Source organism: Anopheles nili, chromosome 3, assembly GCF_943737925.1.
Source record: "Anopheles nili chromosome 3, idAnoNiliSN_F5_01, whole genome shotgun sequence".
NCBI classification, from domain to species: domain Eukaryota; kingdom Metazoa; phylum Arthropoda; class Insecta; order Diptera; family Culicidae; genus Anopheles; species Anopheles nili.
Window position 1 is genome coordinate 51401373 of NC_071292.1, and position 136281 is coordinate 51537653.

The window sequence follows — 136281 nt, forward strand, 5'->3', positions numbered from 1 at the left end:
TGACCGTATCAGAAAAAAAACCCGTTGTCGGTTAGCTCCAAAGCTTGCAATTCTACCGAAAAATGAAAAATATGTCCGCTGTATGCACAGCTTAAAAATATACTCAACCGCGAAAATGGAGCCACCGAAGCGTACATTCAGCGCAAAGCCTGCCCAAGATTACCATATGGATGAGTTCGACGAGTGTGTGCCGTGCAGGTCTTTGATGTTTTCCATGCTACTATCGCTTTCTTCCCCACACAGCTTTCTTCGAAGGGCCACGCGTAAGGACATCGTCACAGCTTCACCCGTAAAAGCGCATCCGCGCACCAAACCCCACCACAATTGCGCTGCTAGACGCGATGCCGGGCACCTGCCACCGGCTACGAATTCCTTCGCTCGTCTCGAACCGCTCCACCAAGAGCGGTGCAGGCGTCAGCACGTCCTCCTACTCATCCTCAACGGCGTCCTCGGCAGGACCCCCGTCGGCATCCTCGATCACCGATGATGACATCTTCGGATGCGAGGCGGGTCCTGCATCTCCACCGGCCACGATCAAAAAGGAACGCCACCGGGTAACGATGATGGGTGCGGCCCGCGTTGGCAAATCCTCCATCATCTCGCAGTTTCTGTACGAAAAGTACTTGTCACGCTACAAGCAGACAATCGAGGAGATGCACCGGGGCGAGTACGAGCTGCCGGATGGGTCCTGTTTGACGCTCGACATCCTGGACACCTCGGGTTCGTACCAGTTCCCGGCGATGCGTGCCCTTTCGATCAACACGAGCGGTGCGTTTATTCTCGTGTACGCCGTGGATGATGAAGAAACCTGGAACGAAGTGGAACGGTTGCGCGAACAGGTTGGTGTAAACCCTCGGGTGTCGTTTTTTTTTCTAACAGCTCAGCTAACACCCATTTTGCTTTGCGCTATTGCAGATCATTTCCGTGCGAGGTACGCGCGTACCGATCGTGATCGTCGGTAATAAGGCGGACGTGCCAGAGGAACAACGTGAGGTTCCTTTTAAGGTGGCCCGTTCCCGGGTGCTGCTCGAGTGGGGCTGTGGATACGCTGAGTGCTCGGCCAAGGATAATGAAGGTATTCTGACCGTTTTCAAGCAGCTGCTCCGGCAAGCCAACATCGAGTACAACCTCAGCCCAGCCGTCCGCCGACGTCGGAAGTCACTGCCAAGCTACACCGGTGGTAACAATCCGGCGCGGGCTAATTCCGCGAAGTACTATCTGAAACGGCACTCCTGCTCAGTGCAGTAGGTCCTGAACAGGCTGGCAGGCTCTCATCCATCCCACGGAACAGGTGGGTCATAGCACAACGACACCAGGAGTAAGTTTGAGATCGTAAGATCGGTTTGTCCACTGAGGACTAGGCCATTTGGTATAGTCCTGCGAGACGATCTCTCCAAGAGTAGATTTTATGGCAGCCCATCCATAAGTAGTAGTGACGTTGGATTGTGTGCATAGAAATAAGATATAAAACAAGGCACAACAGAAATGTGGGTGGCATGCAGCTAATAGAAATGTTGAATCGGTTTCACCGTTGACTTTTGGGGCACTTTTTTGGACGTCCATATTGCCGTACAACCGAGCATACCGAGCGTGATTGCATGGGCTTCAGTTTAACGAATTTACATGTTTTGTGGCGCCCGCCACTTGTGTTTGGATGGCAAAACGTTGTTCGTATTAAAAGTGTATTTCTAGCTCTCGTTTTTTTTTATTACGCATACACCATTTGCTATGAAGAGGGGAAAAATACAAACAAATGTACGAACGCGATACCCATTGCTAGCTGTGTATTCGATGTGAACAAATCGTAAACAAATCAAAATATATCGGGGGAAAAACCCCAAACCCCGAAATCGCACAAAGGATAGCTACGGCAGGAGTTGGAATCAATATTGGCAAGATTATGCGAAGTGCGTCCCAATAAACGGGAGGCAGCTCGTGAGGACACGGTAAGCATTTTGATAGATTGTTGAAAAAGTGCCACACAGGGCGATTAGGAACGGGAGCAGAGCTTAAAGCTTGTTGAATGAACGAATGGAGCTGTTTTTTTGCTACGAGAAGGTTATATAAACAAATGGCTTAGCAATTGAGGAGAAATCCCTCTCCTGGAAATGGGACACTCCAGGTGAGAAAAACCGGAACCGTTGAACCTGGTGCGGCCCTCGATGGTGAGTTTGTGAATGACTTTGAAGTATTTTGAACCGCGAAACATACTTTTATGCTAAATTATACAATAAAACTGTACGCTAGCTGTTATGTAAAAAAAACCTATATATATATACGAAAGTATTAAAGTCCTATACAACTGGTAAATGTGTTTGTTTTGTGATAGTTTTAAAGAAAATTACATCCAAAAAGCACCACCACAGCGTTGAATATTGTTCGGGGTAGCTGTAATCATTCAATGCCGTGTATCGTAACTGTCAAATGAAAATTTTATTGATTCAAATAAAACGTTCTGCAATTTAACGTAACAAAGAGCATAGAAATAAGTGCATTTTAGAGAGCCGCATCCCGCATGGTCTCCTACGAACCAGTTGAAGGATGAGCAATGACTTATTTTTAGGGAACTGCTACTCCCTTTGCACAGTGAAACAATCCCGCCATCATGCAAGCAGATAACAACGTACTTCTTCACTCCCGTAGCTTTATCTCACTCTCTCCACTCCACGCTGCCTTATACTATTTCACTCATATACACGCTCATCGTCTTAAAAATAAAACAATAGTACCGATACACATAGTATGGTTATACTAAATTCGATTTGTCCTGCCCGACAGAGCATCCTTTTTCGTGAACGATCCATCCTACACTTGATCTATTCGTTGTGACTGGTTTCAATGCTGTATCGCTGCTTTCCTCATCGGTTATGTCTTACATTATGCGATTCGTCTGGGAAAAATGGGGAACACATTTCTCTGCACCACTCACCGACCAGGAGATGGCTTTTTGCACGCTTTCCCAATGGCTGTCTGGGAAAGCGTGCATTAGACATAGCGACCTATCGACCTGGTCTGGTGGGCTGGTCCGAGCAAGTCATTGATGAGCTTTTTTTTCTGGTTTTTTTTTCCTCAAATTTCTAACATTTTCCCGCCACACGTGTATGGCTCGTAGTATTCGGTAGTAGTTAGTTCATGTAATAGATCTACGCGATAAAAGCTATCCAGCAAAAAGCAGTTCCAGTTGACGATGGTTTCTTATAATGTTCGTGCATTTTTAAGTGTATCCGCTGCTGTACAATACTATTGTCGTGCCCCGGCAGCGAAGCTTTTCCAAGCGATTCCTTTTTTCCCTCGGCTCAAAGCTGTCTCATCTTAGTATCAAGACTGCATAGTGAGCTGACAACTGAAAACGTAGTGTGACTACTCACGACACAAAGCTTTTTGCAAAAGCTCAACCATTCGCGTCCAAGACAAGCTTTATGGCTGTGGGAAAGCTCATCTTGGAGGAAATGTTGGCCACACTATAAATTTATGGAAAATATTGCACAATATTAGAGAGAATATTGATAACAAAATAAAAGTGATTTGATAGTCAATATTTTCAAAATTTAAATCACCACCATAGAATCACCATGGAACAAAACACCACAAACGAAAGGCAACCAAAACGCTTGAAGAAATTGGTTTTACAAGTGAAGCTCATGCAATTACCATACTTATAAGTGTTTTAGTGAAACTTGCTGCAATTAGGTCGCTTTTTGGCCTCCATATTCACTAGCTTCTCCCAGCATATCAATTGGACCTATTATAGGACCTAAATATCATTCATAAATGTTCTATCATTCGCGTAACGGGTAATAAAGATGATTATACAGTTGCGTTCTACTTTATCAACAGTATTGTGCTAGTCGTCATTATGATATGTCCTACAAAAAAAGCCTGCATTTTAAGAAAGCATACAAAGTATGTACGCATTTTAGATGCTGTGATGAAATTAAAAATGAAAACCAATATTGCTTTTAGGGGTGTAGATAATAACAAAGAGATCCTACAACAATGTTACACATTCAACATGCTGCACGTGCTAAATGCAGCTGCAACATGCACGCAGCGAATAACATCATCTAGCTATATCATTTGCATAGGTAAATGCGTCCAAACTTCCACAGGGCTTCGGAAGGGAACGCCGAGTACAGTTGCTTTACAGTTCACGCTCGGAAACGCCTTCCCCAGTGGGCTGCTTGATCGTTGCCGTCGCCAAATTGTCCCGCATTTCAACGTGTGCTTAGAGTTGCTTCTTATGTACAGGTGTGGCAATCTATGTGCAGGCGTAAGCAGGCTTACTTCCCACAGTGCTAGAGCTATTCTTTTCTTCATATTATCCTATACAGCATTAAGTGTATTTCACTCGGTAGAGAGAAAGCGAGAGTAATGGGTTCGGTGGCACTACATTCCAAACATTACACTGCCTTAGTTGCCGCGGCATTGGGCTTGGGTTGGGCAGGCTCTCGGCCCCTTGCTAACCACCTGTTTTTTGGCGCTCGACTCTTCTCAACACGCGTTATAAGTATACATTCGACCTATCCTAGCGAAATGTCACGATAGCAATACATGTAGTAAGAGTAACACTTATCAGCTAGCGCAGGACTCGAGGGTAGAAAAGTTTAACAACGAACTGAAAATTATAGCCCACACAGCAATGTGAAGAAAAACAGGATGTTTTGGGTTGATGTAGGTCGTTGCCCAGACTCACACGAAGTAGATATCGAATCGGGGTGCATAAAATCGTGTGCGTACTCAAACTTCCTCGCCTTCGTCGGAGTGCGTCAGGCGGACCTGAGCCGGCTCGATCGTCAATCCGTTGACGGCCATTTGCTGATCGCGCCAGGGTGTGGTGAGAATTTTCATGCGCTAAAATATAATTAAGAAAACGTGTTACGCAAGGAATTTGAATAATGCAGTGCAATGGCGTACGTTTAGGAAGCTCCCCGGTGTGACGATCAGCTTGTAGCATGCCATCAGCGGTATCATGATCATCGATGAGCCTGCTATGCACCACCCGAGCAGATTAGCCCACGCAGGATACTCGTAGTCCTCGTAGCTGAGCGGCTCGTGCCCTATCAGCCCATAGATGATGATGAACAGCAGAAACAGCGGGGCAACAAATTTCCAGCAAACACGCCAATAAATACCGGGCGCGAAGCCAATCATGTCTTTAATGTCGTTGCAGAATCGCTCCGTACCTGGAAACAACATAAGAAACAAAAAACCGAGGCTTTTTAAACCCTGTCGGCCACCGTGATGCTCTTCACAAAATATTTACCATAAATCCAGGACACTGCAATCGATTCAAACAGCACCGCTATCAATATCGAGTAGCCAGCCGCGTAACGATCAAGCAGCTGAAAAAAGTAGAACCCACCCTGGGTACAGCTGGCGAGACCAACGACAAAGTACAGCGAGAACAAGATCGCCACGAAGATCTCCCGATTGCGGCCAATTTTCGGGAATTCGTCACTCAACGCCGTAATGATGGCTTCAGATCCACCAAACTGGTAACATAAACATGTAACAAGGGAAGGATTAGATGGAAAGCAATAAACCTGCATCCGATCACCATCGAGTCTTACCGAGCTGTCCAACCCAAGCGTGAGCAGCATCATGAAAAAGATCAGCGCCCAAAAAATGCTTCCCGGCATGGTCGCGATCGCGGCTGGATAAACGACGAACACCAGCCCCGGACCTTCGGTGGCCACATCCTTGATGCTTTGTCCACTAGCGTGTGCCATGTAGCCCAGGACCGAAAAAATGACAAACCCTGCGATGAAGCTGGTGGCCGAGTTGATCAAACTAGTCAGCAGAGCATCCCTGCAAATGACACCAGAGAGTTAGTGATTGGATTCTTCACAACATGGCATACTTGGACCTTCAGTTGGATACGCACTTGTACACGTTGTTGTGGTACTTGTTGTACGAGGCGTACGCAAGCAACACACCAAAGCCCGGTCCCAACGAGAAGAACACCTGCGTGGCTGCATCAACCCACACCTCCGCATTGTAGATGACGTCGAAATTGGGCCGCAAGTAGTACAGGATCCCTTCAGCCGAACCCGGAAGTGTGATGCCACGCACGAGCAGGATCAACAGGACGGCGTACGGGAACAACGCCGTGAACCAGACCACCTTACCGGACGTGCTGATGCCCTTCCAGAGCGAGAAGTAGCAGATGAGATACACCGCCAGCAGACACAACGCCATGTCCCACTTGATGGCACCCAGATCGTGGATTCCTTCGCTTTTATCCAGCTCCAGGATGTACCGGCTGTAAGTGTAATGGGGATATGGAAAGATACACTCGATTCGAAACCGATTCCTTCCCGAAACCACCAGATGTCGCTACCTACTTGAAGTACTCCGAGGCGGCAGACCGAAACTTGGTATCATTAAGCGTCCCAACAGTGGCCGTAACGTTCGTCGCAAGAGCCGCAGTCCTGTTCACGGCCACTGAACTGTTCGTGAACCCAAACGGCTTGCATTCGGCCGTGTTCCACGGGTTGGAACAGTGCGTCCACGGTAGGCTATCGGTGAAGGACGCGAAGAAGAACCGCAACGACCAGGCGATGATCACGTTGTAGTAGAAATCGACGTAGAACGCAATCAGCACCACCGCGTAACCGATCCCCTTGAACAGTGGCACCAACCGGCCCCAGCAGGTGATGGCACCCTTCCGGTTGAACTGCCCCAGCGCGAGCTCCATGTAGAACAGCGGAATCCCACCGACCAGCAGCATGATCCCGTACGGCACCAGGAAGGCACCTGGAGGGTTTGAAAAAGGGCAGAAAAAAGGGCGGATGATAATAAAATTGAAGCCGCTCGAGCACAATCCCGTTGGGGCGCGGATTCGCCCTGACGATGCTATGACGATGGCATAATAGCATTATTATTTCCTTTCTTTTTATTGACTTAATCCGGTGAAGGATTCGTGCGATACGCGCGCCTTTCGTCCTTTAAGAAGCGTCCTGCAAAGCGTACGGTGCCAGAGCGGCAATATTGCCCGCCCTGCTTGAGGAGTCGGGAGTTAATAACAGGGACTTAATGCCACCGCTTCCACGCTCTCTCTCTCTCTCGCTGACTGACCGGGTCTCGGTGTACCGGCGAACCAAGGAAGCATGTGCCATCGCAAGGACCATGCCGACAGAAAGGACGTTCTTGTCGTGTCCGTTGGAATGGGGGAGCGATTTATAAAGGGATGAACGATGCCGTAACCTAGGCTAACCTGCCAAACCGACCCACTGGAGATTAAGTGCATCGTTGTCCTGTGGACTGTGAGTGTGTGTGTGAGTGCGTGTTTGTGTCACACCCCACACAGCAACTTCCTGATAGTTCGCCGGAAGTCGTCCTGAAAGGCGAGACTACTCCCTAATGTAATGGTTGAGAGAAAAGTCGTCCTTTTTTTTTTGAATGCGTGTGTGTGTGTGTTTGTGGACGCCGACCATCGCCCCAAACCGAGGGCGAGCCATCTAAGACATTAGCCCTACGGGAAGGTAAGGTGACGTATCGCCAGCTAAAGTCCGCTCGGTACGCAACGACTCACTTATCGGAAGGGAACTTCTCGCGCGGTTCATCCGCTATTGAAGCATCATAAAGATAATCCTATCGGCGCTGTTGGAGGGCGGATCTATAAAGCCGTTTTTCGTCGCAAAAAGGTCATATAAATCCATCTTCACGCGCGATAAGACAATCATGGACAACCATCGAGCGGGAGGAATGATCCAACCGACCAAGGTATCTTTACGGTCGATTGGCAAATTTTATCGAGGGGGTCTTGTGTGATTTTTTTTCAATGTCCAGCCGTTTTTGTCTTCGGGGGGATTTCTTGCGACGACTTATGTAATGGGTCCCGCGATACCCGGTTGCTAACTCCGCGAATTTGCCGGCTTGCACTTGCTCAATTAGGTGCAGTAGATAGCGCGAGCGCGGTTTTGCAAGGATCGATGCATTACCTCATTTCCGCGAACGAAGCTCAAGGTCGTCGTCGTCGTTTCCTTCGCGGAATACTTCTGCGTTTTTTTTCTCGCCCCAGGCACGTGTGAACACCTCGTATCTGATGTCCACCGCGTTGGTCAAATTACATCCCTGATAAGAAGAGCCTCGATTATCTCATCCAGTTTAGTAGGTATTTAAGCGCCACCCACCGGAGATGACACTCCAGTAATCGCTATGGTGCTGAAGAGAAGCGATTTTCGGACACCTCAACCCAGAATGGGCTCTAAAGGTAAGGTAGCGCTAAGGTTCTGCATTAGCTGCAACATTGCGCGCTCGATCCTGGATTAATGATCTTGCGGGGTTTTTTTTCCTCCCCCACAGCTCTGTGGACAATCGCTGCCCTAGTCCTGACCGCTTCGGTCGCTCACGGGCAGAGTCAAAGCTGTGCCGGTGTGGAGGACTTCGGGCTTATCCGTGATCCGTTCTTTTGCTACCGCTTTTCGCAATGTATCGACGGCAATCCGTACCCACTGCGTTGTCCCGACGATCAGTGGTTCGATGAAGAACGGCAGCTGTGTGATGACCCGGCGAACGTAACCTGCGAACTGGAGGATCGTCCACCGACGGTTCCACCAACAGCCGGCATCTGCAATGGGGTCGAAAACAACCGACTGGTGCTGCATCCGTTGTACTGCAACGAGTACTACCTGTGTGTGGGCGAAATCGGTTTCCCGGTGATGTGTCCCGTTGGTTTGTGGTTCGATGAAGGTCGTCAGGTTTGTGGTGATCCTGCAGACATCAGCTGTCCCCATGGACGTCCCGGAGCGGCTCGGTGTCGTGACGAACCGGATCTAGCACTCGTGCCAAGCGAGTACGCTTGCTACCGGTACTACCAGTGCGTGAATGGGTTCCCGTATCCGATGGTGTGTCCTGATGGGCTGTGGTTCAACGCCGAGCGGGACATCTGCGACGATCCGGACAATGTGGAGTGTGAACTTAACCCCGGGTTTCCCACGCCCGGTCCACCAACGGCCGGTATCTGTAATGATGCCGCCAACAACGTGCTACGACCGAACCCGACCGCTTGCAACAGATACTACGTGTGTGTGGATGAGATCGGTTGGTCTAAGAGATGCCCGCTGAATCTTTGGTTCGATGAGGCCCGCCAGACCTGTAGCGCACCCGGTTACACGAACTGTGATCTTGGACCGGAACTGCCACCACCGCGCCCTGACAACCCGTGTAATGACGTCGAGAACCTGGCCTTCATCCCGGACGATTTCTTCTGTTATCAGTACGCGCAGTGCCGCAATGGGTATCCTTTCCCGCTCATCTGTCCAGCTGATCAGTGGTTCGACGAAGCGCAACAGCGTTGTGCCGACTTCCGTACGGTAGAGTGTGAGGTTGAGGATGGTCCACCACCGACGATCCGACCGACACCCGGCATCTGTAACGACATCTACGAGGAGCGGTTGGTGTTGCACCCGCGCTTCTGTAATCAGTACTACATCTGCGCGGATCAGATCGGTATTCCCGTCATCTGCCCGACTGGGTTGTGGTTCGACGAAGATGCGCAAGCCTGTCGATCGCCTCTGCTCGTGGATTGTCCACATGGAGCTACACCACCACCTGAGGATCCGTACATGATGTGTGATGGAGTGGAAGACTTCGCGTACGTACCACACCCGAACTACTGCTATCGGTATTATCAGTGCATCTATGGAACACCGTACCCGCTCATCTGCGAAGGTGATCTGATCTTCGACGTTGGTCAGCAGATGTGTGACGAACAGCAGGAAGTACAGTGTGTGGTGACACCACCACCCATCGTGCGCCCTCCACCCACGATCGGGATCTGTAATGACGCCCCGAATGGACGTCTGGAGGCGAACCCGCTCTACTGCAACCAGTACTACATCTGCGTGAACGAGATCGGTTGGCGGTTGGTGTGTCCACCAGGTCTGTGGTTTGATGTTGAACGTCAAACCTGCTCGGAAGCGGGCTCGATCGAGTGCGGGTTGGCACCGGAACGTCCACCAACGACGCCGAATCCGTACGCACCCTGCATCGGCATCCCGAACAATGCGTACGTGCGCGATGAAGCGTTCTGCTATCGGTACTACAAGTGCGTCAACGGATCACCCTTCCCGATGATCTGCCCCAACGAGCAGTGGTTCGATGAGCGCCGTCAGCAGTGCCGTCCACAGGCGGAGGTTGAGTGTATCATCACCGAACCACCACCGAGGCCACCACCAACGGCTGGCATCTGCAATGGGGTGACGAACTCGATCCAGGTGCCGAATCCGTTCAGCTGCAATCAGTTCTACATCTGCGTCGATCAGATCGGGTTCCCGCAGGTATGCCCACCGGGCATGTGGTTCGATGAGGACGATCAAACCTGTCTGCCTGTGGCGGAGGCGTCCTGCGATTTGGGACCACCGACGACAACGACCGTGGCACCGCATCCGTGGGGTCAGTGTGATACCGTGCCGAACTACAGCTTCGTACGCAACGAGTACTACTGCTACCGGTACTTCCAGTGCGTCGATGGACGACCATACCCACTGATCTGCCCCAACGAGCAGTGGTTCGATGAGGGACGGCAACGATGCGATGTGCAGGAGAATGTCCGGTGTATCGTGAATCCTGCGCCACCAAACGTACCCGCAACGCCCGGTATCTGTAACGACGTGCCGAACGGTGAGATGGTGTTGAACCCACGCGCTTGCAACCAGTACTACATCTGTGTGGATGAGATCGGCTATCCGCTGCTCTGTCCCGATGGTTTGTGGTTTGATGCTCAGGAACAGCGTTGTGGACCCGCTGCTCGGGTTTACTGCCCACTCGTACCACCGGTTACGACTCCCGATCCGTTCGAGCAGTGTGAAGGAGTTGAAGAAGGTGGACTGCTGCGCAATGACTTCTACTGCTATCGGTACTTCCAGTGTAAGGCGGATGTGCCGTACCCGATGATCTGCCGGCCAGGATTGTGGTTTGATCAGGAGCGACAGCTTTGCGACGTGCCGAGTAGTGTGGCGTGCTTCCTGAGACCAGGTCAACCAGGTCCACCAGTGGCTACGCCCGACATCTGTTCCGGTGTTGCGAATGGTCGGTTCACGCGCAACTGGAACTTCTGCAACCAGTACTACCTGTGCGTTGGCCAGATCGGTTACTCGCAGGTGTGTCCCGATGGGCTGTGGTATGACGATGACCGCCAGATCTGTGACGTGCCAGAGGAGGTCGAATGTCCGCTGTCACCGACGACGATTGCACCTTCACCGTGGGACCGCTGTGCCGGTGTTGAGGACCTCTCGTACGTCCCCGACGATGACTTCTGCTATCGGTACTTCCAGTGCGTGAACGGTATTCCATACCCGATGATTTGCCCCAACGATCAGTGGTTCGATGTACGCCGGCAGGTGTGCGATCTCGTACAGAACGTGCAATGCGAGGTTCACGATGTTCTACCACCGCCACTGCCAACTGACGGTATCTGCACCGGTCTCTCGAACAGCGTGCAAGTGCTGCATCCGGTGTTCTGCAATCGGTTCTACATCTGCGTCGAACAGGTCGGTTTCCCACAGATCTGCCCCACAGGTCTGTGGTTCGATGAATCCCGACAAACCTGTGCCAGTCCACTGGACGTGGATTGCCCGAATGGATTAACTACGACGCAATCACCCATCGAGGGTATCTGCAATGATGTGCCACCGGGCACGTACGTACCAAACCCACTCGACTGTGGTCGGTACTACGTCTGCATCAACATGTACCCGTACTCGCTGGCATGCCCAGGTGGAACTTGGTTCGATCGGAACCTACTGCAGTGTGTCCCGATCGACGAAGCCGAGTGTGCTGACTCCGTTACGACCGTTCCGACACCGGGCATCTGCGAAGATCGCGAGGATGGTACGCGTGTTCCAAGTCCGGTTAGTTGTTCACTGTTCTACACCTGCTTGAACGAAGCCGGTTCACCATCGTTCTGCCCACCTGGACTGTGGTTCAACGAGGAACTGCAGGATTGCGATGATCCTGCGAATGTTGACTGCACGGTGGAGCCCTCGACGACGCCTCCACCGACGACGGGTGTTTGCGAAGGACAACCGGATGGTCGGTACGTGGCCAGTCCGTACTCATGCACGCAGTTCTACGTGTGTGTCAACGAGACCGGGTATCCTTCCATCTGCCAGCCGGGGCTTTGGTTCAGTGAAGCCGCTCAAGCTTGCGTAGATCCGGAAGAGTCGGAGTGTACCGTTTCGTAGAGACCGCTTTTTTGTTGCTTTGGTTGAGAGGCCACTGTCAGGTTGGTGGCTTTTGGTGGGATGGTTACGTAATAAATCGCCCTAGCGAGATCGATGTCAAAGTCATGGTGTTTGCGTAAGGAACATCCGATCAATGCAACCAATGACCTGTGTATGATTGTTCCAATCCTTATAAATTGTTCTAGATTCTGTAGAGCTACGTTATTGTGTTTCTTTCCTTCACTTCTTGCTACTATTCGTCTTCATCTTTCAACGCATCCTTTTGTCCTTCCGTCACACTTAGTTTGAAGAATGGTTCAACACTATGTTTCATCTATTTTATTACAGCATCCTAGTATTTCATTTACATGCTATGCTTCTGAAGCTTATGAATTAGTTCCCCTCTCAGCATCTATTCATTATTCTGCGTATAACTCTATTATAAGGATTACCGTTACGACTTTATGTAGACCTTTTCCCGCAGACACATATGAAACTAGAAATTGGAGCTAGAAATCTGTATTCGGGAAGGTATTTTGTGTATTTTTTTAGGCGAAACGAGTACGTACAGTTCGGCATGTAACAGTGCTTTATTTTTTACAAAATGAAATGCTCCTTTCTTGCGAAATATTGCATCCTGCAGACCGAGCCGTCCCGAGGTGTCTAAAGCGACTGCTCCAATATTCTTTCGCGAGCATCGGAAGCTTCATCAACAGAGCACAAAATGACTAAGTGTAAACTCGTAGCCCCTTCAAACGCTCATTGCGTTCGTTCGCTCGCACGATGCGTCCCACCCGAGAAGTCCATTAACTCGGGAAAGAACAAGACGGACCGGTACCGCAAGTCCCACGAAGCGAACGCCACCACAGAAAGTAGTTCACTTTGCATTAAAGAAAAAAAAAAAAAAGCTCCCCGCGAGAAGGTGCAAAAGACGTCCGTTTTGTCCGCAACCTGTTGGATGCGGGAGATGGAAATTGCGCGAAAAATGGAACGCACCACGCACCGCAGCAGGAAACGTTGCCATGGAAACGAAAGGAAACGAAACCGGGGGTGATTTTCTTTGTTCAATTCCACCCCCACCGAGTTTTCGAGCACTCTCGACCGGGTGTCGATGTTGTCATCTGCTGCCACCGCAAGCAGCACGAGAAAAAGAAATCACAACCGACACATTTCGCTGTTAAATCGCCGAAGCGATCACTTCTGCGATTCCTGCAGCGTGTCCTCGAGCATCCTCCGCGCACTTGAGGGGCAGAAAACGCGCAACAAGTTGCAACGTTCCCGTTTACGGAAGCACCCGAAAGAGGATACCACAGGATGCCAAGAACGAGGCCAGCCTTCTTGAAAGCCGGTAATAAGTCAAGACGCGTGACACCGAAAAGGAGGCGCCCCGTACTTGACTCCGTAATCTTTGCTCAATCGTTTGGCCCCCCGTTTTTTTTTCCTCTCTATCGCTCATCATCAACAATTGGCGCCATTCCATAATCCTCCCCTTCGGTTCCAAGGCCTTTGGGCTTTTGGACTTCTCCACCAAGGATCCGCCAGGCGTCCCGGACGCACGGTTGAGTAACTCCTGTGAATAAGGACATCAACGCCATTAGCGTGAAACTTCGGTGCCTTTGGTGGTCCGCTTCCGTGTGGTTGTGGTGTGGAGTCGCGGAAATGGACCAGGGACGGAACGCCGGTCGGTTAGAAAAGGCGGAAAAGTGGAAATTTCCGTTCCATGTCTCCGACAGAACGGGGGCTCGTCCTGGCATTCGTACGGCATTCGTAGTAGTACGTGTCCTGACGGCCGTGGGCCACTCTCGGCCGTGTTACTCAACGTCGGCCACTCGTGGTCGTGGTGTGGTTCTTAAGAACAGACTCCCGGTGCCATTCGCGGGTGCCACTACCATTCCGTTGGGGAAGGAAAGAAAACAAAAAAGAAAAACCGGCCAACCGTTTCCCAGTTTCAGGACCTTTCGCTTAGGGCGCTTCCGGCGATGAAAGGGCCACAGTTTTGGTTGGGGTTAAGGAATGGCGGGTGTAAATCTATGTTGTCACATACATTTCACCCCACCACCGGCAGCTTTTCTCACCCTCTTTCCCTCACACACACACACACACACACACACGGGCAGTCTCCCCCATTTGGGGGTGTGTTCGTGTCGCAAAGAAAAAATTAGAGCTCCTCCGCCCGGTAAAGGTACCGCGGTGCCAATTCCAACGAACCCCGCGAAGGATGCTCGGTGGCTGGAAAAAGGCCACCAACGTGGCCATCGACCTGTGACTTACTAACCGATGGATGGCGATTTGCCACGGTTGAGTTCCGGTCGCCCGTTTCGTTCCGAACACTTCCCCGAGCACCGAAGTGCGTTCGCTTGTTCACCGTTGATACGGATCGCCGGCCAATCCCTTTTCGGGGATGATTTATGTTTTTTTTTCCCGGCCCCTTTCCTACGGGTGGAGCGCATTTATGATTGCTATTTTCTTTCTGTTTTTTTTTCGTTATTCTTGCTTCTCACCGTCACACAGCATCTCAGCAGAGGGTGCCCAGCAAAAAAGGCCAACCTGATGCGCTCAACTCCAAGGGCTGTGGCTTAAACCTGCGTATGTGTGCGTTCGTTGGCGGGATTCGGGCGTCGCATCACACGCTGGTCCGCGTGGCCAACAGGTTCACCGAAACAGGTTTTCTGGTGTCCGATTGGAATTTATTCTAATTGTGCGCATTGGCTGGGATTGTAGAAATTGATCCAACGCGAGAAACCATTCGCATTCAAATGCGCCGTTCGATGGCTCGCCGATGCTGGCAATGGCTCGAAACGTGTTCTCGCGTGTCATTTATGAGCTCGATATTTCATCCGTTCGCGGTTCTTCGATCATTCAAAGGCCATCATGTTTTGGTGTAAAGCGCAACAAAAAAAGAAGCAAGGAACAATGCTTAAGCTTCAACATTCCACGAGATCGTGAAGAAAAAAAAAACCCTCAACCGAGAAGAGGAAGTTTGCGACCACTTTTTGTGATTATTCCTGCAACAATCACACGCGTCCTGTGTTACCGCGTGGGGTGACAGGAATTGGTGGAAAATTTAGTCCTTCCTCCGGGGGTCAATAGAGATTCTGCCCGTTCGCTGCGTGAAATAACATGCTTTTCCACACCCCGGCACGGTACGGGGAAAATCGAGCAGCAAATTTCCTACACGCCTACGCTCGTTCGGTCTGCCCCAACCATGGAAAGGGAGGCCGAGGCTTTTTCTAGAAAAAGTTAAACGACAAAAGGGCGTCACACCATGGTACAGGATGGTTGAACGATAGCAATTTTCCTCCTCCAATGGCGTAACCAAATTAGGCTGCTTTCACTCACTCTCTCTCTCTCGCCCGCGCGATCGGGTAATTAGCTATTAAACGACGACGATGTAACAATTTCCCGATCACTTCCACCCTCGCACAGGGATGTCCTCACCCCCCTACCACCCACCCACACCCCACCCCAACTTACCACCACCGTTCTTGTAGCAGAGATACGGAAAGCGCCACACGTTGGCCAGATCGACGGCGAACCCGATGACGGACAGCAGGAAGTCGACCTTCCCGCTCCAGGTTTCGCGCTGCTCGTCATCCTCCGGCTCACCCGGGCGGCATCCCTTCGCCTTCAGCTGGCCGATGGTGGTCATCGCCAGGGCGGTTCCCTCGCCGTCACCACCGACGCCGTTTTCGGCGCCACCGTTCAGCTCCTTCAGCGCGTCCCCGTCGATGGATTCTGTCAGGAGAAAGAGAGATCAAAAAAAAAAAAAAGCGGGAACCACAATCGGTTAGTGAGGACGTGCGAAAGCGTTTCGTTGCGAGCCGGGTCAATATATAGCCTGGCCTGGCCCATAGTGACACACTGGGAGGGGGCAACCTGCTGTCGGGTGAATCCGGCTCAGAAATCAAACCATCGAACCATCGAACCATCGGTTGACAGATCGGCAGGTACTTGACGAAAACCGGGGCCACCCCAAAAACGACCACCACGCCGACCAGGACACTCGGCCAACGGAAGCTGGGACACCGTGGGGAAAACCACGAGGTAGAGTGGCAACGCACCACAACCCAATCAAGCGCATCAAGAGACTATTGAAAATTTGAAGTAGCTGCTAATAATAGATTCTTCCCGCACGGCGCAAGACGCACCGGTCGATGGATGTGTGTGTGTGTGTCACGGGTGTCCAGTCCCGGTCCGGGGGTCCGGCTGGCAGTCCTCCAAATTGACAAAGTGTTTGTTAATGTTTTTGATGTTTTATCCTACTTTGCATCGATGACGACACACCGAGGGAACGGGCGGCAATGGGCGGGATCCGGAGACAAAGGGACCCACATCGGGTCACATCCTTCGTCCCGCACTTCACGGCACACGGTTACGCCGCCGGGAGGCTGCCATTAAAGAACGGAACCATTTTCAGCGCGCTAATATCGGAAATGCTCTCCGCCTCGTGGTGGAAAATTGATTTTTCCCCTCCCCCACTGGCGAATAGGACGCGTTTCGGAAGGGAGGAAAATTTGATTTGTTATGACGTATCGTGCGCACACACACACGCACCGGTTTCGCTTATTATCGACGTCATGGGATGGAGTGGGAAAACAACAAAAAAAAGGAGCAGTAGGCCGGAAAATCGAGAAGAAAGCGACACGGAAAACGGTCGTGAATTCGATAGCACGAATGTAAATGTCACTTTTTGGGGGCAAGCGAAGACACAAAGCACCGGAAGCGTGAAGCAACAACCAACCAACGAAGAAAAAGAAGAAAAAAGACGGCCCCCAAACCACATCACACCGAGCGTAATACACTTGTTGTGGAGGAGATGGAAATCTTCATCATCATGTCCCGGGCACTTTCACGGGGCCTCACGGGAGCGTTCGTTGAGTGGAAAATGTTAAGTACTCCTAATTCGATTTTCCCCGGCCCCTTCGACCGCCACCCTCCCGCCACGTCATCTGGTTAACCTGCACTTTGGGGTGTCTCCTTGACTTCTGCGGACCGCTGCTGCTGGAAGCGCGCCTGGCAAATCTATTTACCAATCGGTTTTGGTTTGGAATGCCACCCCGTGAGAAACGGAGCAAGAAGGCGAACCTGGCGCTATCCTTTCACCTGTCGCTGCTCCTTTCCATTCCCTTTTGCTATCGCTCTCTTTCGTGAATTCTTTCTCTCTCTCTCGCGCGCGCTTTCTCCGGTTAGCTTCATTCGGGGGTGGCCTTTTCTCGCTCTCGGAGGGTTGAGGGTATTTAAAAGATTGCAGAGTATCCACCCTTCGCTCTGGGTGGGGAAATGTTTTCTTTTTCGAGCTGTCCATTCATTCGCCTGCCAATGCGGTGCATCGCAAAGGAAAAAGGAGCCGCCCGAAAGGAAATAAGGGGGGCTCGTCGGATGATTTCCATTTCCGGTCTTCCTTCCGTCGGCGCACAGCTTTTGAAGCCGTTCGGTAAAGTTGGGGGTGAAAGATGAAAGAATTCGGTCGAGATGGAAGCGACAAACCGCGCGAGATAACGCGTGGAATATCGCTATACGGAGCTGGACGAGCCTTCGAGCTCGCGTTTCTATTCACCATGGGGGTAGGGAAGAAAATAAAAACAAGTGAATATAGCCTTCTCGCAAGGATTTGTAGACCATCTGTCGGTGAACCGTCTGCTAAGACGTTGCCATGTGAACCGGATTGCGTCCGGGGAGTTGTTCCCATGGTTTCGGGTTTATCCAGCAACGGAATCGAAGTTGCCAGGAATGGGCTTAATTGGCAATCGAGTGCTAAATCAACTCGACGAAAGAAGAACATCAAGAATAATGCACCATTTTTTCTTCTTTTAGAATGATTTCCAGCAGTACTGCGACATTTACATAAAACCCAACACGAGTGGAGCTTGCGAATTAGATTTATACCCACGGCGATACCTCGGTACAGCGAATATACGAGACACCTCAGCCGCAATGAGCTGTTTAACCGTGTTAATAGTTAATCCACAAATGCAAAGCCGGCGGCCACAATTCGACACGGATTGAATTAGCGCTCCACGTCGGTGACGTTCAAGTTGCAAGGTTGCACAAGTGGTAACGTAATCATGCGGTTAAAAACGGTGAGACATGCTTTCAAAGGTCGTTATTTCAACTAACAAACCACACGAACTCGAGTGCATGCATTACAATATTGTTGAATCGGATCTAGTAATCAAGAAATACTTCAGCTAATCATGTTGAATTACCTTTTTTCTGCTTTTTGCGACCCATGATTACGATCGGGGTGTGGGTTTAAGAAATCTCACAGTTTAAAACGCCGATAGCTCAACGCAATGAGTCATCACAATTACACCCGTTCACAAACGTTTTGCCACTGGGAACTTCTTTGTTTTAAGCGATATTCACTTTGCTGAAACATGCGTAAACCATTGCACTTTAGTTAAGAAATCGCGCGGTAAATCGTGCTCGTGAAAAACAGTACTCTACACTAAATTAGTAAATCACAATGTGGCGTTTCAACCGCGCTCTCGTCTCGCCAAACATCTCGTTATTTCCTCGCCTTATTCGTAGTTCCAGTACCTACAGATCGTGCCTTAAACCCACCGTGGCTCTTGAGCAACGATGCAGTCATCGCCGTCGGCAAACGGAAATTCAATTAATTTCACAAAAATACACACGCCCGAGTGCCGAGTGTGGTACTTAATCGACACACTTGATTTGCGATGGTTTATTTAACGACAGTCCAGGCCTCGGCACGCTCACGGCACAAGCGTGGAGTTTCAGAAACTGGTAGACGCTTATATCCCCTAGCGAAGCGCACGAGTAGCTACCATGACCTAAACGTCTTGTCGCAGACTCATGAGACGGCTAATTAGACTTGATCACTCTATACGAGCGAAGGGGGGTGGACTTTTTTCACGCCACCCCACTCTTGGGGCGTTTCAGAATGTCCCAGATTTTCGCGATTAGCTGAACCGCTCGCAGGCTATGCAAACGAAAGCATCCCTTAGCAGTGGGGTGGAAACCGCCCGTTAATCTGCACCGCTAATTGAATCTGACACTTTAATTACACGCTGACCATTGTACGGTGACATACATACAGCTCAAACGTGCGTGCGTTCAATCTTTTCTTCTCTGCCCTGTCCTGTTCTGGGGGTTTTCCATCAATCCGCTTAACGAAGCGGCCAAACTTTTGTTCCCCACCCATTAGTTCCGGTGTTAGGCCCCGAAAGGGTGTGTGTTTTCAAACGTGTGTTCAAACGTGCGTATCTTCACCGTTTCGTAAGTGAATGCAGCAGATCAATCGGCACCGTCAGCTGGTCCATCGACCATCAGCCTCGATCTAGACAACGCTCGCTTTTAACCTTCGAGCATCGTTGATGTGCGGCGGTGTAGAACGCATAATTTGTGCACGCTTCACCATGCTCGCCGGATAGAAAAGAGGCCACCTGGGTGGCAGCTTTCATCCGGCACCGACTTCCGGCTGGCCTCGGTTAGCGCAATTTTGTGCAATGCAACCGAAAAAAGCACCTCCGGTAAATGGCCACTGCCAATGTTGCCCAAATGAGTGGCAGTTTGCAACCCTTCGAGGTTGAAAGCGCCTTTCTAGCCACCGTCAACTGTTGGGGGTTAAATCAAACCAAAATAAAAAATAAGAAGAAAACTGTTTGAAAAATGATCCTAGCCCACAATGTTAACCTTCACCTAGACCTGACGCCCGTTCCGATCGTGACCACAGCACCGACAAGCGGCTGAGAACGCGATCTCGAGAGGCTTAAATGCAAATCACTGTCGCTGGCTTTGGGAATGGAAACCTGTTTTATTTTTTCGTCCATTTAAATGCTTCGATCTTTTCCAATGCTGTTGCATCTCCCAGGGAATCGGTGTGGGCGTTTGAGCGCGTCTGAAATCGTGCTAGCTTAAAAGAAGCCTGCTCTTGCTTTCTGGTTATGCTTCAAACGCAAACTGGTATTGAAGCAGAACAACGAACGAAAGAATACAAACATGGCAGAGATTTTTGAGTTACACTAACGTTTTTTTTTCTCTCGATGTTGTATGCTTTAAATGTATAGCCACGACTGGGTGAACATCAGAAAGGGTGAAACATAGCATTAAAAGTAAATTATTTGTTCTTCCTCCGTGACCTTGGAATGTAGCGATGAAGGATTGAAAGAATGTACACACAAAGCTACGCCTCATTGCTAAGCAAATAATGTCCAGTTCAACCGATCGTTACGAGTTGTGTCAAATTCAAATATCAAGTAGTTTGCAAAAGGTGTGAATCTGAGAAAGATGCTCATTTTTCATACTAAAGCATATTATGTTTAAATGGCTGAACGTTGTAAAATTTAAACCCAAACCCACGTGGGCCACATATTGAAACAATGTCACAGGATCCTCAAAAGCATGATTGTAACACTAAATGATTTAGGGGCAAATTAAACAGGTATTGACCTAAGCAGTAACGTTACATTTAGACGCACAAAGAAAACGATTGAAGAAATGATGGAGACACTGAAATTATCCAATCCAGTATCGAATAAATTCTACCCACGTGCCACTGTTTCACTCGCTAAACCGATCACAAAACGCATCGCTTACGATCGCAATTAAATTTTAAGGATCCACGTAACGTGAGTAAGTTTACTGGTGCTTATTTTACGTGTTTTATTGCACCCTCCCAAAGCCCACAGATTGCGACCACATGTGAAACCTTTCGTGCACGCGTTTGATTTCTTTGGCTACTAACGCGATCCTGCCGTAACGAGCGGTTACATGAGACTGGCATGTGGAATGGCAAACGAGATCCATCGAACTGGCATGTCCAGTCTCTCGACCGGCCGCGTTCTCCTTCACCACCACCACAAGCAGCAGGTTAACATTGACCGTGAGATGAGAAAACTCACCAGACAGAACGCCAAAACAGCGTGAGTTTGAAAGCAAACACACAGCATTTTCTATTTTAATCGCTCCAAAAGCTCCAGCACTAACTACCAATAAGAGTAGTTGAAGTTCAGTTAGCCAACGTTTGCTTTCATCAAAGTATTGCAGTAAAGTATCGTTGTACTCTTGTGCCATGAATTGTGGACCCAAAAAACATGTGGAATGCTTCTGCTAATATTTCATTCCGTCGGCCTGTACCAAAAATCATTAGCACGGAAGCATGACGAAATCCGTACTAGGACACCATCTTGCGTTGACAGGCTTGTTAAGAAAGGAAGATTGTTTCCTTCTCCTCCACAGAAGAAGGTGAATGGTGCTTTTTTGCTAATGCAAGCGGTTTTTGCGGTAAGTAAGCTTACATGAATACAATCTCAATGTGAGAAAAATAAGCTTTGTGGTTATCCAAAACCGGATTACCTGTTGACCCTGCAAGGACGATTTTCTTCATAAAGCTGCAAAGGATGGGAAAACACTTACGCAATGGGTACTTTTTTGTTTGCAGACACGCATTTAGGGGAGATTATCTAACATTTACTAAAAGTAAGCTCATCATCTCAGGTATTCGGCATGTTTAGAGGGTTGCTATCCAAAGAATCACGAAAAAATTCAACTCTTAAACTGCATTAAGTTTTCGTGCGGAAAAGAGTTTCAGGTACCTTGAAACCACCATTTTCCATTACGTAATACTTTCCACTCGACAGTTTTCTCGGAGTAAAGTATGTGCAAACTGTAAAAATGACCCAAAACGATCTGCATACCATTTGCACTCAATAGACCCATCACATCAACCCAATTCCCGAGCATCCAACGCTACTCACCGTTAACTCAAACAAGCAGATTGGATTTAATAAATTTCCCTCCGAAAAAAAAAACCCCCTCAACAATAGAGCCCATGAAAAGCTTGGCCAGCAGTGAACCGCGTTTTCCGTAAGCCTTCGATTCCGTCACATTTTCACCACTTCCGACGGGGGGTTGCTCGTCTGTTCGCCAAGCAGCCAAAGCAATTCGGTCCAGCTTCGCTAGATTAGCGACGAAAACAATCATAACCACAGATTTATAGCTCATTTCCTTCTCCTTCCGCTGGAAAGGACTCCCAGCGAGCATTCGAGCCCGCCATATCCCCTTTTCCGGGACGCTGGTTGCATTTGCTGGCTCAATTTTGAAGGACCCTTCCTCCTTCGCGCACTTGCCACCAAATCATCAAAAACCGCACTATATTGCTACTGGCTTGTTAAAGTTGCTCAACAACCAGTATATTTACAGCCTCTGGCTGTTGTCGAGAGTTGGCAGATTTTGCTCGCCGTTTCGATTTCGATTGCTTGCGGTTTACAACTAAACCGGCAACCGAGGATGGACCTCGGTAGGACGCAACAGGTAGCGAGTGCCCGGGAAATCCGGGAAATTAGCTCAAGTGTTTTGGGGAGTTGGGAGCCGAAGGTAATTGGGATAATTCGCGCTATAAGTTAACGGGTTGTTTGCTGACACGACCAGCACCTGAAGTTACCTTTGGGATCCTGGTGCGGTTGTGGAAAGCAACGAAGCGCACTACTGAACCACTTAGTACCAGATCGCTGATGATTCAGGTTCGAGCTACGAACCACCGGATCTAACGTTAACGTAACGTCTGTGTCGAAAACTATCACGAACATTCGCGGATTGCACTTGAGAAATTTCCATTAGTTTCCAACATAGCATGGCATGTTTTCGATAGAAAAGGATTCGCACGTGTACCTGCATACTGACCTGAAGACTTGTCGGTGCTCTTCACCGGCGTTTCCAGCAGTCTCAGCTTCTCCCGTGGATCATCCAGCTCGAACATCCAGCTCGGTTACCGCTGCGGCGCACCGTCCCTCTGAACTGAACTCGATCCTTGGATGACCAACTGATAGGAGAAGAACGTCCTCCTTTCCCGGTGGGCGGCTTGCGAGAGCGATGATCTTGGCCCACAGCTAAAACACAACTTTCCTACGGCTGTGATTCTTCTCCTAAGTAGACTACCACACGATCCTTCACTACAACGAGCCACACAGTAACATTTTGTCTTGTTTTTTTTTTTGCTTGCCTTTTGTCTTCGACTTTCAGTTCTTGAACCACTCACAACTATCCTCGGCAGCACGCGTACAGGCGAGTAGTCTTTTGGTGTGTTTCATGCTGGAAAGAAGCTTTTCTGTACAATGGTTTCTGGTTGATTTTGAAACTGGTAACCACTTGAGTGAGTTTTACACGCCAGCCGGTGGGACTTCAACTACAAAAGACACCGGACCAACAGGTTGCCACAGGGCAACCAGCCAACCAACTGACCAACCAACCGACCAACCAACCTAACCGACACTTCTGGCTTTGGCTTGTTCCGACCAGCTTGCCAAACGGGACGACACAACTAGCGAACCGACCGTTGGCTGGCAGCGCCTTTTATAGCCTAGCGCAACTGGCAGCGCTAAGGACGAACAACGCAAAACCGATCCTGCGCTTCAGAACCGCGGGAAAAAGGTTGAGCAAATAAACGCTTTCCCGCTCCTTTGGTATACGGGTGTACGAGTTCGTTCGATGCTCTTCGCTTGACGCTATATATTTTTTTTCATGTGTTTAAAGTGCTAGGAAAGTGTTAGCTACATATATTGTTCTCTTTTGTTCGCTCTTGTTGAACGTACAATTTTCGACTCACATTTTTTATCCTAATTCGGCTCTGGAGACGACCACGTGTGGCGGTTAAGATCGGTTGATTTATAATTAACACACCGCAATTTAAAAAATGTTGTACTACTGCTACTCAATACGAATTAGGTGGTGACAACTGAGCTTTGTTAATTTTAAAACAGTGTCGTTTTCAGCTAACATTTAAATATGTAATGAAACTTTATTGGATGCTGTACATCTGTATTGCTGTACTAAAGTTATGTTTCCGTTGCTTCTGGTGCATTTATTATTGCGTTCGTTGGACTCAGATTTTGAAACATAAATTTAAAATTTTAGTGCTCTTATGCTAACTCCAAATACAATGCTATTTGCTTAAAACGTTCTGTAATATTATGTGCCATCGTAAAAAAAGGGTTCAAATAATGGTAGCATAAGCGTAAGCGCACGAGCCCCATGAACTCCAATCGTGTGTTCATCCAAAGTTCATCTGATGTATTGTGTGAGAGAGAAACTTCGTTTAGTACGAAATAGAAGGAGACAACACATGTACCACGCTCTGTCGGTTCGCATTGATTTTAGTACTTACAACAAATGACATCACTGTAGCCCTAAAATGACAGCGGCTACTATGTGAGAGAGCAAGAGAGCATGCAATGTACCAAAACTCCATGCCGAAAGAGCGAAATAGCAGGAGCGCGACTTTGTTGATGTTTTGACAACTGCTCCAAAGAAGTGTGTGTTGTGTTTTTGTGTCGTTTTTTCAGGGCTTGCAGCTGTGAAATTGCCACATTAGCAAATTTTTCCTGTGAAAACTTTCGCCGTGTAAAAGCGTTTGAATGCACCAGACCAGATCCCGCAAGGTGATCGCCAGAACGTAAATATTTGGGCTTAGAGTCACCGGAAGGTCACGGGGCTCTGACATAGAGCAGCCAGACGACGGGCACCAGCTGGAGGCGGATGTTCCGAGGTGGAGAAAAGCCCATTTGTATGGCGCGGGTCGCTACGGTACAATCCGGTTTCCGCAGTTAACGGATGGTGATTTCATTGCAACAGTGACAAAGGTGGTGCGAACAAATCCGCTGGTCAACGATTCGCAAGCAGAACCTCCAAGTGAACCATTCGCAACGCGCTAGCCTCGTTTATTCGTTTGGTGCTGGCTGCGTTCCAATTACGCTTTGCCACTTAAAATCATTTGGTAGAGGCAAATCTTCAAGTTAGCTGCAACAAACGGTGATCGGTAAACCAACACACTCAGGCCGGCATTGTGACAAAGCATCAACAAATGTGAGAAGCCCACGTAAGTGTTTACATTCTTCGAACATGACGGTAAATCGCAGGTGGCAAGCCTAATGCTTGTTAGTGGCGCGTTCCAGGGCATTGTTGTGGCAAGTGGTGGAACTTTCGCAAGTTTTCCCTCGAGCTGCATCTCCTGAATCGGCATGTAGTAGTTCGTGGTCGGGACAACAACCTCCGAAGCACTTGTCCAACCGTCAATTTGTGAAAATGTTCCCCCTTCACTTAGTTCGATGTTTCGTTCTTTCTTTCAGGTTGCATCAATCCAGTCTAAAACACCAGTGTTTATAAGTGTTATTTTGTGTGTACCAACGCAAGATCAGATAGTGAAATTTTAATCCTTGTTGCAAACGACTTACTGTTAAACATGGCAGACGAGTTTGATGCGTGTGAGTGCTTCTGGAGCCATGAAATCGCCATGAGGAGGCTGTTATCGTTGGTAAGTTATATTATTGATTAGAACAGCTCAGAACTCTATTGGCACGTGTAGTAGGCGTAAATTTCAGATAAGAAACGACTGAACGATCTTTTTTTCCATTCCAGCTCCGCCAGGGACAATCTTACTGTAATGATAATGAATGTACTGATCGTAAGTATATCAAGCGATGCAGTTAGTACCTTATTACTCCATCTAAAAGTGTCTAGCATAGCAAAGCATCTCTCATAATGCTATCGTCTGATGGATTTCAATGCGTAACAATGTAAAAATTATGGTATTTCAGTTCCCAGTCTCCCAAACATCGCCGGTGGCCCAAACTTTTTCCTAATCTTCGTGGCTCTAATTTTCATGGCGATCATGTTCGTGATGAGGCCATCGTCAATGCGACGAAGGAACGACCTAAACAAGGCGCTGCCTCCACCATCCAATGATGTGAGTTATATTCTAAATGCCACGCTCCTAGATGTGTAAGTTTTATGTTTTTGTTTTTCAATCACAGGATTCAAACAATGATGGTGCTCCTCCTTCGGTGTCCTGAAAAAATTCAACCATTCGCACAAGTAACAAGCACAATTGGAATCGACTACCTTCATCAATTCTGCCAAAGATGGTGATGAAGTACATTGATACAAGGTATAGCACAATTTCCTTTTTGAAACTATGAACCTGATTGAATTTGCGACGGCAAGAAGGTTTTTCTCCAAACAAATAAGATTATGCAACAGTATGCGATTTTACAACAGACCATTCTTCCACAATACTTAGTTCAATGAATTTCAAATAGCTTCCATTTTACGTATTGATATCAAATTTTCAGGATATTGGAATGTAGGCGATTCGATTCGAATCAATTCCGTTTGCTCATTTAATTTGCTCCAATTTGATCTCGGCATGGATTCTTAGAATGCATGTAGCGATTGAACAATGTGATTTTTTTTGCAATTTCCATCTTTCAAATGTTATACGTTTAATTGTTTCTACATTTTTCTTTGTTTGTTCATTGTTTATTCTGCAATAAAATGAAGTCGTAATTCACTATGCCATGTGCATCTGCAAATACAAGTGTACTGATACAAACAGCAACATACTGTTCAGTGTTCAGCATCTTGGAATGACATACGAACAGTACCTCTAGATTCAAACATACACTTTGTGGTTTTTTAATCAATTGATAGTTTGAAGTACTCCACGAATGTTATCAAACAATACTAAATTCATAAGTAGCCAAATTTTTTATCAGATTATATTCCATCTGCACAAAGTTTGTTCAAAATACATGCTGATGAATTCTGTACACTCGGTACAAATGGTAATAGATAACGAATCGATTTCTATCCCGTAAGAAAAAACATGTTTTAATCCGAGATGGGAAAATAAAGCCAACAAATGCGTCACGCAAAACATGTCGTGGCTTGCATGAGTATATATTTTAATCCGAATATTCAATTTCAAATTAGCTTCATGGCTTGCTTCGATTACAATAAGAAAAAACAGAAGGAAAAGTTCAATGCAATAAATCATCATATATTGGTATCAGTATAGCAACATAACTTTCCAGAAGTCTGCTCGCTATTGCTGTACCTTCCATCAATTAATAATTGTAGCATAATTCATTCGATGTATAATTGAAAGCTACGTAAGATATGCCGTCTCCTATCGGTACAGATTAAAATGGTGTTTCGCATCAAACACAAATGTCTCAGAGTAAAACCGATTGCCACCTAATTCAGAGCAGATCTGTATGAAAAGCGCGCATTTTTCATACGATCTGTATCCACTGAACTCTACTGCCAATCTCTACAACTAATCTCAACTCTACAACAATTGAAAATGATATAATGCTTGCACCTAATCCTTAAAAGCGACGAAAATTGTACCGTATGAAAGGGCTTACGAGCTGTTCCGCAATTCTAGTAGAATGGTTTGAAAATATTTCTTTTTCCAAGCTGATATCTTTTAAACGATCCTGCATCTCCTGATCCTGCTTATATTCAGTAGTGCCTTTGGCTTAGGCATGGCTAGGGACTGGTTGATATTGGGTATTGTACCGATTCGAGTTCGAGTACGAATGATGATGGTTGGTGTTATGAGGTTTCATCGGTTGCTGGTTCTGTTGTACACCAGCCTGAGCCTGGTTGTTTCCTCCACGGCGACGACGTGAATTACGCTGGTAAAAACGCTTTCCAGGTGAACCTCCGTTCCGCATACCATTTTCAGGGGACGATTGGTTGTTGTAGAATTGCTGCTGCTGCTGCGGCTGCTGCTGCTGTTGGTGATGGTGGTTCTGGTGCTTGACAACACTATTATTCATATTGTTTCCGTTGTGGGAAATGTTGTTCTGATTGCTCTGAAAATTGCGGAAAGGTTTTCTATTTTCTTTAACCATCTGGGAATTTCCATTCTGATTCTGCGGAACGTTGCCATTTTTGTTCGAAAAGAACGGGTTGCCTAAAGCAATAGAAAAAAAACATTGATAATTAACTGGTCATTAGGCTGCGATTCCAATTACAGCTCACCTCGAGAAGGACGACGCTTCATGCGCTTCACTACTGGCTTGAAAGCCTGCTTGTCCGGATCATAGTGGCAATCGAGCAGCTCAATCAACTCCGTGCGTTCATCTTCCTTCAACTCAGCAATATCGTTAATGATTTCTTCCATTCCTTCTCGTTTCTTCTCCAGCCAAACTTGACGCAGAGATTCGTAATCGTGGCCACATTCTGCCAGTACTCGTCTATAAGTAACAGCCTTTACCCTGCAATATCATAATAGTTCTTATAAATCGTGTCCTCAACATCGTAACAACAACTATCGCAATAGGAGATACTTACCTATGGTAGATTGTCGTCTTAAAGTAGAGCAAAAATACTGGTCTTAATGAATTTTGACGCACAAGAATCTTCTCTTGCTCGTCAAGTTCGGAAATTTCAGAGGAAATGGGCGAAGCAAATTCACACAGCACAGTGCACATCTTTTCACGGTCCTCTTCAGTTAAAGGACGGGATGCAACAACACCAGTGGAGTTTTCTTCATTCTTAGAATCTTCCTTCTCCACGACATCTGCAGAATGTTCAGCATTGTCGGTTAGCTGCTCACTCTCGTCCTTCACGGTTTCGATTGTGGCGGATGAATCTGTAGTTTCCTCCGATTCGGCTTTGCAATTGGATTCGGATTCCGTTGGCGAAGGAACTGGCGTCAGTTCGATGTTTCCTTTCGGTTCAGCTAGTTGAAAAAGGAAAGGAAATTGTAACCTCGATCATGCAAGCCACATGCTGACACGTCGGCCATCTTGAGCCTAGTATAAAATGGGGCTTCCGCCATTGTACTCACCCGTTGCTAAGCATCTGGAAATTTCGAACGCCATTCTGGCTCGGTAGGCTGCATTTCCCTCAAATCCTTCCCGAGATCCTTCCTTCTCGTTCAACACGATCATTGCCAATTGTCGGATCGTTAGATACTTAATCGTCTTGGTGCATCGATCCTCGGCGAGTTTGAAGCCGTTTGCGAACGATTTCACGGACTCGGCGAAGCGATCTAACAACTTGTACTTCTTCAACGCTTCAATGACCATATATGGGACGAACTTGCGTTGTTCGTGGTACACCAGTACTATGCCTTCAGATCCTTCATCTTCGCGAAGCCGCGCCTCAAGCCAGTCAATGAACTCATTTAACACCGCAATTTCCATCTTGGTCTTCATGACGCGGTACGTCTGCATGCTTTTCAGCATTCGGAAGAATCCAACCGTGATCACACGAACCTGGTGCCGTTGACGAGCAGCTGGGTTCAGATTCATCAGCGGCATAATATACTGCGCATATTGTCGATCCGGCGTGAAAGCCGAGATCTGGACAATCTCATCGATAAGTCTACGACCCGTCGTATCTATATCGATACCAATCAGAGTGTATTTGCCATGCGGAAGCGGATTTGTGTTGATCGAAAGATCGGTTTTATCGAACTTTGACGATAGCACTCCTGTCGGAGTATCACATTCGTCAAAGCTGCTGTCCTCGTATTGCTGATCCTCGACATCCGCTTTCGATTCCTCCATTCCGACAACCATTTTGTACAAGCTACGCATTAAATGTAATTGCTAAAATTAACGATTTCTGGCACCTCGAACCGGTTAATATGTCCTTACCTGTATTGAAATGCACTCAACGAGAATAATGTACAAAAAACTTATCTTTCTGGTGTAGTTGACGCACACAGAAAACTGATTATGATGCTGAAAATTTTTTCGATATTTCAAGAAAATAACTAAGCTGCTTCCAGAGCACTTTCACCGATATGTTTCTTCTACAATCGTTAGAATAGAAATGGTCCTGTCGGGATGTGCACCTTAGGCTTAAGGCTTCGATCGTTTGTTACCTTGAATCCGGTTAGTGAACCCGAGTATTTTAAAAAGAGATGACTATATTCCGATCTAAAGTTTTTTTAGATCGATTTCACTATTTGAATCATGATGAAAAGGCTTTAAATTTACTATTCAACGACTATGACATGAACATGATAACAATAATTGCCATAATCTGACCTTTTGCTTAAGACAATATCACTTATTTGATTCAAAAATTTCTTTGGCGATAAATCGATTTTAACAATATTAAACATTGCCGATAATTTTGATCAGTATTTTACACATACTCAAAAACTAAAACTAATGAAGAAACAAATCATTTTTGATTTAATATTACAAAACGTTGGTTTAAAAATTTATTATCAATTTCGTTGGTGATTAACAATCTAGAGAATCGACATTTAGTCAATATAATAAAAATAAATTCTCGGGAATTCTCAGAACCACTGGAAACGTAATAATATATTCGAATGAAATTCAATAAAGTACTAAATGTAGTTAATTTTTTTTTCTTTTATTCTACTATCTTGAAATATCGAGACATTTAAACATAATATAACAACAATATATATATATATATATATATATATATATATATATATATATATATATATATATATATATATATATATATATATATATATATATATATAATTAAATAATATAAATACAAAATAACATAAATAAAAACGAAACAAATATTGCAAAAAATCATCGTATATTTGTATCAGCATAGCAACATAACTTTCCAGAAGTCTGCTTTCTATTGCTGTATCTTTCATCAATTAATAATTGTAACATAATTCATTCGATGTCTAATTGAAAGCTACGTAAGATATGCCGTCTCCTATCGGTACAGATTAAAATGGTGTTTCACATCAAACACAAATGTCTCAGAGTAAAACCGATTGCCACCTAATTCAGAGCAGATCTGTATGAAAAGCGCGCATTTTTCATACGATCTGTATCCACTGAACTCTACTGCCAATCTCTACAACTAATCTCAACTCTACAACAATTGAAAATGATATAATGCTTGCACCTAATCCTTAAAAGCGACGAAAATTGTACCGTACGAAAGGGCTTACGAGCTGTTCCGCAATTCTAGTAGAATGGTTTGAAAATATTTCTTTTTCCAATCTGATATCTTTTAAACGATCCTGCATCTCCTGACCCTACATATTTTAAGTAGCCTCTTTGGCTTAGGTATCGCTAGGGACTGATTGATATTGGGTATTGTACCGATTCGAGTTCGAGTACGAATGATGATGGTTGGTGTTATGAGGTTTCATCGGTTGCTGGTTCTGTTGTACACCAGCCTGAGCCTGGTTGTTTCCTCCACGGCGACGACGTGAATTACGCTGGTAAAAACGCTTTCCAGGTGAACCTCCGTTCCGCATACCATTTTCAGGGGACGATTGGTTGTTGTAGAATTGCTGCTGCTGCTGCGGTTGGTGATTCTGGTGCTTGACAACACTATTATTCATATTGTTTCCGTTGTGGGAAATGTTGTTCTTATTGCTCTGAAAATTGCGGAAAGGTTTTCTATTTTCTTTAACCATCTGGGTATTTCCATTCTGATTCTGCGGAACGTTGCCATTTTTGTTCGAAAAGAACGGGTTGCCTAAAGCAATAGAGAAAACATTGATAATTAGCTGGTCATTAGGCTGCGATTCCAATTACAGCTCACCTCGAGAAGGACGAAGCTTCATGCGCTTCACTACTGGCTTGAAAGCCTGCTTGTCCGGATCATAGTGGCAATCGAGCAGCTCAATCAACTCCGTGCGTTCATCTTCCTTCAACTCAGCAATATCGTTAATGATTTCTTCCATTCCTTCTCGTTTCTTCTCCAGCCAAACTTGACGCAGAGATTCGTAATCGTGGCCACATTCTGCCAGTACTCGTCTATAAGTAACAGCCTTTACCCTGCAATATCATAATAGTTCTTATAAATCGTGTCCTCAACATCGTAACAACAACTATCGCAATAGGAGATACTTACCTATGGTAGATTGTCGTCTTAAAGTAGAGCAAAAATACTGGTCTCAATGATTTTTGACGCACAAGAATCTTCTCTTGCTCGTCAAGTTCGGAAATTTCAGAGGAAATAGGAGAAGCAAATTCACACAGCACAGTGCACATCTTTTCACGGTCCTCTTCAGTTAAAGGACGGGATGCAACAACACCAGTGGAGTTTTCTTCATTCTTAGAATCTTCCTTCTCCACGACATCTGCAGAATGTTCAGCATTGTCGGTTAGCTGCTCACTCTCGTCCTTCACGGTTTCGATTGTGGCGGATGAATCTGTAGTTTCCTCCGATTCGGCTTTGCAATTGGATTCTGATTCCGTTGGTGAAGAAACTGGCGTCAGTTCGATGTTTCCTTTCGGTTCAGCTAGTTGAAAAAGGGAAGGAAATTGTAACCTCGATCATGCAAGCCACATGCTGACACGTCGGCCATCTTGAGCCTAGTATAAAATGGGGCTTCCGCCATTGTACTCACCCGTTGCTAAGCATCTGGAAATTTCGAACGCCATTCTGGCTCGGTAGGCTGCATTTCCCTCAAATCCTTCCCGAGATCCTTCCTTCTCGTTCAACACGATCATTGCCAATTGTCGGATTGTTAGATACTTAATCGTCTTGGTGCATCGATCCTCGGCGAGTTTGAAGCCGTTTGCGAACGATTTCACGGACTCGGCGAAGCGATCTAACAACTTGTACTTCTTCAACGCTTCAATGACCATATATGGGACGAACTTGCGTTGTTCGTGGTACACCAGTACTATGCCTTCAGATCCTTCATCTTCGCGAAGCCGCGCCTCAAGCCAGTCAATGAACTCATTTAACACCGCAATTTCCATCTTGGTCTTCATGACACGGTACGTCTGCATGCTTTTCAGCATTCGGAAGAATCCAACCGTGATCACACGAACCTGGTGCCGTTGACGAGCAGCTGGGTTCAGATTCATCAGCGGCATAATATACTGCGCATATTGTCGATCCGGTGTGAAAGCCGAGATCTGGACAATCTCATCGATAAGTCTACGACCCGTCGTATCTATATCGATACCAATCAGAGTGTATTTGCCATGCGGAAGCGGATTTGTGTTGATCGAAAGATCGGTTTTATCGAACTTTGACGATAGCACGCCTGCCGGGATATCACACTCGTCAGAGCTGCTGTCTTCGTAATGCTGATCCTTAACTCCCGTTTTCGATTCCTTCATTCCGACCACCATTTTGTGAAAGCTACACGAATTGGGGATACAATTTACGCTGTTTCTAGCAATAAACGGTTGCTCTGATCTTACCTGTAACCGATGGTTTTCTTAAAAAATGAAAACTAATCCAGAATTTTTTCGAAATCTGTTCACCGTAAAGGATTACAACGTTTGGCTCGAGTATTCGTGAATATTTCCAATAAGATTGGGAATTATATTTCTTGGGGCGTTTCGTAAAGATGTTTCTTGGTAGAAAGTTAAAACGAAAATGGTCACAAATAGCCCTACTCTCAATAGCCTGCTTCATACTCTTTTCTAGCTAAGAATGAGATAGCTACATACAAGATACTTCTTTCCCTTTGTACTGTTTTCCAAGGACTACTACTATTTCTTTTAGATTTGTAATTGTAGTAGTTGATACAAAATTATTTAGAAATGAGGATGAACTGCAATACATGCACAATAGTTTTGAATTCTGAGCGAATATTTTGAAAAGTTATCGACTTTTTGTAACGACAAAGTAGTGTTTGTTACTTAGGTTGATAATACTATATTTTGAACTATTCTACACATAATACTATACTATGTGCAGTGAATTTAACAGTTTATGTGGTAAGTGTAAGGAGAGGCGTAATAGTGATGTATGTCTGTAGTAATTTCGAACATCATAATAAATGCTATCATTTTATTTCGGAAAAATATACTAGCATGCTTGGTCGCATTATTCATAGTCAAAGATATTTATTATAACAACAAACTTCTACAAGGGCTAAAAAAGCAATCCCATACACCTCAAAAAGACCACAAAGAATTTTACCATTTCAACAGTTCAGTCTTTTAATCTTCATCCTTGATGCAATTTTCTACTAATTGTCTAAGGTTTGGATTTTCCATTGCAGCTGCTATTCGCTCCTTATCGTTGATCTGTTTGTTAACTGCGAACATTGACAACGCATCACGTACGTGTGAAGATTAGACAACGTTATTTTTTATGTGTAACCCAGTTACTTACTTTCATCTTCCGTCGTATGAGCACCTTTTTTAATGTATATATCCAGCTTCAGATAATGATTTATATTTCTCTCAATTTTGATCCTTATGCACAGCCCTATCAGGGTGGCTAAGGAACAATGTGGAACAGTAGGATTAAACTCGACCCGTACTACATTCACGTTACCGGGTGTAGGATCGTTCACGATTATGCCATCCTCGTACACCACGTGCAAATCTTCCAAGGTGTTTGGCTTTTCTGGATCCCGAATTGTCCTTACGAAATCATAAATGGTTTCTCTCAAGTCATCTGTGTTTCGATAACCCAGTTCCTGAAGCGTACGCCGGCGAGGAACAGATCCTGTTGCACCAGTGGTGTGGGTTCTCGAGTTTGACGGTGTAGCAGTCAACTCTTCCGACGCTCTTTTACGGAAAAACGAAAGCATAGTTCATATAGGCTAACATATATTTTAATATTCAACAACGGACACTTATTAAAATTTGTGAGGAGCACAAAGGATCACTTTGTTTACAGTCGAATCGCAAAACGTCAAAGTCGTTCAGCCATTATTATACGAATCAATTAAACCCTAAATAAATGCTGTTGAATAATAACAGAGATATAAAATAATATTTCTAACAAATGTTGTATTATCTTCTTTTAAAAGTTGTTCATTAACCCTTCGAAGGATTTATAACTCATCACCAGCTTTTATTTCTGAAATACTGCGAAATTTTCATTTGGGTTGTGGGTCGATTTTGTTGAGAGCTGCTTGTCGATGGGCCTCAACAAATTATTAATGTGATAATTCTTAAGGAAATAACATGTTTATGTTTTCTATATTATTTCATATCATGAAAATGCTTTAATAATGTCGCTAAATATCGCTTCTTTGTATTTCAACGCTTCCAAGTACTGCATCTTTTTTACTGCAGAAAAGAATAATAATGTTGAAATTTTATACTATTTTTCGTCTCTTATAATAACGATGATGCAATGAGCTTCTTAAAACTCACTCACTCTATGATTTCAGAACTCCAAAATGGATTGAAAATTGGTACAATAGGTTAAAAAACGCGGAAAGTAATGCTATATTTACAACAATTGTTTATAACAACAACAAATCATGATTGCGACGATTTTTAGTAATCCAAAATACTAATCTCACCAGACTGTTTTACAAGTAACTCTTCGTTACAATCGAGACCTGTAAAAGCCATAATAATGCATTTAATGATAAACTATGAAATGATTCTCCAAAGAGAATTCCCAACCATCGTAAAATCTGTACATTGAGCCAAATTATTTTTGCATCTAAACACAGCGCTAGATCCAATACAGATTAACTAAATTTGGATAAAATAGAAAATAATTACACGCCTAAGACATACATGTAAGTTGTATACATTTATGAACATGTTAAATAAGAACAAACATGTTGTTGTAGCATTTTTGGGATCCATGAATAAATTAGAATTCAACCGAACCTCGCGGTTTTCATTTACGCCTATCGTCGATAAAAAGAAAACAAATGCGTTGGAACTTCCTGATTTGCAATCGCTTAATTCAATACAATAACAAAGTTCTTACTCAACTTACACTGGTAAAAACTTTAAATTGATTGAATAAAGTCTGTATGGACATTTTTCTAGAGAAAAATCATTTTGAAACAATATATTTTATCCCGCAAAAACCATGAGTTCGTTCCAAAACAAACGGACAGTTTGAATGTGCTTTTTCGCATTGTCAGACGACAGATGTCAAAGTCAACGTCACCGCTTGTCGGCTTTGCCACATTCCATCTGCTGCTGTTCTATCATCTCTCTGCAATCGTTCGGTATAGCTAATTCGAAGAAACCTGCTAGTAACGAAGTTCCTTGCAAGTAGCAGCGAGTCGAGAGCAAGCGTATAGTCGAATCTCGGGGTGCGTATTTTTCGATCAAGGTATTGTACACCACCAACAACAAAGTGCGACACAGAGCGACCGTGAAGAAAAACGTCAAACGGCATTTTCCACGACGCGCATAGGTTGTTTTTACCGAGAAGAATCCATAGCTTTTCGTTGAATCTTTTGGTTTGCGGTGATTTCCTCAAGTTAATTTTGCGTTAGTTAACCAAAAAAAAAGATCCATTCCTATACCTCTTTATCGATACATACGGATTCTGTGGCTTGACGAGTGTTCCATCATCTCGGCCGTACGCGGGGTGCTTTTTATCGATGTATTCAAGGACTTGGGGCGCTTCCCATTCCGCTTACTTCTCGTAAAATCTTATCCAACAGCGAGCAAACAACGCGACCAAACTTGGTGTTTTGCTAATCGTCAGCAGTGATAGTTAGTGCGTCTTTCAGAGCAAAGGCTCGATATGTTGTTGTCCATCTTTTATCGCATGGCATTGGTGAAAAAAGTGGTCGCAAAGTATAGAAAGTGGTGCATTTATCTCTAAAATTCCTATTCCACAGCGGTGGCGGTGGTGGTTGGGTTTGTGCGTAAATAGTGAGCTATATCGTTCTTTTTCCTCCTTAGCGGTTCACGTTTTTAGTACGTGCATATTAGCGCAGCGAGCGGCTCATTCGTGAAAGCATAAGCATAGTGTCGCAAAAGAAAAATTTAAGTTTCGGTGTGAAAGCGATAAGAAAAGCAGCCCCGAAAGCGAGTGAGTGAACGAGAGAGCACCAGCACGGAAAGTGATCGGAAGAGGAAGAAAGAATAGCGACCATCTCGTCTCCGGCGACAAGATCAATTCCACGGCGTATCTGAGCACCGCAGAAAATCGTATCAAAATGGTTATCAAAGTGTACATCAGCGGAATGTCCGGCAACAAAGAGGTGAGTGTTTGGGAAAACGATTGGATGGTAATGGGAAGTGGGAAAGGCGTGTCATACCCCTTGAGCGAAGCACAACGGTAGCGGCAGCACCCGCTGTTGACCATGGCCATGAACGGGAAAAGCACCCGCATGCGTTTCCCGGCTTGTTACAATTTTATATGTGCCCCAAACGCGCCGTTCGGCTGTATTTGTAGCGGGCGGCTGTGTAACAGTTATAAATAATCGCGTAAAAAGCTGGCGTGGAAATGAGTTTCGTTTTTTAGCCGAAATGGAAGGCGAGCAAATAATCTTTGATCGCTGCTAGTCGGTGCCCCACGGAAGTGCCGTGTTCTTCGGCATACACACAAAAGGAAGAAATACAGTTGGAATAGACGAAACGGAAGGTATGGCTAGACGATTAGTTTCCGTTTGCTACGTGCACCATTGCAGAAGCTGACTTAGGCCACCCTAGATGGACTGGTATCGGTACTTCAACCAAGCGCACCATTACAAACTTTGCTGTTGTTAGTGCTCCTAACGGCACCATAATATAAGAGTATTTTTGTGGATGCACTTACGGAACAACATGGATGAATAATCTTCCTTTTCGGCGTTGTTTGGCGTGTTGATCTAATACTCAAAGCGATGACCGTGATGATGTCATTCACAAACAGTATGGGACGATGTGTAGCGTTTCAAACACAAACCTTATGCCAGGAAAGGAAAGCAGCATATTCGCAACACAAATATCGTTCGCTATATGAAATAATAGAAATATATTTCAACCCTCCATTATCTGTTGCTCGTCACCAAGTGTCGTGGGATGTAAGTGATAAGCGAAAAAGTCATATCGTTAAATTGAGCCCCCTCTTTACTGCGATAAAAGCTTCTATAATGTCGAAACACGACGAGGAATTGATGGTTCACACTCTTTCCAGTGGAGATGAGTCACGTCGTAGCAGATTGACAGTTAAGTGATTCATTTAGAGTGCGTTCCACGGCCACACCCGGTCGCTGGCCAGCATGGGCTGGCCGTACTAGAGCAGGCGAGGTCTTTGTTGTCTGGATGGGCAATCGGCACGGGACAGAGAATTTATAGTGCTGCCGGAAAACAGAAAATGCTGATCATTAAACAACTGTATTTATTTCTCTGCAGTTACTTTGTAATATTTTGTTTGGATTTCACAGCGCCGCTTTGCATTGGTGGATATTTATTTGACTATTTTCATAGAGGACGTCTTCGATCGAAGACGATCGACAGATCCACCCAAAGTGTTGTGGAACGTTAAGCGAAGCAACGTTGGCACATTCAGTCGCTGTAACGTTTATTTATAGTGAGAACATTCTTTAATCTCAGTGGGATGTTATTATTTAGAAAAGAGGAAAGAGCAAATGCATCACGAGCGGTTTTAGCGTGCATTTTTATTATCTCTCAACCATTGGGTTTGGATTGCTATAATATCCGGTACGCCTATGAGATTTAGATATGATCGTAAAATTTTGAAATGAATTGAACATCGGTTGATGTGGTTTCAAAATACACATTTTAATTTTTGTTATTTTGTGCTTCCTTTTTCGACGAAAATTACGCTCATTATTGATCAGTACGAACACGAATGATGCAATTTCGTTGCCTGTGGTTTGGAGCATTCTTAACCGAGTCAGCCCGGGATAAGGCTTTTTTTCGGCTATTGGGAGGAAATGCCTTTCAGCCCACAAATAGTTGTGCTAATCAAAATACGGTCTGGACGTTTCTAAATAAATAAAAAAAGCTTGAAGCATTGTTCAATATGAATACTTTTTTTCATTGAGCTAGCATACCGTGAACAGTTTTAAGATTAACTCAAACTAACCGATTTAATCCGTGTTTTATGGTTGCGTTGCTCGCCACAGCGTTTCGCTTCATAGAAAGCAGTAATTGGTAAAATGGTCCGAATACAGAGTGGCATGCATATTGTCGGGAAGATGGGAAGGAATCTACAACGAAGTCCATCCACCAAATTGCCATAACATCAGTTATGGGTTGTGCTTTTGTTTCACCATAACTTTGCAGGATGAATTTTAATGTGGCATGCTTTTTCCCTATCCAACAGCTGATCGTATTTGCTAACTCGTCTCTGGGGAATTACTTCCAAAGCGACTATTGCAAGAAGTACTAAGCTTCCTAGTAACAGATGAAGCTAGACTGAGTAGCATTTTTTTTCCAGTTGATACAACTCTCTGGAATTTGCCTTGAATTTCAACGAAGTTATTTCCCAACGGAAAACAATAACACACACGACAATGCGAAGCATTTTTCTCTGCACTGTATCGTAAAAGCGCTCTTGCGTGTTTAGGAAGCACCATTCGTAATGCATCTAATTAGCGTGCAATAAAGTGCAGCAGCGGTGTCAGCTCCATCCGCAGTCATGCACCCTTCTCTGAGTGGTCACCCAGGCAGGATGTGGTTCCTCTTCCGGGGTGATTTGGTAGACCGAGAAGACCGGCTCTCAGGGAAAAAGAATTGTTCGAACAGCGAACAGGGAATGGAGGAGATGATGGGATGGGCTTATCATTATTCAAGCGGATACTGTATGGCAGAGCTAATGCCCAAAGAGGGTCGCATGAGTGCATCCACGAGCCGTTCCGGCTCACTTCGCACAATCGATTCGTTGCGCAATGGATGGGACCAGAATAATTCGTTTCGGGTTGTTTGTGCGCGATTGCTTGCTAAATACCTCGAAGAGCAGCTTTAAAGTGTCGAACTATATTTTTTTTGTTCATAAACACATTACATTTTTATATTCATTTGTTTTTCGCTTTCCGCTTCAAGTTTCTTTAGTTTTCATTTACTTTTTAATTTTAAAGTTTTACTAATAATTCAATATAATTATATATCGGAATAATTCAATTGCATTTAATTTTCAAATTCAATTTACTCGAGACTTGCGCATTAGTTTTCTATAATGTAAACTTATTTAATACTTACAAAACTTTGCAAATGGAAGCCATATTGAGCGCTAATTGTCGTACCGTAATTGAAATATAAAAAAAAATCGACCATGAAGTGTAAAATCACTGGGACGCGAAAAAGGAGCGGTTTGTTTCCAAATAAAGATTCGTTGAAGGAGGACGTCTTCCGCGTCCACTCAATCCACGACGGACGTGTCACTAGTACTAGTGCTATGCTAGTGTCGAGAATGGATGCCACACTTGGATGACTGCACTGAACGGTTGCGACTCGTTTTGGCAGTGGCAGTGAGAGAAGATCGAAGCTATATTTGGCTAACCGGGCGCATTGTCTGTATGGTGTGTGTTTGTGCTGATCGACTGTTAGCAGTGTTTAGTAAAGGCCACATCTCTAATGCACGCTTCTTTCGGAAACTGCATCGGTGTAGAATTGGCTGCTAGACGAAGCCAAGTACAATGTTGCACATTGTTGCTTGAGAAAAAAGGAAGTGTTAAACAATCCTCATTTGCAGGATAGCGCATGCCGGATTCAACGGTATTGCTTGTTTCGTGTTCGTTTATTTGTAATTTCATCTATTTTCTTTGCGCGTTTCCCGGAGCTGCTATCTCTTGCTAACAGAGCCAGGTTTTTGTTGTATCGGTTTAAGAAAAACAAAAACAAAACACTTTTTGTAACAACCTTTTTTAAACTGCAACATTTTCTATGATATATAGCCATCATTAATAAATGTGTTTTGTGTACGCAAGCCCCATCGACATGTTGTAGAAGTTTTATAAAAAAAAGTGCTTCTTTTCGTTATGTCATTTACGCACGATCGAGGAAACACTTCTTTTCGCTTGAGTTCTCCTACAAAGTGATGTGTGTTGTCCACATCTGAAGAGGCTGTGTGAGCAAATGAGTTAATTTGAATTTAATTGCCTGCTTCTCCTACCACCCAGTTGCTGGTGTTCCTGTGTGATAGCGTCAAAGAGGCGCCGAAAAAAAAAGCCACTTTAGGCGGGAGCGCTAACTATCCTAACGAGAGGAGGAAGGATGGGCTACGCGTCCAGAGCTATGTGGGGGTTGTATTTTTGGGGTTTGTGTTGTTAATTAAAATTCTAGCAAGCATATGGAAATATATAGCCGGGCAGGCCTTGAGTACGTAATTTTCAACATTCGAAGACGAGCACGCGGCGTCTTGTGATAGAATCTCCCACATAAATAGCTACGCTTCGGTTTGCGTTAAGCTGACGGGTTCGAAGGCAAAATCCACTTGCTATTTTTTCTATTGCTATTTATTTCTTCGTTGCAGCAGCTTGGCAATGACCGGTGAAAAGGAAAGTGTGTGACCACACGATCGGTTTGTAACCGCGTTGTAGAATGTACGAGAGTGGTGTAATTTGTTTTGCGATGCGCGCCATCATTGACGAGTGTGTCGATACGGCGATCGGTATCCTTGAATGGACCTACAGGTGTCCTTGACAGAGGCGAATCCTCAAACGAGTATAATCTGTAGATCATCACCAGATTCGTGAGAGAGAGAGAGTGAAAGTATGTTGTACCAAACGAGAGTAGAAAAAGATGTGTTCTCGTGCAGACATTGCTGGGTAATCGTCGCATTGGGACGTTTACTTGCGCAGTTGGCACAATCCTGAGGATTAAAAAAAAAATCAGTTCTTTAACACGAAACGGAATGGATACGTTAAGCAGCACTCCTCCCCGAGACACATTCCGATCGTTATCATCAGCACAACCGTTGTTGGTGGTCGCGTTGGTGTGCACAACACACCGTCTAGGACAATATGCTGTACATTTCCCAATTAACCACCGAAAAGAACGGCCAAAAAAGCAAACAGCGCATCGCCGAGCGGATATAATTGTTTGTTAGACATGTTGATTCGCCGAGTTTATGTGCCTGGCTAGCAGCGACTCGGCTGTGGTGGTTTTTGGGAACGGAATGCCCACCGGAATGAGCAATCTGAATATAATTTCACGTGGTTAGCGGGTTGTGGAACGAACTGTGAAAGCACGCAGTTGACGATGACGATCACGATTTATTGCGATGCGAACTGATGTGAGATAAATATTAACGAAAACATTCGTCGTAGTATCATCGTATATTTAAAGAAGCTCGACTCGTGGGTTTTCTATAAATTGCTAGTACATCCATCGAGGGAAGCCTGCCGCTTGACCGCTTTGGTTCTCCTCTCGATGGTGACGTTCGCTTGTTTGTCCCTTTTTGCCAACAATGCTGCGTTCGGTTGCCAAAAAGTGACAAGCAAATCGTCAAGCGATGCCTGTCAGAGACGAAGGCCGTTATTTAATGCCAACGGGCTGATAATTGGTTGTGTACCGTTTAATCGATCCGATGGCGCCCGAATGAGCGCGTGTTTATATCGGATGAAATCGACCGAACCACAGGCATGCGTGTATCCCCGAAACCTCAATTAATACTTTCGCGAAGGGCCCTTCATCTGCCGTATTTTGGCGCTTCTCGGTCGGACACACCGTTTCGGGTGGCGAACTTTGGCATGCGTGGCCATGTACGAGACAGCAAAACACACACACACTCCGAGAGATCATCGACCTCACATCGAATTTCGCACACAACCTGCCGTAACGCGGTGTGTTATAATCTCAAGTGCAATGCCCTAGATCGTGTGATCATTGCGATCTTGTCGGCTTGCGGTTGTGTGATATGGCAGGTGTGTGATTGAAGAAGCTGATGATGATCGCGGGGGTGGTATTAGATGTGACCGCTCAGGTTAGGAGTTGGGGGGAAAAAAGGCTTGCCGATCTACGCCAATACACAGAGGTACCTGTTGCGTGAATGTGAAGACACGCACAGCTCGATCAGCATTGTACGACACGTGCGATCGTTCAGCTGATCTCTTTCTCATTCGCACACCAGGTGCGCATTGCTCAACAAGCGTCAGTTGATTTCGGTTTTTAACACACACTGGCTCTTCCTGCTCTCATCCTACGATCCCCCTCCTTCTCGTTCGATGATGATGTAAACAAATGAGCATTATTTCACGCCCCACCAGTACTTGCACGGCATTCGTTCTCAGTTCTCGCTGTGATGATGCATTTGCGAACAGGTGCATCCATCTGCATCACCCGATAGTGTGGATAGCAGTAATCTCTCCTTTCACCACCGAACAGTCCTTTTTGATTCTTGCAAACGCCGGGACCAGTGACCGTGTCCGTTCGCAACGATCCGCGACCACGGTTTTCTAATCTCGAAACCGAACTTGTGAGGCTTCACTCCATTTTTTTCTTCGTCATTTCGCCTGACATTGGCCACCGAGAAAAAGCACATCGCAGGACAGACATGTGAGATAGAGAGAGCATCGAGCACATATGTGTGTACCGTTGTGTGTAGAATATGAGCGCATTATTATTCGCGACACAAAGTACCCTGAAATACACGAACATCCGCGCACCGGGTGAAAATTGTTCGCCGATGCGTTAATTTGACAACGAAAATTTGGGGTGGGAGATTGTGTGCGAGACGAAAACCCAAACGAGATAATTGTTCGCGACCACATGCTTTAATGTCAGGGCTGACAGGAGCGAGTTGAATCCGCGCGCGCGCTGGTTTGTTGAGTTTCGAATCGTAGCGCTTCCTCATTCTCATGGCAAAGGGGTTTCGTTACTTCCGCGAGCTCTGTTGGTGAAAACCAGCCCCCGTGGGTTTTATCCGTTGATTGTGATCGTGAAAAAATTGTCTTAAAAATATAGCGCCCCCTGCGCATGAGATAATACTTGGGCTCCCGTGAGGTGCCGCTAATCTCAAGCAAGCGTTTTTTTGTGGGTATTTCTGGGTTTTCAATTTCTATTCGTTTTTTTTTTCAACTCTACACCAATTAGCTGTACTTTGTACCAACAGGATCGTTACCGGTTGGGTTTAAAAATGCGTGAATCAGTGTGTTCTGATTTAAGAGAGATCACATTCGTGGACTTTGCAATTGCTCCACGGTTTTTGTGCCAAATCATGCCAGTTTTGACATCCATGCGAGGACTTTACGAAGGGAATATATTTTATTGCATATTACCGAGACCTGGTTTACCGCAAATCGACCGTTGCAATATTTATGGTCATAAATCACCGCCGTGATGCTTGCAGCATTCGCGGGGATGAAGAAATTGCATGTTGTTGTTAGTTACTTTTCATGTGGCGTGTCTCAACAACGAATGGATGGTTTTCGTGTTTGCAATGATGCCAAAAAAGAGACCGTTTCGTCTGTCGTTGGATCTTTTGCAAACAACCAACCCAAACAAATGGGGATCTCGTTCGTTTGTGCCCTCAATAATCAGTAGACAATTGCGATTGCGATATCACGGTAAAGCGGTGGTGCAACAGAAGATTACATTATTTTTCTCTTTTGAAATCCTTTTCTGCTTGATCGCGCCTTTCTCAATTTCGTTCAAATTTTCCCCCCACCCCGATATCCGCGGCATTGATTCCGCGTGCTTCCGATTCGATTCTCGGTTTGTTCTGATACTGCGCTAGCCTAAGAATATCTCGTTATCCCTCTGCCTCGATCGTGCCCTTCCACCTCCCACCCACAAACGCCAACCGAGGAAAGATCGAATGTCTAATTTTATCTAACGCCCCGTGCGCGGCCCGATCTGTCCACGTTGGCGCTGAAGTTTGGCCACATCGGAGGCGAATTAAATAATCTCAGTCACGGCGGTCTCGTGCACGAAAACATCCACCCTCTGCTGGTCCATCTGCTGGTGGGTGTTGTGTATACATATTTTGAGGGGTGGCGTTTTGTGCATATGCTTTTGGGGCAACATACAAGCGACTTGCTGCTTTGCATATGCGTCTGTTAGGTTTGTCCTTTTTTTCTTTCATTCTCATATGCTTACAGGGTTTGTTTTCACGTACACAAGCAAGGGGCAGTTCGCTCTCGCGATCACTCGTATCTTATGTTTCACAGGAGAAAAAAAAAGAACGAGAAAAACGGCGGCCCCACCAAACACGGGTTTCCATATATTTTTAGTGATTTTGCAAACGGCGAGCGGTTTGAAAAACAACTCCCTCCCGATCGTGTGTCCGTGCTGAGAGGATCTCCTCCTCTCGTTCCTTGACGTTTGTGTCCTTAGTTCACGGTGGTGGCACGATCTTTGATGCGAAGCAAACATGAATAACCGTTAGTGCGGTGGAAAATTATGAAACAGAGGTTGCGGAAAATCTTAACGTTGTGGTTTGCTCTTTCGCGCTCTCGCTAACCTCTCGTGGTGGGGCTTTAGACATTTTTATATCGTTCTTTCTCTCTCCGACCGGCAGAGGATTTTTTTATCGTTTCTAATCCTTTTCAAGCGGGAAGAGGAAGAACCTTCACCATGTAGCAATTACCAGCCCGTGAGTGATGGGAAATGATTGAATGAAATGTAGCCCTGGGTGACACGGTGTGAGGTTCTCTGGGTCGTGTGTGTGTGAGAGAGAGTTTCGAGTCAGATGACATGCAAAAAATAGCTTTCTTTGGCCCCCGTTTGGCTGTCACGCGTACGTTTGAGGAAATCGTACCGAGGAGTGTCGGTGGGATTAATAGGTGAATGAAAATATTATGCACATAAATATCTGCCCGCACAGAAAAGAGCTCTCGCTTGCCCAGATGTGGCAGCATCGGGAAGGATCATGCCGATCGTGTGTCGCACATCCCATCGATAACCGAAGCGGGTGGTAAGTTTTTTTTCCATCCTGTGAGGGTCGTTGCTTCGTCGGTTTTGCAGCCCAAACCGAGACGGGGAAGGTATTGGAAAATACTAAAATTCTCCTCGATTTATGGGGCCTTGTCAACTGATGTGATGGAAAACTTGGTGCAAGTGTGATTTTTAAAAGCACGGGAAATTCGACTCGCAAACGATGGCCAACCAGCCAACCAGCAAGGCCACGTACACGGCGAGCGTGTGTGTTGGAAAAGACGAGCACAACGTATCAGGCTAACGTGGAGAGAAGCATGTGTGCGTGGGGGGAAAAAAGGACTGTCTTTTTGTTACTAATTATAGCGCACGCCCATTGCAAGAGATCTTTCCTTGGGAGTATGTTTCAGCGCGTCATTGACAGCGGGATATGTCATTCGCTTGTTTCCCATCGGTTTCGTTGTTCCGATGTAAACAAAGCCCCTTCTTTTCCATGGTCGCGTTGAATAAAAGGAAATAAAAAAACCCTTTGTTAAAGTTCACTGCCTAGCCTCCAGGGACAGGAGGAAATAATTTATCTTCAAAGACAAACTTAATGGATGAAAGGCAACGTCAAAGGATACAAGGATACTTTACCTTATTAATAACCTTCACGGCTAATCGCGCTTCTTCGGTAAATTGCCATAAAAGGACGATCGATCGAGAAGCGGTAATTTCATTACGTACTTAAAATATGCATCTGCAGAGAATCAACGTTACATACCCACCTGTTTCTGATTAATTGCGCCAATGTCCGCCAAAGAAGGCCGACGAGTTAAGCCGGCGTAACATTCTGTGATGACACCTGAGACATGGACACGCGTGAAATATTAGTACACGCGATTAGTACGTCTTCTCGCACGTTCTTAAACGGCAAAAGAAGACGAATCCTGCGAACGGAGGTAGCGCTGCTCGTAGTTTTTCCTGCTGCTCATCTCGCGCACGGTACGATAAATGAGTGTACTTAAGTTGATTGGGCAACGAACGCAAACATTGCTTTTCTTTTCTTTTCCCACTGGCTCATCGCTTCGGTTGAGGGGTGGTAATTTTTCATGCTTGCTCTATTTGGTGGAAATAAATGTTCCCAATGCGATCGGTAGCTTGTGGAATGTCTAGCGATGAGCAAGGTTTGATTTACGGTGGATTCGGGATGCCAACTATCGGTCATTATCCTATCAATTAATGGTTTGCTTTTCTTTTGTCACACCGCACAGGTGAAGAAACGCCAACAGCGGGTCACGATGATCATGGACAGCAAGCACATAGCGTACACCATCATCGACATCACCGAGCCGGGCCAGGAGGCGGAAAAGGACTTCATGCAGACGAACGCGCAGCACAAAGGATGCACGATCAGTGATCCGAACCCGCGGCACGCGCTACCCCCGCAGCTGTTCAACGACACCGAGTACTGCGGCGATTACGACGACTTCGATCTGGCCAACGAGGTGGACAACCTGGAGGTGTTCCTGAAGCTGGCGGCACCGGAACCGGAACACAAAAATGGCACCGCGGATGAATCGTCAGCCCCTGCTGCTGCTGCTGCTGCCGACGACGTTGAGGACGAGAATAAAGAAAACAAGACTGAAGACAACGGTGCCGGGGATGCTGCGGAGGCTGGCGAGGATGCAAATGAGGTTTGAGTTTGGGACACGATAAAGGACGTGCCAGTTGCGCCCAGCAGCGGTGGGCTGCAATGAATGAAATGCAAACAAAAATGCAAACAACAACAACAAAAAAGAGAAACAACACAAAACCAACGCACGAGCTGCCTCTAAAACTTCCCCGTTGTACGCTTGTTTCGTGTTTGTGGCCGTCTAAATAACCATACGTTTGTCGCTTCCGTGTGCTTCCGTATTTTTTTGCCTCGGCGTTATGTTTAGGATAGTTTATGCAATTACGATCGAAGGACGACGATGAAACGGATCCTCAGTCAGAGTACCACCGTGCTGGAGTTTCGTTTTTCTTTGTTAACAAGTAACATTCAAATACCGACTGCTTAGCAGCTTCCATAACATTCTTTTTCGGCCCTTGTGCGATAGGATAGGTGACGATAGAGCTAGCAAGAGGGCAATATAGCTCCATGAACGGAAAGGATCCTGCGTCGTGACCTCGCTGGCAACACTGCGACAAGGACGACTAACCACACACACACACACACACACACACACACACACACACACACTAATCCATGTAAACATCACACACTTCCATTCTCTTATTTAGTAGGTTTAGATCGTTAGCAAATCACCCCACTCTTGGCTGGAGGAGGTGACATTTTCTGGCTTCTGCAGGTTTAGGAAGAATGGGTCACGTTTAAGTAATTTTACGTTTGATCGATTTCGGGTCGCGTAATCGCATGCAATGAAGTGTGTAACGCCGCAGGACTAAATCCCGGTCAAAGTCAGGACGACGACCAACGACGGGAGGATGGGTGAAATAATGTCAATAGGTATTACATTAGTGTTCCACAGAAAGAAAAGGGCATCAACGCACGTGTTTGCGGATGTCGGCAGGGAAAGGCCAAGTCCGTTTAGGTTATCGGATTAGAATCGATTTGTGCTGTAAGACCCAGTGTGGCATGTTTTTTTACGCTTCTAGAGGTCGTTGATTTTTCCACTGACATGACTTCAGAGTTTTTTTCATGGAGGGAATTTCCGTGCGGGCTATCGGTTTATTTTCAATCAATTTTTCCGACTTTATATTTCCATTGGGCGTCCGCAATGCAACAGGACGGTTTTTTTTGCTAATAGGCGACAGATAGCAGCTAGTTCGTCATGACCTGATGATACGAAGAAGGAAGGCTGTTTCGCAAAAATATACACCCGTGTTTACCGATAGCTGTTTGACGCCAATCAACCCTCGTGTTTGTGAGGGTCTGTCCTATTTGGGACCCGCTAAAAAGAGCTTTTCTTCGAACCTGTGTACCTGTGGAGCACAAATTTAGGTGTTTTTTTTTTTCATTCGTTCGTTTCCCCGCCCATTCGGTAGTGTTGATGGATGATTTCGACATTCTTCATTCCGGTGCTCTGTGAGAGCTAAAGGGAAAATCATGCCTCAAAAAACATCGTTAAAAAACCCGACAAGCCATTCCCGCATGCAGCGAAAGAAGATTGAGTACGCGCATCTTAGGGGGTAGAACGCGCGAAAAGGCGTACATTAAGCGATAGAATTACGTAGATAGACAAAAACAGCTGTAGCATTCATCGTACCTCATGTCGTGTGCAATTTTATCTACCGTTGCATGTATCGTTTCTCGATAGGTATAACCACACGGTACACAGTTATCTGTTATTATTTTCCCAACCGCGCATACAAATCGTAGCACTGTTTAGATGAAGTATGTACTCCTTGAAGTTTATTTCTGAAATTCTTAATAACGAAAGAGTTAGGCCGCATGTAAGTGGAAACATGTATTTATCTCGTAAAGGATAACATAGTCCTGCAACGGTTTTGTTACAATACCTTCAATTCGTAGCCCTTCCCATAATGCCTATTCTATTATTAGCCATTGTTATTTACTTCAGAAGATTTTCTTGCAGAAAAAAAGAGCACATAAATGAATTAAATAATAAATTTTGAAATCGAAACGTATCAGCAAGGCGAGTGTACACTTTTGCGGACATAAATGCACGGCAGGTTCAAATAGTACGTTCAATCATTTACACTGAAAATCCAATAGAGAGTAGCAAATCAAAATCCACAAGCGCAGTAAGACAGCTTATTGTTAGACAGTCGCCTGATCGGATTGAGTTCAATTCGCAGTCACGTTTTTAAACCCAGTAGGCTTTGTGGGACAAGTTTTGCTGTACTATCCGTTATATGAATGCTTCGTTTGTGCGTGCGCAGCAAGCGACGCGCCCAGTAGGTGTGTAAGGTTCGACATATGATATACACATATTCTTAGAACGATTAAAATATAATTACGACCATTACGCGAGAATACACATTTCTGAAATAAAGTATACCTCTTCAACGGTAAAAAATGCGCTCACGCCATGCGCCTTTTACTAACGCCCTTTATATTAGCTTGGTTGAATATTGTAGGCACGTTTGAGTCGATCATTAACATTGTTACGAGAACTGCATGGTTTTTTTGTATTGTGAGTGTAAACTAAACCCCCGAATGAACGGACTGTAATAATTGTGCACGAGAAATAATGCGCTTCTAACGTTCAAGTCATAAACGGTCACCGTTCGCATTCATTGTCAACCCCGTCGGTCGATAGATTATTGTAATCAGTTGTGCTAAATTAAATTATCTGTGCTATAGCTGCTGAATCACACGAATAATCGATAAAGCAGTGTATGGCGTCGGTGGATATCTGAAGCGGATTTACGACACACCTTCCTTAGATATGAGGGGTTTGTTTGTTTGATGGAATGAGTTGCCATTTTTCCGACAAGCGAAAGGAGCAATGTTATCCGCGTTCGGGCGTCCGACGTAATGCGCTTTATGTGTTACGTGCAGTTTACCTTAACTATCTTCATCTGTATTTTTTTTTTCATTCAATATCCCATATCTCATATTATTTCTTTATCGTCAATTTCATACACCCTGGAAAAACCTGTTCATCATCAACACCCCTTAATTGGCAATGCGTTCTCATTGGCGAATACCCATTTCCATACATGCCCTGCTCCATGTATCCTATTCTGGTGGCCAAAGGCCCCACCGAAAGTTGGAGGAGAGGTGCAATCCAAAGAGGAATCGGTAGACGAAGAGCGGACAGTGAAAGTAAGCGACGTAGAGAACGAACCAGTAGAAAGCACGGATGCAAGTATCGAAGAGAATGATAAGGCCCCCGCGGAAGAACCGGAAGCAGACAATCAATCAATTGAACCCGCAGATGTCGGCTCGGTGATAACGCAATGGAAACCCGAAAACTGTGACAACGAGGATGAGGAGCTCAACAGCGAACAGGAGGATCATACAGCAGAATCCGTTCAACCCGGTGACGTTTCGCTTAGGCAAGAAGTTGTTTCAGATGATAAACCAAATGACACCAACGAAGAGGATTCTGAGATCTCGAAGGATGACGGTGAAATGCTGGAAACTGATGAGGATCCGGAGAACGAAGAAACGAACACCGACGAACTGTTGTTACCCAGTGTCACAGAGGAAGTAAAGGCACCTGTTGCTTCTACGCATGACAGTGAGCCGGAACACGAGCGCATGGAAGTCGAGCAAGATCAGGACCAAGGCGCGAAGGACGAAGACGAATCAGCGACCAGTGAAGACGAATCGGACGTCGACAGCCAACCGGAAGCAGGATCTATCAAGCCGCGGAGAAGCTCGACAGTGTCCGGTGATGCCGGAAGTAGTACACAAGGAGCAGATCCCGATGGCGAGGTTTGAGAAGGGAGAACCTGAAATCTTCTGCTGATAACACCGCCTCGATGTCGTACGATTTGCTGCCCACTATGAAACGCTTGCCTGGATGTTGTTCTTCCTGCATTCGGGGGCTAGGTCACTGTCCAAGGGTTTCGGACTCACCGTCTTCCAACGTCTACTTTCTGTCCTTCCTCTTTAGTACAATTCCTGTTTAAGCGCTGTTTGTTTACGTTTTGGAATGTGCAATATTTTCCATCCAAGTTACAAATCTCGCTCGCTCTCTCTCTCTCGCTCTCTTTCTTTCACTTGTTTTATTTTTCCGGGTGGGTGGATTATGCGAAACACACCCACGCACCTTGCCATTTTCCTTACGCATTATGGCGAGCGCTTTTTCGTGCTGTACTCTTGGCCCTCGGGGTCGGGGCTTATCTGTGTATCATTGTTAGAGCAATGAGTGTGCTTCGTTCACCCGGCGATGATTAACATAACCAACAACGCACCACCACCCCCTGGCGGGTTTTGGGTGGCCAGTTTCTTTCCGCGCTTCGTTTACATAATCTTTCACTTGGCACCTTTTTTTTTGTTTGTTCCTTTTTTCCTCTTTTCTCTCTCTATCTCGGGGTTTCATTTCATATCAGCGTCTTCTTTAGCGTCTCAACGCGTTTGGGGGTGGTTCGCGTTTAAATTTAACGTTTGGGAAATGCTTGTTCTTTTCCTCGCATGGATGTGATGTTGTGTGGGGAGGTTTTGTGGTCTTTACTTCTCCTTTAATTTTATCACCCGATGTTTTGTGCAATAACCCACCCCACCTTAACCCGACGTCGTCAATTCATTCTGAACACACCAAAAAAAAACCTGTGCGTTTGTGCGTTGTGCTTTGAAGGATCTGTCGGGCGGTGAGGCAACGATGGAAGCCGATGCTGGTGGTGCTGTCGATGCGGAAGAACAGGAGCTCCGACGTGCATCTGCGGCCCTAGCCGGTCAGAGTGAAGACGCCGCTGAGCAGATCGAGATCGACGAGGATGCTGACGATGATGCCGAGGACACCGGCGACGTCAACGCTGCAGAAGAGGTCCGGAGTTTATTTTCGATCAATCGCGATTTTTAGTTTGAGCCGCGTGGGTTAAAAAAGGGTCTAAAGCCTGGGTTTGATTTCGCTTCGCGCATGTCGACCGGATGGCGGATTCGTGAGTCACAGCACAAGGATCAAGCGGCTCCCGTTGTGCATGAGTGCGGGTTTGCTAACAAATGCATGTTTGCCCTTCAGAGCCAGTTCCTTCAGTTCCCTAATCGCTAGCCGTTTTGCCACTCGTCACTGGGGTCACTTTCATTAATCTCTGGTCATTCTTGTCTTTACTTCTCGAAAATGTGCACCACATCCGCAGGACGTCGCCTCCAGCAAACTGATCGACACCGACGATCCCATGATGGCCGAGCAGGAGCAGGAAGAATAAATCACACAAGCAACACCATCCGCGCCGTATCCTCATCATCACATTCTTTTTTGGTTTTTGGTTTTCATCATCAACATCGCCCCCTGCGAGGGGGAGCCATTCAGGGATCAGCCGGGAGGGGGTTTTTTATCCTGCCGACGCGCGAAGGAGCGAAAACGAGAACGAATGGATTCGAGTGTTACTGCTGCCACCAGGATTGGGAGGTGGGTGGGAAATAAAAACTACCATAATTTTGTATACTTTAACGCTGGCGAAGGGCGCCGCCACATCGACGAAAGGCTGCGGATCGGGAGAGGCACCACTTCACCTCGCTCGAAGTTAAACGTCTTGAAGGACGTCCCCCCAAATGGACATCCTGTTTGAAAGTTGCACGAACAGGTGAAACATGCCGATCGCAGCAGGTGGTTCCGGTGGAATCTCAGTGTAGCGTGTATGGTTGTGGTCGCATTTAAATGTTGCCCACTGAGGGAAAACAAAGGCAAGAAAGCGGGCGAATATTATGTCGTTGCACGCGCGTTGCCCACCGGTCAAGAGATGTGTCGTGATGTGACTCGTAATGCAAGGTGATCATTTGTTAAGGAAACTACACTCAATAATCTATTGTTAAAGCGGAACCCACCTGGTTGTGGAAAAATGCTTGTTCTTTTTTCTTGCGAAAGAAACAACGGTGTTTTCATAACAACGGATAGTGAACAAACTCGGTATACCTTCCAAGACGTGGGTATAAATAAAGGTAACAAAACTTGGATAGCGAACAGAAAGAGCCAAACCAAACCCTCGGTATTCTCAATTCAAGCAAACCGCAAGGGGAAGGACTTAAGGTCTTCAACGTTCCTGTGAGAGAAATCCCTGCTGGATTTGTCAAGATCGTTTGGACAATGAAAGTCCGATTAGAAAATTGAGTAACTGACCTATACGTAGTGTTGGCGTATCAACCGTACGCGATCATACTACACAAGGAACGTGAGGCCAAACATATTACGCCTGCGGTCTTTTTATCAATTTCATCAACAACGACCGCGTCCCTTGATAAAGAAGGAGTAAAACGAATGTCAGGGTTAAGGGAAATCAAACAGAGTTACGTACCGTTCCTTCATTTTTGTCGATCAAAATTTGTTTGAATAACAAATTCACCAGGCGATAAGGATGTGTAGTAAGCAACACGTGTTCAAGCACATTGGATGCTCCTGAAACGACGGTTTGCTATGATCGCAACCCTGTGTTGGCCAACGTTTGTCAGACTGCTTCTAGTACCGGACCAACACTGATTGTTGAAAGGGACGAGGAGATAATGTTTTCGAGTAAAAAGTTGATAATAGATAGGTTATTCCTCCGATTGCTATGTGACGCTATGTAACGAAGCGACTGCGTGTTTAAATTCGACTGTTGTAAGTTCTCTTACCATGTGGTACAGTATCTATACCAGTCGAACTTATACATCACTAGAACATGTTTTATGTTACGTGTCGTATATATATTGCAACTGACAGCACTTTTGGCACCTAGCTGACCTCTGGCGGTCCAGGGTGCAGGCTTCAAACCTGTAGCCGGTTAGCGCCGGAGTGGTTCGACTCCACCTGTTAGGTGACAAAAATTTCTTTTCCGTTTTTTTTTTAACAAACAGCTTTCTTTCATTACGAATGACGTTAATTAAACAATTTCCAGTACTTCTCCTGTAATAAATTTCATTCTGTCATCTTTTTAATCGATTGGTTGTATAGCAGATAAAGTATCAACAAAAAAAGGCTCATCAACAGTCAAATGTTTCTTTTAATTTTTTCGTATATTTCTATTCTACCCGAAGGGTGCCACAATTTCACCATACCTTTATTCCACAGGAACACAAATATAAACTATCTTACCATTTCCCATGCCTCTACGCAACTCTCACTCTTTCAATATCTCCGAACATTCGCTCTGCTAAGTGACGAACGTGCGTGTACGCTCATTGCTCTTTTTTCAGTGTGACCGCGATATCAGTCGTCTCCTTCCGTGCGGGGATAATAAACGGGATGAAATTGTTATCCACACAGCATGAGACAAAAACACACACACAACAAAATATCAATGTTCTGGGCCAACCGTCGCGCACATGCGATTGTACTTTGCAACGGAATTCTGAACTCCGTCGAGTTAATCCGTAAAAAGAGAAAATATGTATGTCTGCGCAAGTGTGTCCCCCCTGGCGGCGCCAGGCTGGAGAGGCAACATAACACCCTCCGTAGCGTGCCCCCTCTACCCCCTTGTATCCTTGCTCAGTCCGTTCGTTTGCGCGAGTCCTCCTCGCCGTCCATACATATTCGTCCATAAAGGGACGAGGAGATAATGTTTTCGAGTAAAAAGTTGATAATAGATAGGTTATTCCTCCGATTGCTATGTGACGCTATGTAACGAAGCGACTGCGTGTTTAAATTCGACTGTTGTAAGTTCTCTTACCATGTGGTACAGTATCTATACCAGTCGAACTTATACATCACTAGAACATGTTTTATGTTACGTGTCGTATATATATTGCAACTGACAGCACTTTTGGCACCTAGCTGACCTCTGGCGGTCCAGGGTGCAGGCTTCAAACCTGTAGCCGGTTAGCGCCGGAGTGGTTCGACTCCACCTGTTAGGTGACAAAAATTTCTTTTCCGTTTTTTTTTTAACAAACAGCTTTCTTTCATTACGAATGACGTTAATTAAACAATTTCCAGTACTTCTCCTGTAATAAATTTCATTCTGTCATCTTTTTAATCGATTGGTTGTATAGCAGATAAAGTATCAACAAAAAAAGGCTCATCAACAGTCAAATGTTTCTTTTAATTTTTTCGTATATTTCTATTCTACCCGAAGGGTGCCACAATTTCACCATACCTTTATTCCACAGGAACACAAATATAAACTATCTTACCATTTCCCATGCCTCTACGCAACTCTCACTCTTTCAATATCTCCGAACATTCGCTCTGCTAAGTGACGAACGTGCGTGTACGCTCATTGCTCTTTTTTCAGTGTGACCGCGATATCAGTCGTCTCCTTCCGTGCGGGGATAATAAACGGGATGAAATTGTTATCCACACAGCATGAGACAAAAACACACACACAACAAAATATCAATGTTCTGGGCCAACCGTCGCGCACATGCGATTGTACTTTGCAACGGAATTCTGAACTCCGTCGAGTTAATCCGTAAAAAGAGAAAATATGTATGTCTGCGCAAGTGTGTCCCCCCTGGCGGCGCCAGGCTGGAGAGGCAACATAACACCCTCCGTAGCGTGCCCCCTCTACCCCCTTGTATCCTTGCTCAGTCCGTTCGTTTGCGCGAGTCCTCCTCGCCGTCCATACATATTCGTCCATAAAGGGACGAGGAGATAATGTTTTCGAGTAAAAAGTTGATAATAGATAGGTTATTCCTCCGATTGCTATGTGACGCTATGTAACGAAGCGACTGCGTGTTTAAATTCGACTGTTGTAAGTTCTCTTACCATGTGGTACAGTATCTATACCAGTCGAACTTATACATCACTAGAACATGTTTTATGTTACGTGTCGTATATATATTGCAACTGACAGCACTTTTGGCACCTAGCTGACCTCTGGCGGTCCAGGGTGCAGGCTTCAAACCTGTAGCCGGTTAGCGCCGGAGTGGTTCGACTCCACCTGTTAGGTGACAAAAATTTCTTTTCCGTTTTTTTTTTAACAAACAGCTTTCTTTCATTACGAATGACGTTAATTAAACAATTTCCAGTACTTCTCCTGTAATAAATTTCATTCTGTCATCTTTTTAATCGATTGGTTGTATAGCAGATAAAGTATCAACAAAAAAAGGCTCATCAACAGTCAAATGTTTCTTTTAATTTTTTCGTATATTTCTATTCTACCCGAAGGGTGCCACAATTTCACCATACCTTTATTCCACAGGAACACAAATATAAACTATCTTACCATTTCCCATGCCTCTACGCAACTCTCACTCTTTCAATATCTCCGAACATTCGCTCTGCTAAGTGACGAACGTGCGTGTACGCTCATTGCTCTTTTTTCAGTGTGACCGCGATATCAGTCGTCTCCTTCCGTGCGGGGATAATAAACGGGATGAAATTGTTATCCACACAGCATGAGACAAAAACACACACACAACAAAATATCAATGTTCTGGGCCAACCGTCGCGCACATGCGATTGTACTTTGCAACGGAATTCTGAACTCCGTCGAGTTAATCCGTAAAAAGAGAAAATATGTATGTCTGCGCAAGTGTGTCCCCCCTGGCGGCGCCAGGCTGGAGAGGCAACATAACACCCTCCGTAGCGTGCCCCCTCTACCCCCTTGTATCCTTGCTCAGTCCGTTCGTTTGCGCGAGTCCTCCTCGCCGTCCGACGAGTCGGTGGTGAATTCGCTGTCATTCGCCTGCATCTCGTGCTGCTCCGATTCGGCATCACTGATGTCCCACTGCGGGTGTTCGGTCGGGATGGCTGCCGGATCCTTCACGTCGAGCTTTAGATCGAGCTGCTGGTCCATGCCAAAATACGAATCCGACCTCAGGCAAACGGTAAACACGTACATGCCGGCCCACTTGGGAGCCGTCAGCTTCAGCTGCACCTCTTCACGGTGTATCAGGTTCGTCACGTGGTACGGAACGGTCAGCAACGTGCGCGATTTCCGGTCGCAGATATACGTCCACCAGTACTCTTGCTTTTCCTGCCATTTGTTGTAAAGGAAGTGAGAACCAATCGATCGTTAGTTGTGATGTTACGCTCCTCCGGATACGGTTCCATCGGCTTGATGGCCATTTTACCTCAGGGTAGAGTGGACAGTGTACCGGATGGGACACCTTCGATCGCCCTTCCAGCTTTTCTCTCTTGTTGAGCTTTTGCTGTAACCTTCAAGCACAACGTAGACGACAGCCCATTAAAAAACCATAGTTAAATATTAGTACCACCGCAGAACGACGGCGGCAATGGGGTACTCGTGTTTTACTTACTTTTCCCATTCGTCATCATCGTCCGCTGCAGCTTCGCTGGCATCATTGTCACTCTCAGCGCCACTTTCCGCGTCTGCCGAATCCTCATCATCGTCCCCTTGCTCTTTCCGGTCGCTGCTTTTGCCGGACTGGAAGGACGCAATCAAGCGAAAGTTAAACATTGTTCGATATTCAAACACCTACAAAACAAACTCTCTCTCGGGGAAGCTATCTTATCACGATAATGACACAACACGTACCTTGGTCTTCGCTTTCGGTTGCTTGGCGGCACTTTCCACCGGTGGGGTGGCGGTTGCGGCCGCTGCAGCGGCTGCGGTTGCTGCCTTAAAAGCCGCTGCCGCCATCCGCCGATTTTTGGGCCCTCCCGCCTTCGCCTTGTTCTTGTGGCCCTTGTTGTGCTTCGGCTGCCATCCGGATTGTTTTTTCTCCTTCACATCCTGCTTCTGATCGTCCGTGCCCTCTTGCTCTCCGTCCGCGTCACCTTCTCCGGTATCGCCTTCGTCGTTGCTTTCCCTTCAAAGGTCGTAGAATGAATGGTGAAAATAAAACGGAGGAATTTTTCCCCACCCAATATGTTATGTAGCAAACAAACGTACGTGATTCCTTGTTTCTCCTTAGCCGTCGTGTCGCCAAACAGATCGGACATGCTGCGGCGCACCAACTCAACCGTTACGGTCACGATCGCGCCCGCTGTCACCACGTTCGAGTTTTCGTCGTCGACCACTTCACACTTTATGCTGAAATCTATCAGCGGCATGTTGCCGAGAACTTTCACCACGTTGCTGTACTGCTCGTCCGTTAAGCTGCGAAGAACCGCACGGCGTTGGTCCGGTTTCAGTTGGGCCAGCTGCTGCAGGTTGCGGGTGTTGTGCTTTCGCGCCATATAGGCGCGCATTTCCTTCGTCATGTGGGGTAGCTGCATTAGGGGATGCTCGGATTCGCGCAAACCTTGTATGATCATCGGTGACAGTTTCATGCAGTTTTCGATCGTCTCAATCGACGGTACTCGTTGAACTAAAATGCAAAGAAAAACATACATACAATTTTGTTAACAAAAGTTGGTTGAACGCCTTTTAGGGGTAGAAACACATACTCTTCCTAGCGTACGCCAGCATAAACAGGTGACTGACGCAGCTCACCATCTCCTGAATCAGGTAGGGACACTTGCGTACGATCAGCTGACGATCGAGCTCGAGCGTGTTCGGGTTGAGCATCATGCGCGAAAGGTGCGCATGCAATATTGTACGCGATTTCAGTGAGTAGCTGTGCGAAAAGGGCAGTTCTTTGCACTTTTCGTTCACGTAAGGCATTTCGCGCATCAGCGCCGGCACCTCCACGTTGTCCGATGGCCGCTCCACCACTTGGCTGTTGTGACGCCTGTGAAACTCCAAGCTAGCCGACAGTATCATGATAACGCGCTTTACCGCCATGTGGGGCGTCTTGTGGAAGAAGAACCAGTACAAGTTGGTCGTGTCGAGCAGGACTTTATCGCCACTGTAGCGGATCGATTGGTACCACCACGTGCCGACCACGAACGGTAGCGCAATCATGAAAACGAGAACGTACAGTCCCAGCACCCAGACGGAGTTTTTTTTCTCAACAATCCACGATGGTAGTGCGATACCGAACGAGGTCGCGCCCGGACCGTCCGGGTTGCCGTACTTTTCCCAGTTCTTGCGGGCCTCGTCATCCGTCAGCGCTTGGTAGGCTTTGGTGAGCTTCATGAAGGCTTTCTCATCACCAGTTTCCTTGTCCGGATGGAGCACCACCGACAGCGTGCGGTACGCTTTCTTGATGTCCTTCTGGGAGGATCCGAGCGGTACGCCCAGGATCTCATACGGATCGAAGTTGGACATCTCGTAGTCGAACTGGGACACCTTGTAGGTAAGGAAGGCCAGCAGTGCCCAGCCGGCGACGATTGCGAGTTTCACCAACAGCTCCTTGGTGCCCTTGTACGGGTCGGAATTTTCCATGCTGATCCGCTTTCGCACGCATCCCTCGCAGTTGCAATTTCGTTTATTCGTAAAAGGATCTGAAATAATAGCATTGAGCGTTAATAATTAAGTCCGTACAGGTATTACGAATACAAATTTCCTAATTAAAAGCGACTGTATGATAATTTTGTGCTCTTTCTAAAGCAGCAAATGAGCCAACGAGTATGCAAAAACAAGCTGCGCAAACCGAATGAACAGATATAAAGTGAACCTGAACAATTGTCGCCCTTTTAGGGGTTGTAGGAATATTTAGCATGATATATTTTGTCTGCAGGGTAACGCACTCGCGTTTACGGGTACTGGAGCAAATATCAACGACTCAGTCTATGCTCGTCTTTTGCTCAGCCCCTTTCGGTGAGTAATTCTGTAAACTCAGAGAAGTAGCGATTAATTTTGTTTCTTTCCACAAGACGAAACAGGCTGGCGGAACAAACCGTGATACGATATCTCATTACTTCTGCAGTACCAAACCACAGAAACCAAGCAACCATATCGGTTTGGCACCGGATTTTGAAATTACGGTCATAGTGTGTGCGAAGCGAGAAAAAGAATGACTTGAAGAATTAAATTCACAGAATAAAAAAGAGCTTCAGTTGAATCCACGTATGCAACCATGCTGAAGCAGGTTCTGTTGAATCTATCAATTGTTTACACAATTGTTCCGCAGACATCCAGCGTGGAGAATAAGTTTTCGGTATCTAGCAGACCCAATTTAAGGGCCACGAGGGTTTTTACAATTCCCTTTCGCGAAGGATTTACCAATGGAAAGTTATTGCTGCGGCTTTCCCGCAACATTCCGGCCCTGTACTGGAGAAAGCGAAAAGGTGCTCGAGCGGAATGAAACCAAGAAAAGAAATGATGCCACGTAACTGTACTTTCGACCGATTTTTTGACAGCTCGTCGTGCCCCTTACTTGGTAACGTGGGCAGGCATCCACATACGCATTCAACAAATTGATCACCTGGCCATTTTCCTGGCTGTACCGTCTCTGGAAGATGAAACTACGAGAAGTCCGTGATGCTTACCTTCCTTTTTCCTGCGGGGCCAGAAGTAGAAGGTGGTTGGCACCAGAATCAGCGCCAAGAACGAAAGAATGAAGTAGAAGAATGTCCCTCCACTCTCATCGTATTGGAATTTCTGCCCGCCCATCGCCGGGCTGCTTACGTTTCCTCGCTACTTCCACGGAAATTTTCGCTAGGACCGTGATTTAGCAACGAGACGTTTGCGGCAGCTTAATTTGCTTCACTTTTTTCACGATTTCGTTGTAATATTTCATTGAACAAATCGGTGCTGTATCGTGCTTATACGGATATGCGCACAGAAAGCGACCGAGCAAAACCTGGGCTTCTTCTTTTTCGATAGAACATGGCCACCTTTGAATGGACGGGAGGAATATGGCCACCTTTGCACTGTAGGAACCACTGTGTTCACTACACTGCAAATCGGCGAATTAACCTCACTTATCGAGCCGTTTCGGTACTTTCAACAGTTGGTGTTGAAACCCGGAACCACATCCATTTCAATAAACGACAGAACAATCTGTACCTACACCAACACTGGTTTACGGGGCCTGGGGTATGGTATTTTATAGTATCAGCAACCTTTCGATGCTGATACTAGAACAAGACTGACAGAAAACAGCTTAAACTCTAATGGTTGTAATGTATTAAAGAAATGAAGGCTAAAAGCGCCAACACGATAAAGTTTTTTTTCCGGTAGCACAGCGTTGAAACTTATGCGTCAGTTAGGCTCCTGCGTACATAACTCCATGTTGAGTACTCTCTTGATAGCTACGGCGGAGTGAAAATGTGTTGATTGAAATTTATATCTCATGTTTGAAATGAAGTTATTTATTTTTTGATTGATTTCTAACAGCATTCAAATAAACCAGACACATTGACGGCTAATATAATATTAAAAATAAACTTGTATAGCCGTACCATCGTCCTGTAACCGAGTCAGCCCGGGATAAGGCTATCTGCGGCTGTTGGGAGGAAATGCCTTTCAGCTCACAAACAATTATCCAAACCAAATACGACCAAGCCGTTCGTAAATAATTAACAATAACGTACCATCGTCCTAAATTCTGCAACATTCTGAGTACTCTTTGGACACAAATGTTCGCTTCATTTTGCTGCGGTGTATATCGCTGATAATAACCAATCCCACACTCGTTCAGATCATAGCCTGATCCATGCAATAATGCAAGGAGAAGCGCTGCGTTTGAAAGGGTCAATGCTGTTCGAGTGATTGGTACTGATCACCCGTAAATGGGTACATGGATCCTAAACAAATAACGCGAAGGTATCAATTTCGCTTCCACGCATCCACCCAGTGAACTTGAATTATGCCCAATTATTGAGGCTGGGTACGGCACAGCTATTGAAAGGTTGTGACCATCGCACACGGGCCTTCTTCCTTGTGTAATGATACATCTGCGAATATATGTGTCCACCATGTGTCCACTCGTGTTTCAGCAAAGCAGCAAGGACATTTTTTACTCGATAAAACATTCTAGCTCCTCGTCTATATTGAGCAAGACGACTTCTGGCCATCGACCTGCGGCCAGGATACACTTGTAATCGTTGTATTCAAACAAACAAAACAAAAACAGCCACACTCCTCGCTTTCTTCCAGGACCGCCCGTTTCCGAGCGCAGCATCCACAGCGCTTCAACCCCATCAACGCGCTCGCGTGCGTTACATTTTAAAAATATGTCTCATTAGCATAGTGCCGCTCGAAGGAAGGCGGAATCTGGCGCGCAATTTTCGCCTCACGCTTGCTGGTCCTTCTTCTTGGTGGGCTTTATTCATTTATTTTTTTGCTTTGCGACACTGGCCCCAAATCCGATGATATAATCCCATCCCGCGCGGCCATCGTGGCCATTGTCCGGGTTGGAAACGGTTTTTGGGCGTAGCGAAACAGCCACACGAATCGTGCACCGGCAACGAGCGCGGGTTTCGGGATGATTACTATTCAGCGTATGCTAAAAAAAAGCAAGCTTATGCTCCATCGGTGAAAAGCCATCCCTGGGCCGTCGGGCCCGGAGTGATGAGACCCAGAAAGCATCGCAAAGCAAAAAAAAGAAAAACTCCACGCGCAAAACTGCATATGAGCAGCGCCTCCGAGGACGCGTGTTACGTGTGTGCGTGTGTGTGTCTGTTGGCCCCGCACACGGTGTAGGTCGTGAGCCGTGACACGCACCCGTTGGGATGCGCGGGAAGCTGCGCCTTTTGCGTCAAATCGCGAAGATGCGGCAGGAAAAATGTGCGTCCGCGTGTGTTTGCAGGAGCAGGAGGTGCCCTTTTGCTGCAACCGTGTGCGGGGCTGCTTTTATGGTACCCGCGGGTTCCAAATCGGTCACTCGGTACTACGCTTACATGGGTATCGGCGCGTTATGGACGCAAGAAAAAAGGGCCCACTCTATCAGGCGCAAGGGCCCACATCCATCGGCCAATCATCGGTGATACGCGGTGATCCGCACACGATGCAACATATTTAGCGTAAAGGGTCGCCGACGAGCCCTTTTGAGGGAGGCAAAGTAGGACAGCACGTGCCCTCGTGCGGCCAGCGCGTAATTACTTGTTCGCTTCACCGAAGGGCTTCCATCCTTAAGGACCGGCACCCCACGCCGGCGCTCAAGCGCACTGGAGTCAAGTTTAATGACATTATTATGCTCCGTCGGTGTGTTTTAGGGGGATGGCACCAGAACACACACACACACACACTCTAGGGCACTCGTACCGGCCCGTCCACCATTTGTGCCACGATCACACGCCAACCCTAAAGGGTCCTGGCAGTGATCGTAGGCATTCGAATTCTCACGCCGCGGCGCCGGGAGACACCGACTTATTGACATTTAATTGCATCGCACGAAGTGCACAAACCGCGTGTCGTTTGAGAAGTACGCTTCAAGTATGGATGAGGCGAAAGAGAAAAAAAAAACCAACCCTGCTCATCCGCGATCGATATGGTTCAAATGCGTCACGCGCGAGCGAAGCTAAAAGGAGCTGTGAATGGGATGTGAGGTGATCGTTTCTAAAAACAGACGACGTCCAGCTAAAACACACAGCACCCCAAACACCGATAAGACCCATTTCGCTCAAGCAGAAGAGCAGAAGACCTACATTCGAACAAACGGGCGGTTACGCGATGGGATTCCAGCGTTCGCGCATTATCATCCTCAGCGCATCTGCGCCGTTACCGTGCGCGATAAGTCAAACAGAGCATTACCATAAAAGTCGTTTGATGTTTTTTTTTATCGACTCGCACAAAACCGAAACGTTGGGTGCTTTTTTTTTGTTGTTGTTAATGCCGAACCACGGACTTAATCGACGTGTGAGAATCCACGTGCGATGTCGATGTGTGATGTCGTCCTTGAAGCAAAGCTTTTCACGATCGACTTTATTAGGGGTTAGCATACACGCGGACGCTTGCATTCCGATTCCGGTCGCCCTGCAGCCGTTTAAGCTACCAGCCAGGGCAGGCCCTCGTAACCTTGCACCGTCAGATCGGCTTTCCAGCGGTCAGGGTCAGGATGTGATAGGGCTGGGCACCTAAATGCTCATCCCACACACACCTAAAAATTTCTCACCCTCCGAAGGGCATCCGGGTGGTTTCCCTTTTTTTTATTTCCCAGTCGCATCCCTTGGAGAACCGCGCGTGTCCTTCACTAAATGGCCCTTCGCATCGATAATCCGAAACACGGTAGTTGACGTGATCGGCTCATTATCGTAGCCCGATCTGTTCAATTAAACGGTACCCGTGCGCGGTTTATGAGATCACACAATGACACAGGACGAGCCCCGGGATCCGGCTCATTACAACGCCAAGCCGGGAATGTGTGTGGGATGCATTCGACAATTATTCCATCCATCGGAAAGCAGGCTCCTTGACTCCTTTGGCACACCAACGACGAGTGATCAGGAAAACGGGGAATGATTGAATGGCGTCAGACGTGCTGACGATGACGGTGTGCTGATGGAACGCCATAATGCCACCGAGATACGGCCACCGGGCGTTGATTTAATCGGCTGTTCGTCAACCGAAATTGACACGTTAATCAAAACCGTTCACCAACGCGTGGGCTTCTGAATGGGGTGCAGATTTATTGCGGTGCGCAGGCTTTTAATAATTCCATGATTAACATGTAATGGGTCGCCTGGCGGTGGACCACCGGCCAGCCGGCGTTCCAATTAACGTGCACAATTCAATCGAACCCTGAAGGGTTGAGGTGAGAAAAAAGGCATCACTCGATATGTCAGTCAAAGTGACGAAACAATGGTGGGCAACGCAATTGAAATATTCGTCATTAAGTCGAGCCTGGGACCTCGAGCCGGGCACCCCCGAAAGGCCATCAGACTCCTTGTTTTAATGGGTGCCATAAATCATCGTGGACGAGCATCATGCGGCGCAAAGGATTCGCGGTGGTGATACAACGAAAGGGTGGGAAAAAAAGAGCGCCATTGCTGAACGAAAAAAAAAAGTGTCACCGTTGCATAATCTGCATGCAACCCTCGACGCATCGTTCGGGTGCATCGCACGTGGTACGGTGTGATCGATCACGATGCGCGATGCGTTTTGTGAGGCGTGTGTTCCGTTCGTTTGGTGGTTGGAATATGAGACCGGCGTTGTAGATGCAGATTGGGGAAAAAAAACTAAATATATGACGGGATGTTTCGAGAGATGTGCGAGATCCTGGCCCCACGAAACCGTGGAGATCGAGGAATTGCATGCAGGAGAAATGCACACCGGGTGACACGGAAATCACCATTCACAACCGCTTGGCGCGTGGCCTGGCGAAAAAGGGAAAGATTTATGCCGGACGGAGCGCTGATCCTTGCCCGAAAACGGAAAGGTTACCGGGATGCTGGGAATATCGTGGATGTGGGAACGTTATGGATGCATGCGTGCGATCGCGTGGACTTATGGCTTACTACGATGCACACATGCGTTTTAAACGTGTGTAAAGATGCATTTTTGTTGTCTCCTTTTTTCCTTCAAACCTTCAATCAACAGCCGGTCGATCGTCATACTAAAGCTCAGTGTCTCTTTTGATTGACATAAAACAATGCATTTTCTTCCAATTTCACGGTTTATTCTTCCACCGCAAAAATTGATCTTGAATTCGCCTCCATATTTGCACCCACCCTCGTAAAAACCTCCCCGGGAATACAATGGTCGACTTTACACAGATCTCGGCAGGATAAGATAGGCAAACAGTCCGCGTCCGTGTTGCTTCCCACAGCGTTCTAACGAAACATGGCTGTACCCTTCTATCGGGTAAGATCGGTTCATTTCTGTGAGTGAGCTTAAATGCGTCACTAATGGCATTTAAAACCTCCCGGGACAGAGGAAATTCACACACCTTATGGAAGTGATATTTAAATGGATCGGGAGTGTGCTCGGCCGGAATGGGGTGTTTGCTCGAGAGGCGGATCTCAACCCGGAAGAGCGTTATTCGTCAGAATGAAATAATGCAAAATGGAACCAGCTGCGCGCGATAAAGCGTAAAGAAGATGAGCCCCGTCTCTTCTATTTTAGTGTCATCCGTTGATAGTTGTCTTCGCTGCTGTCCGTGTAGTAACCTTTTAAAGGTGTTCTTAAAATAAAATAAATTACTGGTTCCATCCAGGATCGAACTGGAGACCTTCTGCGTGTAAAGCAGACGTGATAACCGCTACACTATGGAACCGCTGATGGGAGATTGAAGCTCCCAAAGTAGCAGCAGTAGGAAAGATGTCCAGTATCGTCTACTACTTTTCTTCGTGCGTGCCACAACCCATGATCAGGTTCGAAGATCACTCGCCTCTTGGCTTGGCTGCACTTACCAAATAAGATTGCGAAAAAGCAATGCTTCATGAACGAAACAGCCACCATTAGGAAGGGGTGCCCAGTTCGCCCAGACCCCAGCCACCCTTCGGGATGGTGGTAGAACCTGTCCCGGGGGCGCCAACAAACGTCTGCGAGAAGAGAGGGTGGTATCATAAAATTTACCGTCTGCCGATGCGTGCTGATGAATGGAATGTGTGCGCGAGTAGCTCGAGGAACGTCTGCTCGGGGCTTTTGTTACTTATCACTTGCGGTTTGCTTCGGTGGGCCCTCTTCCTGGTGGGCATGCTGGAATGTGCGGTGTGATGTTTTGCAGATGAAAAACGTTCCCCCAATTTCGCCCCACTTCGGGAAGAGGCTTCGTGTGGAAAGCAACATACGTCCTCTTGCAAGCGCCACTGGGAAATGTTAAAGTTTGACCTTTTTGGTACGTCTCCGTAACGCGACACTCGGACCGGGCGAAGGAGTGGCCATCTTGGGCACGAACTTCTGCAAGGGTGTCTCTGCGCACGGTGACGAACGTCAGGGCAGGAAGCTACCCTCTCAGGATCATGGATAAGCGATATCAGGGACGTGTTCATCGCGATCGAATAATCTTCCTAGCTCCTTAACCCATTCAATAGTTTGTCAAAAATCGTTCGCACCTCCAAATCGATTGTTCTACGTACGTGAAGATGCACACGCCTTAGCCTTCCATACATCGATCTCCAAAGGCATCAGTTAGGGGATGCACAGCCACCAGCCGTCGCGATATTCGACGACGACGATGGGGGGTTTTCGCATCTCCCCAGCGCACGGAGTCATACCAGACCGGTGTTTGAAGGCTCCCTTCTCCAATTTTTAAACCATCGCAACCGTAACCGATCGGCTGTTCGGCTCTTCAACCGAGCGCCACAGAACAACCACCCCACTGATTTCGGGGGTGGCTTTTCAACCGACGGCAGTATAATTTCCCGCCCAGACAAGAGCTGGTGTGTGTTGGGGGTGGGGAAGGAAGGGTGATCGCACGGCTTTTCGGTGGCAGGGGTTAGACCACTCGAGGCACGTATAAAGCTAGGCGGCTGATGAGTCCTGCGCTTCATTCGTGCTCTCCCGGCGATCGCACGTGCACATCGATTCAAATCGTTCGATCCTTTGGGGCGGATCCTGGCAAGCACCGTAGGTCAGCGTCATCCTCGACGGCGTGTCCTTTTTTGAGGGCAATTCTGTTTTTGCTGTTCATTGGTACTGATATCTGATTTTTCACCCTTTCGCCCCTGATACAGTCGTCAGTGCAGGATTATAGGGGATCGTGAACGCGTGCCTCGTGCCATGGTGTTATGTACGTGAAGTGACAAATTGTCGAACATTGACTGATCCTTCGGAAGCGCTAGTGAACCATTGTGTGATCGTAGTGCTCCGGAACGCTCGGGTGTGATCGTACATTCACCAACAAAGCAGGAAGTCAACGGACGTGCTGATTCTTCAGAAGATATAAGACACTGTGATAATCCGGCAGAAGAGGAAGCCGAGCAGTCTCGAGTTCATTTTCCCATTGTTCCATTTGAAAAAGCGTGGCGGCACGATAAAGCACGGTGAGTGATCGACGTACAGAACGTCTGCTTCCGGGGTTTGCTGGAGCTTGTTTAGGTCCTTCGTTTCCGTTTTGGGTTTCACTTTGCCGATCTTGGGTGCGATTGTTCGCTAATGGAAGGTTAGAGGTTACCGTTGGTGTGAGAGTTGTCCGTGAAGCTGTGGGGTTTCTTTCGCGTTATTGTGGAGATACTGGAGCGAGGTCTGAGTACCTCCAGACAGGAGAATAGCGTGCGTTCACTCGCTTCCTGTGGAAGGTATCATTTTGGGAGTCCATGGGGCGTTCCACAAAAGGAAATAAAGGGCGAAAGTGCAGCTAAACGGATCGCAAACGTCTCTGGCGCAAAAGGGTTGCCATTTGTTGCTGCGATCCAGACCTCCTCCTTATGCAATCGCCCAGCTCAGGAGCTTCTGCTCGTGGGATTCGCTACCGAGGAAAATCCCCCAAACCCACCCAGGCAGCGCCGATTGTTCTTCTGGCACGGTTCGATCGATCATCGTGATCATGAGCTCGCATGAAATCGATACCGTGCGCTTCTCATTCGCCCCGGGTTCGGTGATATTTATGGGACTATCGATCGTTTCGCGCTATCCCGCCACAGCTCGAGCGCGGACTAAACGGTTCGGTAATGGCGATTATGTGATGCCAATGTGAGATGACCCGTTTTGGCGCGATCGCGCGCGCGGCGAGTGTGGTTTTTTTTTGAAGAAGCGCATCCATCGTGGCCACTTCTCGGATGAGCTTCGAGCGGTTGGTCGGGTGAAAGGGAAAACCTTCTCCGTGGGGCTAATGTGCGTGGCTTGCCTTTTTTTTTCTGTTGCTCTTGTTGTCGGTCCCGAACAGTGCCCGTGCCAGTCGGGTCGGGAAACGCATTTTCCCATTAGAGAGCACGACATTCACACAAAACGGCGAAAGGTGGCCATCTAGCTGGCACAACGCAACACACCGATCGGTCACCGAAGAGCGAACGATCACTTCTTTTCTTCACGCGAGAAGGCCACCCCCTTGGAGAATGGAGAGTGCGTTATTTTATGAATCTATTCTTCGGCAGGCCAAGTCATCCTGGGGCCCAGGGAAGTTTGCAATCGATGCACACGAACGGCATGAACATGCAAGCGTTCGTCACAATTTATCATTGTTCTGTCGGTGCGGTCGGCGTGATAGGGTGGTGAAGAAAGTTACATAAACCACCCCCGGGTGGGGCGTGATTCATGATCGAAGGGAGACCGAAAGGTTTTTTTTTCGGGGTGCCTAATTGGGCCGCATTTGATGTGGGCTTGCGATAGAATCGCTGTGACATCCAGCGAGCGATCGGGCAAGCGCAACATAAACCCGAAGAATTGGTGGGTTTATTATAATAATAAAGATATTAATCGATCGTCACAATCGTGGAGCAACGCCTAGCCTTGCAGGGGGTGGGTTGTAATCTCCGGTGCACTCATACAAAGTTGACCCGGTGTGCGCAAGATGCCTTACTTTTTTTTCTCTCTCAATTTTCCTTCACCGCAATTAACCGCGATTGAATGGGGGAAGCTCAATCTCCGTCAGAATGCCACCGTGGGGGATTTTTTTTTTCTGAACGATCAGGTGCCTCAGACACCGGTGGGTGGTAATTAAATCATGCTCCATTAACACCGACCGTGGCTGTGTGTGTGTGTGCCTGGCGGTAATGACATTATTAACCGAGCCGTTCATCCTTTCGATTTTTCCTTTCAAATTTCACGAACCACCGTTAGGCAAGGTTTGCTCGATCAGGTCGCACTATCGGAAAGATGACTCCCGGTCGGTTCCGTTGGGGGGTTTTTTTTTTAATTTATTTCACGCCTCCCCTTCGATGCGGCTTAGTTTGACCGACTTTTCGAAAGCCCCCTACCCCGCCCGAATGAATGCCCGAATTAGTGCCGTTGGATTGGTGGTTTTGTTTTTCAGCAAAGATGAGCGTTACGGAAAGGTCAACCTTTAGTCACAAACGGGGTGTTACGGGATGTAATAGGCCCCAAGGTAGCATCAGGAGTCGTTTAGCGAACGATCACCATCCGGGAGATGAACTTCCCGACCCTGCGGTGATTTGTTACGAGCCAAGATTGATCGGCAAAATCCGGCATGCAAAAAAACGCATCGATTTAACCCCGCGAGTGGCATTCTTAACGGCAGCCATCTTTAAAGCATCCGGTCCACTGTGAGCTGCATCCCGGTTGCGTTGTGCGGCCCGCGGTGCATTACACAACAATGGGGCGCTTTAGGGAAAGGAACACCGCGAGTGGAATGGACACCCTCTCCAAGGGGGAAGGTTTTAGAAACCTACTTTCCACGTCCAGCTCTCGTGCGGGAAGATGAGGTTTTATGGTGGGCTTTTACTTTCGCAGACCTGCACGAGCGGATGATCATCTCTCGAAGCGAGCGAGGGCTAATTCCAGTATCTCCCGATCGGACACTCAGTGTCAGCGAGCCCGTCTGTCAGAGGCCGTAGTTGTCTGGCCTCCGCAGTAGTTGCCGCTTTAACGATGGTGACGTGCTCTTTTTGGTCGTGTGAAGGTGCATCTCGTCTGCAGAGGAAAGATCCCGTAGGCTGGTGACACTTGTTATGTGGAAGATGTTCAATTTGATTTACCAACGACCCAGGCATGCACTTACCATCCGGCTTGTCGCCGGTTCGATCTTTATGGGAGTCTGGAAGTTGTCGCACCAGCGGCTTACCGAAGGCGCAAAAGTTCAACCGAGCGCCACCGTCTGGAATTGGAACGGGTCCGGGAATGAAGTCGAGAGGCTCGCAAGAGTGGCCCCTCGATAGGTGGTAGACCTGATCGTTTCGATTTGTTTGCGTTTTTGCATAATTCGCAGAGCCCGTGGCGTCGAATTCGGGTTTTGATCCACCGTAGGATGGCATTCGATGTGTGGCACGGGAGATTGAAGATGAGTAGTTAATTGCGGTGAAAGGCAACTTCACCTAAAAACCGTGCTCGGTGGTTGCTATTTTTTTTATTACTCGGGAAGATGCTGCATCGATAGCGAATGTGGGTAAGCGGTTGCGGATTTGCGTGTGCGAGAGTTATGAGGTCTTGCACAATGCGCGACAACAGCGCGGTGATTATGCTAGATCCGCAGCGAAGAGGTCGTGTGGAATTGGGTTTTACTTAGTAGCTCACGATCACCGGTGATCTTAATACTGATTCAACGTTCTGCGATGTTTCTTCTAGATGTGGAAGCTTCTAATACTGGCAGCGTGTCTAGTGACGAGTGGCCTTGCTCGGCCGGATGTCTCACATCTGCTGCGAAAGACCGGTGACAAGCAGAAGCGGCAAAACTTCGTTGGTGCCTCGGCGTCTCTCAACGGCAACGGTGGAGCCGTTTTGGTCGAAATTAAGTCCGATGATGGGGCAAATGGTAAAGGCACAGCATCCTCCGTCAGTTTGCTGCCTCTGCAAGACATCCAACCATCGCCGTTCCGACGGGCTGAAGATCGATCGGGGTATGACTACCAGAGGCCAGAGTTCCCATTAGACGTACATCCGGACTCGAATCTAGTCAGTCCGGTCTCGACTCAGGCACCGGAGTACCTTCCGCCGGAGGATGGCGCAGAGTCAGCGAACGTCGACAAAGTCGTTACACCGAGTTCTCCTTCGACGACAACTACAACTACTACGACGCAGGCTCCAACGACGACCACTACTACCACGCCTGCACCGTCGACAACTGGAGCGTACCCAACGCAGCAAGATTTTGACCACAATGAGGGCTACGGTTACAAGAAACCCGAGGTGATGCTTCCAACCAACATCAATGAAGTCATCGGAGAGCCAAATGACATCAATCAGCTTGCGACGACCACAGAACCGACGACGACAACTACCGAGAAGACGTCCCTGGAGTATCTGCCACCAAAACCACTGCCGGAGTTGGTGGTACCCAAGGAACCAAGTACGACGACAACGCGACAACCTTCCACGGAGTACCCGTCTTCAACGTATCCGTCGACAAGCGGCAGCTCGACGACATACCAAGTCCCTGTTCAGGACTTCCAACCCGACACGAAGCGCCCGGAAGTGTCCATTTATCCCGACGCATCGGCAACCGTTTCCACGGTAGTAACGCAACAGACCTCGACTGAGCTTCCATCGACGTCAGCACCGGAGTACCTTCCACCAGACAGTGCGCCCGAGTTCCAGAACCGCATAGCGTCCGAGACGAGTGAACCTGCGTCAACTACCACACTTCTGAGCACCACAACCCTGCTCAGTCAATCCACGGAACCGACGACGACACTGTTGCCCGCCCTCCCGGAAGCGGACAGCCTGGTGCAGGAAGAACAAACGGCCGAAACAGGACAAACCCCTACGACCACGTCCAACGTGCCAGTCTTCTCGCTCGCTGACACCCCATCCGTGATTGACCTCATCAACCAGATGCAGGAGACAAACCAGGTCCTCGGTCAGGCGGACTTTGTGCCGGAAGTGCGATTCAACGAAGAAACAACCACCATCACCACTACGGGTGGGTCCAGCGAAACAACAACACTTTCGTCCACCGTGACGACCACCTTCGCGACGTCACTGGCCACGACGGATCTTCCCGCGGTGGAACAGGAACAACAACCTGAGGCGAGATTTGGAACTGACGACTTGGCGGGACCTACGTTGATAGATCTACTCACACGGATGACCACAGTTGGGCCACTATCGACGACACAGAACGACACCATTACGACGTACCATCCGTCTTCGCAAACCAGCAGCCAGACTACTGACGATCCTACGACAACGGCCGCGGAATCTAGCGCCGATGAGACGGAGATCCAGTCCAGGATAGCCGACCCGAACGATGGCTACAGCTATCAGATGCCAGAGAACGGGCTCGCCGTTCCATCGTCAGTGGCACCGTCTCACACGCTCGATGCCGATGGGTACCACTATAAGGTGCCGTCGGTTCCATTCCCTTAGGTCAGAACGCACGGACCGCGCGTGACGAATGGCACGGGAGACACGTGGAGACGCTAGAAGTCCGAACCTGTTTCACAAAAGGTAGCAGCGCATCCGGAACACATCAACCACTTGAACCATTCTTCACATCTTCCTACGCCATACGCCGTCATAGATGAGGACGCCCCCTCTCGAGTCGATGGTCTAGCGTCGCGCACCGGATGCGTGCATTTTCCGCCCATTTTCCCGCATTCGACTAGCGTGGCTATTTATTGCAATAGTGTAATAATAAAATCAAAACCCCAGTTTTTTTTAATGATTACGCGTGGCGTTGTACGGAGCGTTTTTTTTATTTTGGAGCAGGGTCAAAGCAAGCGAGAAATGTTTATTATGCTGCAAAATTTTGACGACCTCATGAGATCCCCAGTAGGCGCAGAGTTGCTAACCTTTCGAACGCACCAGGTTGAGCAACCGTTGTTGATGCGCTTGTAGTGGGTTGATGCGTAAAACGCACCTTGTCTCTAGCCCTGTGTTGACCGTGGATTCTCATCGATTGCTCTAAAGCAAGCGAAACGCACCTCAGGCACCGAGTGTTCAGGCTGCCCTAAATGTAAATATTGATTTTACCCACCATTTTCCCAAACCCCAAAGTGCGAACCTTTTAACGACAGCGCGCCGGCTAGCGTTTTGGGCATAAATTTTGCATTTGCCTGTCATTTGCATCACTCGTCATGCCGCTTCTTTACGATTCGTTAAATGATTTATCGTCGTATCGTCGTTAACACCGTAAACGACCCAGTTCCCGATGTGCCCGCGCCGCCCAAGGTTCCGGAGGTGCGCGAAATCCATTTTTGGGTAGAAAGGTGGTTGCTTGCTTTACATTTATTTACATGCAATATCTTATTTAACCGAATCTCGTTTCGGTGGCGCTCTTCGCCACGCAGCATAAACCCTTCGACCGGTGCTTATCAAAACACTGCCCGGCGATCCCACCCAGCTTTTTTTTATTCAATCGGTCGGGTTGGAGTGCCACGATCGCGCAAGACTTTGATCCACACCGCGCGCATAAACTGTTGGCAATTGTGGGAGCATTGTTAGAGCGCCAGCATCGCCCAATTAAGTCGAACCGGCGCGAGGGTTTTCGGGGGCGATATTTTTCCATAACGAACGCCAAATTCAAAGCACCCCAAACGGGCGAGATGCCATCGAACAAGTACCTTCCATTCGGCTCTCGGTCTCAACCGCAGGAGAGCTGTTCATGGCAGAAAAAAAAATAAAAAAATACCACGAAAAACCGTTTTCCTCCCTACCACACCGAATGCTGGGTGTTTCTCCCGATAGATGCGCCCGGGCTCTATCATGAGCCCCTCTTGCTGAACCGTACATTCCAACCTTACTTCACCCCCTCCCCCTCCCCAATCTCCCACACCCTCCCCCTCCCCCTCCTGGGTGGGTGGTAGGGAAAAATGGCCGATTTCCTCACCCGATTTGGCAGCTGATTCGCATCCAGCAGCGAGAGCGGGTATTTTCGTTTTGCGCGTTTCAGAGCTGCACCGGTCGTGTGCATGATTCGTTGTTTCCTAATTGCATTTAACCGAAACTGGCAGCCACCCGGACGGACGGACGGACGGGGGTTGCGTTACCCCAAAATGGCCGCAATGGTTGCGCGTGGTGCCACGTGATCGTGAGTGTTTTTTTTCTGAAAACAAACAAAAAAAACCCACAGACACCAGGCTGATGCGTTGGGCGTTGGCAGAAAAGAAGAAAGGAGCCCGATTAGATAGGCTCTAGTGTGGGGTTGTGGGTTTTTAACGGCAGCACGCGTCTGCTGCAGACAGTGGCGAAGCATCTCGGTGGCTTGTTGGCCAATTTAATTGCACCCGATCGGCACGAAACCAAATCATTGCGCCTTTGACCGGTTCCCAGATCCGGTTTTTCGGCACGCAATGCCGCCTCGTGTGCGGGCAATTGTTATTGTCTCATCGTGCATTCATCATGCAACCCGTGCAGTATGCGATGTAGCGAGGGTTTCTTTATGTTTCTCTTCTCCGAAAAGGGGCCCTCCTTCGTGTGGGTGATGTTGTAGCCCTAACCGAACCTCCGATGGCGTGATCTTGAGGATGTATCCACCAGCAACCGATCAGCGATCGTCCGATCGTTTGTTTGGTGGCGTACATCTTATCGCGTCACCGCAGATATCGATGAAGAACGGTCTTATAAGCCTTTGCGGGGGCCTTTTTTTTCTGTGGGTGGCATTACGTAAGGCGGCTTTTTGCTAGCAAACGAGCGGTTTCAACCACCGCACGCTCCAAACCGTTCATAAATCGTTTTCACCGCACTTTTCCTCTTTAATCTTGTGTGACGAAAAATTGAGCCATTTTCTTGAGCGCGCAGGTTGAAACGCTAAAACGAGCACTGATCAGCGTATCTCACAGCACAGCCCGATCAGCTTCAGCGTGATCGTGAAGATGCGAGAGAAGAACGGTGCCACAAGCGTTATGGCACATGCGCCACGCCACGTGTTGACATAATGCGCGCCAACAACCGCTCCTTCGGTGTGTCGGTCGTTGATTAAGTTGTTCACCTGCTAGCGGAACACCGGCCGACCGTGTACTGTGTGATCTTTGACCTCCGTGGAGTTGGACGGGCACGATCAGGTTAGGGCGTCTGACAGGATCTTCGGGAGCGAACACCTGTCAGTGAGGTAGCAATTTGCGTGCAGGCGATTTTCCCTTCCATAAGTCTGTTTCCTGGCAATTAGAGCTCGACGTTGGGCAGGTAGAAGTATCTCTTTCTCGAGCTCGCGATCGTGGTGCGATAGCGATCAGCGCGGGAAAAGTATCATTTCTTTACGCCACGCTGGCTAATTTCCGCGTAACTGATGTGCAGCCAAACGTGATCATTTAAATGTCAATATGCGAAAAATTTTACAAATCCCCCGTGAGCGGCGTGGCTGCTGCGCCTTAATAGGGGAGAAAACACAAACCAGGAGTTCGGCGTTTTGCTGGCTACACGATCGTGCCACAAATTTCCCGTATTGCGTCACACGGCAAGCAGGATCGTTCGTTCGCTCTCTATCTCTCTCTCTTTCTCAACCCCTGGCAAGCTGACAAACTCACAGCCCCACTGCACGCAGTCCTTGTCGTTGAAGGTGCTAAAGATTTTGCCCCTTTCACGAAAAATACGAGCTCAAATGGCAGACGGGGGTGGCGTTGCTGGACCACGGGGAAAAGACACTGAGTAGGAAGCAAGATTTTCCACTCCCTGAGGTCGTCGCATATTGTTGGCCCACCCGATTGTCGATGGGAGAAATATGGAAAATACCTCACGTTTAAGCCGTTTGGGGGAAAGTCGTGCTCCTGGTAGCGTGGCCATAACAATTGCACACCCGTTAAGAGGGTGAATGGGGTGGTAGGGAAAGGGAGGGGACTCCGACCAATTATGAGGGCGCAATGGGGGTCGAAGATTTGTATCGGGAATTATCTCGCGGGATAACGATTGGCGCCAATTTTTGCGACACCAACGTTCATCGTGCCCCGTGCCGAAAGGTGCGTGTTTGCTGGCTTTCCCTTTCCATCTGCTGCACGAAAGCACGCCACGGGGTGGTGAAGAAAATCAATTATTTTCTTCGCACCCGTCCGTCAGACATTTGCATTTCACAGGGTGAGGGTTATCTGAGCTGGTCAATCGCATTTGCGGGCCACATTTGAAGCCGTCTCGTTGCACACCGTTCTTTGTGGCTCATTATTTGGACGCGGGTGATCGGCTGATTAGAGGCATCCTCTGTATGATTAATTGGGTAAATCTTTCGCATCTTGCCAGGCACACACATGCGGTGTCTAAAGACACCGATGGTTCGAGCCCTCCCCAGGTGGTTAAGGGCGGCAAGGAATTACGTGCACCGATGGGCGGATGAGGCAATCGCACGGCACGGCAGATGATGAGTTGGAATGCGTCGGTTCCAGGCTGATCGGTGCGGTAGGACCGAATTAGCTGAAGGCCACGCCATTGGAGGGCGTTTGTGGCAGCCTTCCCGCACGGGGGGTTAAAGGTTCACGTAATGAGCGACGTGCCGGTGCGATTCCTGTCATCAGCGTGAAGACAACTAAACGTGGGCGATTGATTGGCGCGCGCGCGTAGTTGCGAAATTGCGCAAACGGTGCGCTTCATCTGTCGTGGGGATTCAGATGGTGTGTGATTGTTTCTTGTTTTTTTCTTTCTTTCGGACAGATAATTATAATGTACATGATATGCTGCTGCAGTAAGATGTCAATGGAGAAGGATATTACATTATCAATAAATTGCATTAGTGGTTTGAAAGATGCAATCAAAGATCACTGAAGCGATGTATTTTCTACCTATAAATTTCTTTCTATTTCTAATCTCCGAGAATTAACCGAGTCAGCCCGGGATAAGGCTCACAGTGGCTGTTGGGAGGAAATGCCTTTCAGTTCAGAAACAAATATACAAATCTCAATACGGCGTGGCCGTCCTTGAATAAATAATAATAATCTCCGAGTATTATTTTCACCATGCCTAGGGCATACTCGGCGAAAGCTGAAGTTACATCACTGCAATTTATCTTTTGAAGTGGCGTAAATAAAGCTCCAGCATCGGCTTTGGCGGTCAATGTCAAACCAGTTGTTTACCCAAGATCCAGTAGTGCAAGCAAACATTAGTAGGCCATGAACAGTGTACCAGTTGCACCAGCTGTTATGGTGAGTAAAATTAGTTGAATTAAACTGCAGTTGCATTTTCAATTAACGGTTAAGCATTTTAAGCTAACGTACAAAAATATATTCCCTAACTTTGCCGTGATCTGTACGTTTTATTATGTGATATCACTGAAGGGTTTAATGACATACTAAAACATGAACACAAGCAAGATTCGGCCCATTTTTTCAACCAAATATGTGTAGTAAGACTATAGATCATGGCTGCATTCTAACCAACCTGCGTAAATCGTAATTATATGCTTCAATATTCGTGTATATATTATTCAATATAAGATCCAACTACGGCTGGAGTTATCTTGAGCAACAGAGCCATTGTTTCGAAAAAGGTTAAATTATCCGATTATTATGCTTCCGATGAAAAAGGCTGCCGCATACTAACTTGTATACAAATATGATTTGATTTTTAAAATGTATTTTAGCTCCACAACCTATTCGTTTAACGCTTTACGGTTCCAGTGATGTCCACGGTACAATGTAATGAACATTCAACTCAAATTAACAACAGCGCAGTAAGTACAGTTAAAAAGGATGAAGTTGAATATATTTTTTTTGCCTCGTGCTCGCTTACATTCTAACGATTACAAACCGTGTGTTTACCGTTCGCCCAACCATCGCTAGCGTCATGTCGACCATCGAATACTGCTCCAATCCAATATGTGCTAATAAAACAACGTACCAAACCGGCGGTAGGTAGTAAAAACATAATAATTTAACCAAACATCAATACGAAAACCCACGCGCCTCAAACTAAACCTAGCCATTCGCGCGCCGATCCTCGATCACAGCGCGATGTGTGTTGGTTTATTCACGTAGCTTCCTAACCTTATCGTAAGCGAAGGAATGTGACGTAAAAAGGGAAATGACGCGTTGTGCGAAAATAGAGCACACGCGATCCGTGGACGAGAACGATCGTCGCAGAAGCGTTTAAGAATTAACACGACCCGTCCGTGCTTGCCCAATGCGGATGTGTTCATACACACACACCGGGTCAGCTAACACGGACGACTGTTTTGGTAACTGTATTCCACCTTCCCGGCGTGGCGATAGTCAAGCTGTCGCCGCTCGGTTGCTTAAAATAAATGGGGGCTTAATTAAGGGGAGAAGGACCCCTGCTCGGTTTTCCCGGTAAGCCGTCTCCAACGACGTACCCCCGAGAGAACAACGATAACGAACATTCACTATTCTAATCTAACGAAGCTTCCGTTGCCCTGGTGCTGCCATCTACCGGTCGCCCGGAACAGCGCGTAGTAGAGAGACCTGAAATCTTAGTCAACTTCCAGCTTACGGAAGCTTCCGATCACACCGCTCGCAATGTCCGCGTCCGTACTATCCGCCCACGGGATGCTATTCTTGTTGATCTCGATCTCCATATCATCTAGCGCGAGTACGATGTCACGGCGCTGTTTCATCTGCTTCTTGAACTGAGCAATACACTCCGCCACCGGAACGGTACCACCGTACTCCTTCGGCAACAATTTCGGGTTGATCTTAGTCTTCAGCTCGTCCCAACCGCGGTGTACGTGCACGCGGTTGCGCAGCTTCTCACTCAACACCGACAGGATGAACTCCGACAGTTTGTTCGCGAAAGACGGAAGATTGACGAAGTGGTTCTCCTTTTGCCGCATCGGGAGCGAATTCTGCACGCAGTGTGCCAGGTTGCGGATGTCCGCGAACGACCAGACGCTCAGGAAGCCAATAGTAAGCTCGGAATCGTCCATTATATGCACGTAACCGGAGATCTGCGACTCTTCTTCGTCCATCAGCGTCTCCAGCACCAGCGAGTGGATCTTGATCAGCTGGGCTGAGGTGAACCGGCTTGTGTCGAACTTGCCCGAGTTGGAGAAGATGATCCGGCGCCCTTGTTCATCACGTTCGGGCAGCGGGAATAGATATCCACTGTCGATGATCGCCTCCAGCTCGGGATCGTTGATGTCGAGCTTGAAGAACCAGTTCGGGTACACCTGCCGGATCATGAGATACTTCTCCAGCATCTCCGTGGCGGCTGGGATGGAGAATTTTTTCGTGCGCAAGAACCGTAACAGGAACGGCGCATCCGTACGGCATTTGCGAATGAGCGGATGCTTGGCGATCCACTCGCGGAACTGCTTCAGGGCGCTTTCCCGCATGTCGTCGTCCTCGCGTAGCTCGTCCTGGGCCACGATTTTGAACTTGTCCGATAGGGCAAAGGAATAGGCCGCATAGCTGTCCGGGGCTTTGTTGAGGTCAATAGTGCCAGTCACTAAAAATGTAAAGATATCGATTGTAAATGATGGGTGATGGGAAGTAAAAATGAATGAGCTATCGCTGACGGTTGTCTTCTGGACCAAGCGTGTGTAATTTTGTCCGGTTGGTGGGATGTCTGACCTTGGAGAATCCTGTATACTTCTATTTACACTTTCTCCTGCAACTTGAGCCATGAATCTCCCACCTCACATCGTGTAACAATTTTGAATATTTTGTCTACCCATTCACGGGTCTATTTTTATTTAACCCACTACATGTATCGTTGTTTACGGCCAGATATTCATAATCGCATAGTAACGCTAATAAAAGAATAATCGAACGACCGAAGCGCATCCGTTATCGGTATTTCGTAACCGCGTACTGTATGGCGCCGGCAAAAAGGGAACCTATTTCTCGCTCCGATGAACAAATTCCTTTTCGCTCTTTCCGCATCGATCGATGCAGATCCGCGATTATACAACACCGTAAACGGGACCCATTTACCGCCAATGTCATCCGCGTGCCGTATAAGTGATCCGAACGATCGCAATTAGACACTCAAAAAAGGGCCTCATACTCATACTGCTACTATCGTCGCAAGTGTCACCCGATGCCCTATCGGCGATGGTAAAATTCGATCGCAAGCGCTGGATGGCCATGCGGCATTTTTCGGTCATGGCAAGCATGACTGGCGGTCTACTTATCTCGCGTCGCTTTACCGACGGAACGCTACAAATGTCGGTCACATGTGAGCGGTGAGATCGCGATCGTGAGACGGCAGTGAGCAGATCACTACCTCTGGCACTCAGCGCTGTTACGTCAACGATCGCCAAAGCCGCACCAGACTAGACCGGTAAAGGGTTGGCAGCGTGAACCGGTTTGGCGCACGAGGGAAAGTGAGCATGGCGTGAGTTCGATCGCCAATGTGTGCGTGCGTGCGTGGTGTGCCTGAATTGGATGCCACCCATTGACGGTTTGGTAGAAAAGCTTCTTAATGGCTACTGGCAACGGATAGTGCGTGAGCGGTTATGTTTGATTCGCAAAGTCACGAAACTTTCTTTTTCAACCGCCAACAAGGTGGCGGTGACCAACCATACCCTATTTGGGTGAGCGTGTCGTCGCAGGATGACTAACACGATGTTCCTCTTTGGAGTGTTTCATTTGGCGTTGCTCAATACGGAGAGAAGGTCGGTTTGAGGGAGAAAAAAAAATTAGCACGACCCAGACAAACGCCTGATTACGGCACAAAATGTCACCACGTGAATGCAGGTGTGTTGTATTTTTTTTGAGCATAAAAAAATCATTGTATAGGTTGGTGGCAAAAACAAATGTTCCTACCAACAAGAAATGGTGAGCTTTTGTAGAAGCGTTTTTCTCTGCGTTGAATCATAAATTGCTCCTAATTTTCTCTGGTGAAGGTGGAAGTGTTTAGGCACAATTTAGGGGCCCATTAAAAAGTTATCTCATCCTGACCGATACGCGTTTGTCCCTCCGTCCAGCCAGTCACCCGTAAACTCAGTTTGATAGCAATCACCATAGCTAATGGTTTTTTATCTACCAATCGTAATGAGCCCGCAAAGGAAGTGCTCAAGTGAGCGCGTTTACGTAAAATAATTAACATGCATGCGCGCCTCAATCAACGAACACGTCCAACCAGTCCGCGTCCATGCTAATAGTCCTTAGATAGCGCAATCCGGAACACTCGCCCGATGGAGGTTTGCGGCAATTAAAATGCTTTCTAAAGTTATTATTGCACGTCCATCGGAACAAAAAGCAACCACAATTACCTGCGCGAAACAATACGCCGCTTCTTGGGCTTGGGTTTTAACGAAATGAAAATAAAGAAAATGTAAAACACGACTTCCGCTTGTCGCGAACATGGCTCTCTAGCTGCGAGGAAATAAGCTGTCTGGCGACATGTTTTAAATTCATGTTGGCCGCTCGAAGTGCGTTGTTCCGTGTTTCATAGACTAGTCATCACGTACGTTGTTACATCCTCGTGTAAACCAACGATAGAGGTTTCATTTCAAGTGGTGTGGTGTGAATTTTCAGGAAACCACTGTCAAACAGCACCTTCCGTTCGTTCAACAGGACGTCCTGCCACGGGAAGGGCTTTTTTCCGGACTGCCCAAAAGGAAACGCAACATGAATATGGGTCACAACGAGACAGAATGACCACATAAACAGGCCATCTTGTGGTTCACGAAACCCACGGAAAGTTCAACAAACCCGCGATCGCCAATAACCTACATTTTTCCACACGCTCACGTGCAGCAAGACAGAGCACTGATGGTGTTCTTGAAAGTGAGATCTCCCTTCGGTAAGCGGTTCAGCTGTCGTCCGCTTCGCCAGACCAGCCGTTCGATGCGCGCAGGGTCAATGTGCACCCGGGGATGCAATGTACCGTTTGTTTCCCTTCAGTTCGCCATTGGAACCGGTTCTGGGAAGGGTCCTGCAGAGTGCAGGGAGTGAATTTACGCCGTGAATTGAAAAGGGAACCGGTGAAGCGCCTGTTCACCTCCGGCAAGCTGCTTTGCCGTTTCGGTATTTGCAGGCATTTATTATCAGTACAATAAATTTTCGAAAGAAAAGCATCCCTAAAGTAAAGCAATGATCAGCCTCTCTCGCAGTGCGCAAGTAAATTGCACGCGCGCCTCGCGGCGTAGGTTTGAAAGGAGAAAGTTTTCACCACGCTCCCTTTTTTGTTTCGTTTGCTGCGCCTTTCGCCGCAGCTTTGCCGTGGTACGATCGCAAGTTCGCTTTACCGTCTCGCTTTTGGGTTACTGTTTCTTCTTTGCATGCACTTTATCATCCCGGGAGCGGCCGTGGAAAACAGCAAAAAGCTCTTCCTGCCGTCTTCCGGGCAGTGAGAGGTTTCGCTGAAATCTTTTCTACTTTGCGTCGACAGCCTTTTTGAAGGAGGCCACAAAATTCGGATTTTAGGTGGTTTTGGGCCGAAAAAAGAAAATGCACGCTAAATTAGGTCACGTAGCCGAAAGACCCAGTTATGTTATGATGAGTGATTTTTCCGCCATTTCGGTTCGAATGGCTCCTCGGGATTTTAATCGATGTGCTAGTTTGAGCGTTGTGATTTTTTCACCCAAAAAAAGCCCGGCTGTGGGATACGGAACAAAATTTGGTTCGATTTTTTGACGTTTTCTTTCGACAGCTTAGTAGTTGTAGTGTTTGTTTAATTTGCCGGTACATTTGGAGCATGAAATGAGCGATCATTTCGGAAAACTCGTAACTTATTGCTCACGGACGGATTCAGATGCATTTGGAAGGCTTTATGGTTTCGTTTTGATAGTTGCTCTTTTTGCCACCATTTTGGCGATTTTCAATATCGAAATTCAAATTAGATGAAAACGGATCGATCATTTTCAAATGGAAACACTTCACCATCGGTTGTTGCCAATCAACCGTCCGCGAAAGATGGCGACCTCGACATTCACGGGCCAAATCGTTGCCAAGACGCTGTGACGTAAATGCGCCACCATGTCGCCTCCAAAGAAGCTCAAGGGTACTGCGGCTATGTGTTGGCTTGGATTTCCCAGATTAAATGGGCAAGGCGGACGTGCTAACTCGTTCAACTGGCGAGGTGCGACACCTGTTGTGGTACTCGGTATGGTGCTCTAGCCAAGAAGAAGGCTATGCTCGAGTGTCGCAACCACACCCAACAGCTCGAAGGGATGGGATTTATGAGCGTAAGATCACACCCTTCGAGTAATCTGGTAAATTTCCATGGAGCTGGTTGTTTGCGTACACCAATGTGTTCGCACGCTCAGTGTGGTAGCTCTGAGCCACGTGTTCGATATGGCAAAAACTTCAAAATTTCCATTATGTTCCCTGAGGAACTCTCGTCCAATAGCACTGCGTCGAATAGAAAAATCCGGTTTGCTCAAACGAGCCCCATTGCCCACAAGGCGCTATCTATGATTTTAAACGAATTTCTTGGGAACTCTACCGAAACTCACTTTTGTGCGTCAGTACTGCTGCGTATCCGTGTACTATGGTCCGAATTCGGGGAAGTTTTCTTCAGGCAGGACGAAGGGTTTCTGGACCCCCTAACGGAAGAACTGTGCTTGCTGCGCTGTGATGGCGGTTGTTTCGAAACCGAACCTGTAGATCTTCCTCCACGAAGCACAGCTTCAGCCGGAGACGTTTGGGCAACACCGAAATCACACTCACAACGCACAAGGGAACCGATCGAATCGAGATGGGAAGGAAACTGCGTGGAATGTGGTACGAAAGGGGAGCCCGGAACAGCGGTTTGGGGGGATTTTGTTGGACGGTGAAGCACACTTCCGAATTCCGAGACGGATCAAAGCAGACTGTTACCGTGCGTGGCGTGCCAGCGACAGATACTGGCCACCTGAAGCCGGGCCACCGACGAACCGTAGGCAAAAACAAATAGCTCCACCACCAAACTTCATCCGAGTGGATAAAGTGCGAGAGAGAGTCAGCGCATAAGAGAGAGAAAGGGATGGATCGAGAGAAAACGTGTTCGATCGAACGATCCGCAGGCGGTTTCAGGCACTAACACCAACAGCAAGCGCCAGCGTGATCGTCGAAAATGGGGACCTACCCATACACAGGCGGCTAGCTCCAACCGGTGGTGAAGATCGCTTGGGATAGAGCCGAGCCGGAAAACTTTCGCTGTGAGTTTTGCTATGCGTTGGTTTTGGGAAGCTACCTTGTTCAGTCGTGTGTTTGCCGTAAAAATGGCGTTATTATTTAGTATCGTTTTTGATAAGTTAAACTTAGCCTCGTGGGATCCATCGCAAAGATTTGGTATTTCTATATGACGTTACCAGGTTTCTCGCTTATGATATCGTTGAAGTCTTTTGATAAATCTTTCACGTTTCAATGAATTTCTGTCACAATTTCTTATTTCCATATCGAATTAAGATGAAATTGATATTTTTGGATCATTAAAAGATATTCAATTTAATAATACATACAATGGGTTTAATTTACCATGCGTAAATCACGATTAGAGGGTTAAATACTAGTGGTAATAAATTACATATTTTCCAATTTCAGTGCGATTTTTATGATTACCGTGCTCGAAGTTAGTGATGCGCAGCATTTTCTTCGCAAACCTTCCATGGTGTGCCGTTTTAGTTTAGTACTCTCTTTTGTTTCGCCGTTCGCATCACTCGACGCCACGAACGGGTGCAAGCGAAAGTACTGGCAAGATCATGGTAAAGGTTAAGGACCTTAACCTAAATTGGGAACACGAGGAAGTCGAGCGCCGGCTAGCGGTTTCAGAGCTGCTACAAAACGGGCCTTCCATCTGCTCTTGGGTGGTGCAACCGACGAGACTGGGAAAGGTGGGTCCGATTATCTCCACGTTTGCCAGCCGGGAAAACCTACGCTGACCAATCGTGCTGCGCGAGTTAAAGTGGGAAGTTTTATAAACTCTTGGCTGTGTGTGGACCGCTTGCGCTGTGGGTAGGTCGATGAACGGCGAAAGCTAACTGTGAATGCGTTGTGTTGCCCCATGGAGAGGGATAAAATGAGGAAAAAGAACTCGATCGCACGCACGAGTAATCGGGGGTGCGTGGTAGCAAGCGGTGTCTTTGTATACGCACCAGCAAAACTGAAAGGGCTGCGGCTCGTGTGCGCGTGTTTGTGTTGCAACTTTTCCGCCGTATAGATAAGTGTGCGGCGAGCGTTGGGAAATTTCACTTTCGTTTCGAAAGGGTGGCGGTATGATCGGGGTTCCGCGCAATGATCCTCTCACTTTCGAGCAAGACAGCCAGCGACTGATTCGTAGGCAGATCAATCTTTCTCTGCTATGACGAGATGGAACCGTAGGTGTTAGTGGCTGGGAAGAAAACAGGTTTTGTTTTTGCTGATAAAGGTGTTGCGTATGATTCTAATTGATTTTTTTTCTAGTACTGCAGCTCCGATGATGTAGGAAGCGAACAGTAATGACTAGTAAATTAGGGAGACTGTAAAAAAATGAGATTATGTAAAAAATCAATACCTAGCAAAAGCGAAAAAAAAAAACAATAATTACTCGGCCTTTTCGGTTCATGTTTTTTACACAAATTAGACATGGTAGCAGGACATAAGGGTTTTGTGTTTCTGTTAATCATTAGTCAGCAAAGCAGCATTTATCTTAATTAAGTAAAGCTAATCTGTGACACAAGTGCTAGTATTGCTGATTGGCAGGATTTGGATTTTAAAATTACATAAAATTGATGTATGTATCTATGAAGCAGATGCACAATTGAAAGTATTGACTATGTTATTATTATTTATGAACAAACGCATGTTCAATCAGCGATCGTTGAGGCGATCAACACTCAACACATGAGTGTTACTTGTAAGCGCCTAGATGTATGCAATTGGCGTTGCAACGATCGTTTTAGCTGCACATGTTTGTTCTGAATTTCAAATATTCTCTTGTTGATGTTAAAAGTTCAAACGTTTGAAATGACATGCATATTATTCTTTTACATATCTATTTTTTCGATCATGGTATGGGATTCGAACAAACAACTCATTTCGAATGCAAACATACTCATATTAAGCAACGCTGAAGGACCGAAGATGTTTTCCATAATTTTCCCACCAGTTTCCAACCGATCCGATCGTATACATACGTTGCAGAACTACCAATTACCTAGCACACACGGTGTTCTGGAGAAAATCCAGGTTGAGGCAAACGGCCCTAATCACTCAACCACGCGGTGGTGTAACTCCACGCAACCGCGTGCATCGACCACGGCGCCAAGCGTGTTAGAAGGCACGCTTCGACTTAGAATTCGCTCTACCACGCGTGAGTGGCGTGTGTGCACAAATTTCCATTCTTCCCTGCGTACTAGAACCGGCAGCGCAGGTCAGCTCGCGTCGGCAACGAACGGGTCACCCGGTGAAGGGTAGCGGTGTGAACAACCTCAATTGGGCGCAACGTTCAGGGTGCGATGGCCATGGTGCGGAAAATGACCAATCGCCGACCGACCCGAACCTGTTTGGTGGCTTTTCACCGGCACAACACAGAGAGCGGCACGATGTGCAACGAGATCAAGCCCGTCCGATCGGTGCGCTCGTCGCCATGTGACGAGATCAGGGTGGACGTGTTTTCACATTTTGGGGAGTTCACGTTTGAGTCCGCCAGTGGTTTCGGGCGATTGTCCGCCATCGTTTCGATTGTCCTCGTCCCCAGGGTGGCCTAAGGTTATGGCGATCTAAGGTTGCGTTGAACAGCCAATCGATAAGGCAATGGCGCTCTCTACCAGCCCGGTTGACCTTCTCGGGGCAACGCTAAATGTGTCTAAGACGCGTGCAGAAAGAGTCCCTCAGTATCGCGCGCGTCACAAAATGGCGACCCGGCTGATGGATGTCACATCAGGAAGTCTATAAAACGGCGGGCCTCGTTTCTGCTCTCGCTTCGGTGGTTGCATAATGTGCAAGGGTCCCCACCACACCGTGTACCAGCGTGAAAGCTAGCTAAGACGCCAAGAAAAGCCATTAATTTTCCTTCAGTTTTCATCACACGGCGATGGCGCTTTTATTGCGGTGTGTTGTTGGCGTGCCATTTTTTTTACGATCCCCGTTTGCGATCCTCGACGGTGACTTTTACGTGCAGTGCACATAGCGCACTTACCTTGTCTTTGCGTGGCCTTATCGGTCCGTTTGGGGTGAGTTTTCTCCACCAGGGAATGGGGTAACCTATGGTGGGCCCACCGCCGGTCGCTTTCTTTCGCTTAGCTCGCCACAAAAGTGTCCCCACCAGGGGAAGGTAGTTTCTTTTTCTTCGTTCAGTTTATTCGTGTTTATTCCAGCTATGATTCAATGTACGCACATCTTCTCGTCCCTCTTCGCGTCTGCTTTACGCCATGATAGCAATTAGGATCGCGCAAAAGCGTTGCACAACGGAACACGACCCCCCTTCCCAGCCAGCCAGCTAGCCGCCGCTTCTTGTCGTAACACCAGCACTCCCGATACCGATTTGAGGCTGTTCCTAGACCTAACATGACGTGCCGTACACCGTCACCAAAACAATGTTACGCGTTTCATGCGCCGACAGATACGGATTAAAGCACAAAAGGCCTTTACGAGAAACAAACAAAAAATATATATATACGAAATCGAAATAATAATACGCACAAACACAAAAAAAAACAAAATAATCACAGTTCAGTTTTGGAGCAGAAAATGGATCGCAGCAGGCAGTTCTCGTCGGTGCAGCCTACTGAGCGTGGTTGATGTGTTAATTTCATTCACAACGCTACTCTGCTGTGGTCACTAAAGGAGTTATATCACGCAGTTGAGAGTAAAAGCGTGCATGAGCCAACGTTCCGCATAAGCCGTTTTTATCGTGAACGTTTGTGAAATGATGTAGATGTAGAACATTGGAAACTGGAAGCAGCATTCGTGTACCATCAATAGTTTTTACCCCCATTTTTTGTCCATCCATTTTTTACGAGTGATTATTCTTAACCCTAACACGCCACGTAACGTAGGTAATACAGTGGAAATATAATACATTCTCCCGAAGGCTGCCCTGCGCCCATCTCGTGAGTATGATCGCCCCTATTAGTCAACCTCCAGCTTGCGGAAGCTCCCGATCATGCCAGCTTCCAGGTCGCGACGGCACGAATCCGCACAATGGCCCGGTAGCTTCGACATCTCGAGGTACATCTCGTCCATGGCCAACATTTGGGCTCGCTTCTGGCGGCAGCGCTCTTTGAACTGCGCGATCATGTCCGCCATCGGGACGGTACCACCGTACTCCTTCGGCAGGACCTTGCGATTGATCTTTCCCGCAAAGTCATCCACGGTGCGGAATAGCTGCATTAGGAAAAAGGAGATAGGGAACAAAAGAAAAAAAAACAGAGCAAAATGGGTGAGATAGTGTTCAGAATCACAGCCCGAGCTGCTCATTCCAGCCGGATCACGAATGCTAATTTATGCCCTCGCATCGAGTGTACAACCATTGATCACGTGGTGACTCCTTCTTCAACGCCACACTCGACATCCAGCACCCTTTAGGCGTGCTCTAGCGCATCCGGGGAAGGCTATCACCGCAAGCCGATAGCGTTCCATTTGGCAATTTTAACGCGAAACAAGCCGACGTTCGTGACCCTGGCAGAGCGATCGCGTGATCTCGCGGGGGCTCCTCGACTCGCAGCACTTAGTAGCGACCTTCCCCGGTTCGAGGGGCTTGTCTGCGAAGTGGACCAAATGTCAACCTCCACGACGCGAAAACCGGTTGGGCGTCGATAACGGCTTGAAATGGTCACGATGCGCCTATTTTTAAGAGGGCTCGAAAAGCAACAGAACGTCATACTTACGTTAATTCTCTTGCGCAGCTTATCGCTCAGCAGCGACACGCAGAACTCGACCAGCGTGGCGGCCGTCGATGGCAACCCGATCAGGTTAATCCCGTTGATACGGCTCGGCCACGCATTCTGTATGCAATCAGTCACCTTCTTGATGTCCACGATCGACCACATGCTCATCAGCTTCATCGATAGCTCGCGCTCATCCACACACTGCACGTAGCCGCAGATCTGCGATGGTTCGTCATCCGCAAGGACCTCCTGCACGAGTAGGTGAGCACGCACCAACAGCGCCGAGGATACGCGCGTCAGATCCAGATTACCCGCCACCGTAAGGATGATCTGCCGACCGTGATCGTCACGTTCTGGCAGCGGCACAATGTAACCACCATCGATGATGGCCTCGATCTCAGGATCGTTGATGTCTAGCCGCTCGAACCACGACGAGTTAGTCTGGCGCATCGTGAGGTACTTCTCCAGCATGGCGCACGCCTGCGGAATCGAGTACTTCTTCGTGCGCAGGAAACGCAGCAAGAACAGCGGATCCGTGCGGCAACGTTTGATGTGGGGACTTTTCGCGATCCAATCGCGCATCTGCGCCAAACCCTGCGAGCGCAGGTGTTCGTCCTCACGCAGCTCCGATTTGGCCGTTTTACGGAGCTTGTCGCTCAACGTCCAGCTGTACTGCTGGTAGCTGGCCGGGTTCGTGCAGTTACTGTAGACTGGTTCCTCGTTGGCCATCGTGTATGCGCTGGAGGTGCGCTGTGAATTGGAAGAGATTGAAACCGAAACGATGAGATGGGGGCGTTTTTCGGTGTCGAGAGACATAAATAACTCGCCGGTTGACTGGGGGGGCTGTAAATCCATCCCATCTCTAGCGACCTTGGGAAGGGATCGAACATGACTAGGGTAGCGTAAACAACGGCATCTAGCGTGGCCATGTGCTGCGTAAGGGCATAGGCGGCAACAGCGAGCGAAAGTCGGTGCTGCTTGGAACACAGATTCGTAATTAACGATTTCATAAAAACCCTAAGAATCAATATTGCTCTAGTGCGTCGTTTAGCGGCTGTTAAATGTATTGCCGTCGTGCTAAAAGCATTCGGTCCGAGCGGCTTCATGAGCGATGAGGCCTCAGACGATCAGGTCCTCAAACATCAATATTAGATCAATTGCAAGAGACCTTTAAACGGTAATGTTTGCCCACCAACACAGAGCTGTTTGAATTATAGAGGGATGGAAAACGATTTACGATATGAATGAACCGATGCATCGCTTTTGTGGCAATCAAGCAATAAACGGGAGGTTCAGTGCCCACTAAAAGATGGCGTGATATTGCGTAACATTTAGAGGTCTTTCCGTTCGATTCTTCAAAGTGTCACAGACGCAGATTGCTAATTACGCGACACAAATCCATTAGACAAGCGGAAGTACTTCCCCGTCACCCAGACGCTGGTCTAAACGGCAAAGAGGAAGTGTTTAACGCTTCGTGAAGCTCGGGCTTTAAGGCAAATAATGCACGCCCATCCGAGTCGTCTCGTGAGCTGCTCGAGGCGACAACCTTCTTCGTAGCGAACGAAACCTTCCCAGCGGGTATAGCATGTTCTCCTCGATCATGAACTTGACCTTGACTACGGTGGCATCGGTGCCAAACGGATGAGTCTAGCAGGCCTTGAAACACACCTGGGCGACTTGTTTTTTTGTGGGTTGACCTTTCAGGTGAAAACCAGCTGCTGCCATTGATATCCAAAATAAGCCCGATAATGAGCTATTGTATCGGAACGGTGAAGTACTTGGTGAAACTGTGCACGCTAGCGTTCAGTCGCACGCACTTCAGTTCAGACCATCCATCATCGAAATAACATAGCCAGGGGCTCGTTTATCGCAGAAGAGCTATAGGTACTGGCTGGTTAGATACGCATTCCTTGACGGTAAAAATATTTATTCTATTCTACAGGTCGTGGCGAGTAAAATGTGGGGTTATTTAGCATGTAGATAAATGTACGAAAAACATGGACAACGCATTTTGTACGACTATATGCATGAAAGTAAAGACCACCCCAGAGGAACGATCACACGCGATCGCGTCTCCTGTAAACCCGTTCAATTTGTGTATTTTTGAGACTTATACAACCCTCCATAATCACCCTCATTACGTATGCCGTTCGTGCTCGCCTGCGATAGTAATGAGACAAATACCGCACTCAGGACTGCGCAAACATTACCTGACAGATGATAATGAGCACGCGGTCGGGCCGGACCTACGGATGGGAATTTCGCTTAAGGGCAACACTCATCCAACCCATATCTGCCGCTGGAAACGCAGATCTGCTAAGCTTGGCACGATCCAACGCATTGCTAAAATAGGCTTGCCGCCGAGCGCGATCGGAACTGCGCGATGGGTTAAATATGCCAACTCATGTGACAAATTCGTGCTCAATTCCGGTGTCTCATTTCTGCGCGCGACGACGGTGCGAGAAGAAAACCCTTACCGGCAAGCTTGCTGAGCCCCGAAAAAGGAAAAACGAATGCGCCCCGGCTCGGTGAGGGTGCCACTCACTCAAGCCATGGCGTAAAGAAAACGAACGAAAACGGCACACGCAATCCTGAAAAGTTCCAGAGGTGTACCGCTCAGAATACTTAATCACGATCATTCGCACTCGCGATCGCGAGTTGGCCCGCCCGGTCGGGATCGCAAGCGAAACCATGCACGGGTTGAGAATCGCTAATTAATCTCGGTCAGATTAATTCAAAGCCTGGTGGCGGTGGTTCGTTTTCGATTTTTTTTTCGATTTTTCATTTGGTTGCGCTCTTTCATTGCGCTCCTTTAAACGTTGCTCGCTACATAATAACCCGTCCGTTTGGGCCGCCACGAACCACCCCTGTCGCCGGAGTGATCGAGGGTTGGAAAATTCACCAACCCGGCATCGATTGCGGCCGGGTGAAAATGGACGCAAATCATACCAGCCAACATTATTGGCCAGTCTATTTTTATCGCCCGCTACTCCGGAAGAGAATTTATCTGCTCGATTTCCCGCGCTTTCCCCGCGACCAGCACAGAGCGGCTTATTTATGTGCTTCATCCGCGCGTCGATCCGATGGAAAAATGCGGCATCCCTCAATGTAGAAAGGGGAAACTAGAAGAAACGCGCAGAAGTTGGCAAGACAGGCGGCTACACCACGGTAACAGATAAGTAGCTCGTGGTCGGCTTTTGGTTGCCGCGTGGATTAAATTTCCTCTCGTTAAAGTCGAATAACAACCGGCAAGCTAAGTGCGCCGGGGGCAGGAATTTTGTTTTCCTCAGCATGTTCGGGTCCCTCCGTGTGGTCGGAGATGAATGAGTGCATGCGAATTCGGCTCGTATTTCGGAAAAATACCTTAATACGCCGACCAGCCGACGCCATCTTACGGCAGCTGAGTATTTTTTTGACGCAAAAGTGCAAGCCCTGGGCGCTTTGATGACCGAATTCCGTTCATTATTGTTGCCGATTCGTTACGGTCGTAGCAACCGACGATGGCGTAGCTATGCGTGAAATTGTATTACGACATGGACGCAGATTGTGCCGCTCGGATTAAGCCCGTTTAGAGGACCATTTGCGAAGGGTTTGGGTGGTGGTTTTTTCCTTTTTCTTTTGCAGTTCTTCAGGACCAAATTTGAGAATCGTATGCGTGTATTTTGACCACATAAAGCGATTAAATGAACTGACGGACGATCTTTTTTTTGCGCTTAGATCTTTCGGCTAGAATCACTTTGCTCACGTTAGAACAACTACACGATCAACGTTTTGGCCAGTCATCAGACGCTGCTGGGCAGGATTGACGCGATTTAGCTACCGATGCCGAAGGGTTTCATATTCAAGGTTTCGGCAGCCTCAATTTCGCTTTCCTTTCAAGCCGCCAAACGCGCCGTGCTCCGGTTCCGGTCGATTCCGCGGCAAATCTCATTCGGGGGGCAAAATTAGCCGACGATGAGTCGCCAAAGCTGCATCCTTTCTTCAAATTTCGAACCGCCTGGCAGCAGCAGTACACCTCCGCCCGAAGGTTAGGGCCTGGCGTTGAAGGTGACCGAAATTGGGGTGATTTTTTGTTGTAGTTTCTGTGCGTGTCCTTCTCGTCCACTATCAAGGCGTGATTTAGCCTTGTGGAGCGAGATTTTTCAACCAACCGTGTGTGATGTCATTAGATGGCGGCTTTCCGTTCGATCTCCAAAAAAAAAAACACACACACACCCACGATTTGCAGCCATCCAAGACCGCCCGATGCGATCGCGATCGTAAAAGTGAAGTTGCGAAATAAAATACAGTAATGGCGTGGCTTCAACCCGTTCTGGTGGAAATAGCTTTTGCAGAAAAAGAAGCCCAAAATGCAAGCTTTTGGCAACGATTTAGGAGGCAGCAACCCGAAAGAAGGTACTTAAAAATGCAACACTGCATTTTTCTTGAACCTGATCTGTGCATGGAAAGAGAAAGAGTGAAATCGGCGTTCTTTGTTGAATGGAGTCTCGCATATCCCCCGCGTAGCAGGAATCAAGTTCCGGATATAGGCTAACGAGACAGACCATCGACCAGGAAAAAGAGGACAACAAAATGGGAAGAAAGAAAAATTGTGTCCTCAAAAGTAAACGCTCCATCGCGAACAATTCTCAATCCCGTTCGCCGGCTATCGAATGTCTTTCGCTGGCGAAAGAATCGCGCTGCGGCGTGTTGTCAAGCCAGCGCAATGGAGTGGATCTTTAAAAATAAAATTCCACACTCCTAAACGCCGGGAAGTGGCCCACAGGCCCATAAATATTTCGCTGCATCCTCACCCGAACACCTGTTGGATGTGCGTGCGCTTGTGTGCTCGTTGCAAATATTTAGCCATTGAGAAATGAGGTTTTTTTTTTCTCGGGCCTTTTCCTCTCCTGATAGGTTAATTTCTGCGCGTCTCCTTTTCAACCCTCCCGATTTTTGCGGGTGGTTTTTGTATCCGCCGATGGTTTTTTTTTTTTGGATGTCCCGAATGCGTGAACCAGGAACTAAAAACACCGTAAACGCAATGATAAATGGTGCGGCTATTAAGCGTCATGCTCAAAACCAAACGTGGTTGCGCACGCAGAATATCGGCCACCATCGTTTCGGTCATTTATCAAAACCGGTAAGCATCGCGCCACACCCTAATCGCGATTACAAACGGCTTGCGGCAATATGCGTCCCATTGGCTACGTTAACCGTGCTGCTTCCAGCTTGCAGAACTTTGCCGGACGACTGATCGCGCGCTTGATCACGAGCTGCAGGTTGTTTGAGCCTTCTCCAAACCACCGATCGACTGAGCAGTTGTTTGAAGTTATGCAATCGATCGGTGGCTAGCTGCAACCCGCCCGAAGCCCGGACCTACGATGAAGACTACAACAAAGCAGGCAAGATCTTAAGCACACACACACACCCGTACACACACACGCAAACTCACGATATTCCTCCACTCGCAACGCGCGCCCTCCCGATCGCTCTGCTCAAACACACCATGCGAGTGAAAGGCTCCGCGTTGCTCAAAAGCGGGAGGGAGAGATGGCCTTTGGTAATAGTATCAAGATGGTGTAAAAAAAAAGAAGTTAAATCCAAACCAAACCCCGCTCCAAACGATCGCGTTTTTTTCCCTTGGTCCACCCTGGGTTGCACCAACCGTTAGGAGTCGAAGTCGGCAAAACGCATCGATCGATTTGCTCATAAGAGGCGCCAACTGCCGAAACGGAATCGTTACCCAGCCGCCTGGCAAGTTGGCCAACTCGGATGAACGGTTCGGTTCGAGTGCAATCGAGACGTACGTTGCATTCCGGTCGACTGCGGATCGGATGTCAAAAGGTCGAGCCTTGGCTAGGTCTTTGTCCCTCGCTCGAGATGCTGACAAAACTGAACCATCTGGTGTTCCTAATCGGGCTAATGAGTGCACTCGAGCGCTGATCCATTTCCCAAACGCGCGTTCACTGCCTAAAAGTGCTGCCGGCTGTGTGGAACGATCTCCATCTTCATGAGGTCACCATCGTTAACCGGGACACCTTTAGGGCACTTTTGCATCTCTCTCTCACTCGCTCCTATTGGCCAGATGGCGTTGATTTGTTTCTGTCCCCCCCAAAAAAAACCCCACACAAAAACTACACTCACATTGGGGACGTCGACTGCTGGGAATGAGCCGGGAGTTGCTGCAAAAAGCGGTTGCCACGTTCGTCCTCCGGCAGGTTGCTACCGGCACGCGATCGATCGCTGGATAGCAGAAGTAATGTTTGTCCGTTACGTTAGCACGATCACAGAAGAGGTTTTTCACTGTTGGGATCACTTTCCTTCGGCACGAGGCAAGCTGCACGAGGTGCTGAAGCTGGCTGGCTGGCACACACGACCGTTCGGTAGCGCGGTTAACGCAGGAATTGACCGTTGCTGGCGCAGGGTCTTGAACAGGGTTGCGAGAGACTCACCCAAGCTGAGCACGCACGCTGAAAGGTGGGACTGGCCAAACTAAAACCCGATCGTGCACATTGAGCCAAATTTAGTGCACGGTGGAAGCGCGCTGTACGATCGCGATCGGTTAAGCAAGGGTTATTTATTGGTGAAGAGGCTCAGCATACAGGTGTTTGGGGAATTTTGTTGTATGTGTTTTTTGTCCAAAAAATAGATCCTTCAGAGGCGTATGAAAGGCTCATGCAGATTTTCCAGGAAGCTTTTCGACCTTCCAATTTATGAACAATAGAATTTGACCACTCTCCATCGCCCACTGTGCGGGTAAATAAACAAAAGCGTTTCGTTTCGCACTGGTGGCAAATTTTACACCACCACCAAACTCACCACAACTCAACTTTTTTTTATATCGTCACTCGATGGCGGATTAGTAAGCGTACGGTTTGTTTTGGTTAGATCACCACCAGGCACCTCCATCGGTGATTGCCGCAATCTCTTGCGCGGGTGGAGTTTCGAATTCACTTTCGATTGCGGCGCCATTACGATTGGCCGGAGGTTGATTGCTTCCTGTGCGCTTGAGGCCACAGCCGTGGTGAGTGACTGAACCCTAGACACGTGGACCGGGTGTTTTTGAGCGTGTCCATCGGGGTAATTCATAATTCATGAGCTTACCGAGAATCAATCAAATATCGCCAAACCTTTCGCAGGGTGTCTTGTTACCGGCTAAGCATGGCAACGGAAACCGTGCCGTCCGGTGGTCGGTAACTGTCGTTGGCGTATACTGCGCACATAGAAGAGAGAACGAAGGTAGTTAAATCGAAGCTCGTGAGGGTAGGCTTCGAATTTTGAGGGCATGCTCCTAATAGGTAATTAAAACGTGGACAAATTTAAAGGAACGAATGACGAGGGTCAGCATTCCTTTGGCGGAGGTGGACTGAGGTTTCTAACCTGAATTTGTAGTTGATCGTAGCGCAGAAGCTATAATTATCATGCAGTTTTAGTTCTTGCTAGGAAAAAGGAGTGCAAACATAGAAAGTTTGCATGCCGTTGAAGGAACCTGTGACATTGTTTATATTTCGCAGGAGAAGGCACTGCTGCACTTGCGACCTGCATTACTGCATACGTGCAACGAGCGAGACAAACAGATTCATTAATGCACGAGAGCGCATTCACTTGTGAAATGACAATTTAATGGATGCAGAGAAATATCTAAAAGGATTGATCTTGCAGATTGACCGATCACTATAGCAACATTGTAGCACTGTTTGGTACGATAGAGAGCTGCGAGGCCATGTATTTAGGAATGTTTTGAAATATTTCGCTTAGTTCGAATGTAAAGCGCAGTTTTGTCTCTAATGGATGCATTCAATAGCCATGCATTCATAGTTGGGAAGGAAAAGGCGTTAATACAAAAACGATTGCATAGCTGCAGGCGCTAAAATGTCTCTTTACAAATCACTCATCGTCGTTTGGGAAATTGAGAGAATTTTCACGTGGAAACGTGTAGATTAAAGCATCGTAAATTTATGTGATATCAACTAGAAATCAATTGTGTTCGTGTGATTGAATTTTTTTTGCTGATTATATATTTTTAAGCTAGCTTATATCATAATATTTCAACCACGAATTTGGTAGCATGTGTGATGCTGTAATTTTGAATCTGCGTTTGGTTTTTCATACGAACATAAAACACCACGTAACCGATAATACTCAGAAGGCTACACATAAAACGATGTCTTGAAAGTGTTACAAAAATTGCATATATTTTTTTGCTCAAAAGTATTATAATAATAGTGCACAGTAATCTCTACCAGCGCAATATAGCGAACCAATTCGTGCTTCTACAGTACCATATACATTTACACCATAAAACTTATCGTGGGCTATGTTTGGGAACGTGTTTTGTTCCATCCGTCCTTCGCACCTTTTGCTTGGACTCATCCTTGAATAACGATTATCAGTTCGTCAGCCACACTAGGGCGTCCGGATACGCAAACGCAATCGTTTCTTCCGCCACCAACCAAGCCATCGTTTGTTGCGCATGGTAGTGGAGTCCGCACATCCCACCGCGGTGGGCCTCGTGTCACTTTGTCTATGCGCCGTATTACAGAAGGGTGCTAATTATTACCATTACGCGCAATGTCAACAAACGGGCTGATGAGACGCTACCGAAAACCCGTCACCCGAGACGCTCGGTTTCACTTTTGCATTCATCGCGTGGCTAATGAAGAAGGAGATTTGTTCCAACGTATGGCTCCCGCAAAGTTCAGTGCACGTGGGGAATTACAGCATACGCATGAGTGAGGATGAAATGATACCAAACGGAAACGCGAGATAAATCACAGTCTAAAGCAATGCTTAACCACCGGCACCACTAGTCTAGCTGCAGCTTGCGGAAGCTTCCGATCGTCCCGGTTTCGATCTCAGCGGCGTGGGATTTTTTGCAATTTTCCAGCTCCGGTTCGCGACCAATATCGAAGTCCATTTCATCGAGAGCCAGCAGCTGAGGGCGATAGATCTGGCAGCGTTTTTTGAAGGCGGCGATGTGTTCCTCCTTCGGGATCACTCCACCGTACTCCTGCGGGATCAGCCGTTTGTCGACTTTCTGGTGGAGATCTTCCCAGGTTCGGTGACACTAAAGCGAAGAAAAATAGCTCATTAAAAGCCTGTCAACCTTCCAGGACACCTTCGAGCTTGTCACTTACCATAATGCGATTGCGCAGCTTTGTGTTCATCAGCGCCATTGTGTAGTTAGCAATCTTGAGCGCCAAGCTCGGTGTATTGACGAAGTGCAACTCCTGGATGCGCATCGGCACAGCGTTGTTCAGGTATGTCGCCAAATCCCGGATGTCATTAAGTGTCACCAGACCCAGCATACCCATCGTAATGCCAGACAGATCGTACACCAGCACAAACCCAGCACACTGCACCGACGCATCATCGTACAGCGTTTCACCGACCAACATATGCATTCGACATCCGTGCCCGACCGTATACACCTTCGGATCCAGCGTTCCAGCATCGCCAAAAATCACCGTTCGACCCCGAGCATCCTTCTCGAGCACGGGATACAGAAACCCAGCATCCACCAGCCCACAGAGGGTTCGATCTTCGATGTCGAGTCGCTTAAACCAGTGCGGATGCATCACCCGACAGGCGAGATAGCGCTCCAGCATCACAGACGCGTTGATGAACGAGTACTTCTTCGTGCGCAGGAATCGCAACAGAAACCGTGCATCCGTGCGGCATCGCCCAATGCTCGGGTGTTTCGCGATCCAATCGCGCAACTGCACCAGACTTTGGTCACGGATTGTCGGGTTTTCACGTAGAAAATCCCGTGCTAATTGCTGACAATGCGCGTCCAGCTCATCGATCTCGTTATCGTAACGGGCTGGTGCCTTGTCCAGGTTCGGGGCTGGTAACACGTTCAGCTCATCGCTAGGCATGATGGAGCCGTTGCACTGACACTCACTGGAGGATCACTTTAGTGTGGGGTGGAACAGGCGTAGGTTTCACTGCTAGATCACTTCACTGGATCACGTGGAGAGCACTGGAGTCGTTCACAACCGCACTGGGCAACGGATCGAGACGAAGTGAGCCCACGAACTGCTCGATCGATGGTTTAATAATTAAACATTCGGGTTTCGCACCCTGCGTGGCTCCGTAGATCTCACGGACGTAATATCGGGGGGAGATGGACCTTCAACTCGTACGTCGTCTTTTCGGCTCATGTGGGACTACGTACGCGGAGTTTTAGGCGATGATCAATCGATCTTTCACTGAGGATCTAGCAAACGCTGGTACGTCGTATGGCAGCACGATCGCTTGCATATGACCTGCACGTTAATGCACCTTCGACATCTCACTCAGCTTTGATGCGCCAACTTGATGGATGGCCAATCAACGATTGGAAAACCACCGCCAGCGGGGATGATGTGTAATATGTGTAATTGTTATTGAGACAGTCGAAACACCGCTCAGGTGTGGGTGTGAAGCTGAGCAAGAACTATGAAATGTTGCTGAGCTATGTAAAGCGGGGGGTTTTCCAGAGTGTAAACAATGCTTAGAAGATATAGCCGAAAGCTTCAATTATCTAGTGATGCATTGCTGGGATTAAACCTGTAGAACTGGCCTATGAATCATAACGAGCTTTTACAGCTACTCAAGTGTTGAAGTCTCCCATGAATCTACTTGGTGGCTTGAAATATTTAGTTATTTTTTCAAGAAATTGGTTGAAATTTTGCGAGATTTGATTTTGCTCGTGATTGCAAAAGCATATTTTTTCGTGATGTTGATCTTTGGCTGGAAAGCTTGTGTACCTTTCATCACGTGGTTTCATCAAGCTTAAATAATAACGGCATTCAAACGGGTAATAAGTATGCACGTGCTTCATATGCGATCGGGACCACGCTGGTGGGGAATGTACGCACTCGGACGAAGCCGAAAAAATACGTCCACTGCGACCAACCCCCGGGAAAGCTCAATTTCTTTTCATAAATTATGCCTCGGGAGATTTTCGGGGTGTGATTTGCCGCCCATTCCGATGCCTCGTTCCCTCTTTTTACTTCATTTTACGCAATCCAACGTTCGATGCTTCAATCCACAACCGTATCCCGCCATTGCGCGGGCACCATCGAGGAGGTCGATCATTGAGCAATCGTAAAGTGCAAGTTATTCGTATTAGTAGCGCGATGACCGTCCCGGCGATTGCTGGTGGTGAAGAAAAATAACAGACTCAGTGAGCCCACTCACACCGGCATCACCAAGCCAAGGGTCTATTATTCAACTGGCAGCCCGTTTTCGGTGGGTCCTTTTCCGCTGCGTCACATTTTTTGGCGCAAAAAGGCGCAGGAAAAGGTTTCGGGCTCAGTACTTTCACTTGCGGCCACAACGTACAGCTCAAGCAGGCGCTGGGAATTTGAATTGGTCTTGCAAGCCGGCGGCAAAGTGGCGTAATGGCCTGCGGTGCGATGCTGGGACACGATTGATGCTCTTTCATTTTTGGGCCACATACTTGCCCAACCGCCGCGCAATTGAACCGCCATTACATGTCCAACGGTACGGGCAAGATGGCACCGCAAGGAGACAAACGAGATGAAATCGCCAACGATCGATCGTGTTGGAACGATCGCTAGGGTAAGGTGTGGTTTGCTTGATCAAGCCATCGCAAATATTGGCTGTTGTCGGTGTGCTCACTCGTAACGGCGCATTCGGTGAGATGTGGCGCGGATCGATGTTCATTGCCGTTGTAGCTGCTTGAATTCCTTCCCGGGTGTGGCTGCTGTTGACTTTGCAGTGCAGAAATCCATGACCTTAACCTAGGGTAAGGTGTCCTTCGGGGCAACCGGTGGTGTTGTGTGTTATCAATTGGTTATGGCAACCGTTACTAGGCACTGGGGTGTTTTTAAATAGCTTTAAACGGATAGCCACAGTCGTTGTCTCGAAAGTACTTTGATATATGTAGCCTATTTAATCAAACATAGCTCAGCATAACCTCCATCCAACCATCAACTTGCCAATACACCACCATCTTCCCGACACAAAAAACTACCGAAGTTTACCAGCGTCTCATAACACAGAACCACAATAGCAATAATTAACCGAGTCAGCCCGGGATAAGGCTCACAGCTACTGTTGGGAGGAAATGCCTTTCAGCTCACGAATAGTTGTATTTACCAAAATACGGCCTGACCGTTCCTAATACATAAGATATATTTTAGATTACATTGAAATTTCTTGAGAAAATTATATAAAGGCTATATCTAAAAAAGTTCTTTTCAATATGTAGACTGGTCTATATTACATGCTTTTGCTGCTTCGTACACTATAACTTTTTACTAGACTACTAAACCACGAAAAAACTATAAAAAAATGTATGAGAAAAAAGCTTCCACGCTGCCATAAAGCTCTTTCCGGATGGAAAATCGAGCTTTTTGAAAGCTGTTTCGAATTGACAGTTTATAGTTGATCTCGAGACGTAGTGTCTGCCCAGAGGTAGTGTGCTATGTCTCTTTCTTTATTGCTTTGTAATGATTGTAGGCATATAATCAATTTGTGTGTGATTCCAAAGAATACAAAAAAAAATATAAAAAATAACTGAAGTAAAATTATGTACACATTATAATATGTATATTTGCGTTTAAAATACAAGACCATTCAACCATGCTTATAATACTGGTAGGAAAGCAAGTACCCCTTTGCTTTAAGCTTTACCGATTTTAAAATACTCACATATCAGCTCATTTCAGCTGCTTCTTACTACATCTAACCCCTTTACGTCACTAACCGAACAAATAAAACAACCGGCAGCGCTGTTTGCCGCTTCTGCCAACTCATGCAAACCAACATCGTTCGCAGCACACGCTAGAATCAATTGCATACAGCGCGATCGTTTATCGTCTGCTCATTCTATTGCCTATTTCTCCTGTGTTTCAGTGTAACGGCACCGATGTTACGAGCTGTGCTAATGGGATTTTGCTCACTTATTTTTTGTTGTTCATCGATTCATCACCACTGTCATTTGCTGTTCTTTACGTCACCCCGAAGTGGTTCGGGAGCAGCTCCGTGACTAAACGAGATCCCAAATTGGACGCCGAGAGCAAAGAGCAAAGCTCGGCGTCTCCTTCACGGTGCTGTTGCGCAGGTTGTGGGTTATTGTTTGATTTTGTTCGCTTGCTATACTACGCAGAAGATAAGATAAGCTGCACCGGGCGTTGCGGAGATACCTGTAGGTGATCGAAAAAGGCCGCTGGAATGGAATGGATCCCAAACCCAAAGCGGTGCATCAATCGATCGATAGTTTGCGAAAGCTTCCGACGGCACCATCAGCAACTACGTCACCAGCCAGTCCACTGGAATCCTCGTGTACGGCCGCTTCCCGGGGATCTCTTAGGTCGATATCCATTTCGTCCAGCTCGAGCAGCATCGTTCTCTTCGATGCGAGATACTCACGGAAGCGATCGTTCAAAACCTTCAGAGAAGGACCTTTGCCGCCGTACTCCTGTGGAAGAAGCTCTAAGGACACTCGCTCGCGCAACTCCTGCACCGTAGTGTGACACTGGAAAACCGTACAAATGGAACAGATTGTAAGGCACATGAGGCTGATTCAAGAATCTCAAGGGATGCCTTACGTGGATACGGGAACGTAGCTTCTCGCTAGCAAAGGACAAACAGTACTTGCTGATCTGAGCCGCGAACGTGGGCACACTGACGAAGTGATTCTCGCGCAACCGCACCGGTACACAGTTGATGACACTACGCAAGTACCCTGCCAGGTTATCCAACGTCCAGCACGTTACGTGCGCCATCGTCATACCACCATTATCAAAGATATGCGTAAACCCAGCAATCTGGTTCGGTTCCTCATCCAGAAGCGCCTCCGCCACAAGCATGTTCAGCCGGATCATCGTGTCGGAGTTGTACTTCTGAGCGTCAAAGTTCCGCACCACACCAAAGATCACAATCCGTCCACTAGCTGGATCGCGTCCGATCGGTAACATACAGCACGCGTCCAGAACCGCCGCCAGATCAAGATCCTCAGGATCAAGCCGAGCGAACCACCTTGGGTACGTCTGGCGCATCGTCAGATAGCGTTCCAACATCTCGCAAGCTCGCGGTACCGAGAACTTCTTCACACGCAGGAACCGCAACAAAAACCGCTCATCCGTCCGACACCGCCGTAGCCGGCCATTCTGACGGATCCACTCACGCATCCCAGCCAGCGATTGGCCACGCAGCTGCTCATCCTCACGTAGTTCCGTGGCCGCGATCGCATCCAGCTGGGCTGCAAATTCCGACCCGGAACGATCGACACTCGGGAAGAACGTCTGCATGCGTGCCATAGCTCCTTTTCGCGGTCGCGATCATTCGCGAACTAAACACCGAACTCGTGGCTTCTGCCAGGCTGACTGCTGCTGTTTAATAACATACACACACACACGGCTCGCGGAACGTCATTCGCGGATGATTACCGCGGGCGTTTTGTTTGCGTTTTGTTGCTCCGTGACGGGCTGTTTTTCGGGCATTCGGTCCGGGAGGGTTTTTTTTTCTTTCTATATGTCTCGTGTTCTCCACAACCCCGTCACGGTTAGATCACTTGACGGTTTGGAGATACATTTAATTGACTGCCTACTGGCAGCGGAACGGTTGTTTTGCAGCCGACGAATGCTCACCTTCACCAAGTGACTGTCAGTGATGTGCTAGAGCTAGTTGGGTCTGCGGGAAGGGCTAACAGGCAGCTTAGTTCCTCGGTTTATTTGTTTACTTGCGCCTGTATCGGGTTTGGAGTGTACGCACGGGAATGAGATATGAGAGGAAGCAGCTTGGGCCCACCCTATCTGAGCGGAGAGCACATCATTGTAAATGATTGCAGTTCCACACAGATACCGGCAGTTGGTGGTGAAATGACTGCGTGCCGGGGAACGGTATGGGCGGGAACGGGGGACCTCCAATCAGCCGTCTAACGAACGACTCTGGTGTAGGAGTTGGTTGTGAGCGTCGTTTAAATTATATCATCACGCTTCTGTATGCCTGTTCACATAATTGCTGATGGAGAGGAACATTGTTTGAGCGTAGAATGAAGGCACATACTCCATAGTAGCACTGCATTTCTTTCGGAGATGCTGGCGATATTTGCAAAAGCCTACAGCGACTGCAAATCATTGCACTTTCGCTTAATACTTTCCCTAAAATACTTTATGTGTTTTTAATTTAATTGGCACTACAAATATAACGGGAAAAGACGGTTTGCATCGTTTAAAGTAACCTATCAATTCACCTAACGAAGTAAGCTTGGCAGCCTATGATATGCGCCTGAAGGTATGCAATGTGTGCTGCCTAAGCCAACACGTGGTTAGGTGATCGTATTTTGAAATATTTAAAGTTTTTTTTAACAATGCCTTAGATAGACCTTAGATGGTGTAAAACCGACGGTTTCAACGGTTGTTTTCTATGGGCCATATGCATTTCAGCCAATCAACAGCAAACGCAATTTCAAAGACGTGTAGGGAAACAAAGAAACGTTCATGTTTCCCAAAATCTCTACCGCGACAAATGAATGGCATTCATCAATGGCTAGCCGTTCGGATGAAAGGAATGTAGGCTGCCCCACGCGTAACGAACGAGACGCAATCTTTGCTGACCGTTAATGCATGCGGCAACGTTGACGAAGTTCATATTTTGGCCCCGAGACTGGCGCCTTTCGTGACTATCCGATACGGTACGTGGAACAACGCCGAAAAACACAGCCAGGAGAAACCAACCACAAATAGTGACCGATCGTGGTGCTGTTTGGAAATTGTTAAATCATAATATCATACGAAAACGTCCAGCAACGTCACTCGGAGATCATGAGGTGATTGATTCGCGCGCGTCAACGCCTCAAAAACCGGGCGTGCAGTTGTTCGGATACTTAATAATGTTTGATTTATTGTAACCATTGCATAAGAGCCCGTTTGGGAAGGGCCCGTCCCAAAAGGGACAGAATAGAAATGGAACACCGCCAGGTAAAAGTATGTGATGTGTATGTGTGTTTATTTGCATTGCTAAAATGATTTACAGTAAAGTGGGGGAATGCGTTTTTAATGAGGATAAAACTACGCACAACTTAACCTAAAACTCGGTGCAGCCATTCGGACCCAAATCCTACCATAAGATATCCGTCGCATAAAAGCCGGAACAAAGCGGGCACGAATTCATAAAATGTAAAACCGCGAACGAAGGAGATAAAGACAGTTTGAGACCAAAATAGGCATGAATAGAGAGAAAGTAAGGGGAGACAAAAAAAAACGGGAAGGTGAAATTGATCGTGCGGCAAACGGGGCAAAGTGGCCGATGTTCCGATTTTACAATAACTAACACCCCGAATCGCGCATAAATAATTGTGTAACGTAGATTCGTCGAGAGGTAAAGCGAATGGGAAACACGAGAAAACAAAGGCTGTTTTGAACCTCCATGAAGAGGTGTTACTGCGGGTTCCAGTGGGCCAATCCAAGGGCGCAATTCTACACGAATAGAGTACCATAATTCGTCTCAGGTGACTTCTGCTTCAATCGATGTCCAGCTTCCGGAAGCTGCCAACCATGCCGGCATCGATGCCACCCGGCGCACATCCCGTCTTGCTCCACACGGACGAAAATTTGGCCACATCAATCTCCATCTGGTCCAGCATCTGCAGCTCGTCGCGGCTTTCGAGCAGTCGCTTCCCGTACACGTGCGTCAGAGATTTTGGTTCCACGTCCTCTTCGGTGTACTCGACCGGAAGCAGCGTCTTGCCCAGGTATCCGACCGCTTCCTGGATGGTTTTGTGGAACTGCTCGGAAAAATGAAAGCAAAAGGGTACGAAAGGCGGTTACAAGCTGTTCGATTTTTAAGGGCTACCCTCAACAGAGACACGAAGCACGGTTTCACATCCAGTTTTCATTTCGGACCATCATCGACAACCCCAAAATCGATTGGAAAGCCGAACCACGGTACACCGCAGTTACATCCGCACCGAAAACTTGCTAATAGAGAGTTGAACTAATCACGCCCATCGGCTGGACAGGTTGGGTCTCGTGTCTCTACCGGTCCGGGTCTAATGGCCGTCAGTCTAACCCCGAGACGAATGCCTTTGGGACGTCACAAACACGTCACGGAACACTGGCCAAAACTGGTTATTGCCCAAAACCCACCCATTCTGGGCATATCGAAACGTCGCTTCTATTCATCATGTCTATCTTCTGCATGGGATGTGATGACTCCATCGTGTTGCGGTTTTAGCAACGGTACGATAACTGATCCGGTTGCCGAACCTTCGGTTTATACGCTCGGTTGGGAAACTGCCGGTTTTGAGTGGCTCGTGCCACCTTCATTCACAAGTCACCCCCGGGTGTGTGTGTGTGTGTGTGTGTGTCCACTTTACCAATTGGCGCACCAATCGGTTCGATGGCGTGGAGGGAAAAATTTCCAAACGGTCTGCCCTCATTAGTGAGGCAGACTCTGGGGGAGATTAATTAAAATTTGCATGCCATCGCGCAAAGTGATCCGAGCCAACCGAAATGGCTTTATTTATGTGGTCCGATAACAGTCCTCGGCGCTCGCGATCGATAAACACATGCACGTATAAAAACATGATTATTGCCATCCGCCAAATTCAGTCTCGGGCGTCCCTTTCCATCCATCCTTGCGGTATCCTTGTGATGGCATTAGAAATGAGCCTTAAAATAATGGCCCCTTGATCATCTGTCTCAAGGCCGCACCCAAATCTTTCCCTTTGTGTTGGCCAACACCAACAACAGACGCCATCCGTTACGATAGGTCTGGGGGATTTTCCACAGCACCGCCAGGGTTCGCTTATTTCCGTCTCTTTTTTTTTGTTTCCACCCCACGGAGGGCTGCTTTTTCGCGGGCTCATGACGGCATCGGTGGAATTTCAAATTTGCCGCGGCATACATTATGTATATTTCGGCGAGCCACAGGCCACCTGCGATTTCGGTGGGGTTTGAATTTTGCAATCGCACCGTTCCACGCATCTTCGCGCTCGCCTACCTTTCGTGAGCCAGCTTTATGGGTCTGGGTTGGTTGTTATTTTTTTGTCCACTAGGTCACCAATTCGCGGCTCGAATACGGGAAGAAGGGGCTTTCACTTTTGCTTAGACGCGGAGATGAGCATCTGAGTCATCGGATCGGTTACCGATACTTTTGACGATAGGTCGAACCATTCTCTGTGAGTTACAACGCGTCGCTTGTCCACTAAACTGCTCCGCGAATCCGTCCGAACGCTGGGAACGCGCTATTGTATAAGAGTGGTCGACGATTGCACGAAACTGTGACCCACAAACGTGCGTCTTCTTCTCAGGCTTTGTATGATCGCGTGGTTTGACGTCGGGACCGATAAAAAGTCACCCACCTCTATTGTGCCGTGTAGCAAAAGAACCTCCCAACTAGCCCAACTATGATCGCCTCAGAAAGGGCGTTAACCGAAGGGCTTGGATGACCCTCAAAGAATTGCCCCCTAAACCACCTAAACCGGGCTACTCACAAAGAATCGATGCTTCAGCTTCGGACTGACGTAGGTTAACAGCAGGTCAACGATGGAGGCGGCCACCTTCGGCAGACGGATCACGTGAATCTCCCTGCACCGGATCGGCAGCAGATGATTGATGTACGGTGCAATATTGCGCATCTCGCTCAACCGAAACAGCGTGAAGTGGGCCATAGACGCCTCGTAGCAATCGACGATCAGCACAACTCCAGCGACCTGCACCATCTCATCACACGACAGGATCTCCATGTTCATGTGCAGAAACCGTATCAGATCCACCAAGTCGAACTTGTTCACGCGGAAGTTACGCGACTTGATCAGGATCACAATCTGGCCTTTTTCGTCGAACCCAAGCACGTGGAACACGTCGTCATCCACAAGCGCCATCATGTTCTTCTCGTACGGATCCAATCCCTGGAACCAGTGCGGGAAAGATTGCCTCAGCGCGAGATACCTCTCAAGCATCTCGCACGCCTTCGGAATCGAGAACTTGCGCTGACGCAAGAACTTCAGCAAGAACACCGCATCCGTACGGCACCGTCTGATGTACGGATGTTTCGCGATCCACTGACGCATCTGATCGATCGATTGCTTCCGAATCAGCTCATCCTCGCGCAGCTGCTCCTTGGCCAGCTTCCGGTACTGCTCCGGCAGGCTGCACCGGTACTCATCGAACTTGACCGGACACTTTTCCACACCGTACGTAACCGTCATTGCGCTCGCTCCGTGTGCTGCTTCTGCGCGCGCGATTCAAACTCCAAACGTGAACTGACGCGCTGCGATCGCGACTTGCCGGCCAGCTTGACAGAAACGGAAGCCTACGCGCGGGTCTACACTTTCCCTTTCCACTGGTGCTCACGAGCAAGGGGGCATATTCCGGGGTGCTGCTTTTTCGGCAGGTGCCCGACCAACCAACCCATCCATCTGTCTCTTTTCAGCCGCTTTCGTCCTCTTTCGTACCTTTTGGAGGCACTCCCGGAGACTACGTGGACTGACTGGTTTTCTCACGGGATCGAGCGCGAACACCGGATGAGCGATCCCCTCCCAGAATGCACGCGCAACGCAGGGTATCTGAGCAAATATTGGGTGTTAACCCCCAATCGGCCAGGAGGCAGCCATTTGTGACACATCGCATTAGGTCTAGGTAGGCGCTGCGCATTTTTCCAAAATAGCCGTTGGGCCAAAACTTAAGCGCGCCTGACGTGTGGGGTGGACAAATTTCGTACTGCGTCAGCTGACCGCTTGACCAACGGCTGAAGGTGTTCGCAGCCTTGTGCCGAAATTGTGAACCATAAAGATAACCATGCGGTATCTCATTCCGGCATTAGCATATGTATGTCGATCGGTGTGCCGAATATCTGGACCAACGGGTTTGCTTTGGGCGGGTGGCAGAAGTTTCGCAGACTTGTTTCGCCTCTACGGGACGTTTGCTTCGGTTGCACCTTCGTTACCGGTCAAACCAGTACCGGTACTCGTATGACCTTTGCATTGGCGCACCCGAAAATCACGGGTTATGCGCCATTCCATTACGCCAGGGAGCTACCGGGTTGGGAAAGGATGCCGAATTCAAGGTCTACGCAAGGTAACCTCACAAAGGCGAACCAGTGCAGCAGTTCCTGTCGCGGTTTGTGTTCCGGCAGGTCTGGCATGGGTAGATCCGTAACACCACGAGTGGTATTGCGAAAGAAGCCTTCCCTTGAGGGGAGGTGCATGAATGCAAACAATCGGGGAGTTTGTTTGGAGCAGGTCGAAGGTTGAAACATTTTCGGACAACGGATCTAATGGATGCCCAAACACAACAGACTGTTACTGTTGTGACAAGAGCCTCAGAAGCGATGCCTCAGAAACACGCTCCAACGGTGGTGGCGTGGAGCAAAGGACAGCCAGATCCTACCGGACCCTGGGAACCGGTAAGTGTGTGAAGGACGTGCACGTCCAGAATAGGTCACGGCTGTTGTGGACCATCCTGCAAGTAACCTGCAAGTAAAACCCGATATCGGTCGATTGCTTTAGCGCTGTACTTCGCAGTTCGCGCCCTTATTCAACGTACTTCTTCACCGCGTACTCCTTCCACCCATGCCCATTTATTCCCGGGATTAACTGGTAACAGGTTAACAGGCGGGTTTGACCCTCAGCCGCGTGTAGGGTCGGACACATCGATCGCAAGGCAGCGGTACGATACGGGGTAGTTATATAAGCTCAATTTCATGACTTCGAAATCGATGGTACCGCCTCCGGTGGCGCACGGGGTTTTGTGTGAAACACGATCGGTCCGCCATTTTCTGGATACAATCTACCGAGGGAAGGAGAGAGAGAGAGAGAAGTGGCTTTGATGGGTGCAGGATAAAGGCAAAATCTTCTCGTAACACAATGTCTGCCTTTAATTACTTTTTATGTCACACAACTCCTCGATCGCGGTAAACACACTCGTTCACCTAACGTTGCGAAGCAGCACCGATTGCTATCAGCGTAGGCCGTTTTTCTTTTGTTTTGAGAAGGTCGTTAAGGAGGCTTTACGTTTAACACACACGCGTCAATGCGAGAAAGCCTTTTAAAATCGGGCTCCTTTGATGGACGGAAGTGCCCACTGGATGGGAATGATCAGTTACGCAGGCTGCACGTTTGATTGATGTCGTTCTTTGTGTAACCAATATTGGGCAACTGCTGATCGCCGTTGTCCTGCATCCATCCATTCGGCCTGATTCCAGTTCGTCTGGTCTTGTCACTAACCACTAAATGTGCAGGTAAAATGCTTATGTGTGCCACCGACAAAAGTTGTACGCATTCTCGGTGAGCTTTCTAACGTCATTTTCTCTAGTGTGCCGTCCCGACCAGACGCGTTGCCACCAACACGCGTTTGAAGTAAAATCATTATCATATAATTGCAAACGAGCGTGTGAAACATGAGACCAACCGTTCAGATAATTAGCGAATGTGGACGAGCAGTCGAGCCCTCGATGGAGAGGGAGAAAAATGGCAAACCCCGGGCGCGGGAGAACGGACGAACGTTCCAAAACAGTTCCTAACGAACCCCGGTTCTAGCAACAGCACCTTGTGGACGTCGCGTTTAGAGTTTGTTTGGGTACTGTTAGAAAGTCGCCTTTTCACGGTTTTGTCGTCTATTCCACTAGCTTCAGCATCATGCGCTTCAGTGACGAAACAGCCAAACGTCCTCGGGAATACGCACCCTACCGGACTTCCCTGGACGAGCAGGATCTGCGTCTTGCTGAAGAGGAACTTCACGAGAACGAAGACACTCGGGAAGCGTCGATGGCGCAATTGCGAGAATTTATCGCCAAACACCCGCAAATCGTACGGTGCCGCACGGATCCAGTGTTCATGTTGCGATTTCTGCGTTATCGGAAGTTCAACGTCACCGAAGCTTGTGCTACGCTAGAGGGTGGTCTAGCGTTTCTGATGCGTATGCGCAAGTTGTACGGCGCCGAAGTGGACACGTTCCACCCAAACGTACTGCGCATGCTCGATCTGGACGCGATCGTACCACTTGGGTTTGATCGAAAGCGCAGGATGGCAGTTCTTATCCGCGTAGGTGCGATGGATCCAAAGCAAACCACAGCCCTACTGCAGATGCGCTTAGGTGCTCTCGTCATCAACACCTGCTTGGAGTATGAACGCACGCAAGTGCACGGAAGCGTGTGGATCGTGGACTGTTCCGGCATGACGATGGCCCACGTGGGCATGTGGAGCCTCAGTGAGGTTAAAATGATGGCGGACTCCATCAACGAGGTCGTAACACTATTCGTGAAGGAGGTCCACATGGTGCGGGTACCACGCATCACCTGGATGCTTCTGGACGTGCTGCTCCCACTGTTGAGCCCCAAAATTCGGGACCGGTTCAAGGTAAGCGCCCCCACGTGGCCTTAGGCGTGTGATCCCTGAACGAATTCTCGAACCAATGCTCACTGTTCTCAAAAATTCCAGTTTCATCGATCACACGACGAGCTGTGCAGCTCCGTGGACACATCCATCTTGCCAACCATCTACGGGGGTGAGCAGAGTTTGCGTGACGCAAGCGACAACTTCCGTGCCATGTTTGATAAGCAGCGCCCGTGGTTTAAGCTCGAAGAACAATTCTCGATGGATCTATCGATACCGGCGCCAGGTTCCAGGACCACCGAGCGGAACGGGTTCTGTGGTGAAGAATCCATGGTGGGAAGTTTCCGGAAACTGACCGTCGATTGATACCGCCCTCGGGGCTTTCGACATTCCGGTTGTGTGGCATTCCGCTAGGTGGTGTTCTCAAAACCCAAAGAGTAAGTTCAATTAGCAGCAGCCAGAAGGCGTCCCAGAACGTGTCGGTGTCATAACACGCGAGACTCGTCACACTTACGCGTTAGATAATTGTGCCGCCTTATACCTGGCGTCTTCTGTACAACCTGCACAAACGGAGAACTGTGGGTGAGAAAACACAATCGTCTGCCCTCATGGGTGTTTCACAAGGAAGTAGCGATCGACTTTACATTTCATCAGTTGTAGCAAATGTACAACTTTCTTACCCACCGATAAAATGCCTATCAGGGCGATTAGAATTACGAACAAACAAACAAAAACACACAACGATATTTAACGCATTAAAATGGTGTATGCACCAGATGCACTGATAGCAGCTGCACCAGTTCCAGGTGTTGGGGTTTGGTAGCTTTTAAGTGATGCTTGTAATACTTTCTTCCATTGACATCGCCTACGGACAATAAAATGGAGATATGGGAACGTTCTCAGCCAGGCGAAACGAAACAAAACCAAAGCGTCACGGTCTACTGCTCGATACTCCCGAGGCAGATAGCGGAGATGAGAATGATAATTAATGGCGTTCGATCGCACAACCGATCGATATGCATCGAACGAACGAACAATGAAGGAAAGCAGTTGCGTCCGTCAGACATCTCGTGAGAGGTCTGTAAGAGAAGGTGTATTGTACATTAGGGTGGCAGTATGTTTCCGCCAAACTGGAATTATTGAGCCGTGCGTGCGGTTGAGTGAGTTGAATATCTAACAAACCTCGTCCGATACACTCCATCTACTGACCTTGGTTAATGATGCAGGCGCTTTGCTGCCGTATCTTAACAAGTCGTTTAACCGATGGCCATACATTTCACCATCACACAATCCTAGCCGGCGGCTCGATTTCTGGTGGCCTTCGACACGCAACCGCCAAACGTCCAACGCAAAACTTACATATTTCATCGCGTATCATCCGGCTCCGATATCAATCATACGTCCTGCGTTCGGACACGCGTCTTGCGCGAAAAAGACCCGCCACTGCTACGCTCTGTCCTTCTTTTCGTTTTCCCTACGCGGCCATTGCGACCGTTTCTCGAGTGGCATCATCACCGGTGGCGTCGCGGTGGGTTTTTTGAATTTATGAGCTGGCGAAAAGAAAAAAAACCAGCCTCATTTCCCAAAGCGCCCTGGTCGCTTGAGCAACGCAGGTGGCAAACGGGGCATGCTGAAAGATTTTCGTCTCGGATATGGTCGCGTTTTGGCCGCTGGCCCTTTTTATGATTGCGTTTGGTGAGGATTTTTTTTCTGTGGTGGCTAATCGAAGGTTAGCCTTCGGTGGCAATCGGTTGGATGCATTTCTCCAATCAAAAAGGGGTTGGTTTTGTGCTGCTTTTCCCCGTGGCCGAGCCCGGGGGGCGATTATCTTGCAGTTTGGCTTTCGGTTTTCCGAAACCGACCATCGGCGGTGATTAATCCGAGGCGCGATTTGATGAAACGTTTGATTTGTTGTGTTAATTTGAACGTGCAATCGCGTGGTCGCGATGCCCAAAAACCACGTTTGCCGTTCATTTATCATGAGGTGATGACCGACAGGGTTAATTAAACATATTTGTTTGAACACTCAAAAACATTGCTGATATAGGTGAGAGATAATAGAGTAAGAAACATGATCATTAATCATGTAAATCGTTGAATGATTCGATAAAGTAGTTATATTAAAATTGCATTTCCAATACAGTTACGATATTTTAGCGAATGCACAATGTAACGCTGCTTGGATTGCAGTGTAACGGTTCATTTGTAACGCGTAGTAAACACTCATCAGCACACGCTTGAGAAATCAAGCCAGTTTATATACAGTATAAACAGGCCACCCTTCATGTGGGTTCCATAGTGTAGCGGTTATCACGTCTGCTTTACACGCAGAAGGTCTCCAGTTCGATCCTGGATGGAACCAAATACTTTTTTTTCTTGCAAGTAAGTACTATGAAACTCTTTTAAGTATATCCGTAGTATTTTTTATTGAAATCGAATACTGAATAACGTTTTTATTAGCTAGCCATATTGATATGCATATATTGATATCTTCCGATGACATCAGCCGGACCAATCTGATACGCACATTTACTCGTTTATGACCATGGGGGTTGTAAAAGTTTTTGCCTCTCATGTCGGTCGAAGAACAATTACACTGTTTCGCCGGCAATTTGCCATCAGTGGGACACATTTCACCTTCGACACGTCATAAAACTGATTCAATGTAAATAAGCTACCTATAGGCGGTGTTTTGTAACGCCTCTGGTGACCCCTTAATCTCAGGCCGGAAGGCGCAACATCGATGTCGAAAAAAAAAGAATGAGGCTCGACAAATCCACAAACGCTCAATGATGCATTTTTTCCCCCATTAGCTAGTGGAATAGAAATCGAAAGCCCAACGCATCGCTATTTTGTTCAAAATAGTCGGAAGCAAATCTCGCGTCTACTTTGGTATCAGATCGACCTGTCGTCGTTTTACGTGACATTTTATCTCTAGCTGGCGGTTATGATTGATGCCTGACGTGTAATTGTTTGTCTAATTGTTCGCCGTTTTTGCTTTCATCTCAGCATGGCTTGCCTTGATTGGTCTTGTCTCATTTGTCAGTTTCGCAACTTTACACGGTTCAAAGATTGGAAGTACACTTCTTCAATAAATGCTAGTCGTTTCGAAAACAGCATAATTTATCACAAAGCAAGTGAACCCAATATGATCACATGATGGAGGGCTTTTTGAACGATTGCACCCAGGCAGAGAAATTATTGGCAACCGTTACGAAACGCGACACGTTTTCTCACACGACAGGCTTCAAATTGAACGTTAATTTCCTTCGCAGGGCAGCAATCGGCAGCCACTGTTTTTCCGGGGTCGTCATGCCATCGTCGAGAACGTGTGGCACACCAGCCATCGGAACCAGATGGGCGCTTTAATGTCGTTCGTTCCAATTACTTCTGGCGATTAGTGCGCCACAGAGTCGACTTCCTCGCGCCGAGAAAGGAGCGCAACCAACCGAAGCTGTAACGCGTAACAAAGATGCACACACACACAGACGCTTCACGCCTCAAGGCATTCCCGTTTTTGTGCATCCGAATGACAAGCGATCGATTGAGCTAGAAATTAGACCGCGCCGGGACCAAAGCAATTGCTACATCATCTCGGAAGGAAGGCAACACACCAAAAAAGGGCTACCAACATTGCTCAGAACCCTCGCCAGATGAGAGATGACGTTCGAGCGCATTCTGTCACATAATAATATCCGTGGCCCGGATCAATCGCGTCATAATCGCGCGCCCTTAATTCAATTAATTCATCACGATCACGACGATCAGCACAGAGCGGGTACCCATGAAGGGCTCACTTCTCGCGTAAGGCGTCTTCTGTGGCCCTTTAAGTGAGTAGAGGGCCCGCCCTGTTTGTGTACGCAATTCTATGCGCTCGTTTAATTTGATCGTATCAATGTTTCAACACCCTCGCACGCCGTTCGATCGAGAGATGGGAGGAAGCAGAAAGAAAGCGATCGCGAGGGAGGCTGGAAAAGATAAAAAGGGTCAGCATGGAAACGAACGCACTCTAGCTAAATATGGGTGTTGAAAATTTGATCCATTCAATCGAGTTAGAACTCTGGTCCATCATACTGGCACTACTCGGCGTAGGTTTTGGCCCTTTGGTGGAAGCAAATAAAAGCGAATGCTTTCTTTAGCTTCATCACTTACACGTTGCCCACAGCTAAGACTTGGGTCACCAAACCAGACTTCGTGCACCCGAGAAGCGATATGCGTAACGATTTGAATTACACACGGCTGGTGAAGTTTAGGGAATGATTGGCCTGCCCTTCTGGGACGGGACGCGCGTTTTTAATTACTTCTGATCAATTATTGCATTTTACGGCCGTGGTAGCGCAGCACATGTGCCCTTCCTTTTGCCAGCCAGCTGGCAAGTGGAACGCGCGTTGACACTTACATCTCACTTCGAGCCGTAAAAGGGCATGGTTCGTTTCAAAATTTGACACTAATTGCGCGATTCAATCAGGGATGCCGATGGATGATGGCCTCAGATGGAGTGAGTGAGACTTTCTTTGTGCTGTATGCAGAAGAGAGCTGCAAGCGGTGGGCTGCCATTGTTTTTTTTCTGCCACGAAGGACTTTGTGATTACAAGATGTCATTGAGCGAAGTACGCAATATATGTAATTGAACTTTCCCAAGCATAACCAAAAAGCTGTGGAAAATTATGCACACAAAACAAGATTCAACATAAAGTGCAGTAGAAGCAAAAAGTTTCTTTGGTTCCATCCAGGATCGAACTGGAGACCTTCTGCGTGTAAAGCAGACGTGATAACCGCTACACTATGGAACCGTCGATGATGCCCGGGATTTCGTAACGGTATAAAACTGACAGCTCTCTCTACGCTTCACATCCTATGCTACAACACATAATCATAGGCCCAAGGATCTGCGCGAATCAAAAGCTGCTTCCATGCTACACAGAAAAGAAATCCCATCCCAAATGCGACGGATGAACAGGGCGTTTTACTGATAGGGCCAGCCCGTCGATGATGGCCGTGGAATCTTTTTCGGAAACAGCGGGGTCAATGTCACATGGACGTGTTCCGATGACGACCGTTACCCTAAAATAGGTCTTCAATTATAAGACGAGATAGACAAGAACATCAGACACTACCACTCTTCAGCCGGTGACAGCATCCCATCGTCGGCGTGTGGATCCTTCCCCGTTGAATTTGTGCGTTTTTTAGGTGCTAGTAAAATTCCTCACTCCCAGCAGATTGTTGTTCTCAAACGGTTTTGCTTCCTTTCGCATCTCCGGAACCATTCTCGTCCGTCTGAGCTAATGATGCGCGCAAAATGATAACGCACGCGCTTCAACAACGTTAGGTGGGGTGGAACCGTGGGCACGTGTGTTTGTGTATGGCAGCATATATGCACGGCCGTTATCAGCCATACCGGAGCATGTACGCGTATCTAGACCACCGGGTTAATGCTAATCGTAACGCGCGCACGATCAGGAAAGGCTTGCGATTCAACGCCACGCTATCGCCGTTTGGGACACGCTGTTCGAGAAGCTAAGCTAACTCCTAAAATTAACCCCGAGCGAATTTCGCTAAGACTGCGCAGAAGGCATACGCCTTGCAGTTGTGCAAACTTCTCCAGATGTGCGCCAAATGGAAGAAAGTGCATTTGTTTTCCCATACCCGAGAGCCTTTGATCTAATTTTGTTCCATCGACTAGACATGTTCAATAGCATCATGCATCGCATAATGCACACAAAGGCACCTGCACACATGGGTCGATGGCAAACAACGCGTTTGAGGCGCGGCTTTTCGCAAACACAGTGATCAACATGTGATCAACAGCCAGCGAGCGTCACAAGCTGTCGATTTGTTTAAACTGTTCTCTTCCATTCCGCCGTACCAATGGTTGATTTTCATTGGATTGCATTTCGAACGCTAATGGTTTTATTGATATGGAATCGAAATTTATTGGGCTCGTTGAACCGTTCACACCGCATGGGATGCTTAAGTAATAATTACGTTCGATCTCGATCATATTTAAACTTTGATTCCGGTCATGAGAATTCGCCTTCGTGAAGGCAGCATTGGCGGCGAGAAGCTGTCAAGAAGAGATGCGAAGATAAGGCACCAATCCCCGGGAGAGAGAGAGAGAGAGAGACAGAATGGGAGAGATGGAGCCGTTCTTATGCTGCCCGAGACAGTGTACCGATGTTCTGAGCGCCGAGAGCACCCGAGAGTTTTTCCTTTGGGTCCCAGAGGGTGGATCTGCAGCCTCCAGGTCCAACATAGCGTTCCGTGTGCCAATCACTTGCCATTGGACCGTTCTCTGGAACGGTCGCATCTTGTCGGGCCTGTCGGGTTACGGATCCGGATCGGTGTTACATTTCCCACTTCCGGTAGCAGATGGAATCAATCAGCCTCTGATCGGTGACTGTCTCGTGAGGAAGCCAGCTCTGCGACAGGCAGCATAAGCGGTGCGGAAGACGGCACGCAACATCAGCAGCATTTGAGCGATCCTAGTGCGATCGCCGAGTGCACCGGAGCCTGTCGGATTCAGTGGAAAAGCGCGTCTTTCTCTCAAGAGGTGATTGAAGTGGCGAAAACGTGGTGGCGTTTCTGTTGGTTTGAAAATAAAAAACACCATCCAACAGGAGAAGGTGACGAACGACACATGTGCTAACGTGGAACGAAAATTGTTCAAAGTGGCCGACTATGCAGCTTGATTATTACGAGTAAAGGAGTTCTCACAGGCCAGTGTGTGCTGTAGCAGGGACGAACAAGTGGACGTTCATATTCATATCTTCCGGAAGATTGTGCAATGTGCGGTTTGTGAAGGAGGTGTTTTCTTCTATTTTCCCCAGGAATCTTTAGCCATTACGTAATCGAGAGAGTGGTGATAGCGTGCCCCAAAAGTGTGAATATTCCTGTGGGAGACGTGTGTAGTGGATGTGCGAAAGTGCAGTGAATATTGAGGCACCATCGGTGTCCTTTTAGAAACGAAAATTGCAGCAAGCAACTGAGTAGCGAATTTGGATTACACGGTGCCATTGGTGAAATTCGGGCTCAAATGGATCAGCGAGGGATGCGGTGGATGTTGATATTGTTTGCGTTAAGCGCAACAACAGCTCAATCGGCGATCCTGACTTCTGTAAGTGCATTGTAGGGCATAAAGTGCATAGGGAGTAGATATGTTGAACATACTTCGCACATATTGTACGAGCAAGAAGGCCCCACAATGCAACTGTTTCCGTGGTGTAGTGGTTATCACATCCGCCTAACACGCGGAAGGCCCCCGGTTCGATCCCGGGCGGAAACAGGGAAGACTTTTTTGGTGAACAATTATTTTTTTCAATCAGAGCAATGGGAAAACCTATAGTCTGAGAAACATAGTCATGCTAATATTTGTTTTCTATGTAGCGTTCAATATTTTTTACAGTGTAAAATACTAAGTATATTTTTCATGAAACTAGCGCAAGAGTAGCATTACCTCTTGTTCTTTGATTTAAGGGGCATCGTAACATCCGTGTCATGAATAGTAGACCAACGCGAAAGGGTGTGGAAAAAAAGAGTTCTACAGCTGATAACACTTGCGAGAGAAGATGTTCTACTTTGCGATCGTAGAGTTCCAATGCTAGATTAGGTTCACATCGTCTGTTTTTGCTAATAACAAAACTCGACATGTGTAAAGGCTCGACCAGTCAAATTTCGTATTCAAACTCTGCTAGCTGCCATTCACTATTGCTTTAATGTTCTACGAAGTGAAAGCATATTTAACACGCTAAAACGTATCCTTCAGAAACCCCTCGAGGACGTGTTAAAAACCATCGACATCGATAGCAGTCCGCTTACGCGTGTGAAACGAAATGGTGGAAACATTCGTGGAAAGTAGGTATTTTGTGATGATACTGAGCTAGCTGAGCTTAATTTGTTTGAAGTAAATAAAAAAAAACTCACCCCCTTTTCCACGCACAGCTTCAGAGGGCAAACTCAGTCGCAGTACCTTCATTTCGGTAACAGCCAGGACGGAAAAGCAGAAGCTGAAGCCACACAGCACAGCTCCCGAGCGGTAGTCGGTAAGTCGATCGCGATCGGTGAAGGTAGCGCCCGGTAGATTTACAGCAACGTGCTTAATTTCATGACCTCCAGTTGGTTCCAATGGCATGGGCCAGGCGCAGAGCCAGTCCCTGGGAGGTGATTGCAGTACCTGTTACGGATCGGTCGATGGTGGAGGCAGTTATGTTTATGGTACGTAGAGGAACCTTCGATTGCGATGGAACTGACATTGATCGAGAATGGCATCCTTACTCTGCTTGCAGATACTAGGCCCGATCCTCTGAAGGTTCCTGATGGACAACGGCCAGGAGACAAGCTGCGTTTGCCAGATGCGTACGATGCGGGCACTAACGGTCATTCCATGAGACCTGGAGGAGTGGATGCTTATGGTCGACCAGTGGGTGGACCAGGATCGGGTGGAGTTGCGTTGGATGCCTACGGAAGACCGGTTAGTGGGTTTGATGCACATGGCAGACCAGTCGGAGGACCAGGATCAGGTGGAACCGGTGTCGATAGTCACGGAAGACCTTCACAACCGGGTGGACCGGGTGGTGATGGAAGACCTGGCATGGGAGGACCGGGTGTTGATGGCTACGGGAGACCCACGGGTGTTGACGCTCACGGACGACCTTTAGGTAGAGGACCGGGAGCGGGAGGACCGGGAGCTGGAGGACCGGGGATGGTTGGACCGGGAGTGGATGCCTATGGAAGACCCACGGGAGGATCAGGTGTTGATGCACATGGACGGCCTCTAGGAGGACCGGGAACAAGCCCTGGTGGACCGGGTGTTGATGCTCACGGAAGACCCCTGGGAGGACCAGGTGGACCAGGTGGACCAGGTGGACCAAGTGGACCGGGTGGGCCAGGTGGACCAGGTGTTGATGCCCATGGAAGACCAGTAGGAGGAACTGGCGTTGATGCACACGGAAGACCAGTCGGAGGACCCGGGTCAGGTGGATCTGGTGTTGATGCATACGGTAGACCCACAGGACCAACAGCAGGAGGTGTTGATGCTCAAGGAAGACCTGTTGGAACAGGAGGTCCAGGTGTAGATGCTTACGGGAGACCAACGGGTGGAGTAGATGCTCACGGAAGACCTGCTGGAGCGGGTGGTCCAGGCGTAGATGCTCACGGAAGACCTGCTGGAGCTGGTGGTCCAGGCGTAGATGCTTATGGGAGACCCACAGGAGGAGCAGCTGGAGCAGTTGATGCTCATGGAAGACCTGTCCACGGAAGACCAGAAGGTGTTGACTCTTACGGAAGGCCAATCGGTGGGCCAGGTGTTGATGGTCTCGGAAGACCGATTGGAGGTCCTGGAGGTCCCGGTGTAGGAGGTCCCGGAGTTGGAAGTCCTGGAGCTGGAGGTGTGGATGCTCATGGTAGACCACTTGGAGGAGGACCAGGAACTGATGGAACAGGCGGTAATGGACGGCTTGGAGGACCCGGTGGGGGTACTCCCGGAGGTCCTGGAGGATCTGGCACGACTGACATTCGTGGAAGACCAGGAACGGTAGGCTCAAACGTTGATGCTCACGGTAGACCGCTTGGAGGACACGGAGGTATGGGAACTCCCGGTGCTACAGGACACGGTAGACCCTCAGGCGCAGAAGGACCCTCTGGTGTAGGTGGACCCGGATACGACAGTCACGGTAGACCTGGTGCAGGATCCCCTGGTGGTGTAGGAGGTCATGGTGGTCATGGAGTTCATCCTCATTTGGTTGGACCTCCAGTGCCAGGTGGTGGAATATACGCTCCTCATTCGGTTACGCTACCGGGACAGGACCATACCGTGGTGAATCCTACAGGTGGACTAACTGTTCTGGTAGGCACCGGTCATTCAAAGCAAACCGTCATCGGATCGGACAGCCGGCTGGATGGTCATGGACCGGTGAAAATTATCCCCGGCCCACCGGATAGCCACGGACCTCCGAAACAAACGGTGTACGCTCGTCCCGACGGCGTGACGGTGTTGGTAGGCACGGGTGGCGCTCAACAAACTGTCTACCATCTGCCATCGCATGGGTCACATGTTCCGGGAGCTGGCCCCCAATCAGTCCTCTATCCTGGTGCAGGTGGTGGAGCTCCTGTCGGAGCCGGAACTGGACATGGACTGTACCCAGGAGGAGGAGGTTCTGGCCAACATCCAGCAGTGGGTACTGGAGCAGGCACATCACAGCTTCCGGGAGGTGCTGGGTCATATCCTGGAAGCGGCGGTGTTGGAGGTGGCCAACACCTCCCAGGAAGCCCAGGAAGTGGCGGTCAATATCCATCTGGTGCGGGGGGATTCCCAGGAGCTGGCGTGGGTCCATCGGGTACATTTCCCGGCAGTGGCGCAGGTTATCCGGGAGGTAAATGCTGTACACGAAAAAAGCTTAAACCATACTTGATCGAATAATTGTTTTCTTTTTCTGTACAATTTATAGGCACTCCTGGAGGACAGTACCCAGGAACGGTTGGTGGAACCGGAGGCACAGCGCAATATCCAGGAGGTGCCGGAGCAGGCACTGGCCATTATCCAGGAGGCTCTGGTGCTGGCCCTAGCCATCTACCAGGAGGTACTGGCGTAGGAACCGCGTCATATCCAGGAGGAACAGGAACAGGAACAGGAACCGGTCAGTATCCCGGAGGTGCTGGAACAGGAACGGGTGCTTATCCTGGCGGACCAGGAACTGGCACAGGACACTATCCGTCAGGATCGGGATATCCTGGAGGAGCTGGTCAATATCCAGGTGGAGCTGGACAATATCCGGGAGGATCTGGAAGCGGATCCTATCCGGGCAGCGGAACGGGACAGTATCCTTCTGGTACGGGAGTTGGCATAGGAGCAGGAACGGGACAGTACCCTGGTGGAGTGGGTGCCGGAACAGGCCAATATCCTGGAGGCGCTGGAACAGGAGCCGGACAGTACCCTGCAGGAGTGGGTACTGGAACTGGTCAATACCCAGGAGCTGCTGGAACTCCGGGAACCGGCGTAGGGACAGGACAATATCCTGGAGGATTTGGAACTGGTGCGGGAGGTGGTCAGCATCCGGGAACCGTAGGAGGCGGCACCGGTCAGTATCCTTCCGGTTCGGGAGTTGGCCCAGGATCAATGGGTACAGGACCCGGTCAATATCCTGGCGCAGGAGGTGGTCAATATCCCGGAGGTGTGGGAACTGGCGGAGCTCAGTATCCTTCTGGGACGGGGGTAGGAGCAGGACAGTATCCTGGATCAGGATCAGGTGCTGGTGCTGGCCAATATCCCGGAGGCACAGGCCAATATCCATCTGGAGGTGTTGGTACGGGAGTAGGTCAATATCCTGCAGGAGGAGCAGGGAGCGGTCAATATCCTGGTGGAACAGCGGGACAATTTCCCACGGGAACTGGCGTTGGCACGGGCCAATATCCTGGAGGTGGAGCAGGTGTCGGAGGCACTGGTCAATATCCGGGAGGTGGAGCAGGTGTCGGAGGCATTGGTCGATATCCTGGAGGTGGAGCAGGTGTCGGAGGCACTGGTCAATATCCGTCCGGAACTGGATCATCAGGAGGTTATTATCCGGCAGGAACGGGCACGGGAGGCGGACAATATCCGGGAGGAGTAGGAAGTGGTGTTTACCCAGGCGGAACTGGAACTGGTGGCCAATATCCTGGTGGAGTTGGAGCTGATGGCCAATATCCAGGTGGAACAGGATCAGGTCAGTACCCAGGTGGAGCAGGATCAGGTCAGTTCCCGGGAGGAGCTGGTAGTGGAGCAGGTGTATATCCCGGTGGCCAGTACCCTGGAGGTGGTGCCCAATATCCCGGAGGACCGGGTACGGGTGTTCAGTATCCTGGAGGTGCCGGCTCGCATCTCGGCGGCGCTGGCGGACAACATTATCCTGCAGGATCCTCCGTCGATCAGTATCCAAGCACTCTCGATCAAGGAGCCGGAGGTGCTGGTCTCCCTCCTCAAGAAATTCAGCTACCCGAGGAGGAAGACGACTCATTTTCTCAAGCCGAATCGTCGGTGAAGAATGGCGATGTGATAGCTTCGGCGCAGGGTCGTAAGAACGGAGGCACCGCACAAACGCAGGTGTCCGGCACGTACACAGGAACCGGATCATTTAGCGCATCCGCTCAGACAAGCGATAAGGATCGTGCAGCTCAGGCTCAGGTTTCCGGTGGTAAGGAAGGCGCGATGAGTTCCGCCCAAGGTACTGGAGGTGTTGGAAAATCACAATCGCTGGTTCAGGTTGACTCGAAGACGGGCGGTACTTCTGCCACCTCCCAGAGCGGAGGATTGGGACACGAAAGCCAATCGGAGGTGGGTAGTGCACGAGTCGAACACCTTGCAAGAAGATGATCAAGCACACGATCGCTTTCCTATTTCTGTTGCAGGTGGTTGCCAACGAAAAGGGTGGATTAGCCGATGCTCAGTCGAGCGGACCGGGTCAGACGTCTTCGCAGGCGCAAATCGGATTCCGCCCACAGGGTGAAGGAACGGTTGATCAGCAAAACATCTTCAATGGAGGTGGACAGGCGTCGGCCCAATCGGGCGCACACTCCGGTCAAAGCCAGTCGCAAATTAGTGGCAACTTTAAGTAAGTCAAAAACAGGACCCATGAATCTGCAGGAGATGCAACTGCTTCCAATGATCGTGGTTTTTTTTCTGTTTGCAGATTCGGCATTGCGTATCATGGAGCTGCCCAGGCTGCTTCCGGTACGAAGGATCAGGTCAACAAGTACCGCGAAAAGAGCAAGCCGCTGTTCCAGTCGATCGGCCTGTTCGGGAAATCGATCGGGTATGAGCGGTGACACAACCGTGGAAAAGGCTTTACTGAGATCCCTTCGAATGGCATGCGCTTAACACATCACGTAGTTTCTGTAGTTCCTGTCACGTTCGTGCTTAACCCTGCATGGCATGCTTACCAGCACGTTCCTATTACAGTTGCTCAGCTCTCGCTCTAAGTACACCTGCATGCACGATATTGCTGTCGATCATTCGCTGATGAGTATCACCCTTGTTTGCCTTTGCTTCATTTAGTCCTACGGTTCGGAAGGAATCGATCGACACCAACGGAATGCGAATGCGCACCTCTGAGCAAAGCTCGGGTAAGTAGACTGGCTAAGGACCTTCTTTTTTTTTTGGACGCTAAACAACCTCCATCATTCCGTGGCAGTGAGCTTCATCAGCACAACGCCTGCAACGGGTGAGGAAGAGGAATACGAGGACGCAGACGACGAAGAGGAAGACTACGAGGACGAATACGAGACGACATCGAAGGTCACGCGCAGTGGCGACAAAACGACAACGGATGCTAAAACACCCGCCAAAACAACGCCCGCTGGCCAACTGGTCACGGAACCATCCACTGCATCGGTTCGACCGAACGGAAATGGGCGCGTCTTCACCCAAGGAACTCCGACGCAACAGCAGACGGCATTCGTACCGCACGGTGACAACTTCCGGTTGGTGCAGACACAGAACGGTCGCTCGACGGTCCACGCGGTAACCACCGAGCGTCAGACGGTGTTGAACGCGGTCAGCACGACTCCGAGGTACACCACACGGTATCTGCCCACGAAAAACGACAATCCTACAACGGCCATGACTGGCGATGATGTTGAAGAGGATGCTGAGCCAGGCACGCCAGATCAGAAGACGGGACACCCGGACAGCTACATCTCGGTTACGAAGCAGGTGACGGGCATCGACGAGAAGAGCAAGGTACCGGCTATACCGGGCAAGAACTACGAATCGACGTACTACACGAAATCCTCCACCTGCGGGTACTTTACCTTCTCCTGCAACATCGTGTACGGTGAGAACGGGCGAAGTAAGATCTGCAGACCGAAGCCTCCGGCGAATGGCAAGTGTTGAGGCATGGCTAAACCATGGCATTGCTGCTAATCGTAGTTCACTAGGGCGTAGGATTAATGTAACGTAGCGTAGATGCAGAGTAATGATGTTTTTCTAAAACCCTTTAACACTGCCAGTAATTCCTGCTGTCCTATTATGCTGTCGTCGGCAGATTTTTAAGTTGGAAATAGCGCACGCAGACACACTCTTTCGATGGGATTTTACGAAAGTAACAAAACATACTTATCAAACAAAAAAAAATGCTGATGAAAATGAGTCATGTGTCGTGGTAAAACAGCACGATTATTTGCACTACTTAATTTTAAATCAGTTCTGAGTGGCATACGCATATGGAGCAAATAAAAATAAGCATTCACGACACACTACGCTGATCTTACGTTTTACACTGCTAGAGGTTCGGATAAACCTGTTGATTGGACGCTCAATTTCTGGATTACATTACCGATATCGATTACATATATATATGTTTATTCCTAGGACTTTGATAAACTAAAACTCTAACACGCCATAACTTGAGTATTTGCCACTACGAGAAGTCCTTTTCCTCCTAACACAATATACGGGGATATGCTGCAACCTGCATACACAACATTAGCGTAGATTTTGCATCCAAATTGAATTTGTGTTTGCATCTAAATCGAATCGGGTATTGCTCAACTGGGATTAAAACGTATAGTAAATTTGGCTTATTTGGTATCGTAAGAAACACATTTTAAGATCAAAAAGGGATAGAATTAAACGTATAAAATATGCCATAAACCCGTACGCTTGTAGAAGAAAAACATATATTTTTCTGGGGAGTCACATGAATACTCGCAATACTAGTTGGTTCCAGAGACAGGATTGCTTGGCTGTCTCAGCAAATAACTGCCGATCATTGTACTATCCATGGGCGGGTATGCTACGCCCTACCTTAGGCGTTTGTATTGTTAACGGGGAGGGAATCTTCAGACAGATCAGATGCTGGAAAATCGATTGATACGGTTTCATTTAACCATTCTTCGATCTGATCCACTTTCATTACTGGAAGGATGCGTAGCAGAATTACTTCACTCATTGCTGCCTTAGATTTAGGGTAGTATAAAGGTCCAGATCTATGGAGGAATTATCGTTTGTTTAATACTTTTGCGATACGATATTCTGTACTGTGATGTAAGTACTATAACTGCACGAACAGGACACCATATGCTGGCCAGCTAATGTCCTTCAAATTCTACTCTCGGAGTGTGTGGGCTAACATTCTAAACCACGGTTATTATAGCAAGTTATAAATACTAGAGAGCACTATTTGTGACACACATCCACCGTTGATAACTTCTATCGGTGAACTGTGGGCTTTGATTAATGCACCCATGTCGCCGGAAGGGCCTGTGTTTCCTCGTATATTGTGCCTGAGAATGTCGTTGAGTCCACAGCGCGGGGATATTCTTGTTCATTCATTATCGCTATTATCGTCGTTGGCCGAAAGCAGACTGCTGGATCCATGTGAGCTACGGAGTCTGTTGGAAGAAGGAAGCCGAAGATGAGTATGGTCAATATGGTAGGTTTTTCTTCCCCAGACAGCATTGTTAGTACATCTAGAACAAAGTTGCTGATACACAAAAAAAGCATGCACATCACCTCAAACTACATGAAGCTGAGTTCAGCTGATTTTCCACACACAAACACGTACTAGAAACGTCTACAAAATGGTAGCCTCACAACCACGCAATCCACGCTAGGCACACACCCCTGGGCTGCAGAACCTGGCAGCGTACCGTTCCACCGTGCTCTAACAGGAATTGGGGGTACTCACTTCGTCATCCTCCGATACCTTCAACCCGTCCAGATTGACATCGTTCATCTTGCTAATGTTGATCGGTTTGTGTGCCCCCATACTCCTCGGGGGTGGCCCAACCGGTGCCATACCGGCCGGTGACTGATCGTACGATCCTGGACTAGCATCGAAAAGCTGAATCGTTTCGTTTATTTGGTTCTGAGCTTTCGCCGGAGGCATATCATCACCACCGCGGCTGTTACGCATGTCTCCGGCTCCCGGTGCTGCCCCGGTGCCACTATTTCCCGGGAAAACATTCGGCTCGTAGTACGACGACATTGACGCGCTTGCGGTAGTGTTTCGCTTCGGTATTGCCGAGCTTCCGGAGCTATGCTGCTTGGTCGGTGGCAAACCGCCACCGGAAGAGCGTGCCTTATGTCCACTAGCTGCTGCAGCGGCCCGTGTTATGTTGTCAAACTTTTGCTTGGCACGTTCGAACTCGTACTTGTTGTTGTTCAACGATGGTGGCGAAGGAACGTCAGGATCAATGTAGCTCGGTTTGGCATCGTAATACGAACCGGACGAGAGCGGAATGTATGATGGGGGTTGTGGAGCTGCTCCGGATGACAGGGACAACGGTTGTTCACGCACCGGCAGACCGGTACGGGGTGGCAATCCGCTGACGCCACCATGTGGACGATCGGAGAAATGGCGCGATGCGGAATTATCGAACAGCTGCTTGAGATCGTTGATGTTCGGTTTGTAACCCACGTTGGCCGTATAGTTAGACCGATTCGTGGCCTTATAGTTGCTTGCATCATGTTGCTGCTGGTGCTGCTGCTGCTTAGGACTTCCGCTGCTGCCAGAGTTCGAGCGGGTGGCGCAGTTTTCGTTTGCGACGGTTAGTATGCGCAGTTTCGTTAGTACGGGAAAGCCACACACGCGAGTGCCAGGTTAGTAGTTACATGGTGTGATTTTGCGCCATCACCAATGGGGGGCCGGATGTTGGGCGGGACCAGTAGGACATAGCATGGGGGTTATTGTACCAGCACCCGAACAATTTGTGTTAACATAAGGGAAAAGAAAAACAAGGATACAGAAAACAGGTGAAGAAACCAATATCACAATATCCGTGGCCATTGGCGAAGGGAGAAAAAACATAAACAACTAAGCAAAATGGCGTTGCGGTTTAGTATGGAGATACATGATCAAGCAGTGGAGCATGAAAATCACCCGTAAAAAAAGGAAAAGGCGAAAAGAAAACAGTATCCGATCGATCTGCCACGTGTTAAGAGGTGTTTGTCTAAGTCTAAGCGCAGTGCAACATCACTAATACCGTGAGATGTAAGGATGTAAATTGCGGGCTATCACTTTGCTTTGCTCCTTGCACGGTCTTACCTCGTTTGTAGGTGCTGAATCTGCACGTGCAAACCTTCGGTCTGCCCGCTCAGTTCTTCGTTCGTGCGCTGCAACCGGCGCACGTGGTTACAGGCCGCATCAAGCTCATCCTCGGCAGAGGCCAGCTCGTGCTTTAGTTCTTCTACACGCGAACGCAATCGCTTCACTTCCGTCTCGTACTGTTCCGCACGGCGCACCGCGTGACCCAGCTCTGTGTTGGCTTCGGAGAGCATCTTTTTCATTTTGCTATGCGAGTGGCGAATGTCGCTCAGTTCCTGTGCGGGAAGTAACAGCTTTTATTAGACCGGAAGTTCGAAAAATAAACCCCTTTTTGCACAACCTCACCTTATTCTTATCCATCAGTTCTTGCTGCAGAGAGCGTAGCTCGACGTCGCTGTTAACCAGCGGGCGTCCCTTACGCTCAAGCCGTTCCTGTAAATCCTGGCACTCGGCGCGCAGTTTCTTGTTTTCCCTCTCCATGTTTAGCTTCTCCGTCTCGAGCCGTTCCCGCTTGCCCCACTCGGCGGCATTTTCCGCCTGCAGTCGTTCGAGTTCGGTGCGCAGTTCACACAATCGCCGCTCGAGTGTTTCCCGGGCGGCACTTTCTTCCTGCAAGGAGTTGTGCGTAATGCGCATCTCCACACGGTGCTGCTCTTGCAGGGTCAGCAACTCCCGCACGGCATCCTGTTTAGCTGCCCGCAGCTCTTCGCACTTGTCACGCAGTTCCTGCATGTCCTGGCGGGTCTTCTCTAGGTTACGATGGACGGCGCTTTTTTCTTCGCGCTCTAGCTGTATCGTCTTCTGTGCATCGTCCAGCCGTAGTTGCAGCATCGAAATCTTCTGCAGCAAATAATCCTCGTCGTAATCGTCCTTCGAGAGCTGCTGTATGAGTCGCCGCTCTTCGGCCATCTGTTCGTTTTTGTCCTTAAACTCTACGGAATGTTTCGGCATGGCACCGCCCTGTAGGATGTACTCCTCGATATCGAGATCAGCGGTTGCGTTGGCGGCCAACAGGCCACCGCCGGCTACTGCCGCTCCATCATCCGGCAGATTCGGAAGCTTCGTCACCAGACCGTCTTCGCTGTTCACATTCTTCAGTCCGTCGGAGGAGATGTCTGGCGAACAGTTGTTATCCGCCCGGCCGTCTCGTTCCGGTTCGTCGGCCGCATCCAGGCTCGCTTTGTTGAACCGCCCGGCGTGCTTCATCATGAGCGTGTGCACCTTCTCCATCTCTTTTTTGAGTTGTGAGATCTGAATTTCAAGTTCGCACTTTTCGCGTTTATAGGAGTTTGATTCTTTGATGGCCGCCTCGAGGTTACTGCGGAGCTGTTTCGCCTCATCTCGGGCTTTGTTTCGCTCTGTTCGTACCTGATTGGAAGAAAGAAAGGAAAAGTTAGAAGGTGGTTTACTATTTCTATTGAATGTTGTTATCCTTTTACCGCAACGACTGATAGCAGCCGAGAGGCATCTTTTTCGAGCTCTTCAAGCATTTCCGCAAAACAAGTGGGCATTTTGGTGTGATGTAATGTTCAGCTCGTTTACAATTACTAACAGAACTGGTTTACACAAAAATTAGAAATGTTTTCGTTGATTTTTCAAGCACTGATAACAATACTGCACTCAAACACAACCGTCGAGTGGCTCGTCTGCATTTGCTGTTGCTTTCGCAGTAAGGATTCGCTGTTTGCATAGCGATACAATATTTCGCATGCAAATAGTTCCGCGAGGGTGAGAGGGATCCGCTTTGTTGCCGGGAGCGGTGAAGGAATATTCCGTTAACACGGACAACCTCGCGGCACTCGAGGTAGGAATATTGATTTAATATTTTCATTCCTTCCTGCCCTTGGCTCGTGGTGCCATCCGAACAAGGGGGCGGTTACTCACGCTGTCGCAACCATGTGGCAAATACGTACCTTGCTCCATTTTTCGCGCCAATTCGCCGTACAGTCGGACCACCATTTCATCGTTTTCTCCATCTGCGCAGCTCGTGCGCGAGCTTCTTCCAGTTCACGCTGCCGTTGGGACTGTAAGGGAAAATAATGGATGAAATTTTAACAAATTCACATAAAAAAACAATATTCTACTAATAAAGCAAACCTATTTGAACATGGGTCATAATTTTGGAAAAATGAACAATGAATAAGAACCGAAGAAAATATCATTTTCGAAGGCCTTGATGTAACAGGATAATGTATCGAATTTAGAGTCAATCGCAATTTACATCCTAAGGGGCACCGCAAGCAGCATTGAATATCATTTGCAATGCCCAACGGCAAGATATTTGCACAGATGCTTTCGCTTTTGAAATGCCTAGATGTTTGCAAATCTGTTCCCCGGTACAGAGCAAACATAGTCTGGAACCGAAAAAAGAAGAGAATTTTACTAAAAAAGGGCGTTAGGTCGAAACAAAATTCTATTTCGAACGAAAGCATCGCGTCTAGTAAAGTCAGTGCAGTGACTAGGGGTATCTGATTACCTAGAACGATGAAATTTTTGGCGATCGCAATCGGATTATGCGTGCTGGGAACGACGTACGGAGCATATTTCGAGAAATGCGACATTGCTACATACTTGCTTAAAAATGGCGTTTTGAAATCAAACATTCCTGATTGTACGTGAATACGAGAAGTGAAACAAGCTAAGTGTGGTTAATAATAAAAAAATACTTGTTACAGGGCTATGCTTAATTCTTCAAACCAGTAACTTCGAATCAAGCTATGTGAATAAGAAAGGACCTGACGGAACATCCGACTACGGGCTGTTCGCCATCAATAACAGATATTACTGTAAAGATGAAAAATTCAAAGATAACTTCTGCAACGTGTTGTGCAGTGGTAAGTAATATTTATTTGTAACAGGAAATTTTGCGTGAGTTTGTGTCAAAAAAAGCAGTTATAACATTGTTTTCATAATTTTTTGATGATTGTATTTAACAGATCTCGTAGATGACAAGATTGACGATGATTTCAAATGCGCCAAACTACTTTTCAAACGCCACGGGTTCTACGCCTGGCCCGGTTGGCAGAAAAAGTGCAACGGAAAGCCTTTGCCATCGATTGGCGATTGTTTCCCCGTGAAAGGATAAGCATATAGCACAGTTTTTGTGTACTTTTTATGACAATATGATGACTTTCTTATAAAACAAATCGAATAATAAATTGAAATGCCGACGCTCAATGCTCTACTTTAGAGACTTTACAGCGCTCGTACTCCAGTAGCATTGCGGAAACGAACTTATAAACGCGTATTTTGTGAATCCCCCCGTTGGGATGGTTGAGAAAATCCCCGAAACCACCGACTGCCAGGGTCTTCGTTTGCTGCATCTCCGCAGACATCCGCCAGGGGGGTCCACACTTGTACTTTGTGTGTGCGTACAGCGCGTAAGGTGGTTCGAAACACTCGGAGAACGTCTGTTTCAAACGCGACATTTTAACATCCACGCTGTACAAAGAAACGACCGACGATTTGCTTTGGTGTGTCATCGTGCGATTGTTTAATTTAATGGTAAGTAAAAGATGCAAAACGGTACTATTGCCTTCGTTTAGCCTTGTACAGGGAAATCACTGAATGACAATCTTTCCGTAGCGGAACTGCGATATGAAATACCATAGACCAGACAACAAAACGGAGGAAAATTACGATTTTAGAACATGGTAGATAAAGCCACAGATAGATAAATATTATTCTTCCCACAACACACATGTGAGTCAGAGGACAAAATACAATCTAACAAAAAAAAAATTCAAATAAACACATGGGAAAGGTATACGCTTTCAATTATGTCCATGTGAGAGGCTCATAGTCCGTGTGGTTATCAGCAACTCAGCAGGGTATATAATCGTGCAGGCTTTGGCGAAAGAATCATTAACGTCCAGCTCAGTTTTCCGGAGTGTTGCATATCTCAAACAACAGAAACTTCAAGATGAAGGTTCTTTTTACAGCCGTCGCTCTAGTCGTCTTAGTTGGCTGTGCGACAGTCAACGGCAAAACCGTTGGCAAGTGTGAACTCGCCAAGGCCCTGTTTAATAACGGCATCGCCAAGGCATCGATCCCGAACTGTAAGTAGCGAATTTTGCGCAAGACAATCGAATGATGAATTGATGATAGATTGCGATGCTCTTTTTTACAAGGGATCTGTCTCGTGCAGAACGAGAGTGCCTTCAACACAGCAGCGACGAACAAGAACAAGAACGGCTCTACTGATTATGGGTTGTTTCAGATCAACAATAAATACTGGTGCGATTCGAGCTACGGTTCGAATGATTGTAAAATAGCTTGCAAGAGTAAGTAGCGATTCCCCGCGGGACAATGGGTACGGTGTATTAATTTTGCATTTCATTCTGAAGGTCTGCTAGATGATGATATTACCGACGACATCAAGTGCGCAAAGTTGATTTTCAAGCGACACGGATTTAATGCCTGGTACGGGTGGAAGAACCACTGCAATGGTAAGGCACTTCCCAATGTTAATTCGTGCTTCTAGAACGACCGGTGAGGCACATGTAGATCGAAGGCAGAAAACGCATCCTCTTTTGCTCTTGCTGTCAGTATTACAAAAACTTTTGGTGTCCTGATGTCTGTTTGTAACAAGTGACGTGCATTTCAAAACGAACGCCCACAGAAACAATAATAAACCATACAGTCGATGCGTTACTCGCGAGGTGCATGATTTTCGCTGAACGAAAGAAAAGGCGACAGTGAACGCCACCTGAAGAGTATGAGATATAAGCAGCAGCCGGATGTACAGAGTGCATGTGATGCAAGCGGTCAACATCCGTATGCGAGCGCGTTAATGTTGGGCAGGTTGGTAGAAATTATCCTAGTGCATTGTGCTGCAAGAATGGGAAGTTCATCATCGGACGAGCCAGAAGAGAACGCCCAGATGTCCACCCAGAACACGTCGAAGGAAATAGGTAAGTCCAAATATGGTGCCGGGTTCACTTACCTCCCGCGCCTCCCACTCGGTGTCAACAAACTTTGCAGACATGCTGCTGACCTCCACGTTTCCGCTGGGAGGGTGTCTTCTCGGAGCGCTTTGCGACATTTTGGGGCGCTAGTTTGCCTTAGGCGCAACGTGGCCCTTAATCTGAGAAAGGGTTAGCGATTTCCGACTAGCACACGGGTACCGTTGCTTTTGCGGTATGTTTCCAAAGTTAGTACATCGCCTTCTTTCTGTCGATTTGTTGTCAGTAAATTGTGACGAGATAAAGTTCGTTTTTTTCGAAATAATCAACTAGCAGGAATGCTAGAAATTAATATTCTCGATGCACCATAAATATCGTCACTTTTATCTTGTAATTTGCAGTTAATTAAGAGGTATATTTTTGAGGAAAACACCACGATCGATTCAAGAACTTGGCCATTTTTATTGTTTTATTTTTGACAGTAACGTCACTGGAACAAGAAAACAAAAAAATACTCACAAAACGATACAGATTTATGGTGTGCTATTTATTTCTTAAGCTATTGTTAAAATATGAATTTTACACAGTCATTTTATATTTAATTGAACTGCTAAACCATGCTCTAAAACCAAATAATAACTGAAAATAATTAAGTTTAAAAATAATGTCAAATTTGAGCGTAAAATATGAAAATATCTCAATGCACACAAAAACGTTCACGCGCATTATCAATTTATGCATATATAATTGAAAAAGAACAATGAGGAAGCCTTTTCGATACAAGGCAAAAATAATGAGAGTTTTTAAAAGAGTTTGATGCTTAAATTGCACGTTTTGTATAAATGTTTTTATTTTGCTACAATTCCAAGAGTTATGACAGTTTCGGTTGTCACTTGGGTTCGATCAGTTTCTGTCGCTTGGGTAGAGGCTTCGTTGACGTTAGGGCGCTGTCGTTACGGGTAGTCTGCTGTACAAAGTCGCTTGATGTCGGAAAGTTAGGAACGTGTTCTGCGTGCGTAGGAGTGATGTAAGAACGCATTTGATGGAAAATACTAGAAAACGCACCATCGGAAAACGGGCAACGACGGTAGTGACGTATTGCGTGTGACGGAAAAACCACCTTCCAGCTGGGTTGTTCGGAAATCGACAGAAAATGGTACCCATCGGGACAGCAGAAACGCAGGGTGAGTGTGTTCCGTGCTCGTGAGCGTTACAGTGTGTGTGCGCGCGTGAGGAGATTGTTGCAGCAGTAGCAGGCAGCGTATGTTTTCGTTCGTTCCGTCGTCGCGGCCACGGCCACACGTCAACTCTTTCTCGGCCGCTCCAGTGTAACTATACCACTAGCTCGCGCAGTTTCGATTGTTGTGCTGCTGCTGGGAAAAGCCCAAGTGTCTGCTTAAGGCACCAAACGCCGCCGCTGCAGCAACCAGCTAAGCGCTTGTAATGCGGGCTCCTTCGTACAGCTCGAAGGGAAGCACAACGACGCAGCAAGCGTACCGCCGCCAAGACAGAACAAGGCGGCGTCTATCCAGCAGTTGGAATTAAGCATTCCCCTGCTGCGGAATCGAATACGGCAGGAGCAGAACGTTGCCAGGCAACGGGCGAACAGGCAAAAAGCTCCACGATCCCGGCGGGATCCCAGGCGCTTCACTCGGGCGTTTCGAAACTCGAGAGCATATTGTTAAGCAGCCGTCATTCTTCCAGCATTTCGCCTAGCTAGCTGAAGTGTTTTCGAAGGCGCAGAAAAACGGCATTCGAGCGTGCGTGTACGTGTGAGTGTGCGCGAAAAAGGCAGTGTTTCCCGGCTGTTGGTGCGGGAAAACAGTATGGCAAGCGGAATTGTGGTCGGTCCACAAAAAGTCGTCATTTTGAGGCAATTCCGGGCAACCAGCGCGAACGCCGGGTCGCTGTAGATGTGCGTACGACGTCACGATTGCGTCCATTTCGGTTACTTCCTTTGACCGTTCCGTTCTATGCCGGCGCCATCGTACGTTATCCGGCCAGGCCCGAGTGGCCATCGCTTTTAGCCGCGTCGACGGTGCTGTGTGATTTTGGATTTTCTTCTCCATCTCCGGCACACCGTTCTGTTCTTCTTCTTCCTTTCGTTATCCGTACACGCGGACCGTTCAACACCTTGCATTCCCGGTGCATTGTTCGGGAGGTCCTTTCTTGTGGTGGCGATTTTCCGGTTCCAGTGTACCGACGTAATTATACGCGTACGGGCTCGTGTGCGCGTTTTCCCATGTGAGTGGCGTGCGCTTTTGTGTGCTTGTGTCGTGTGCAGTGTGTGTGCGTGTGTGCTGCGGTCAGCTTTCTCCCGGTGCAAAGGAGGAGAAAAAAAAGGCAAAGAGAAAATTATTCAACCCCAACCACACCCCCTCCGCCACTCTTTCCAACCAACCCCGGCCACATACTCCTTCTTCTTCGCGCGGTTGTGGTCGGTGCGTTTGTGTTTTAAGCGTACGTGTGCGTGGATCCGGTCACACCTGCCGCACCCGTTGTGCGTGTGAAATCCCTTCCCCACTCTCTGTTTCCTTGTATTCGATCGTGTTTTTTCCCCACCCAAACCCCCACCCAAATCCACTGTGCGTGTGCGTGTGCATCAAGTGAAGAAGAAGATTCCCAATCCTTTGGGCTGCTCGTCACTGAAATCTATCAAAACATAACGATTTACGCAGATCGTCGCTGCCGCCGGGTGCTGGGTGGTGGTGCTGGGCGGTAGGCCCTTTGGCGAAAAGGAAAAGAAGTGCATCACGAAGAAGCTCACGCACGAAAACCACCACCGTAAAAAGCCAACAGCAGCCGTCAAGTCTTGCGAGGCAAAAACGCACGAGAGCAAGCGAAAAAGAGAGCGAGTAAGTGTTGTTCTTATCTGTAATTCATTGTTTTCTTTTCTCTCTCAAGAATTGGGTGCAATTTTTTACAGTACATTTTTGTTTGTTTGATAGCAGAGCTGCTTCTTCTGCTGACGTACGAACGAGGGTCGTCAATGAGGGCGAAGGATGCGTTTTTTTTTCCAAAACGTCTTCTTCCTGAGCGACGCGTGCAGGTGTACACGCACCTAAATTTTCTCCAACACGACGCTCCGGCTTTATTTATTCGACGCGTTTTGTTTTCCAAAAATTTGTGCACTCCATTTTGTGCGTTTGTTTGCGGCCCTTTCGGCGGTTTGCTTAATTATCCGTCGTTTGGAAGCGAACAAAGTTTCGCCCCGTTGGTGGTTTTTTTTTGTTCGCTTCTTCTCTTCATTGAGCGTAGAGCCACATCGCTGTGTGCGTGTGCCCTCTATTTTTCATTGCGATCTGCCATTGTAGCTG

The 136281-nt window shown here is 47.8% G+C and overlaps 18 protein-coding genes and 7 non-coding genes across 27 annotated transcripts; 12 read left to right on the plus strand and 13 right to left on the minus strand.

The window, feature by feature from the left end:
• The first annotated feature begins 341 nt into the window (after nt 1–341).
• On the plus strand, nt 342–1248 carry LOC128726913 (ras-related protein Rap-2a-like). Its single transcript, XM_053820760.1, has 2 exons — nt 342–839; nt 916–1248. Exons 1-2 carry the CDS (start codon nt 342–344, stop codon nt 1246–1248), a joined length of 831 nt encoding a protein of 276 aa, XP_053676735.1.
• Nucleotides 1249–4737: 3489 nt separating this feature from the next.
• On the minus strand, nt 4738–23427 carry LOC128725841 (sodium-dependent dopamine transporter). The gene is made up of 8 exons (XM_053819611.1): nt 22815–23427; nt 15642–15902; nt 6345–6756; nt 5885–6262; nt 5571–5808; nt 5264–5492; nt 4915–5183; nt 4738–4851 (listed from the first exon to the last, which is right to left on the minus strand). Exons 1-8 carry the CDS (start codon nt 22888–22890, stop codon nt 4738–4740), a joined length of 1977 nt encoding a protein of 658 aa, XP_053675586.1. The 5' UTR covers nt 22891–23427.
• Nucleotides 23428–24575: 1148 nt separating this feature from the next.
• Nucleotides 24576–26831, plus strand: LOC128723058 (small integral membrane protein 14). 2 transcript variants are annotated; one of them, XM_053816762.1, is made up of 5 exons: nt 24576–25005; nt 25256–25440; nt 25545–25590; nt 25724–25872; nt 25940–26831. In XM_053816762.1, exons 2-5 carry the CDS (start codon nt 25369–25371, stop codon nt 25976–25978), a joined length of 306 nt encoding a protein of 101 aa, XP_053672737.1. In that variant the 5' UTR covers nt 24576–25005; nt 25256–25368; the 3' UTR covers nt 25979–26831. The 2 variants fall into 2 exon arrangements, with proteins under 2 accessions (XP_053672737.1, XP_053672738.1); XM_053816763.1 differs by lacking the exon at nt 24576–25005 and adding an exon at nt 25106–25162.
• Nucleotides 26832–27448: 617 nt separating this feature from the next.
• LOC128726186 (maternal protein exuperantia-like) lies at nt 27449–29503 on the minus strand. The gene is made up of 4 exons (XM_053819979.1): nt 28768–29503; nt 28269–28659; nt 27957–28192; nt 27449–27888 (listed from the first exon to the last, which is right to left on the minus strand). The coding sequence occupies exons 1-4, from the start codon at nt 29501–29503 to the stop codon at nt 27449–27451; spliced, it is 1803 nt and encodes a 600-aa protein (XP_053675954.1).
• A 1386-nt stretch (nt 29504–30889) lies between these two features.
• Nucleotides 30890–33037, minus strand: LOC128726399 (maternal protein exuperantia-like). The gene is made up of 4 exons (XM_053820205.1): nt 32302–33037; nt 31803–32193; nt 31491–31726; nt 30890–31424 (listed from the first exon to the last, which is right to left on the minus strand). Exons 1-4 carry the CDS (start codon nt 33035–33037, stop codon nt 31003–31005), a joined length of 1785 nt encoding a protein of 594 aa, XP_053676180.1. The 3' UTR covers nt 30890–31002.
• Nucleotides 33038–33775: 738 nt separating this feature from the next.
• LOC128726226 (MIP18 family protein galla-1) lies at nt 33776–34455 on the minus strand. The gene is made up of 2 exons (XM_053820022.1): nt 34032–34455; nt 33776–33954 (listed from the first exon to the last, which is right to left on the minus strand). Exons 1-2 carry the CDS (start codon nt 34453–34455, stop codon nt 33857–33859), a joined length of 522 nt encoding a protein of 173 aa, XP_053675997.1. The 3' UTR covers nt 33776–33856.
• Nucleotides 34456–35934: 1479 nt separating this feature from the next.
• Nucleotides 35935–52842, plus strand: LOC128724585 (uncharacterized). The gene is made up of 6 exons (XM_053818308.1): nt 35935–35954; nt 36536–36837; nt 46654–47076; nt 50109–50792; nt 51658–51846; nt 52160–52842. The coding sequence occupies exons 2-6, from the start codon at nt 36793–36795 to the stop codon at nt 52226–52228; spliced, it is 1410 nt and encodes a 469-aa protein (XP_053674283.1). The 5' UTR covers nt 35935–35954; nt 36536–36792; the 3' UTR covers nt 52229–52842.
• An 886-nt stretch (nt 52843–53728) lies between these two features.
• Nucleotides 53729–53815, plus strand: Trnastop-uca (transfer RNA opal suppressor (anticodon UCA)). The gene has a single exon. It is a non-coding gene; the product is annotated as a tRNA-Sec (tRNA).
• A 947-nt stretch (nt 53816–54762) lies between these two features.
• Nucleotides 54763–54849, plus strand: Trnastop-uca (transfer RNA opal suppressor (anticodon UCA)). The gene has a single exon. It is a non-coding gene; the product is annotated as a tRNA-Sec (tRNA).
• Nucleotides 54850–55796: 947 nt separating this feature from the next.
• On the plus strand, nt 55797–55883 carry Trnastop-uca (transfer RNA opal suppressor (anticodon UCA)). The gene has a single exon. It is a non-coding gene; the product is annotated as a tRNA-Sec (tRNA).
• Nucleotides 55884–55967: 84 nt separating this feature from the next.
• On the minus strand, nt 55968–60579 carry LOC128727477 (translocation protein SEC63 homolog). Of its 2 annotated transcripts, none has more exons than XM_053821393.1 (7): nt 60214–60579; nt 58288–59226; nt 57791–58208; nt 57434–57707; nt 57195–57322; nt 57009–57093; nt 55968–56911 (listed from the first exon to the last, which is right to left on the minus strand). In XM_053821393.1, exons 1-7 carry the CDS (start codon nt 60335–60337, stop codon nt 56552–56554), a joined length of 2328 nt encoding a protein of 775 aa, XP_053677368.1. In that variant the 5' UTR covers nt 60338–60579; the 3' UTR covers nt 55968–56551. The 2 variants fall into 2 exon arrangements, with proteins under 2 accessions (XP_053677368.1, XP_053677369.1); XM_053821394.1 differs by having other exon boundaries at nt 57428–57707.
• A 5230-nt stretch (nt 60580–65809) lies between these two features.
• Trnav-uac (transfer RNA valine (anticodon UAC)) lies at nt 65810–65882 on the minus strand. The gene has a single exon. It is a non-coding gene; the product is annotated as a tRNA-Val (tRNA).
• Nucleotides 65883–70658: 4776 nt separating this feature from the next.
• Nucleotides 70659–72529, plus strand: LOC128724586 (mucin-2-like). The gene is made up of 2 exons (XM_053818309.1): nt 70659–70676; nt 70790–72529. The coding sequence occupies exons 1-2, from the start codon at nt 70659–70661 to the stop codon at nt 72527–72529; spliced, it is 1758 nt and encodes a 585-aa protein (XP_053674284.1).
• A 5174-nt stretch (nt 72530–77703) lies between these two features.
• On the minus strand, nt 77704–83518 carry LOC128723435 (clavesin-1-like). The gene is made up of 2 exons (XM_053817177.1): nt 83442–83518; nt 77704–79483 (listed from the first exon to the last, which is right to left on the minus strand). Coding segments are annotated over exons 1-2 (975 nt in total). The 5' UTR covers nt 83443–83518; the 3' UTR covers nt 77704–78509.
• Nucleotides 83519–88017: 4499 nt separating this feature from the next.
• Nucleotides 88018–89504, minus strand: LOC128726425 (alpha-tocopherol transfer protein-like). The gene is made up of 2 exons (XM_053820234.1): nt 88776–89504; nt 88018–88272 (listed from the first exon to the last, which is right to left on the minus strand). Exons 1-2 carry the CDS (start codon nt 89502–89504, stop codon nt 88018–88020), a joined length of 984 nt encoding a protein of 327 aa, XP_053676209.1.
• Nucleotides 89505–96935: 7431 nt separating this feature from the next.
• On the minus strand, nt 96936–98635 carry LOC128725617 (clavesin-2-like). Its single transcript, XM_053819376.1, has 2 exons — nt 97895–98635; nt 96936–97824 (listed from the first exon to the last, which is right to left on the minus strand). The coding sequence occupies exons 1-2, from the start codon at nt 98633–98635 to the stop codon at nt 97564–97566; spliced, it is 1002 nt and encodes a 333-aa protein (XP_053675351.1). The 3' UTR covers nt 96936–97563.
• A 2672-nt stretch (nt 98636–101307) lies between these two features.
• Nucleotides 101308–103176, minus strand: LOC128723560 (retinaldehyde-binding protein 1-like). Its single transcript, XM_053817316.1, has 2 exons — nt 102320–103176; nt 101308–102246 (listed from the first exon to the last, which is right to left on the minus strand). Exons 1-2 carry the CDS (start codon nt 103028–103030, stop codon nt 101974–101976), a joined length of 984 nt encoding a protein of 327 aa, XP_053673291.1. The 5' UTR covers nt 103031–103176; the 3' UTR covers nt 101308–101973.
• Nucleotides 103177–105186: 2010 nt separating this feature from the next.
• Nucleotides 105187–107925, minus strand: LOC128726678 (alpha-tocopherol transfer protein-like). The gene is made up of 2 exons (XM_053820498.1): nt 107209–107925; nt 105187–105498 (listed from the first exon to the last, which is right to left on the minus strand). Exons 1-2 carry the CDS (start codon nt 107923–107925, stop codon nt 105235–105237), a joined length of 981 nt encoding a protein of 326 aa, XP_053676473.1. The 3' UTR covers nt 105187–105234.
• Nucleotides 107926–110352: 2427 nt separating this feature from the next.
• On the plus strand, nt 110353–111414 carry LOC128726527 (retinaldehyde-binding protein 1-like). Its single transcript, XM_053820342.1, has 2 exons — nt 110353–111072; nt 111154–111414. Exons 1-2 carry the CDS (start codon nt 110353–110355, stop codon nt 111412–111414), a joined length of 981 nt encoding a protein of 326 aa, XP_053676317.1.
• Nucleotides 111415–113337: 1923 nt separating this feature from the next.
• On the plus strand, nt 113338–113410 carry Trnav-uac (transfer RNA valine (anticodon UAC)). Its single transcript has one exon. It is a non-coding gene; the product is annotated as a tRNA-Val (tRNA).
• A 2358-nt stretch (nt 113411–115768) lies between these two features.
• Trnav-uac (transfer RNA valine (anticodon UAC)) lies at nt 115769–115841 on the minus strand. Its single transcript has one exon. It is a non-coding gene; the product is annotated as a tRNA-Val (tRNA).
• A 2264-nt stretch (nt 115842–118105) lies between these two features.
• On the plus strand, nt 118106–124940 carry LOC128724588 (uncharacterized PE-PGRS family protein PE_PGRS54). The gene is made up of 10 exons (XM_053818311.1): nt 118106–118162; nt 118811–118899; nt 118987–119087; nt 119161–119259; nt 119331–121415; nt 121491–123349; nt 123424–123626; nt 123705–123827; nt 124070–124137; nt 124206–124940. The coding sequence occupies exons 1-10, from the start codon at nt 118106–118108 to the stop codon at nt 124904–124906; spliced, it is 5385 nt and encodes a 1794-aa protein (XP_053674286.1). The 3' UTR covers nt 124907–124940.
• Trnav-aac (transfer RNA valine (anticodon AAC)) lies at nt 118258–118330 on the plus strand. The gene has a single exon. It is a non-coding gene; the product is annotated as a tRNA-Val (tRNA).
• Nucleotides 124941–125353: 413 nt separating the features above from the next.
• Nucleotides 125354–133104, minus strand: LOC128725410 (coiled-coil domain-containing protein 102A). The gene is made up of 6 exons (XM_053819152.1): nt 133006–133104; nt 129974–130084; nt 128406–129428; nt 128061–128335; nt 126702–127518; nt 125354–126405 (listed from the first exon to the last, which is right to left on the minus strand). Exons 1-6 carry the CDS (start codon nt 133102–133104, stop codon nt 126397–126399), a joined length of 2334 nt encoding a protein of 777 aa, XP_053675127.1. The 3' UTR covers nt 125354–126396.
• On the plus strand, nt 131931–132707 carry LOC128725411 (lysozyme c-1-like). Its single transcript, XM_053819153.1, has 3 exons — nt 131931–132118; nt 132191–132343; nt 132407–132707. Exons 1-3 carry the CDS (start codon nt 131983–131985, stop codon nt 132541–132543), a joined length of 426 nt encoding a protein of 141 aa, XP_053675128.1. The 5' UTR covers nt 131931–131982; the 3' UTR covers nt 132544–132707.
• Nucleotides 133105–136281: the final 3177 nt, after the last annotated feature.

What these genes read in the sequence shown, in the direction of transcription:
- LOC128726913 (XM_053820760.1), top strand. Translation starts at nt 342, where the DNA reads ATGCCGGGCACCTGCCACCGGCTACGAATTCCTTCGCTCGTCTCGAAC. An exon ending in TGGAACGGTTGCGCGAACAG is followed by an intron (nt 840 to 915) that starts GTTGGTGTAAAC and finishes GCGCTATTGCAG; the next exon opens with ATCATTTCCGTGCGAGGTAC.
- LOC128725841 (XM_053819611.1), bottom strand. Translation starts at nt 22,890, where the DNA reads ATGTTCGAGCTGGATGATCCACGGGAGAAGCTGAGACTGCTGGAAACG. An exon ending in TGCAGTGTCCTGGATTTATG is followed by an intron (nt 5,184 to 5,263) that starts GTAAATATTTTG and finishes TGTTGTTTCCAG; the next exon opens with GTACGGAGCGATTCTGCAAC. An exon ending in CACCGGGGAGCTTCCTAAAC is followed by an intron (nt 4,852 to 4,914) that starts GTACGCCATTGC and finishes ATTATATTTTAG; the next exon opens with CGCATGAAAATTCTCACCAC.
- LOC128723058 (XM_053816762.1), top strand. Translation starts at nt 25,369, where the DNA reads ATGGCAGACGAGTTTGATGCGTGTGAGTGCTTCTGGAGCCATGAAATC. An exon ending in TGAGGAGGCTGTTATCGTTG is followed by an intron (nt 25,441 to 25,544) that starts GTAAGTTATATT and finishes TTTCCATTCCAG; the next exon opens with CTCCGCCAGGGACAATCTTA. An exon ending in TGATAATGAATGTACTGATC is followed by an intron (nt 25,591 to 25,723) that starts GTAAGTATATCA and finishes ATGGTATTTCAG; the next exon opens with TTCCCAGTCTCCCAAACATC.
- LOC128726186 (XM_053819979.1), bottom strand. Translation starts at nt 29,503, where the DNA reads ATGGTTGTCGGAATGGAGGAATCGAAAGCGGATGTCGAGGATCAGCAA. An exon ending in TTCCAGATGCTTAGCAACGG is followed by an intron (nt 28,660 to 28,767) that starts GTGAGTACAATG and finishes TTTTTCAACTAG; the next exon opens with CTGAACCGAAAGGAAACATC. An exon ending in AAGACGACAATCTACCATAG is followed by an intron (nt 28,193 to 28,268) that starts GTAAGTATCTCC and finishes ATGATATTGCAG; the next exon opens with GGTAAAGGCTGTTACTTATA.
- LOC128726399 (XM_053820205.1), bottom strand. Translation starts at nt 33,037, where the DNA reads ATGGTGGTCGGAATGAAGGAATCGAAAACGGGAGTTAAGGATCAGCAT. An exon ending in AAGACGACAATCTACCATAG is followed by an intron (nt 31,727 to 31,802) that starts GTAAGTATCTCC and finishes ATGATATTGCAG; the next exon opens with GGTAAAGGCTGTTACTTATA. An exon ending in GAAGCTTCGTCCTTCTCGAG is followed by an intron (nt 31,425 to 31,490) that starts GTGAGCTGTAAT and finishes CTATTGCTTTAG; the next exon opens with GCAACCCGTTCTTTTCGAAC.
- LOC128726226 (XM_053820022.1), bottom strand. Translation starts at nt 34,455, where the DNA reads ATGCTTTCGTTTTTCCGTAAAAGAGCGTCGGAAGAGTTGACTGCTACA. An exon ending in TCATACGACGGAAGATGAAA is followed by an intron (nt 33,955 to 34,031) that starts GTAAGTAACTGG and finishes CAATGTTCGCAG; the next exon opens with TTAACAAACAGATCAACGAT.
- LOC128724585 (XM_053818308.1), top strand. Translation starts at nt 36,793, where the DNA reads ATGGTTATCAAAGTGTACATCAGCGGAATGTCCGGCAACAAAGAG. An exon ending in GAATGTCCGGCAACAAAGAG is followed by an intron (nt 36,838 to 46,653) that starts GTGAGTGTTTGG and finishes CACACCGCACAG; the next exon opens with GTGAAGAAACGCCAACAGCG. An exon ending in ACGTCAACGCTGCAGAAGAG is followed by an intron (nt 51,847 to 52,159) that starts GTCCGGAGTTTA and finishes CCACATCCGCAG; the next exon opens with GACGTCGCCTCCAGCAAACT.
- LOC128727477 (XM_053821394.1), bottom strand. Translation starts at nt 60,337, where the DNA reads ATGGGCGGGCAGAAATTCCAATACGATGAGAGTGGAGGGACATTCTTC. An exon ending in GCTGGCGTACGCTAGGAAGA is followed by an intron (nt 58,209 to 58,287) that starts GTATGTGTTTCT and finishes TTTGCATTTTAG; the next exon opens with TTCAACGAGTACCGTCGATT. An exon ending in AAGGAGAAACAAGGAATCAC is followed by an intron (nt 57,708 to 57,790) that starts GTACGTTTGTTT and finishes CGACCTTTGAAG; the next exon opens with GGAAAGCAACGACGAAGGCG.
- LOC128726425 (XM_053820234.1), bottom strand. Translation starts at nt 89,504, where the DNA reads ATGGCCAACGAGGAACCAGTCTACAGTAACTGCACGAACCCGGCCAGC. An exon ending in AGCTGCGCAAGAGAATTAAC is followed by an intron (nt 88,273 to 88,775) that starts GTAAGTATGACG and finishes TTCCTAATGCAG; the next exon opens with CTATTCCGCACCGTGGATGA.
- LOC128725617 (XM_053819376.1), bottom strand. Translation starts at nt 98,635, where the DNA reads ATGCCTAGCGATGAGCTGAACGTGTTACCAGCCCCGAACCTGGACAAG. An exon ending in AGCTGCGCAATCGCATTATG is followed by an intron (nt 97,825 to 97,894) that starts GTAAGTGACAAG and finishes TCTTCGCTTTAG; the next exon opens with TGTCACCGAACCTGGGAAGA.
- LOC128723560 (XM_053817316.1), bottom strand. Translation starts at nt 103,030, where the DNA reads ATGGCACGCATGCAGACGTTCTTCCCGAGTGTCGATCGTTCCGGGTCG. An exon ending in AGCTACGTTCCCGTATCCAC is followed by an intron (nt 102,247 to 102,319) that starts GTAAGGCATCCC and finishes ACGGTTTTCCAG; the next exon opens with TGTCACACTACGGTGCAGGA.
- LOC128726678 (XM_053820498.1), bottom strand. Translation starts at nt 107,925, where the DNA reads ATGACGGTTACGTACGGTGTGGAAAAGTGTCCGGTCAAGTTCGATGAG. An exon ending in AGCTGAAGCATCGATTCTTT is followed by an intron (nt 105,499 to 107,208) that starts GTGAGTAGCCCG and finishes TTTTCCGAGCAG; the next exon opens with TTCCACAAAACCATCCAGGA.
- LOC128726527 (XM_053820342.1), top strand. Translation starts at nt 110,353, where the DNA reads ATGCGCTTCAGTGACGAAACAGCCAAACGTCCTCGGGAATACGCACCC. An exon ending in AAATTCGGGACCGGTTCAAG is followed by an intron (nt 111,073 to 111,153) that starts GTAAGCGCCCCC and finishes CAAAAATTCCAG; the next exon opens with TTTCATCGATCACACGACGA.
- LOC128724588 (XM_053818311.1), top strand. Translation starts at nt 118,106, where the DNA reads ATGTTGATATTGTTTGCGTTAAGCGCAACAACAGCTCAATCGGCGATC. An exon ending in AATCGGCGATCCTGACTTCT is followed by an intron (nt 118,163 to 118,810) that starts GTAAGTGCATTG and finishes CGTATCCTTCAG; the next exon opens with AAACCCCTCGAGGACGTGTT. An exon ending in CACCTCTGAGCAAAGCTCGG is followed by an intron (nt 124,138 to 124,205) that starts GTAAGTAGACTG and finishes ATTCCGTGGCAG; the next exon opens with TGAGCTTCATCAGCACAACG.
- LOC128725411 (XM_053819153.1), top strand. Translation starts at nt 131,983, where the DNA reads ATGAAGGTTCTTTTTACAGCCGTCGCTCTAGTCGTCTTAGTTGGCTGT. An exon ending in CAAGGCATCGATCCCGAACT is followed by an intron (nt 132,119 to 132,190) that starts GTAAGTAGCGAA and finishes CTTTTTTACAAG; the next exon opens with GGATCTGTCTCGTGCAGAAC. An exon ending in TTGTAAAATAGCTTGCAAGA is followed by an intron (nt 132,344 to 132,406) that starts GTAAGTAGCGAT and finishes TTCATTCTGAAG; the next exon opens with GTCTGCTAGATGATGATATT.
- LOC128725410 (XM_053819152.1), bottom strand. Translation starts at nt 133,104, where the DNA reads ATGTCGCAAAGCGCTCCGAGAAGACACCCTCCCAGCGGAAACGTGGAG. An exon ending in GGCGCGAAAAATGGAGCAAG is followed by an intron (nt 129,429 to 129,973) that starts GTACGTATTTGC and finishes TCTTCCAATCAG; the next exon opens with GTACGAACAGAGCGAAACAA. An exon ending in AACTGATGGATAAGAATAAG is followed by an intron (nt 128,336 to 128,405) that starts GTGAGGTTGTGC and finishes CTTCCCGCACAG; the next exon opens with GAACTGAGCGACATTCGCCA.